The following is a 143,719-nucleotide window of genomic DNA, read 5'->3' as shown; positions in this document are numbered from 1 at the left end:
AGCCAGGCTGCTATGGAAACAAAGCCAGGGTAGAGGGAAGGTGAGAAGCATCTAGAATGTTCTAGGCCAGCTTGGTGGTGATAGCGCTAACTCTGACATCTGCTGGAGCCTGAGCACATACAGCAGAGCAGAAGGAAAATCCTCTCGCCCAGGATAGCAGGATGAGGTGTGACAGGTGGTCTTCTCTGCTGGTGTGAACTGCTACAGTGATGAGGACAACTTAGAAAGCAAAGAAATGACCTGGAAGTAGATGCTCCAAGGAGCCTTGGGCCATGGGGCAGAGCCGGCCATATGGAGCTTTCCCTTGGCCCTGGGTCTGATCCCCACCATCATCACTATAGCCTTAAAACACACCCAAACTGCTCTACTTGAGCAAACAGCAAACAATAGGATGCGCTGACTGCTACACAGGCCATGACCACCTACCTACCTTTCCAGGCTGGACAGGCATCATCCATGTGGCTCAGAAGGACACAGCCAAGCCAACTAACCAGAAGGTAAGCAACAGACTGGCAGAGCCAGCATACTCCAGAGACTTCCCCTGACGCCTGTCAGCAGGTCCTCACTGACTATTCTGATCCCCCCTCAGCCAATATCACAGTCGGCCAGTAGACAGAGCCAGTCCTGGTCCAAGACTCTCCTCCCCCAGAGACATGGTTAGCATTCTAGCATGGGTAGGGCTGTGTTTCAGGACCACAGAGCACATGACAGAGTCTAAGACACAGCATTTACTGCCCCACTTCAAGGCCAAAGCTAGAACACATAATAAGGAAATGAAGGTGGCCACACAGGGGATCAAGGAGGCATCACAAGAGCTTTCTTCTCTACTCTAATGTATTTCCTGTCATAGTCTCGATGGTTTCTGCTTAGCAAGAATTAAAAGACTACGAAACGGCTGTGGCATTTTGGTAAAGGAGCAGCTAGAACTTCTATAAACAACACATCCAGACTGTGACAGAAACAAAGTGAGTGATGGAGCCACAGCTGTCTCCATCCTACCAAGGTGCACAGGTTGGGCGCACCAGCTGCTGGAGTAAGTACCAGACGGTGAGTTTGGGTGTTGCTTACCCGTGTAGAGTTCGAAACAGGTGCTCGTGACTGCCAGGCTCTCTGCACCTTGGTGCTTCTGCCTGTGACTTCACCACCTTGAGCACACAGCCTCCAAGACTGCCATATTGGAATGTCCCTCCTGACCATTAGAGAGTCCAAGTATCGGCCAAAACCAGGCTCAAAAGCCTGCATCTCACTTTATTCATCTCTGTTGACTAGGCTTCACTGGGCTACATCAGATTGCAAAGGGGGCTGGGTAATGTAGTCCAGTGCAAGCCCAGTGGGAGGAAGAAAGGGGTAAGCATCCAGCCTGTCTGGAGCATGGCCGCTGATGGAAGGGGAGGATCTAGCCAAAGCTAGCTGTGACCTTTGTCTAGCATATAGCCCAGCTCTAACACTATCCATCACTATCTCAGTTACTTTGTCAGTCCTCTCCCTGCTATTCAACCCAAAGCAGGGAGGCTCATTCCCATTTTTGACATGAGGAAACTCCAGTTCAGAGAGAGGCCATCATTTACCCAAGAGCACATGGCTATTGAGAAGCCTGGTTAGAGATGGGGCCCAGCCTCCCCATCTTACACCATTGCTCCTCCCTCTAGATAACAAGAGAGGGAAGAAATAGAAAAGTGAACTCCTTTATCCCCATTTTCTTGGCTGAACTGAGGCACCCACAAGACCAGTCCAGGGGTCAGGGAAGTGTCAGGAGTCGGTTCCAGCTTTAACATTGGAATCCTGGGGTGCTAGGGTCTTGAGGTTGGGGCCTGGGGTGCAAGGTAGCATGTCCGGACCTGCCTGATGTGGAAGATTTAAGAGCTCACCATCAGTGTCTTCCACTAAGTATTTACACAGTGCCACCTGTGTGGCCACAGGCAAGACTGGGGCAAGGACGCATAGAACGCTTCTCAGTTCCTGGCCCTGAATGCCAACGGTGAACTAGGCCCCTGGCCTCACACACCTCATGTCACTGCATGCTCACTAGAATGAAGGAGGGGACTTTCAGCATCGTCTTTGAGAGAGTGGTGATAGTGATGGTAATGATGGTAACGATGGCCGTGATTATGAGGACAGTGATGATGGTGATGCTGCTATTGTTAACAATGATGCTGGTAATAAGATGATGATGTGGCGGTGATTGTGGTGATAATGACAATTGTGCTGCTGGTGGTGGTGATGGCCATGACGATGATGACAGTCTGGTATTAACTGTAATAGTGATGATGGTGGTGGTGGTAGTGATGGTGACAATGAGTATCACGTGTCTAGTCACACTTCAGGCTCTTTAGATGGATTCTCTTTGTAACTTTCACAAAAATCTCAGGAAGAATAGATTCCTTCTTGCTTTCATGTGACAGACAAGGACTCTGAGATCCAGGGAGGTAAGCAATCTGTTCAAAGTCTCATATGGGGAAAGGGTGCATGCAGGGATCACATGGCAAAAGCTGGCCCAAACATTATATCCAAACCAGCAGGCCAAGCAGTGGGCTCCTCGGGCTACAATCTGTCTACCCTTCCCTGCTCCAAGCCTTTCACACGGGAAGTACACACAGGGAGGCCTATTGATAGTTCAGATAATGAAGGCTCTTGGGTGGTGAACCCCTCTTTTTCAGTTGTCCAGGTGATTGTTGGCCAGCCTGGGGGGTGGAAGACTCATTTCAGGGGTGTTCCCTCCTTGTCTGTTCTCCACCCAACCTGACCTCCTCAGAATCTGTGGCCCATCTCAACCAAGACCCCCACTGACAGAGGAGGCCAGGATGCTCCCTGGGCTACACCTCTGAGCTGGTGAGGACCTGGTGAGGACCCTTCTGGAATGGAAGGAGCTGCAGGTCCCTCTACAAGACTTTAAAGAAAGGAGACAGAGGCAGTGGGGGAGGGGTGATTTTGATCAGTAGCCAAAAGAGTGGGGAGTGGGCAACACTTTCTACAGACAAGCTGTTCCTCACCAGCTGACTTTGGTAAAAGAAAGGAAACTCACTAACACCATCTGTTCCCAGAGCGGGGCTAGTGTGGGGCCGGGGGCTCCCGCGGCTCCCTCGGCCAGACCCAGTTTCAGGAGCTGAGACAGCTGCCCCTGGATTATTTTGGGAATCAACTCAACTCCAAGGCACCCGGCCTTCGAGGCATTTCCGAAGATGTTTGCATGCCCCACCAGGGCTGCCAGTTCCTCCTGGACGCCTTCCCATCTTCCCGTTCAGCCCACTATAATTATCCTGCTTCTAGCTTCATCTTCAACAGCAGTTGCAACTGGAGTCAGGTTTCACGCAGTGGAGGAGGCAGGAGTAGCCACTGGACTGGGGAGCAAGCATTGGAAGGGGTTCTCTCCTCTCAGCCTCCTGTGGAGCCCTGCTTCCTCCACTTGCTCCCCCCCCCCCCAAGCATCCTCTCCCAAGCTCAGGGGATGCCCCACTCCCACGGGGGATGGTGTGGATGATATGGGGCCTCTTGGGCAGAGATGACATCAGGCCTGCTGGTGAGAGCTTGGGGATGCCAAGCAGTAACCGAGGCAGGAGGGAAGCACGAGGGAGACTAGACCATGAGTCAGCAGCTTCCTCTGTACCCAGAGACCAGGCAGAGGGTTACAACAGCTTTCAAAGAGCCCAGGATCCTAAAACAGGGTCACTCGGGCTGTCTAGAATTACAGTTAGAGGGGATAAGGCAGGGAGACCAGTGATCTAGACTTGTGCTGGGCTGGGAGGGAGGGGGTGTGAGAAGAGAGTGTAAACTGGAGAGAAGCAAAGGGGTTTAGTGTCCAGATTGGGAAAGAATGGGCAGCTGATCTCAAGTATGGGGGATCATGACACTAGAAGGGTAGATCCAAAACAGCAAGACAGGGAGGCAGGAGGCAGGAGGCAGGGTCAGGGAGAGCAGGCCGACTTGGAGGTGAGGGGTTTGAATGGCACCCCAGTAGAAGCCATGCTCTAGACAGTAAATGTGAGTTGAGTCAACAGGAAGTAACCTGGTGGCTGCCAAGAGCTAGGGAACGGGCTGAGTTGTTGCCTAATAAGGACAGTTTCCGTGTGGAGAGGTGGTGATGGTCCTTCAGCAAGGTCAATGAACTCAGCACTGCTGAAGCACACAGTTAAAAAAAAAAAAAAAGATGACTGGTCGTGGAGACAGGGAGATGGCTCAGTTGTTAAAGCCCTGGCCTTGCAAACACAAGGACCTGAATTCAAACCTGCCTTAGGGTTTCAAGTCGTGATAAAACACCCATAACCAAAAGTAACTTGAGGATGAAAGGGTGTATTTAAGCTTAGGGAAGTCAGGGCAGGAACCTGAAAGCAGAGGCCTCAGAAAGGAATGCTGCTTGCTCCCCACGGCTTGCTCAGACTGATTTTTTTCTCACACCCAGATACACCAGCCAAGGGGTGGCACTGCCCTCCCGCATCAATCATCATTAAGAAAATGCACCACAGGCTGACCTACACGCCACTCTGGTGGGTGTATCTTCTCAACTGAGGTTCCCTCTTCCCCAAATGACTCTAGCTTGTGTCAAGTTGACATAAAACTAGCCGCAACAAAAACCCCAAGAACTCACTTTTGAAAGGCTGGTGCAGTGGCGTGTATTTGTATCCCTTATGGCATGGAGATGGACTCAGGCAGATCTCTAGACCCTTTGCCAGCCAGCCTAGCCTACCTGTTGAGAACCCAGCCAATAAGAAACTATCTAAAAGAATAAATAAGAAGTAAACAGCACCCAAGGAAAGACACTTGATATGTATGCACAAGCACCCGAGTATAAGAAAGAAGAAATGCAGGCTAGACCTGAACTGAGACAGTGGCCCTCGTGGGGGAGGGGTCAGAACTGTAGAGGGATGAAGGGCAAGATCAACACTCCCTCCTCCAGGAAAACAGAAGAGAAGGCTGGGCATGGAGGAAGGACCAGGACAGAGTCCCAGTAGGAGGGGCGGGGCTTATGTGTGAGAATGTCTAGCCCCTAGAATCTGTGGGTCAGAGAACCAGAGATGGGAAGTTCTGAGAGAAGCCAGAGGTCAGCAAACACTGCCCTTCATCGTGGGGGTCAGGAGAGATCTCCCTGGTGTTTTCTGCTGAGAACGGAACCACAGGCAAGAAGAAACAACAGTTTCAGAGATCAGGCTGGGCTGTCTGTCATCCTGCCAGCCCAAGGGTAAAAACTGCCCAAAAAGAGAGAGAGGATCCTTAGGCTGGTACTGCCTGGGTGAGGCCAGTGTGCTCAGCACCATCCTACAGGCTCCTATTATGTCTCCAGGGATCAGATAAAGGTGAGGGTGTGACTTGGTGCCTAAAAAGCAGGAAGCATGGGGCTTGAGACCTGCGCCCCACAGCTCAAAGTCCCCAGTGAACTCCTAGGGATGTAACTGAATCTCAAGGACATGGGAAGAAATGTTTTAGGGGCTCGAGAGATGGCTGAGCAGCTAAGAACACTTGTTGCTCATGCAGAGGACCCAGGTTTAATTCCTAGCACCCACATGGCAGCTCACAACCATCTGTAACTACAGTTTCAGGGAATCTAACAACTTTTTGTGGCCTGTGTGGTACACATGCATATATGCAAGTAAAACACACAGACACACATGCATACAAAATAATCTTTTTTAATGATTTATTTTTATTTTATGTGCATTGGTGTTTTGCCTGCATATATTGTCTATGTGAAGGTGTCAACTCCCCAGAATTGGAGTTACAGACAATTGTGAGCTGCCATGTGGGTGCTGGGAATTGAACCTGGGTCCTCTAGAAGAGCACTCAGTGCTCTTAACCACAGAGCCATCTCTCCAGCCCCCCAATACACAAATCTTTAAAAAAAGAAATACTTTCTTATTACATTTTTATTTATTTGGCAGCTACCATATGCATGCTGCTGTACCTATGTGGAGGACAGAGGACAACTTTTGGGAGTTGGTTCTCTCCTTCTACCACGCAGGTCCCCAGGGGTTGAACTTGGGTCATCAGGCTTGGTGTCAGGTACTTTTTACTCACTGAGTCATCTTCACAAGCCCAAGAACTATTGTAAAAGAAACCCAATGCTCAATGATGTACAATCCATGATGTAAATTCTTGCTGGGCATACATTTTTTTTTTTCACAAGACAGACATATAATCCAAGAGAACAACTCATCAAAGGGAAGAAGACCAGAGATGTCACAGATGACAGATCAGTAGATGGAATTGTTTAGACACAAATGTAAATAGGCCTCGGATGCATGCAAGGTTTAAAAAAAGCGCGAGTATGGTGAGAAGTGGGAGAAATTTTAAATGGCCTAAATGGATTCCCAAGGTGACAGAGTTCAACATCTGAGGTTGCAAACACAATGGAGATAAAAGCAAAGGAGACTGTGCTGGAGAAGCTATCGATCGATGGACTTGCAAACAAAAGAAAGGCTGACACAAAGTGAAGGCACCACTGGACTACAGTGCAGATGGAGCACTGGCCCAGCAGGTGTGATTTTCCTGCTTTGATCCCTAGCACCAGAAGAAAAAGAAAACACAAAAATACAGCATCCACATGTGACAACGTCAAAAGCCACTTAACCTGGAATTCAGGAAGAATCAGAGAGAGGGGGACAGGGGAACAAATTGTTTGCAGAAATAATGACTGAAGTCTTTCCAAATTTAATAAAAATTGTAAGTCCACAGAACCAAAATTCTCCACAAACTCAAAACACAAGACAAAAGTCCAAACTCATGCTCAGACTCCTCAAGATCACATGACTGAAAAACTGGGATAAACCCGGGCAGTGGTGGGACACACCTTTAATCCCCACACTCGGGAAGCAGAGGCAGGCAGATCTTTGAGTTTAAGGCCAGCCTGGGCTACAGATCAAGTTTCACAAGGGCTACACAGAGAAGCCCTGTCTTGAAAAACAAAACAACAAAACAGAGTTTTTAAAGTGAAAAATCACATAAAATAGCCAAATAGAAAAAGATATGGTGGGCAAGAGGGGAGGAATGGGCAACTTCTCACTGAAAAGTTTAAATGTTGGAAGAAAGAAAAGTTTAAAGAAAGAACAACAAAGAGAATGGAGAGATGGTTCAATGGTTAAGAGCATTGGTTGCTCTTCCAAAGGACCTGGGTTCAATTCCCAGCACCTACATGGCAGCTCACAGTTGTCTGCTATTCCTGTTCCAGATGATCCAACACCTCATGCAGGCCAGTCCTTCAAAATTCTTGCTTCACAGAGCAGTCTACCAGATATTCTAGGCCTGTAAGCTGAAGATGCTCCAACATTGCAGAGGAACCTTGGGTGACTGTTCAGGAAGTCAGATATCTCTGTCATTTAGATAGTTTTGGAAGTTGTTTGCTCTACACTTCTTGTTTATTCAGGTAATATGTTTCTTAGGTCTCTGACAGGGGTTGAAGACTAGATAGTTTTACCATTTTCTTTGTTATCAAATTAAAAAAAATCATCACAAAAGAAATGTAAAGTTTATAAAGGCTGAGAGACAAACAGCTTAACATGTTTATCTAGGAAAATGTTTTAAGGTCTAAAAGGATATTTTTAGGTTGGTAATACAAGTTGTAACAAAAATTGGTTTACGTATAAAACTTTGAACTCGCCAAGCTAGGATAGATAGTATTCTCTCTGAATTTGCCAAATATAAATGGATTGGATATTGTGAATGTAACTCTTTTCTTTCTTTCTTTTTTTTTTTTTTTGTGTGTGTGTTTTTGAGACAGGGTTTCTCTGTGGCTTTGGAGGCTGTCCTGGAACTAGCTCTTGTAGACCAGGCTGGTCTCGAACTCACAGAGATTGGACTGCCTCCCGAGTGCTGGGATTAAAGGAGTGTGCCACCCAGCTATGAATGTAACTTTCCTGGTAATTGTTCTTATTGTATATGGTTTTACTGCGTTAGAGTTAAAACTCTTTCCTTTTTATTTAGACAAAAAGGGGAAATGTTGTGGGATAATCTTTTTGTATACTGTGAAGATGTGTCTCTGCCAAGGCTCCTTCTGATTAATTTAATAAAGAGCTGTTTGGCCAATTGCTAGGCAGGAGAGGATAGGTGGGACTTCCTGTATGAGAGAGCACTCTAGGAAGAAAAGAGGCAGAATTTGCCAGTCTGACATAGAGGAAGTGGGGCACAAGGTACTGAGCAGAGGTAATGAGCCACATGGCAGAACATAGATTAATATAAATGGATTAATTATAAGAGCTGGTTGGGAACAAGCCTAAGCTAAGGCCAAGCTTTCATACTTAATAAGAGGTCTCCATGTCATTATTTGGGAGCTAGCAGTACAAAGAAAGACCTGCTACATCTCTTAAAAATGTAAATGGACTAGACACCATAATCAAAAGACAGGGTTTTCAGATCCAGGCAGGATGGTGTACACCTGTAGTCCAGAACAGAACTCAGAGCTTTTTTTTTTTTAAAGATCATTCTTATTTTTACATAATTCTAATATTAATGATTTATTTATTTCTATGTTATGTGCATTGGTGTTTTGCCTACATGCATGTCTGTGTGAGGATGTCAGATCCCCTGGAACTGGAGTTATAGACATTTGTGAGCTGCCAAGTGGGTGCTGGGAATTGAACTTGGGTTCTCTGGAAGAACAGCCAGTGCCCTTAACCTCTGGAAGAACAGACAGTGCCCTTAACCACTGAGCCATCTCTCCACCTGAGGGAGTTTTTCTTAATTAACTCATGTGAGTGGGAAGACCCAGTTCTAGTTGGGATCTCTCAGGTGAAAGGATACATCTTTAGTTCAGATTTTTGAGGTGGGAAGAGCCACCTTTGATGTGGGCCACGTCTCCTGGAGGCAGCCTATAAACAGGACATGGAGGAGAGAAGCTTTTGCTCTCCGCCTGCTTGCTCTCACTCTCACTAGCAAGTCCATTCCTTCATCTGCATCAGAGCAACTTCTTCAGGATTCCAGCATATGCTGAAGATCAGCTGAGATATCCAGCCCCACAGACTGAACAGCTACAGGATTCTTGGACTTTCCATTCATACGAAGCCATTGTTGGACTGGTTGGACCACAGCCTGTAAGCCATTCTAGTAAATCCCCTTTCTATATATAGATTCATTCTATAATTTCTGTTACTCTAGAGAACTCCCACTAATACAAGAGCTTATATCAAGACAAATAAACAAGCAAACAAATAACAAACAACAAAGTCCCCATCACCCCTTACTGAGGAGCTATGGACAGTTGATGGTTTCTGGGAGGGAGAGGCAATTTTCTTTAGGGATGTGGCTCCAGGTTTTTAGACCATATTCCACACCGGGAGTCTGTGGGCAGCACAGTGGGTTATTTAAATAAAAAAAGGGGACATGAAGATGGGGGCTAAGGAGATAGGAATGGGTCTGGGAGAAGTTAGAGAGTTGGGATAAAGGTGATCAAAATACATTCTATGAAACTCTCAAAGAATTAATAAAAATTATTTTTAAATTATAATAGAAAAAGGGAAAAGGAAGGAGGAAAAAGATGAAGGGAGAGTAGAGGGTGGGTGGAGGAGGAGAGAGGAGGTACCCAAGTCAGTGACCCAGCTTCCCAGAGTTCTAGGACAACGGCGGACACCCGTTGCCTGAAGGGTCAGCACAGCTCCAATAGAGATCTCAGAGGCCTTTTTAAAATTAGAAAATGACAAACTGATTCTAATTTTACATCTAGATAGAATGAATTAAGAGGGCTCTGAGGAGCCAGCGCTGCTTTGCAAGGAGAGAACAAAGCTGGGGACCCACTGCTTGGTTTCAAGACCTCGTGGGCTCCCCAGCGAAGACCCTGGCACTGCCACTGTGGTGCACACTGCACACTGATGAGCACCGCCCAGCCCTGGGCCGGAAGTCATGTGGCAAACTGATTTTCCACTAAGGCACTGTGGAGATTTGCTGGGCGAAGGGAACGTCTTTACAACAGATTGCTCTGGAATAATGAGGCACCCAGCGGGAAAAATTACAATTCAACCCTTGCCCTCTATGTAAAAATTAACTCAAAATGCATCCAATACTACATAGAAAGCTTAAATTACAATAATTTTTCTAGACTAAAAAAAAAAAAAAAAGGCAAATGAGGCCAGAAAAATATCTCCGTGGCGAGAGTGCCTAAGATCCAGACTCCATTCCCAGCACCCACATCAGGGCCTTAGCTCTAGCCCAGGGCATCCAACCTGTAATCATTTTTAAGGCAAATGATTGAAGCCAACTCTTTGCCAATGATGGAAGCCAACTCTTTGCCAAGGAAGACACAGAGATGGGAAGCGTAGAAGACACGGCCCAGGATGGACACTGCCCCTCCCGAGTCCTTGTCCTTGTCCCTGCCCCCTCCCAGGATGCTATGTGGAAGACACTATATGGGGATGAGATTTCTCATAATTAGATTCCAATGAAGGTGGGTCCCCAGAAGTTGAAGCCTCTCTTTCTCCCTCTCTCCTCCCTGACAGCCTCCCTCAACACACACACCCTCATGAAGACATAGAAAGAATTTCTGGGCCAGGAGGAGGGTTCACACCAGCCAGCTCTCCATCTTACAAGACCCGGCTGCCATAACTGTTGGGTAGATCCTCTGTGATTTAAAATGCCTGGTCTGTGGTGTTTTGTTACAGTATCTGGAGTTAACTGAAACAGATTCTCAAAACCGTCAGTCATTAGAGGAATAACATTTAAAATCACACAGTGAGATTGTTAGTATTCAGGCATCTGTACTGGCCTGCCGTTGGGGTTCTGACAGGATACATCCCCAGCTGCAGTCACTAAGAGCACCATCTGAGGGCATTCACTGTGTTCCCTTTTAAAAGGGCCCTGCCCACCTCCCATCTTCCTCTCTTTCTCTCCGTCTCTCTGTCTGTTCTCTCTCTCTCTCTCTCTCTCTCTCTCTCTCTCTCTCTCTCTCTCTCCCACTGCTCCTGTCCCCAGAGGCCAGTCTCCTCCCCCCTTCCCCCTTTTTATGATCCCTTTACTCACGCTCTGCCAATTATCGTCTTTCTCTCATGCTGCTTTTTAAATCACAACAGACATACCACCACACACCCTTTAGAATGGCTAACATTGAAAAAATAGATAATACCAAATGCTGGCAAGATGCAGAGTCACCGGAGCTCTTGGGCATTGCAAGTGGCAATGAAAACAGTATATTTATTTCTCCAAACCCTTTTACAGTATCTTACAGAATAAAATATACTATCATGTATGAATCAGTCATGTCAGCCGTGGGTATTTACCCAGGCCGAGTGAAAGGAAGCATCCAGACAAAGATGTGAGCATGCACAGCAATCTGAAAAACATGAATAGCATCCCCCACAGACTACATAAAAACTAAACAAAGAACCCTCAGGCTTTGTGGGCAGCAAATGCGTGAGTGAATGATTGGCACCCACTGAGGGTCCTGTGGCCAGCAAGCAGAGGGATGGGCTGTGTGGTCACTTTGGAGATGGCAGAATGGTACCAGGGCAAAGAAACCACACATGGAAGACTACTTCCTCTCTGATGCAGTTTCTGATGTAGAAAAGATAAAATGACAGTAACAGAAAGTGGATCGGCTGCTTCTAAAGGCAGGGCTCAGAAGGCTGGGACATCGGGTGAATGGCTTGTGACTGCATATGCTTGTCAACCGTCATTAAGTTGTACATTTAAACTGGGACATGCTAGTTATCCTTCAATAAAATTACAGAAAGTATCATTATTATGATTTAAGTTTGCTATCAGACAGGAGGAGGGGACATGGAAGTGAGGACATGGAGGGGCCAGATAGTCCAGTAGGTCAAGAGCTCAGGAGATGAGCATGGATGCTCAGGATGCTCCAGAGAGAACAAATGGGGCCTAGAGGAAGGCCTTCATGGAGGGGTTACCTAAGGTAGAGGCAATTAGGCCCCAGCTACTGTGAAGATGCCCCCACCACGGGAGTGGGACATGTCCCGGAGGCTGTAGGACAAAGGAGATATCTGATTGGACCCCCACTGTAAGACTTATGAGTAGGCAAGGGAACAGGTGGACTGGAGCTGGGTGGAGGGAAGAGCCTCTAGACCCCTCACATCAGACACTAGTGCCCCAGGTCACTCCTAGCTCCACCCACTCACTTGGGAGGGGTGGCCTGTCCTGTCCAGACTAAGCTCCAGAGTCCCCCAAAGCAGAGCTGTCCCACTATACCACCCAAGGCCATCCCTGCACCCCTGAATCCATACACCCCTATTATGTCTGCATCTCTGCACCCCATGCCTTGCATCTCCTACCACAGCTTCTCCTCCAGCCACGATGGGCCCAACTCAGATCTTCAGCTGTTTCTCTCTCTGCAGAAGGCACGAAGTTTCACATGACAGAATGCTCATGGCTCCCCGAGGATGACCAGAGATAGCCTGAACCTAGGAACCAACCACAGGCTTCTTCCCTTGGGCTTGGGGTGGAGGTCAGAACTAGAGCTGTAGGGATAGCCTGGCCAGGATTCTCTGACAAGAAACTGAATTCACTTCTCCCTCACGGGGCTCCGGTCTTTGGGTGATGACCCTGGGCCAAGTGGAAAGTAGACAACTGGGCTCACTGAGGCCTTAATGCCAAAGAGCATCTGGCTGGGAAAAGTCAGCTTTGTGGGGGGGAGGGGCGGGCTGGGCAGCCACTAACTATCCACATATAGCCTCAGTAAATAGACTGGGGGCTACTGAGGGCTGGTCTAGCCTGGGAACCAAAGTATTTTCACCACAATTAAAGGCTCATCCAGGAATCCACAGGCACCCAGAGCACACCCCCCCCAAAAAATACAATTCATACAGCTGTCAAAATACACTGAGCAAAGCAGAGGTGGGCTCAGAACAGATCCCCATCTGGTGGGGTCAAAGGTATCAGTCCATGAGTGCATGTGAGCAGGGTAGGTGTGGGGGGGAGGGAGTGCCACCAACCCACAGTGACAAAGGCACATGGAAGGATCTGGGACTGCTGCTCCTCCAAGGGTGGCAGGTCCTGAGAAATGGCTTGGGGAGGCAGAGGTGACTAGTTTGGGGTACCATGGGGTACCCCGGCACCCTCTGTCCTCAGTGCATGCTTCTGGAACAGGCTGTAGAGTATTCTCAGTGTGCTCTTGGCATCCTTGTTCACAATATCTGTGGGCAGAGGGAGCAAGGCAGCCTGTCAGGCTAGGCTAGGGAGGACCATTTGTCTCCAGGGATGCAGGAGGGTCTCTTCTCTCATCTGGGCTTCCCCTGCATCCATGTTCCCTCCACCAATAGTGACTGGATGTCTGGCTGCTCTGAACACTCATTCCCAGGGGCTTCAGTCTTGCAGACATGGTAGCCACATCCCCCCTCCTAGAAACCCTCACAGTCAGTATCTCTTTATGGATCAGCAAGAAGGGGGACCCCACTAGCAATGCTTGTCCCTCTACTCCCCACAACTGCTCTCAGTCACATCTCAGGCAGGTCATCCAGGCAATGAGCAGCCATGCACTCACCTTCAGGGTTGATAGGGTGGTTGAGCAGGCCTTCATCCTTCAGCAGCTCCAGGGCTAAGGTGACATTGTGCAGCTATGATGATAAAGCAAATTGAATGTCAGCCAATGAGACCCTGGGCCCAGGCACCAGGCCCATGCTGTCACCAATGGGATCTGTCCTTGCCCACGAAAGGTTTGAATCCCTGAACCACAATAGCAATCAGGGCTCACCCAGTGTGTCTCCTTCCATGCCCTGTGAATGGAGAGCTCACTCCTTCACACAGAGGCCCTCATCTGCACACAGCCCTCAGCAGATGCCACATGCTGAACAAGTAGACATTGCTGGCGAGAAAGACCCTCACCAAGGAGATTCTGTGGGAGGTGTGTGTGTGTGTGTGTGTGTGTGTGTGTGTGTGTGTGTGTGTCAGGGCATGTTCTGGTGGAGATGACACTCTACATGTGAGCTGCTGGGTGAGGGGACCTTGTCTCAGATGGGAGCCAGGGCTTGTAGGTGATTGAATCCCCAGAAGGTGGTAGCAGTCTTTCTCTGCTGGAGGGCTATCAAAGGAGTAGGGCCATGATTTGAAATAGGAACACTGGGAAGGTGGGTCACTGGCCCACAGCTCTACGGGGCTAGCCACCCTCTGGAAGGTCCAGACCAAGAGGAATTAGGCTGAGTAAATGCAGACCAGAGCACATGGCTCAGGCCTGCCTCTGTGTTCCCAAGTCCCTCCCCACAGAACATCCTGGGAAAGAGGACTCCCCACTGTTGATACATTCTCACTAGGAGTGCGACTCATCATGACACAGGAAGCAAGCATCAGAAAGAGGGAACTCCAGCTCCCTGCTTTGCACCTTGGAATTCCACTCTGAATGCTCTTGACAAGATGGCATCTCCCGGAGAGTGATCCCTAATGTCAAGGAAGAGATATCTGTGACCAGATGGTTTGTTTGTTTGTTTGTTTTATGCCTCAGCCTCTCAAATAGCTGGAGTTACAAGCATGCACCAGCCATTGGGTCTCCTACACTGCTGTTTCTTCCACTGGCTCCCTCCGCTCTTGGACTCTGAGCAAAACAGCTACCATGTTCCCCTCACTTATTCCAACTCAAGGTCTGAAACAGGTTATGACATTGTGGGGTTGAAAGCGGACTGTGACAGGGATGTTGGATGCCTGGGTGCTGCCCTGGCCTGTAACTGCACTTGTTTTATTTTTACATTTATTTATTTATGGGGTGGGGAATGTATGCCACAGCACCTATGTGGACGTCAGAGGACACACTTGCAGGAATCATTTCTGTCTTTCCACCATGTGGGTTCTGGGGATCAAACTCAGGTCATCAGGCTCCGCAGCAAGCACACTTAACCGCTGAGCCATGTGGCCGGCCCATCACTCTCATATTTTAAAAATACTTGTTGATCATCAACAATTCTGGGCCATATACAAAGCCCAGAATCGGAAAAATGCCTGTCTCAGGGAGTCCATGCTAGAGGGTGTGTATGAGCGAATCAGAGAACACCAGGCTTCCCTTAGCACACTTCCTCTGCAAAGCTCATGAACCAAAGATCTGGTCAGGCTCCTGAGAGGCCCACTTCACCCTCCCCAGCCTGTCCTTTGCTTCTGAACAGTTTGAGATGATGAAGAGAAAGCTCAGTGCTCTGCAGAGCCAAGAAAGGCCAGGACCCAGGAGAGGCATTCCCATCTTCCTGAGAGAGATAATTGAACGTGGGAGGAAGCTAGAGCTTCCTTGCTCTGGCGCTTTGATTTCTGCAAAGTATATGGCCACCTCTCTCCGTGTCCCTAACTTTACTCCAGAAATGAATGCTGACATCCTCGAATCTACACTGTAGTCAAGGCCGCTCCACAGGACAGCCACCTGGGGTTCCTTCCTGCTTCCAGCTAAGGACCTGTGAGTATTCTCAGTCATTTTCCTTCCCCAAGTCTCCTCCACAAGCCCCAAGCTTCCTTCTTGGGCTTTGAGTTAATATCATGCTTCTGCATCTATTCCCTTGAAGGCTTGGAAGAGAATCTAATGGGTTCCCAAGTTAGCCACGAATGCTGGACCTCTGTGCACTAGCCTGATCTGTATCTGGGGTTTGGAGCATGTGAAGTAGCTAGCAAGCACGAGCCTTGAGTCCCAAGAAGCCTGGCTGCTGAATGACATAGACAGGGGTCCACATTGCTGAGCCTGGGTTCCTACGTTGCCTGCCTCCCCCCAAAGACTCTTCTCATGGTTCATCCTTGACGCCTCACTTGATGGGTGCCGGTTTGTCCCACACTATGAGCCTCTCATAGGCTCACCATGCTCCTAAGAAGGGCTCAGGGATGGATTGTTCCTCAGGGCCACACTTGCATCAGGAATCTGTGTGGTCCCAGGGGAGCCTGCCAGACTCCAAGACTTCAGTCTTTCTCTGTAATGTGGGAACATAATTCATCCCCCCTCTTCCTGGGGTACAGAAGGGCGGACCAGGGAGACCAATGCCAAGGGACCTGGGAGAAGCTTCATCCAGGGGACCTCTGAGGAAATGAGAAGGGAGCAGAGGCTGGAAGCTAGGGGAAACATCTAGCAATGTCAGGGCAGGTAAGGCCAAGATGCTTGATGCTAAACTCTGGGGACCAGCCGGGGCCTTCCAATGTGGCAAGACAGGCAGAGAGCAGAGTAGGTGGAAAGCAAAGGAGTCTGGGAAGAAGGTCCAGACTGGGGAGGTGGTAGGCCCCTGGGAGGACCCAGACTGCAGATGATACATTCAAGGACACACTGGGCCCAAGAGGGGAGGGATAGACATCATGACTGGGATTTTACTTCAGGAGGAAAGGTCACTACCTAGAGGAGTCCTAGGATTGGGGGGGGGGGGCATGGAAACAGGTTAGCTGGGTCCCAGGCTGGTTACCAACTGTCTCCACTCTAGCTTGTCTTTTGGTTGCACCTCCATCACCCTTCTCAAGGATAACCTGAAGCTTGGAAGAAATAGAAGCCACAGAAAGTGCAGGGCAGGGGACCAGAGAGGTGTGACTCTTCAAGCTTCCTCCCCGATGGGTCTCCATGCTACTGCTTACTGCTTCGTCCCTGCACAACCTGCCAGTGGGTAGGGCAGTGCTAGAAACCCATTTCAGAGAAAAGAAGCCTGAGACCAGCAGTTGAGAACCTGGTCTTTGACCCAGCAGGAAGTACTCCTTCCCTTGCTGGGGTTGGGGTCCTTATTTGGAAGGTGGTGGGAGTCTTCTCCCTGGGCAGGAAGTCTCTGGAAAGGGCTTCTTCAGGGAAGAGCCTGAACCAAGCCCAGTGGAGACAAGTAAAAAGTTTGGATGCAGAGCCTGGTGGGCAGAGAGGAAGAAGAGGGAGGGTGCCGGGGCCCCTGTGGAGGAAAGCAGGGAGGCCCAGCCACAGGGGGCACATTTGGAGGGAGCATACCCTGCCACTTAGTCTCTTGACTTCCTGGCTTGTCACTCTCTGTTCCTCCTGGGGTCAAACTTAACTTCCTGTCTGGATTAAAGCTGTGTCTTTTGGCAGCTCCAGGCTCCAGGGTCCATGTGAAATGACTTGCCTACCAGACCTTCCCTGCCAGTCCCTGTGGCCATCATGAGCTGCAGACCATTCCCTAAAAGTGTTCCTGAGCAGTCCCGGGTCTGCTTCCTCACTTCAAGGTACCCTTCTTCCTCTAGTCTGTAAGACAAACCCCCACCAGCACCACTCTCTGGCAGTCCCTGCCGGGCACACCAGAAGCCAACGCCCTGCCTTGATGCCCTGGAAGGCCACAATCTTGGGAGCACAGCTGGCAGAGATAGAAGAGCTTGAAAGCCAGAGTTGTGAGTGACTATACTGTGTCCTGGTCAGTGTGGCTTGTCATGAAGCAGACCCTTGGAGAGTGGGGAGTGGGTGGGTGAGTGGGTGGTTAGGTGATTGTGGGAGGCAGATGAGTAGATATGTGGATAGACAGGTAGGCGAATGAGTATATGGATAGATGCATAGAAAAATAGATGGGTGGGTGGGTCCATGAATGGATGGATGGGTCCATGGATAAGGGGGCAGATGAGTGGATGGATGGATACATGGATGGATGGATGGATGGATAAATAGGTACACAGGCATTGGATGAATGGATGGGTAGATAGGTGGATGGTGTCGATTGATGGGTGAATGGATGAGTGGATGGATGGATGGATAAATAGGTACATAGGTGTCGAATGAATATGGGTATATTATTAATTGGCAGGTGGATGGTGTCAATGGATGGGTGGGTGGATAGATGAATGAATGGACACATGGATGGGTGGATGAACTGAACAGGTGGGTTACTGAGTGGGTGAATGGGTGGATAATGGGTGAATGAGTGAGAGATGAATAAATGTGTAAATAAGCATATGAACAAACTTTTCTTCCACCTTCCTCACAGCTTGGAATTGAATAAAGACTGTCAGGCCAATGCCATAAATCTGTCCACCCTCTCCCCATGGAGGGAGACCTTGGAAGCTTACCATTTCTGTGGGAGAGCTGGGAGTGAGATAGAATTCCTTCAGATGCAAAAAGAAGCCTTCCAGCTGTCCGATCAGCAGGAGTAAGATGACTCCATCTGCAAACTACAGGTGTTGTGTTTCAGTCCTAACCATCCCCACAGCATGCTGTGAATGCTTGGTCCCCAGCTAGAAACTTTACCGGGTGAGGCGTGGTTCTAGGAAGTAGATTACTGGGAGTGGGTCCTTGGAGGGTGCAGTCTCCCTGGCCCCTTCCTACTGGGCTCTCTGCTTCCTGTCCACCAGGATGTGTACAGCTGTCCTCCACCAGGCACTCCTGGCATTTGTCACAGTGACATAAAAGGAACTAACACACTAAAGAAAGGAACCAGGGCTCCCATGTGGGAGAGGCTGACATTGGAGGGGTTACATGTTATGTGAATTGAAGGAAGTTGTAGTACCTCTCTGAGTCTCATGTTCCTTCCAAGAAGTGGGGGTGGCATTCCCAGCGACATGGGGCTGTCTGGCTCTTCGAGTACATTCAATTAGAAGAGCTGTTTCTAAACTTTCTATGGAATAGTCTCATGTTTCTCTCTCTCTCTCTCTCTCTCTCTCTCTCTCTCTCTCTCTCTCTCTCCTTTTGTGCAGGGATGTGTATATGTGTAAATACCCATGCACATATATGCATGTGCATGTAGAGGCCAAAGAACAATCTAGAGCATTTATTATTCCTTAGGAACAGCCTACCTACTTGGGGATGGAAGGGGGCAATCTCTCACTGGCCTGGAACTTGCCAAGTGGACTAGACTGACTGGCCGAATACCCAGGGATCCCCATGTCTCTGCCTACCCAGTACTGGGTTTAATTATGTGTGCCAGGACCTGGAAACATGACTCAGCAGTTAAGACCACCTAGAACCCACAGAGCAGCCCACGAGCATCTGTAACTCCAGTTCCAGAGAGTCCAACACCTTCCTCTGGCCCCTGTGGTAATCATGCACACATGTACTACAGGTACATACCTGCAGGCAAGCACTCATACCTATAAAAAAAGAAATGTGTGCCACCACAGCCAGGATTCTGACTTGCCAGGCAAGCACTTCACCAGCTGAGCCACCCCCATCATGTCCATTTTTAAATGACAAGTTATTCTATGAGCTACAGACACATGAGTGAAAACAGAGATAGTATAAAATTCTGCCATCAGGACAGGCAGAGAGAAGCACACAGGCCCATTAATATTTCTGTCTGTTCTGTCTGCATGCTCTGAGATAACGCTGCCGTGAGCATGCCATATGCTAATGTAATCCTACTGAATCTCTTCAAAGATACAAAGCACGAGATTGGATGCCGCAGAGAGACGCTGTACGGCCTTTAATGGAATTTCCCCCGATTAAGTCAGTTTGGATGTTATTAGTTTGGGTGTGGAAGCTTCTCTACTGCTGTCCTCAAAACATAGCTGGGAAAACCTAACTCTGAGTCTGCTACCGTCCCAACATGTCTAAATGTCATCCTTGCTCACTCTTTCTTGTTTTACCAAAGGAGGGAGAGATGAGGGAAGTAAGAAAACTGAGATGTCCTCCTATGTCTCACAGAAAATACAGTCAGAGGTGGGCGTGTTGCTTAGGGAAAGCAACAGTGAGTCAAATGACAGATACTAAATGACACTAAATAGCAATGCTCCCCAACTCCCAATTCCAAGAGGTGGAATTGCTCCCATTTTATAAAGCAAGGCGCCTAAGGTTCAGAGAAGTCCAGTAATTCACCCAAGGTCACACAGCCATATGGGAGTGTCCTCAGAGCCCAGGGGCACAAAGTGACAGGCACTGGATGGAAACACACACGAATCCACCCCCACTATGTTGCCACTGTTCTTACAAAGCTCATGTGAACACCTACCACGCACAGTGGCTATGAGCATATACCTGAACCCCAAATGCCTCAGTTCTAAACTTAGGACCACCCCTTAATTACTGTGCAACCTTAGGTAAGTTGCCTAGTCCCTCTGTGTCTTAAAAATCTCATCTATTGAATGGGGTTTTATCAGTTTTCACATGAGGTGTGGGTATTGCAGAGCTGATGGCAGGGAAATCTTGGCTCCAGTCAGAACAGGTACCAAGAGCTTTCCTGTTTGGCCCCAAACTTGGGAATATGTGGCCTGGCCCTCCCTAGCTAACAGCCACCCACTTGTCCCTGAGAAGACAGCAGCTGTGACCAGTTCTGCATAGACCTTGAGACAAGGCCGATAGTCTATGGAGGTCTGCCCAGTGTCCACCAGACCCCATCATTACTCCATGGGGCCCAGGCAATGTCAGATCTCTTCATTCCCATCCCCTTGTGTTGTGGGAACGCTACAGACACAGTGGAATATCTGTGGGAGGCATGGCTAGGTGAGGCTCTTTGGATTTCTGGGTTCTGCTCCCACCTTAGGACAGCTAAGTTTGTGTCCTCACAGTGGGCTAGGCCCTTGGGGCTCAGGACAGAGCCCACTGAGGGTGGTGCTGTGTCAGCGTCTCCAACACTCCTGGCACCAACCTCATAAAGGGACCCCTTATGAATCTCAGCACTACATCTGAATAAACATCATCACAGGGGAAGACCCTCGCTCTGGCTTCAGTATGCCCTAGAGTATCCCATGCCCTAGGAGTCACTTTGATAAATGAGTAAAAATGAAGCCAGCAGTAGAGATGGCTCAACCTTCATGGCTTCCCACAGGCCCCCAGCCCAGTGGTACCAGGGGCTCCCTGGGGCAATACTGCCCGCCAGCAGCACACCCCACTAGAAAGGGCCCCGAGATCTCTGAAAGCGATGCCTTACTTCCAGTCACATGGTAAGTTTCTGGGGCCCAGGAGCCCTCGTCCCAAGTGGGGACCCAGAAGTGTCCATACCTGTGTGTCCAGACTCTGCACAGACAGGCCCAGACTCTCCACCTTCTGGTTGACAAAGCTCACAATGGCCTAAGACAAAAGAGCAAGGACCTCAAGACCACTCAGGAACCCTCATGCCACCTCAACCTGGGGTGACAGAAAGCCTTCCCTTCTATCAGCCAGCACCCAACCAGCATGGGAAGCTTTGATCTCCCCTACCTCTTTGACGGTGTGCACTTTCTCCGGAGCCAGCTTAAATAATTCATCAAAGGTGTCCTCTGCCGACCAGAGCGATAAACAGCTCATTACAATGCTATCTTTGCACCAAACAGAATGTTTTCACACAAAAGTTTCTCAGAAAAAAAAAAAAGTCCCATGGAAGTCACAGCTTGATCTTCCGGTTCCTGAATGAAACAGGCCTGGGTCTGGGACACATGGCTCCCTGGCTGGGAGAAGCCGGGGCTTCCCTCTCTGTACCTCCATTTCCTCTGGTGAATGACACCTGCTAGGCTGGGTCATTTTAGAAATCAAAATGGGTGGTGAGCATGCATCTCAGTAACTAATGTGGGATAAGTGGGTGGGTAGGTGGAGGATGGTTGGGTAGATATATATCTGGCTGGCTTGTGTATAGATGGGTGAATGGGATAAATAGGTGTGTGTGTATGACATAATATATATATTATATATATATATATATATATATATGGTATGTATATATATGAATGATGGATATATATATATATATGAACGAGGGATGTGTTGTGAGATGGATGGATATATGTGTATTTATGAATGGATGGATGGATGGATATATAGATGAATGAATGTATAGATGGATGGATCATTGTATAGTTATATAGATGAATGGATGGATGAGCGAAAGATGAGTGGGTGGGTAAATAGATGGATAACTGAAAGAAGCGACAAATGAGTGAATAGTTTGTGTGCCCAACTGAGGAACAGATAAGTGAAAGAAGTAATGGCTGGCCCTGACTGGTGAACCGCTTGTCACCTTAGCAGCAGCCATGTTATTGCACTCATACCATTGAGAGTGCTCCATGTGCGAAACACACCCACAGATTACCTCCTATTGCTCTCACACCAGCTTAAGAGGTGGGCTCCAGATGAGGGAACTGAGGCACAGATGGGTTAAGGTACCTACCCACGCCTACATGGCTAACAAATGAGGGAGTCAGCAGCATTTGGCAGTACCACCGTTCAGCCCTCATGGTGTGGACTGTGGGTCTCTTCCCATAAGAACAGTACTAAGAAGTCAGCTAAAGGCCAGGCAGACAAAGGAAGGACAAATTCATGAACAAATCCTGCCACAGGAGAGTAGCAGACCACGGTGGAAACGGTTAACTGCTCCATCACAATTCCTTTGACCCCCATCAGAAAGGAAAAATTTTCCTTCAGTTACCAAGTTACTTACGTGAAGGCTGGTCCTTGTGTGAGCTAGAGGAGAAATTGCAGGAGACAGAAAAGCAATCAAAGAGTTAGCAAAAGGTCTGCAGCTCTCTCATCACCTAATGTAACAAGCTTGGTGCCGGCAGGTGGCGAGGAGATGGGCTCATTTTCCTGGGCAATCAAGGCAGAGGAGGTGCAGAGACTGTGTGTGGAAAGCAAGGCTAACGCTTTCCTGCACACACACACCTCAGAACACTTGGATTCTGTGGGGCTGAGGATGTCTGGGCTGGGGGGAGTTCCCTGCACAGGGCTGGGGGTCTCTGCAGCCTTCTGGGGATTGAGAAGCAGCAAGCACGTTGGGGGCTTCCTTGGCCCAGCACCCCCTGCACCTCCCACCTGGCCAAGGCCACCCCACCTGCATTCTTCTGTGAGCTGCTCCACCAGCTTGTCTGACTTCAGGCCGGTCTTGGTGCTCTACAGCAGGGAAAGGGAATGGTGTGACTCCAGAGGACCCCCAGAACCAAGCCTACAGGGCCAAAGCAGGGTAAGAGAACCTAGCATTCTCTGCTTTGTCCCCATCTCAGGATGCTACTGCGAGCCAGCTTCACTGTCCATTTTCCCTGTGATTGTTGAACCCATGAGGACGGCACTATGGGTGCCTCATTCCTAAGACACCCAAGAGGGATGCGTTCGTGTTTATGTGTGTAAATGATTATGTGTTATGTGAATGGACACACAATGGTCACCTCTGATTTTTTTCCCATTTATTTTTTAGTGTGCATGTGCGTGCATGCATGTGCACATGTGTGTGGGGCAGTACACACATGCCATATTGGACATATGAAGGTCACAGACAAGCTTCAGGAGTCAATTCTCCATTCCTACCATGTGGGTCTCAGGAATTGAACTCAGGTTGTCAGGCTTGACAGCAAACACCTTTACCTGCTAGGTTATTCTTGTTAGCCTTACCTGATTTACATAAGTTTGTAAGAAAGCCGAGAAACTGCTCAGTGGTGAACTTTAAACAAAGACTTGGGAAAGATGGTAATGGGTTTGACAAAGCCCAGCTGGATACAGCTGGTTTTGCAAGGCAAGTAGAAGGAAACACACACACACACACACACACACACACACACACACACACACACCATAGAACACAAACTAGTACTGCCAGAGAGAAAGGGTTTCTCAGAAGAGGAGACAGTATGTGTTAATGGGTGACAGATGAGAGACATGATACTGAGAATGACCATGGAAAGACGGCCACCTGTGACCCAGGAAATACGGGCACCAGCTGACCTCCCTCTCATTGTGCCTGTCCCTGCCTCTGCTAGGCAGAGCTGGCTGCTGAGAGCAGTACTGGCTGGCCAGGGCCCTCCTCCTATCCTCCTTGTCTCTGCCAGCCCAGCCCTCAACTGCTGCCCTGATAGGATGTGATGTTCCTCATAATCGCTGGGGCCACTCCCCATGCAATGACCCCTACAGCTGCAGTGGCATGGAGCATTATGTTTAGATGACCCCCCACCCCACCACCTCACAAGCACCTCAATGTGGATGACTTCCACCTGGACATTGTCTGGAAGGGGCAGTTCCGGCTGGAAGTGTTTGGCCAGGGCCACCAGGAGATGCAAGGTGGCCAGCAGGTCCTTGTTGAAGATAGCTAAAGAGGAGAAAACAGAAAGTCATAGAGCTGAGGGGCCACCAAAACCTGCAGACACCCTCAGAATTGTCCTGTGCGGACCACTGAGGTCAGTGTGTGTGTGTGTGTGTGTGTGTGTGTGTGTGTGTGTGTGTGTGTGTGTGTGTGTGTGTTTCTGTGTCTGTTTTTCTGCCCATTTTTCTATCCCTCTGCCTCTGCCTCTGTCTCTCTGTCTCTCTGTCTCTCTGTCTCTCTCTGTCTCTCTCTCTCTCTCTCTCTGTGTGTGTGTGTGTGTGTGTCTTTCTGTGTCTGTTTTTCTGCCCATTTTTCTATCCCTCTGCCTCTGCCTCTGTCTCTGTCTCTCTGTCTCTGTCTCTCTGTCTCTCTCTCTCTCTCTCTCTCTCTCTCTCTCTCTCTCTCTCTCTGTGTGTGTGTGTGTGTGTGTGTGTGTGTGTTTACCAAACTTTCTGAAGGGTGGATGGGAAGCGTGTGTACACAGCACACTCATTTGTTGATAGGCAGAAAATTAATGAAGCCAGACTCTGAGCACCATTTGACCAGCTGAGAAGTGTGGTATGTTCTTAGACTCAGCAGTGGCTGTGTCACTGGGAAGCCATTATCCTTAGCTGCACTGACTGCAGTGATCCTCCAGGGCCATGTGTGTAAGTCAGTTTCTTTCCCACCAGACACCTGACTCTGTGTCCAGCTTTTGCTCACACTATGGGCTGCCTGAGGCCTCTCTGTCCTTCCCAGCCCCCTTGGTTCTTAGGTAGATGAGTGTGTTGATTATTAAGTGAGAAGCCAGTGCAGACGGTCACCTCCCCTCTCAGGTACCAGCCTGGTTCAGCCCCACATACTCTCCACACTCCACTTGGCCTGTTGCTCTTCAACCTGCAGACTCTGGTTGACGGCCTCCAAGATGACCCCTAGCTTGCGCCTCTGGCTGGCTGAGGTCAGAGAGATTTCCTCCACTTCCAGCTTGAGGGCTGCCAGCTTCTCTGAAAGCAAAAGAGCAGTAAGGGCCAATAAGTGTCCAGCAGCTGTCAGAGGGACCCTCTGCCATGAGGATAATGCCACCTCGTTAGAGTGGGACACATACTGTTGATACTGAGCCCTGGGCAACCCCAGAACCCTCAACCAAGCATACTCATTATCCAAGAAGGCCCCATCTGTTGTCGATGCATTACATTTGTTTATGCTGTGGAACATTTACTTAACAATGCAAAGATATATTGCATTCCTTTAAGTTGCATTTGTCTAACTCTGTGAAGCTGTGTTACTTTGCCTGTCTAAAACACCTGATTGGTCTAATAAAGAGCTGAACAGCCAATAGTTTATCTGAAAAGAATAGCTGGGGCTGGCAGGCAGAGAGAATAAATAGAAGGAGAAAAAGAAAGGAGGAGGAACAAGGAAAAGGGGTAAGAGTGAAAGTAATATTACAGAATTAATAAAAGGAAAAAGCCCAGAAGCAAAAGGTAGATGGAATAATATAAATTAAGAAAAGTTGGCTGGGAAGAAGCCAAGCTAAGGCCAGACCTTTATATTTATTTGGGAGCTAGGTGGCAGCCCCCCCAAAAGAGCCAGAAGAGAAAAAAAAGCAACCAACTACACCCATCTACATGGAAAATGGACCAACAGGGCACATGGACTATGTATGTAAGCAATTTGCAATCCTTTGTGCCATCCCCTCTGGCCCACCTCACCTTGATCATTCTACCCACACCTTGGGCTCTGCATTGCTGGGCCATGCCATCCCCACAAGGCAGCACACCTGCTTTCTCCACTGAGACCTGGGCATATCGTTCTGTGTCTGGGAGCCTTGGTCTCACCCATAGCCAGGGAGAGGAGCAGTAATGAACTGTGCAGAAAGCTGATAGTGCCTGCTCTCTGAGAAGTACCCAGAGCCTAGAGGATCACTCTGGAGCCCATATGCCAAGCTCCACAGAGTAGTGGCTTGAGGAGGCTTTGAATATGCTGGTTCAAGGACCCTTTTCCTTGCACAAGACATCTGTAGACCAGACATGGGTAGGAAAACCAGCCAGAAGCAGAAACTTGACCTGACTTTGCACATCTCTTCCAGGCACACTGGGACCCGCCAGATAAAACCACCCCTGCTTCCCTGCCTATGGAATGTCTCACTCAGGATAGCCTGGGTCCTTCCAGCAGCACAGGACACACTGAGGTCAGGGACAGTTGAAGTCCCACCTCCTAAAGTCATCAGACACTTCATAAATGCTGGATAGGTCACAGCATGGCAGAAGGAGCAGCAGCCCAGACATTAGACACTGGCTGGCACCATAACTCTGTCCTGCCATGCTCGAGTGTGGGCAGGTCTCCACTTCTGCTTATGTACAATCTGGAAAGCCATAAAGGGGTCCCTTCCCCTGAGGCTTTGGTGGGGGCTGAGGCAGGAATCCACTTGAAGGGCCAAAGGGGGATACTTGGCCCCAAAACCCCAGGAACAATTGTTTAGGAAACACAGATGGGGTAAAGTGGGGCCTGGCCTCTGCTTACGGAACAGGTGGTGCAAAATGAGTCCATCAAACATGTCCTCCTCCAGGCTGCGGACAACGATGTGCTCTGGAAGGAGTGTGGTGTTGATCCACTCCATCAGCACCTGCCAGTCACAAGAGGACAGCTGACAAGGGTAGGAGTCACCTGGCTAGACTCTTATCTCGAGCTAAAGTGACCTCTTCTACCTGCCAACTACTACCCGCTCTTCAAGGCCTGGCCAAGTGGTACTTCTTCCAGAAAGTTCTCCCTGATCTCCCTGGGCATGTGGAATCTGCTCTGAGCTCCCAGAGATGTTCCTCCTAAGTTCTCCCAGACACAAGCCTGAACCCTGGGGGTCTGTCATCCTAGGATGTGGTGTTTTGGTACCTTGGAGTTGTCATCATTGTAACAAATACCTAAAACTGGGGGCATGGCCGTGGAATTGGGTGATGGCAATGACTGGCAATGGGCACTTGGTTACACAGCCTAGGCTGCCCCAAGAGCAGGTTGTAGAAACATGGAGGCCATAGGTGATTTGGGTGATGTCTCAGAGGAAAGTAGGGTATGATGTTGGAATTGAGGAAGGTGGTGCTTGGGTGGGGTGTGAACAGGGGTGTGGTGTCTATAAGTCTGGGGCACCAAGCCTGGCTCCAGAGACTTCAGGGCTGGGCATGATGATAGTGTACCTTCTGCAGTTCTTCAAACTTGGGGTCCTTCCGAGAACTGGGAGGCAGGTATTTCTTCTTCTCTCCTGGAAGCAGAGGTGTGTGTGATGTGTGTGAGTACCCTGAGGGCCCCTGGAAAATACCTTACTGCAGGTCACTCACTGAACCCAGACCCTGGGGGGAACCCTAGCCCCACCTCTCACTCACACTTCCTCATGAGCACTGGGAGTGCACACTTAAGCTCAGAGTCACCCCTTACCCTGAAGGTCATGAAGCAGATGTGTAGCATCTTCTGGAATCCCTACATATATCTGCTTAGAGTGGGGCACAGCTCAAAGGAGCAAAGGACATGCCAGGCTGAAGGGGGCATCACCTATGCTGCCAAGCAGCTCTGGCCAGGATGTAATACCAAGGTCCCCTGTGCCCTCTTTGGCTTCACCACTCCCTTCCCTGAGGCCTTGGTCAGCAGGATCCCCACATTTTAGATTCATAGAACCCACAAAGCATCAGGCCCAGAGGGGCTTTGTCAGTCAGCTGACCTCCATGCACGTGAAGAAATCGAGTCAGCACATGGGGCTGACTTGCCTAAGCTCATAAAATATAACCTGCCATGTGACCCACATAGATGCTAGATCTCCCAAAACCTTGGAGTATACCTACCCATGATGGTAGAACAAACAGAACATTGCACTCATGGCTTGGGGTTGACTACTGATAACATGAGTGAATTAGTGAATGAAGGAAGAAGTAAGGGAGGGAGGGAGAGAACGAGGGAGGGAGGGGTAGAAGGAAAGAGAGAAGGGCAAATATGTAGATGCTGTATGGATGAAAGGATGGATGGATGGTTCATGGATGAGTGAGTGGACAGAAGATGGAGAGGGTGGATGGTAGCTGGATAGATAGATGGCTACATGGGCAGTCCCCTGCTCATTCTAGTGAGAGTCACACACTCTCTCCCTTCCCTGATTCAACAACCCTGTCCCACCAGGACCAGCACCTCGTGGGAGTTCCTCCTCCGTGGGTTGATCCACCTCCTTTGGGAGCTGCAACAGGTTGTAGAGGGGCTCTGACTCCATCTTCTCCCTCGCCTTCCCTGGAGGAGACAGGAGACAGAGCGCATCACTGTCCCCAAGGTCCAGACTCACCACACACTCATACTTTGATTTAGACTGGTGGCCATGGAGGATGAGAGTGCCTCCCTGAATGGACAAAACTCCAAGAGCCAAGCAAGGGTGAGGTGAGGGGCCTGGTGGAGACATCTGAAGCCAAGACTTGCAAGGGTGGAGACGGTGCCAAGCTTAATCTTGATTGTCACAGTGGCAGAACCTAGACTCACCTGTGGGATAGGCAAGGCTCTGGGCATGCCTAGATTCCCTCAGTGTAAGAGGGACAGCACCATCCCAGGAGCTGGTCCTGGGCTGAATGAGAAAGGAGAAAGTGAGCTGAATACCATAATTTGTCTCTCATCTTCCCGATATATTTTGACCAGTTGCCTCATGCCCCTGCTGCCATGACTTCCCTGTCACGAGGGGCTGTACCCTCAAAGTCTGAGCTGAAGAAGCTCTCCCTTCCTTCCTTAAGTTCCTTTTGTCAGGGTATTAACTTAATAATACACAAGCCGAGGGCAAAGTCTGGGCAGAGGTTTGGTGAGGAAGTGGGTTCCTTGTCAGCCAGCCATATAGAAAGAAGTCTGCCCACCACTCCTGGCCAGGATCCCCTGCCCTCTCTCTGCAGCCAGGATAGAACCCCAGCTCTCACAGAACCTCAGACAAGTGTGGGAGGGGAACTCTGGGTCAATCTGTATCAAGATGAGCACCCACCAGTGGGGTGGAGTGGCCACCCATCCCTTCAGGTCATTGCCCTGAATCCAAGACCAGACTCCCCCAGCTGTGGATGAGGCAGATCAGACCCCAGGCCAAAGCCACCCAGACCTGTTCCCCATTCCATGCTGGCTTGGCTTGCAGAGGGAGACTGGCCCGTCTGGCCTCTAATTCTGAATGAGGCTTTCTCAGATGGGCTTGGAATCCCTAGACTTGGGGTGTGGTCTCTCGGGGCTTTTGCTTATGACACCCAGAGAACACTCTTCTTGGGAAAAACAAGCAGCACCCCACCCCACCCCTGACTCACAAGGGGGCAGTATCAGGCCTGAGACCAACAATCCCACTCAGACTCATGATGGGCAATGTTAGGCCCAAGACCAGCAATGTCTGTGCCCCCACCGCACCTCATGTTGGGCAGTGTCAGGCCTGTCCCACCCCCAGAGGGGACCAGACTCAGAAGCTAATGGTCTCCTTCTGGTTCCCTAACCTACTTCTAGTTCTGCCCACTTCCCCTCTGTAACTTTCCCTTGTTGCATGGCCACCTTTGACTCTCCCTTCCATCCCTCTTTCAGTCTCTGCAGCTGCTCCATATTCCAGGGATCACTCAGATATTTGAGGTCTGGGGTCAAACCACAAGAAGTTCAAAGAGCCCCAGAGCTGTGTGGAGGGAGAGGCACTGGCGGGGCCTGGGAACCACCTTCCTCAAACTGGCTGCAGCCTGGGGACCTTGAGAAGCTGAACCCTATTCTGAAGCTAGAAGCAAGAGGACAGAGCCCCCTGGGAATAAGTCTCAAGCCCCACAAACTGAGGAAGAAGAGAGTTGGGCTGGGGTGGGGAGCCTGGGCCCCAGCCAGCTCCTCCTTGCTCACTCAGCCTGAGTGACTATAGGCCAGCCTGCTCCCTCTGTTGCCTGATGTATCTTTACAGGAAGAGGGTGGACCCTGTGTCTAGCCAAGTACACACAGACCTGAAACTGCCTCTGGTGACCAGTCCCAGATGAGTCCCTTCCCTGCCCCATTCAACAGTTTCTTGATGTTCGGGGAGCTCAGTTTTCTCCTCATGCAGTGACTCTCTGAGGGGCCCTGGTCCAAAAAAAAACTGCCATAGGAGAAGTAGGCAGGGCTCTTCTGTATCGACAGGGCTCACAGCTCCCCCATAAAGTGAGGTGACAGTTTCGGCAATATGGCAAGACTCAGGGGTTTCCCACTGACAGACCCCTTCCTGGGAGGCCCCAGCTGACATGTGGCTCTGGGTTCCTATTCACAGAGCATCTCTGCCTTCCTCCGTGAGTGCCAGTACCCACCCGGGCATATGAACAGATAGAAAATTCTAGTAGCTCAGGAAGCAAAGGCCAGATGCACTCACCTGCCACTTCTTTTCACACCAGGAAATGAAGCACACTAGTGCAGAGGGTGACCAGGTTCCTGAGAGAGACAGGTTCCGGGTCCGGAGGTGGAAGGCAGGGCTTCTGCTCACTTCCTCTGCCACCCTGGTGGCTGCAGGCAGCTTCCTCCTCCAAATTGAGAGTGAGTGAAGTGCCCTAACTCCACTGAGAGGCTGCCAGAGCCCCAGCCCCTGCCCTGTTCCATAGTCTTCCAAGGCTCAAGGGCATCTTGGAGAGTCTTATTTCCTTCCCTGCCTCTGCCTCTCCATGTCCAAAAAATGGCTGTCTGAGCAGAAAACTGAGGTTAGGGCCCCCATAGCAAGCAAACTGTGAGCTTTCCACCACCTTTGTTCTCACAGGGCCAACCTTCACCTCTGGTTCCACCTACGAAACACACCAACCAAGCAGGCCCCAGGGCTGTCCACTAACTAGCTTGCTTGCCTGCTTGCTTGCTTGCTTGCTTGATTTCTTGATTTCGAGACAGCCTTTTGTAGCCCAGACTGGCCTCAAACTCATCAACCCGAGGTTGACCTTGAATTCCTGATTCTCCTGCCCCATTCCATGTCTCACATGCCTGGGTTCCAGGCATGGGTCATGTCTTAGTTAGGGCTTCTGTTGCTGTAAAGACATACCATGACCATGGCAACTTTTACAAAGGAAAACATTTAATTGTGGTAGCTCGCTTACAGTTCAGAAGTTTAGCCCATTATCATCATGGTAGGAGACAAGGCAGCTTACAGGCAGACATGGTGCTGGGAGAGGAGCTGAGAGTCCTTACATCTTGACTCACAGGCAACAGGAAGTGGTCTTTGAGACACTGGGTGTTGCTTGACCATATATGAGCCCTCAAAACCCACCTCCACAGTGACACACTTCCTCCAACAAGGCCATATTCACTCTAACAAAGCCACACCTCCTAATAGTGCCACTTCCTTTTGGAGCCATTTTCTTTCAAACCATCATAGGCCACTACACTCAGCCAATGGCTCCTAAAAAAAGCCAGTCTGCTGGTCCCAGCCAGAGTTGCTGTACCCATAACCTACCTGCCACAACTCCCTGGCTCTCCCTCACTCACCCCACTGACAATGCCAAGGGCTTTTACTTTGATATCACACAGCTTGTCCCCCATGTCTTGTAAGTTCTGCTTGGCTCTTTACATAGCTCATTCCTCTAGGAAGTCTTCCACAACATCCCTGTTTAGCAGAGGTGGCTTGCGTCTGCAACCATGTTGGGTCAGCCAATGGCATCGACTAGTGTCTGACAGCCTTTCATCAAACCAGGAGCCCTGAGGGAGGGGCCCATCTCTCCCACTATTAAAAGCCAGTGCTTACAATAGAACTCAGCACAAAGTGGGCTCAACGAATATGTTTTGATGGTTATTATTGCTTAAAGGACTGTGCTGGTCACTTTTCTTATTGCAATGACAAAATATGTGACAGAGGCCGGAAATTGGGGCTTGGTTGGCAGAGTGCCTGCCTAGCATGCATGAAGTCCTGGGTTCAATCCCCAGCACCTCTCAGCTGGGCATGGTAGCTGACACATGTAATCCAGCTCTCAGGAGTTGGAGACCAGAGGATCAGAGGTTCAAGACCAGCCCAGACTTCAAGAGTACATGAGACACTGTCTTAAAAAAGAAAAAGAAAGAAAAATTACAAAAAGCAACTAGGGAAGGAGGGTTTTATTTGGGCTCGCAATTGAGGGTGTGGTCAAGCAGGGAAGGCATGGCATCGGGAGCATGGGGTGGCTGGTCAGATCATGCCTACAGTCAGGAAGCAGAGTCATGAACACTGGTGCTCAGCTCATGCTCTCCTTTGTATTTAGTCTGGGCCCAGTGGCACCACACACGTTCAGGGTGAGCCTTCCCTCTCCAGTTAAACCTTTCTACAAATGCTTCACAGACACACCCAGAGATGTGTCTCCCCGGTGATTCCAAATCCAGTCAAGTTGACAGTGAAAGTAAGTTGTCACAGGGACCAAGCAGGCTTTCTGGAGAAGAACATCTTGGTGGCTCAATAGGAATTTGCCAGTTCAAGGGTGTGGACATGATGTTGGAGGTGGGGGAACCACCATGTAAAGGCCAGGAGGACATCAGAAGACACGCAGCACAATGGCTCAGTCGGAGCACTCCTGGTCTCAGAGCTTGAATCTTCAGGATCTAGCCTGATCTGGAGAGTTCCCTAAAGACAAGCTGGGTGAGCAGGAAGCTAGCCACCCTTGCTCTGGGACACATCATTACAGAAGTGGTCAGAGCAGGTGGGAGGCAGAGGTCAAGTGCACAAGCATGCTGACAAGGAGTCCTAAGATATTGTCAAAGTGACAGTGTGGGCACTGTCATTCCTGGTCATTTTTATCTAACGGCTAAAAGGGAAGCAAATGCTAAGAGGCTGTCTCTGCATGGAACTTACTCACTAAGTAGGTGTCATCTACTGTCACCTCCACTCTGCGGGAAACCGAGGCTCCTGGATCCCCACTGCCTTTCCAACACACAGTGCAGGATCAGAGATCCTAAGCAAGTGGGAGAGCAGCTGTGCCAGGACTAGTGTTGCCGGGCAGCACAGTAGCTCAGTCCCAAACTCAGGTCCAATGTTCCGGGTGGCTTCTAAGCCCTCTGAGCCCTGCATCGAGGCCCAGCAGTCAGTGTTGTGTAGTGCAGTTAGCACATTCAAGTGTGGAAACCAGAGTGTATTTCATGGCTCCATGAAGGAAACACTGAACCAGATGGGCGGCGGGGGGGGGGGGGGCACAGCTAGAAGAGATGACTCTGTACCCCAGTTCAGCAGTGGTGGGGGTGCTCTGGAGGTCAGAGAGCAAGAAACCCATGGATACTGAACCCAGAAAGAGGCAGCCACTGGAGAAAGAATGAGAGATGGTCATGGCCACCTGTGATGACTGGCAGAGGGAGCAGCAAGAGGAATATACCCCCAACACCCATGACATACACCTCTGGCCACAGCCCCTCCCCTAGTAGACAAACACTGCTGGGAGCGAGGGCCAAGAAAAGGCCAGTGATGGAGTTCACAGAGGTCAGAACACAAAACAGGAATAGGTACAAAGAGGGGGCTGACAGGACACGCTGGAGCAGTGTTCATCTTGTTTTCCTGGCCCTGGCAGCTCCTGTCAAAGCCAACTCTGCAGTGGGTAACACTGGCTGCCAGGAGCCAGCTGCAGCCTGCCCCCTTGAACCTTTCACAGTCACCTTGGACTTTGTGGGACACTCACAGGCTATGTATCTTCAGGAATGGGAGGCTGGGGTTGGTTTCTTGTTTTGGTGGATTTTGAAGTATGAGGACCTAGCCATGAGAGAATGGAGTCCTTGGAGATTCCCACAGATGTGGTGACACAATCGCCAGTGATCATTTGCAGCCAAGGGTAGTTAAGTTCACAACCTTGGCTCAATGGGAGCTTCCGCACAAATGCTAGGAGAAGGTCTACTCCAACATGGTGGTGAGCTTGCTCTTGGTGGCCTTTGGGGAGGGTAACACAAGAAAACTACCAGCCTGGGTTTTGTACTCTCTGCTGAGTTCCAATCAACACACTAAGGAGACTTGTAATGGTGCTAAAGGGTCCCTGTCCTCTTGGGGCTGCAGCAACCTGTGAAACATGGAATTGTGATACAGACTAAACCTGCAGCCCACCAAGCCCCCACAGGAAAGCAAGGCATGTGTACAGGAGGAGGGGATCTGAACATCCCAAAACCCAGGAAGGGCCTTGTGACCATGAGGCCCACCCTAAATCTGCAGAAAGAGACCCTACCATGCCTGGAAAGTCCCAGGAGCCATCTGAAGTGTCCGTCCTACAGGGAATGGCATTCTTCTCCCTCTTAGGCTCCATCACCTCCCACTCTCAAGCACGCATCTGCCATGGGAGCCATTCAGTTCTGGGAGGTGATGCTGTATGGAGGCTCAACCCAACAGCCTCCTCTTTACAGTATGGTTTTGAATAGGTTGGGCAGGTCTGGGCTGGATAGGGTGGTCCTGACTGGCTGTCTCCATATCTGTGGTCAGCTGATGGATGGTTATCTAGAACAGCTTCACTCCCAGGCTCCTGTTAAGCAGGGTTTCTGGCTGTTGACTCTCATGCCCAGCAAGGGAGACAGGGCCCAAAGACTGGACAAATCCCCTTCAGTGTCACATTTGTTATTGTCCCTTTGGCCAAAGCAAGCTACATAGCCAATGTAAGAGTCAGCACAGAAAGGTATTACCTAAGGGCATGGATAAATGGGAGGGATGGATTACGGCAGTGTTTCTACCACCCAACACTGAAATGAGTTTGGGTGCTTTGCTAGGATTTGTGGTCAGGGCCATGCTCAGCAGGATCTAGCCCAGGGCTACCAGGCTTCGGACAATTGATCCAGCCTGAAACAGATGGCCCCCACTTAGGATCTGTTCAATCAATAGCAGAGAAATCCAAACCAGTTCAGTGGCCCTGAGTGCAGCTATCATGACTGAGGGGCACAGCCAAACCCAATCCCAGACCAGTTTCCACAGAATGGCTTGCTCCCCTGGGACACGTGTGTGTGTGTGTGTGTGTGTGTGTGTGTGTGTGTGTAGCATTTGTTTAAAAGGCCAAGCCAGCACCTTGAGCTCTCAATCTTTACCAAGTTGAAAAAGCAAAAGACCAAAGCTCCAAGGGTGCATCTCCTGCCTGCCTCTGCAGAGACATGGGGAGAGGCAATCTCACCAGGAGAACCCAAGGACTGCGACTGCCTCCATGTGCTGTCCTTACCAGAGGACAGCTCCTCATCTGCAGCTCTAAAGCCAGCAAGTGGGACTCTCATCCAAATCAGCCAAGAAGATGGGAGCTCTCGCAGGGCTGGGCAAGCAATGCGCTCTCATGCAGCAGAAATGGCCTCATCCAAGAGACAACTAGCTCTTCCTCTTTACGGCTGCCATTAAGTGAACAGGAGCCAGTGGGCAAGTCAGAGCAAGTAAGCTTCCCACACATGGGTTGTAGTGCACTGATGTATTACTTACAGGGCAGTCAGAATTCAGGCTCATCATTGCTACCTATGAGTGACTTTATCTGTCTATCCAGTGTGCCATGAACATTCTATTTCTTTGTATATATCCTGTGGCATGGCAACAGTGAGCAGCCCTGTTCTGGATGCCTTTCGGGGACACCTGTATGCTAGTCCAGGGGCTTGCTTACCCCATGGCCCTCTGGGGATCTACTTGCCTGGAAATCTAAGGACAACCCCCTCCCAAATGGAACTTCAAGGGTTGAATCTTTTTTCTCTTGCAGCTTAGGGAGGAGATCCTGGGCTTAGTGATGGCAGCTCTTTAGACACCAAGGTCATGCATGCCTTGAGTCTCGGCACTTATAAGGCTGCCTACTGGGGACAGAATCAGAAGATCTGCACCTAGCCCTAGCAGTAGTGCCCACAGCTCAGTCACCCGCCTCTTCTGAAACAGCCAGGCCGTGGAGGTTGCACGTGTGCATAGTGCACCAAGATGATGGACAGTGGCAGTGGAGAAGTCTTAGTCCTGGCTTCTGAGCGGTGGGGTACAGTGGTGTCCAATGGCATCATGACCCTTCTTGTTGAGAACTCCACCCCCACCCCCAGATTGCCACCAGTTCCAGTATGGGCTTCAGCCTGAACAGGCTGTGGTTTAAATATGTCCCCCACCAAAAGTTCATGTGTTGAGACCTGATCCCTAGTCACTTGCTAATGATGTTTGGAGACAGGGTTTAAGGGACTGAGCCAGGATTAAATGAGGTTCTGAGGGTGGGATTCCCAGGCTTGGCTCTGTAAGAGAAAAGGTGACCTAAACTGGCATACTTACTCTGCCTCTCCATAAGACGTGCTCTGTCCTGTTGTCCTGGGAGGTTCCATAACAGATGTCAACACTGCTGAAGAACTCACTCCCCAACCTCTAGAACCATGAGCCAAACACACTTCTATGCTTTGTAAATTACCATCTTGGATGTTTTGTCATAGCAACAGAAAACAAAACTAAGACAGTACCCCAAGCAACCATGGACTCTGAATTGTTCACCAGACACTGGGTGTCATTTGATCTGTCAGTCTACAAAACCAGTGAGTCAAAATGCTCCATGGTCAATGGGGAAAGACATACATGGGGCCAGAGTCTAGCAGACCCTAATCATACATGTGGTGTTCATGAGCAGGTGACTGGCACAGCCTTTCCCTCAGCTCCTTCTGAGGATTCATGGGAAATTTCTGGCATCTAATCACTGAGGAAGAATAAGGAAGCTTGACAGGTAGCTTATCTGCTGCAATAGCAGGAAGCAGGTGAAGTTGCAGAGTGACAGCTTCATTCTGGTTTAGCCTGAGATGTGGACAGCACTGAGATTCTGCCAGTTGAGAGCTCTTAGCACCCAAGAACTACAAAGCTGGGCTTGCATTTTCCTCCAGACAATGAACATCAATGGCACAGCTGGTCAAATGGAATAAGATCTGCAGGGCCGATAACGCTGCTCCAGTTACTTCCTGAGGAAGACACTTGTAGTAAGTTCGTGTCACAGAATAGCATGGGGAAGACATATGCAAAGTGTGTGACATGTGTACAAAGACAAAAGGATAGATGATAGGTGTTGAGAGATAATTGATTGATACATAAGCATGATAAATAGATGATAGGTGGAAGTGGGGAGATAGATGGAGTGGATATATAGACAAACAAGCTAGATGATAGCAAATAGGTACAGACAGAGGACAGATGGGGAGATGATAGATAGATAGATAGATAGATAGATAGATAGATAGATAGATAGATAGATGATAGGATGAGTGAATGGTGTCAAGGCCGAAAGAAACTACAATTCCCCAAACTCCAAAAGACAGCCCAAATATCCAGAAAATGGGCTAAACCTGGGGGCCTGACGACAGCAGGTCAGGAGAATGGAATGAAACATTTTTTTGTGAGAGATAAGGGACACTATAGAAGGATTTCTGAAGATTAGATAAAGGCTATCATTCCTCAGGAGCTTGTGAAGCCAATTCCCCTCTACCCAAAGGAGTTCTTTCCTTACTTCTGGCAGAAGGGACTAGGGTTACACATGGTGCCTATCAGCATATCAAAGCATGTCCTGCAGTCTCCCTCACTGTCACAAGCACCTGCCATTCATTCCAAAGTCCATGCTAGCTAGCATCCTAGCCCTTCTCACCACTTCCCCTACCCCAAACTCCCCCTAGCTCATGGGCTCCCCTCCCCTCCCGACACACATTCTCATTCTCCTTATAACCCTGCTGTTTCACTGTTTTCTCTCTGCTCTGTGCCTGTTTCTCTCCCTGTGTTTTCTCTATCCCCTGCTATTGTCCCTCTTTCACAGGCAGTCCTGGCCATGTCCAGTCTGCTGGCTGGGTTCAATCTACTTTCTCTCTCTGCTCTGAACTCTTCCAGATCCTCTGGCTGTTCTCTCTCTGTATCTCTAGTAAAAGCCTTCCCCTTAACCATACCATGGAGTGGTCATGTCATCAGTTTAAACAGATGGCAGGTAGATAGACAGGTACGGGTGGTAGATAGATAACAGACTAATATACAAGATAGATTATTGATGGATAAGACAGACAGACAGATGTTACATTACATGGATTGATTGGTACATGACAGAAGGGTAGATGAGAACTCACTTTTAAATACCAAGAAATAGAGATAGGAAGGGAGAAACAGGGAGCAAACTAGATTAAAGCTGTGGGAACAGCAGCATTTACAGACATCTGGTAAACATGGAGACTTCATACAATTCCCATTGACCTCACACATCCAAGGAACTCCTGAACTGGGTGGGCTTTCCTGGGGGCCTGACAACAGCAGGTCAGGAGAATGGAATGAAACATTTTTTTGTGAGAGATAAGGGACACAAAGGCCTGAGCTGCCCACGAAGCCCTCATCTCTGGTCCCTCCTCTGAGCTGGCTTTGAGTTCCTAGACACGTTTAACGACGCCATGCTGCACCCTGCCACCCTGATTCACCAAGAGTCATCCATACAGTCTCCTGAACCAGAACTCGGCTCTGTCTCTGGCCATTATAAGGGCTCTGATCAACCAGTCAGAAAGGTTGGTCACATGTCATGGCTGGCCTCAAAAAACTAGTGTGCTAGTTAGGCTTTTGTTCTGACACAAGCTAGAGCTACCTGGGAAGAGGGAACCTCAATTGAGAAAACATCTCCACCAGACTGGCCAATGGGGCAAGCCCGTGGGACATTTCTCGATTAATAATTGATGTGGCAGAGCCCTGCCCACTGTGGGTAGCATCACCCCTGGCCAGATGGTCCTGGTTTCTATAAAGAAGCAAGCCAGTAAGCAATACTCCTCCATGGCCTCTGCTTCAGTTTCTGCCTCCAGGTCCCTTGCCTTGTTTGAGTTCTGGCTCAGACTTCCTTTGGTGAAGGACTACCATGTGGAACTGTAAACCCTTTCTACTCCAAGTTAGTTCTGGTTGTGGTGTTTATCACAACAATAGAAAGCAAAATAGGACATAAGTGTCATGCCCCCCCCCCACCCAACCAGCCACACACACTTTTTCCTTAGAGTCTCTCATGTAACTTTGAACTCATTGTGAATTCCTGATCCCGCTGGTGCTGAGATTATAGACATATGCCACCATGTGTTGGGGGTTGAGCCTAGCACTATGTAGCCTGGTCTGCTCTTGAACTCAAGGTGCTCCTCCTGTCTCAGCCTCCTAAAAAGTCCTGAGAACTCTAACAACTGAGCTGTGGTCCCAGTTGCCAAGGGGAAAGATTTTTTTCTTTTCTTTTCTTTTTTTCTCCAATAGTAACAGAAAAATCTTGTACAACAAAAAAAGTCGAGATGGACTACCCCAGGAGCTGACAATTTACCTCAGGGTGTCCCAGACTGAGCATAGTGACATCTGGGGACACTAATTGTTGTCCTGTGAGCTGTAGGGTGTCAGTAGTAAGTCAAGCCTCCGCAACAGGCCAGTAACTCATCCACCCCAGCTATGACAACCAGTCCACCTCCAGACATTACAACACATCGCCGAGGGACATGGCATTGAAGACGGCTGGTTTCTGTCCCTCAGAACTGGGAGGCTCAGGCAAATTAAGCCACCAGCAGTCACTGAAAAAACAAAGCTGGACTAGAGCCCAAGAGCCCATCCAGAGCGTAAATCCTTCCCAGCCAGTGTCATTTTTAGCTGGCTTAAAATAAGTCTGTGTGTGCACACGTTTTTGTTGTGAATGGGGGCACACACGGCATGTGTGTAGTGGTCTGAGGACAACCTCAGGTGTCAGGTCTCACTTTCTATCTCCTTTGAAGCAGGGTCCTTTTGCTTTTCCTTGCTGTATTCCCCAGAGTAGCTGGGTTAGCAGGTAGCTTCCAGGGATTCTGTCTCCACTTCCCATCTTATAGGAGATTTGGGATGATGGACTCCCAACTCCACACCCAGAACGTAAAGTTAGAGATTCAAACTCAGGTCTTCCTGATTACATAGTAAGCACCTTACCCATTGAACCCTAGTCTGTTTAAACAGTTTCACTGACTTGCCAGCTGGGCATTTGACAGTAGGAAATACTGTTTTGAGACAAGGTCTCACTCGATGCTCAGGCTACCCTGGAACTATGTAGCCCAGACTCACCTTGAACTCTTGGCTTCCCAATAAGCATCACTCTGTAGAGAAAATGTACCCGAGGCAAGGGCCTTCTTCAGGGAAGGGGGTATGGAATGCCAACTTGAGGTTGCCATCACAGACTGGCTTTGACTTCCTACTCCTTCCACAGAGAGAGCAGGGAAGCCCATTCCCTCCCCCCCCCCTTGCCCTCTGCTCCCTACCATAGCTTCCTTCAAGCCTGTGCCTGGTAGCTCCAGAAGGAAGAGTTCAAGCCAGCCTGGAAACGTGAAATGATGCAGCCCCAGCTCTGGGCAGGGAGAATGGACATGGAATGTGTGAGAAGCAGCCCCCCAAAGAGTCAGAGGCCAGCTGGTGCATCTGAGCTCATTACTAGAATAAGTCAGAGCACATTGTGACACCCCAGGCTTTGTCTCCAGCCTGAATGTCTGGCACAGGAAGCCATGAGTTTGAGCTGTCGCAAGCACGCTGTCCCTGCTGTCTGCCAGGAGGGTCTGATCAAAGCACAGCCGGGGGTTTAGTGGTTTTTATTTAATATCCAGAAATCCAAAGGACACTTTGCTTCGAACAATTAAAAAGACAATAAAGCGCTACAGCATAGAGGGGGAAAGGATTTGGCTGTTTGAAAATAAGATCCCGTTTTGTCAGGTCGATGAGGACGCAGGGGCCCTGGGCTCAGGGCTCCCACAACTGGGTGCTAAAGAGGAACAAGAGCTGCCTGCTGGTCCACCCAGGTCAGCCGGGCTGGAGATGTGCCAATTGGTGCAGGGCAAAGGGGAGCAACCCCAGACCTGGCCTGCAGATGTGGGGTGGGGGGTGCAGACCTGCCTGACCCTTTCTTGTGACTCTGAGTGTCGGGTGACAGATGGTGGCATTTCTACCAGTTTTGGTGGGCAGACTTCTCTTCAAATAAATATCAGGAGAAAATGTAGATCCAAACAGTAGAAGGTTCCAGAACTTCCTGGAACTCAAAGGGAAGTATTTGCATTCCAGGGAGACCCCAGTGACAGCCATGGGAAAGTTGGGGGAGGAGGCACTGGTTACCTGAGGGCATGGAGGGAGATAGCTCTCCCTAAATTAACAGGGCACCAACTAGCTATCTGTGAAGAAAGCCTTGCCTTACACAGGTGGCCCTGAAGTTGGCCTAGGAGTTCTCAGTGCCTCTGTCCAGGCTGTGGTATGAGTGCTAACTCCACATTAGGTAGCCCTTCACTGGCATTTCAAAACCACACTTCCACAATCAGCCAACAGGGAAGGTCATGCCTTATTGAACCCTGGTTTCACCAGTCCTGCTGGAGGGCAAAGGCGTCCACTTAGATTCCAAGTGGGACTTCTGTCCTCCAGATAGGGATGTGCAGGAACCACAGCCTTTTTCAGACCAACCCTTTCCCCCCTCAGCACCATAGGTCTCTGCAAACCCTTTGCATCAAGGCTCTCTGCCCCAGGGATATGAGACACCCTTGCCAAGACCACCTGTGAGCAGAGCAGGAGGACCCAGCAGCTCCCAGATGCTGCTGTGGTTGTGTGCATGTAGGGAAGGCTGCACAGAACGTTCCAGTCCTGGTTATTTTGTTAGTGTGGCTCTTTAATGTCACTGCTTCCCACGGGGAGACACGGTAATGCCGTTTTAATTATCTTTTTCCCCTGCTGGGAAGCCACCTCCATCAGAGCAAACTATTCCAAGCCCATCCCCAGCTTAGCAACAGTGGAACCAAGGGAGGATATTAAACTGTTTGCTGGAACTTCACTGCTGGCATTCTATTTGGTATCAGCACCTTACTTCACAGCCCTGGTCCACGGCAAAGTGGGAATAAGAAGAGAGAGAAGTAGCTGCCGTGGATGCTGAAGGCTCAAGGAAGAGGGTGGCCGTATAGAAGGCTGGAGGTAGGAGGAACATGAGGGGGGTGAATCACAGAAGTAGGATTCCCGAGACAAGAAGCCAGCCAGCTATGGCATCACCAACACCTCTCTAGAGTCAAGGAGAATGAGTGGTGAATGGCTTGTGTGAACGGCAGCGTTTTCTGTTATAAGACATGCTGCAGGGGGTGCCAACAGAGTTCTAGGAAGGGTGTGGGCATTTCATATGCCCCACCCCCCAACGAGCTGAGACATGCCCCACAAACCTACTCTGAGGGAGACTGCATTTGGAGACCTTGCAGCTGTCATGGGGTCAGTGAGGTCATACAGGGGATGGGTTCCACATCAGAAGGAAGAGGAGACTAGTAGAGGAAAAGGGATGGTGTGAAGTTAGAGAGAAGCCGTGAAAAAGAAACCTCAGAATTCAGTCCTGCCAGCACCTCTGTCTACTTCCAGCCTCCAAGCCGCCAGATGCAGCCTCTGTCATCCTGGCTGCCTGTAGCCTGTGGTCAGGCAGCCCTAGTAATGGATACCCACCCCCTTGTAAAGTCTCTAAAAATGTATCCATTCCCTAACAGGGCCTCAGAGATGCAAGGTTCTGGCTCCAAGCCGGCTCAAGCAGCACATTCAGAGCCAGCAAGAGACCCAAACAGGCCCTGTGTAGCTTCTCTGGGGGCCGGAGGCATTCTGGGTCCTGAGAGTTTATGTAAAAGGTCAGTCAAGACCAGTAAACCACAAGATGGATGGGGGTGGCGCAGGGACACACATCACAAGTCTAAGGCTTCTGAGACAGGAGTGAAAAACTGCAAAGATCTTTTTCACTAAGACAAGACCCTGCTTCCAAGGAGAGCATAGCCCAGGGGATTCCTGAGGACAAGTGGGGCGGAGTCCCTGGAGCCGGGGCTGCTGTGCTCCTGCCATCAGTAATTGCTCTGTGGGTTGGAGCACAGGTGGACAGCCCTCTCCAGCTGAGGGCTAGGCTAGGGCTTTGTTCATTTTCATTGAAGAAAAAGAGGAAGTGAGGCCTCAAACCTGAGAGGGTGTTTTAAGCACCAAGTTCTCAAAGGCCTAACTGGTTGGCCGGTGGCTGGGGAGACACAAAGGAAATGGGTTTAAAACAACAACCAAACCAGGCAGGGAATAGAGAGGAGGGGCGTTGCACAGCTGGGATGGGAAGCCTGAGGCCTCCCCAGAAGAAGTGTCTCCTGGTGGACAGATACACTGATTTTTCTTGCCTAGATACTGTCCCAGAAGGATCAGCTGCTGTCATTCCACATCCTTGTACTTGGTGAACAGAGTGTAAAGGACCCGCAGAGTAGATTTGAGGTCCAAGTTTACCACATCTGCAGAAGGAAACAGACAGACAGAGTTGGCTGAAGAGGACAGATTGCCGGAGCTGTGAGCTGCATTGCCCCATGTGCTGCAGAAAAATGTCTGCCACCTGTCCATAGGACATGCAGGCTGCCTTGGGTCCTGGCCCCTACTGTCCCTCTTTTTGTGCTCTCTGGTGGAGTGTTACCTTCAGGGCGTGCCTTGGGCTTCTTGAGTCCTCCATCAAGCATCAGCTCAAAGGCAAACGCCACATTGTGCACCTGCCAGAGACAAGACAGAAACAGGGTCAGTGCCAGTGATGTCCATGTCCTCCACACCTGACCATGTCCACATTCTTTTCTTCTTCTGTGTGGAAAGAACTGACAGCTTCCCTTTATACAAAGCCCACCAGGACAGAGGACAGGACACAGGGTAAAGACACACAGTAAATCCACTGGGGTAACTCAACAGTTCCTGTTCCCCATGTCACGGATCTTCGTTTGGAAGATGGGAGGATAGCAGCTTCCAGCTCTGAGCTAAAATCGACTACATGATGAGAAATGACAGATTGGGAAACTGAGGCTTGGGGAACAAAGGCACTCAACTCTGGACATTCCTCTGTGCACAGGGCAGTGACAGCTTTGGGCTACCTGTCAGATAACTAAAGAGCTGGATATCTGTGGAGGCCTGACTGTGTCTGTGAGGTACCCTGTTCTTGAGGCAATTGCTGACCCAGTTGAAATTGAGGTTACCCCAAGGGCCAGCATGGAGGTCTCTGGTCCCGGCCCTGACCATCTGCCTGCCCACTCTGCTTACCCAACTGAACACTCCATTGAGGCTTCCATTCTGCTAATGATGGCCAGAGAGGCTGGAGCCTCTCCATCATGTTTAAAGTCTACAGGAGCCAAGACCAACCAAACTATGTGTAGCTTCTGCTTGCCCTGAGCAGAGGAGGATGGGAAGGTAGACCACCAAACCAGCAAGGGCACAGACACCAGCTGGACAGGCCTGAGGGCTCACAGTGACCAACTGTCTCTCCAGTAGTAGCACTGTCTGTCACTCCACTGTGGATGAGCCAGGAATGCCAGCAATAATCTCCCTTACCATGTCAATCAAGAATTAACATAAGGCAGAAACCCACAGGGTCTGAGCTGCCTGGTCTTGTGGCTCCCCTCCCCCACCCCAGTGCTGGAGAAAACCCAGGGTTTCCTGCACACTAGGCATGTGCATGTGCTCTGCCACTGAGCTATTCCTTAGCCTGAAGTTGTTTGTTTTGGTTTTTCTGAGACAGTCTCATTTAGCCCAGGCTGGCTCAAACTACATATAGGAAGATAACTTTTGAACTTCCTGCCTCCACCTTCTGGGATTACAGATATTTATCATTGTGTTTGTTTACACAATGCCAGGGATTGGACCCAGGACCTGTATATGCTAGGTAAGTACTCTACCAACCAAGCAGCATCCCCAGACTAATGTCTTTGGTTAAAAATGTAGGCTGCGCAGGGCATTGGTGGTGCATGCCTTTAATCCCAGCACCCGGGAGGCAGAGGCAGGCAGATCTCTGTGAGTTCAAGGCCAGCCTGGTCTCCAGAGCGAGTGCCAGGATAGGCTCCAAAGCTACACAGAGAAACTTTGTCTCGAAAAACCAAAACCAAAACCAAACAAACAAACAAAAATGTAGGCTGCTGCTTTGCTTGAGAGAGCACCTCTTGGTACATCTCCAACTGGGCTTGCTAAATCTCTGCCTCCTTCAGTACTCAAGAGATGTCACCGAGATGCCCAGGGTCAGAGCAAAGGAAGCTCAAATTCATACCACAGAGCTGATCAGAGACATTGCCTGCCCCAGAGCAGGGCATGGCCCTTCCAATCATGAGTACTAGGAGACAAATACTCGGATCAGGGCTCATAGAGGTGTGGCAATAATTTGTGATGACCCTCACCGCCCACTCCAGGAAGAAGAGATCAGAGAGAGAGAGAGAGAGAGAGAGAGAGAGAGAGAGAGAGAGAGAGTGTGTGTGTATGTACGCAAATAAGAAAGGGACCCAATCCTCGTAACTCCCCAAGGAGAGGGCCCCAGATGCCTGCAGAGTCACACACCCTAAACTCCTGCCTCCCTGGAGAATGGGTGGACCCTCTGGATGTGTGTTCATCACCAGAGGCATCCTTGAAGCCTTCTAGGCCAGGGCAGTGCCAGCATAGATTTCATCCTGCTTTCAAAGGGAGAAAGTCAGGCTGAGGACCATGGCTTCTTTGGTCTATACAGAGCCTTGTTTGGACAGGGACAGAGACCCAGTTCTACTGGTTATTCACAGTTCTGACCAGCCTCCTTATTGGTTTAAACAAAGACAAGATTTCCCAGAGATAATAGAGGCACATAGAGTCTGGATATGCACAAACCTGTACACCAGACACTCTGCCCTCTGATTTCTACTACTGCATCAGGCTCCAGGGTCCTGATGAGCTCTGTACCGCTCACTCCTCACTGCCCTTGCTCTCCCTCCACCCCAGTGTATTCTCCAACATGCCAAGACCTCTATAATCTGTGCAATTCTATCTCTGCAGGCATGATAGGAACGGCATTTGGCCAGGAGCAGGCAGACTGCTTGGTGCCAGGAGCCGGCAGATTGATAAACACTGGCCTGTCCTCTGCTGTTACCCGGGCTCCCACTGCTGTTGCCACGTCTGCCTCCATTCCTCATGGGCCTCACACTTTGGAACAATAAAGTGGCAGGTGCCATGAGTCCTAAGCAGCCCAGCCTGGCCTCTACCAAGTCTCCAGAAGTGAGGCACTAACTCTTCAGTTGCAGAACTAACTGCAGGAAACCCGGTAGGGACAGACAGCACAGAAGGTGAGAGACAGGAACACAGGAGGTACGGGGTCGATTCAGAGGGTCCTACAGGAGAGATTTTCTAAGAAACCAAGCACAGAAATAAAATATGCATACATGCACACAGTCCCATCACATACACATATACATATGTTCACATACTCATGTATGCTCATATACACACAAACACATACATACACACACATATAAATCTACAAGGCATATATGAGGATATAAAAATATCATACATGTGTACATACATGTAGACACACACATACAGACATGTATATTTATATAAATGAATGCATATATACTCATAAAACAGAGACACACAAGCATAGACATAAACACAGACATGTACATACACATGTACACACACTGACATACACATACACAGACACACACGCATACATGGCCACACACAGTCCTGTATGTACACACATGAAGAGACATACATGTACATATATACAGACATAGGCATACAGATGCATACAGATTCACACACACAAGTCTTCAGATGACACAAACCGCACATGGACAGTGTCTGGGGGACTGCAGCATACTGAACAAGCACCCTCCACTGTTGCTCCCTAACAATACAGAAAGCAGCTATTTTGAATAGCATTTGCATTGCATTAAATATTATAAGGCACCAGACGGGATTTAACATCTACAGGAGGAAGTGTGTAGGCTTTATGCTTTATACGACATTTCACATGTGGGACTTGAGCATCTGCAGGTTTTAGTACCCAAGGGGGTCCTGGAACCTGTCCCCAGCAGATTCAGAAGGATGATTGTAAATATTTGAAAAAAAGCCCCATTGTGGCAGGAGGAAAAATAGAAGCAAATTGACACAGACAGAAGCTCGAAGTAAGAGACACATGCCACAGAGCCACACATGTCACTCTGGGACATAACATTCGGAGGCTCCCAAAACAAGGAAGCCCAAAGAGCTGTATGTGGCATTTGACCAGAGTCAGAAAAAACAAACAAACAAAAAACCCAAAACCAATCAACCAACCAACCAAACAACAAAAAACCCTGAGCCTGTGGGAAAGACTTGGAGGAGACATGACCAAGCAAACTTTTATGTACGTATGCCACAAAGGGGTTTCCTGTTCTGTCTTCAGGGAGCTATATCAGATGGAGTCCACATGTGTAGCTTCACATTCTAAAGAATACTAAAGGGCTGCAGCTGGCCAGTGGCATCAGGGGACATTCCTTCTGTCTACCCCAGTGAGCATGGCTGGGGCCATTCTCAGGAGACACTTACCTTCTGGTCAAAGCTGTCAGGTGTCAGGTAGAAGTTGTGGAGGGGGACGAAGTAGTCTTCAAGGAGGCCCAGAAGCAGAACCAGGTACACACCATCTGCAAACTGCAGAGAAAACTCAGTGACAATTCTGTGGCATGTGTGGGATGGACAGACACCCTGCATGTGTGTAGGAGGTGTGGGAATGCCCACAGATGCAGTACTCACCCCAGGACCCCATCTCACTCAGCACTCCCAACCTGCACTGCCAACTCTCAGCAGAGCTCAAGGGAAGAGGCCATGCCCTAGTCACCCACAGAAGGGGACCAGGGCTTCAGAACAAAGGGCCTTCAGTCTTGATACCCATGCTCCTCCCTGAGCAAGCCAGGAAAGAGAAATGACTGCTTTTTACAGTGGTGGCAAAGGGCCCCTGAGATACAGAACATAAAATTTGCCACCTTAACCAGTTTTACACAATTTTAATCTTTAGATTTATTTTATGTGTATGAGTGTTTTGCCTGCATGTGTGCATATGTACCATGTATATGACTGTTGCCCATGGAGATCAGAAGATGATTTTGGACCCCCTGGAACTGGAGTTACAGTTGTGAGCCGTTATGTGGGATGGGTACTAGGAATTGGATTCGAGTCTTCTGCAAGAGGAACAAATGCTCAAATCCACTGACCCATTTCTCCAGCCCTTAGATTTTTATTTATTTTTTGTACATGAATATACCATGGTGCACATGTGGAGGTATGAAGACAACTCTCCCTCTACCATGTGTGTACTAGTATGTACATGAGGCTTGGTGGCAAATGCCTTAACCTGGTGATAAGCCATCTTCCTAGCCCCCATCTTTAGCACTTTTATGTGTTTCAGTGTCATGAAGTGCATTCATACTGTCACGAATCGTCACCACAAGCCATCTCCAGAATTCTGTCTCCATTAAACATTGATTCCCTAGGAACCCCCACACTCCTTCTATTATTAATATTATTATATTTATTTTTTTATCTTTTGAGGCAGGGTTATAAATGTATCCCAGGGTGGCCTCAAACTCAAAATGATCCTCCTGCCCCAGCTTCTTGAGTGCTAGACTTTGGGGTTTTGTTTTTTTGTTGTTGTTGCTGTTGTTGTTGTTGTTTTGCGTGTGTGTGTGTGTGTGTGTGTGTGTGTGTGTGTGTGTGTGCGGCGCGCGCGCGCGCGCGCGCGCAGGCACTCGAGACCACACACTCGAATGTTAGTTTATTGTGTGCGTATGGGTACACCTATAGGCAAGCATGCAGAGATCAAAGGAGATCAGGTGTCCTCCTATATTGCTTTCTACTTTATTCCTTTGAGACAGTGTTTCTCACTGAACTTGGAGCTCAACATTTTCAGCCAGTTTGGCTGGCCAATGAGTCCTACAGATCCTCCTATCTGGTCCTTGACAGCACTGGAATTACAGGTGCACATGACCACACCTGGCTTTTTTACCTGGGTGTGGGGGATTTGAACTCAGATCCTTATATTTACACAACATGTGCTCTGGCCCACTGAGCCTTCTCCATAGCCCAGTGTTTTTCAAAACAGGTTCTCACTCCAGCCTAGCCTAGTCTGCAATTTTCAGCCACTTTCCCTGCCTCAGCCTCCCAAGTATTGATATTAGGAACATGTGTGCCATCAGTCCCCATATCCTTTCTACCAGGGGTTTTATTCTTGGGGGATCTCACACACATGGGTCACATCGCATCCATCCTTTCACGCCTAGCCTCTGTTGATTTTTTTCTTGACTAACCATTTTAGTTGTGCCTGTTTGTACACCGTCACCACTCAGACAGCCAGTAGCATCACTACTGGGCAAGCAATATTCAGAACTCCTCAATTTGACTATATTTTTTATTTTTAGATTTACTTTGTGTGTGAGTGTTTACCTGTGAGTATGTATGTATGTACGTGTGTATGTGTAAGCACAATGGACATACCCAGTGTCCATGGAGGTCAGAAGAGGGCATTGGATCCTCTGGAATTAGAGTTAAAGATGGTCGTGAGTTGCTATGTGGGTGCTAAGAACCAAACCCAGGTCCTCTACCAGAGCAATAACTGCTTTTGACTACTAAGCCACCTCTCCAGCCCCCTTGATTCTCTTTTAATGACATTATTTATTTGGTGAGTGTATGCACACATGCACACACATGTAGACATCAGAGGACGATTTGTGGGGGTCAGTTCTCTCCCTCAACCATTTGGGTTCCAGGATCAAAGTCAGGTTGACAGATTGGCAGCAAGGATCTTCATCCTCTGGACCATTTTGCTGGCTCCTAAGTTTGGCTCTTTAAAAGATTATTAAAATACAGAAGGTAGCTTCTGGAGGTACTGAACATATTTCAACACGGACACACATGGCCAGTGACTGCCGTAGTGAATGGCACACCCACGGAATACCTGTACCATGCAAGGAGGTCCACCAGTCAGGACCTTCTAAGGTTTCCAGGCAGGACTCCTGGAGAGGAAGGAGGGGCTAGGACACCTCAGAGGCCTTCAGCTTCCAGTGACCCTTTCAACCCAGCCCTCCACTGTCCTAGAGGGTCTTGGAGACTCCCACTTGACAGCATTTAAATGGAAAAGGGAGCATCACAAATATCTGATTTAAGAACCAGGAGCTTGGGGGCTGGAGAGGTGGCTCAGATGTTAAGAGCCCTGGCTGCTCTTCCAGAGGACCTGAGTTCAATTCCCAGCAACCACATGGTGGCTCACAACCATCTATGGGATCTGGTGCCCTCTTCTGGCTTGCAGCATAGGCATACATTGAGGCAGAATGTATGTATTCATAATAAATCTTAGAAGAAGGAGGAGGAGGAGGAGAAAGAGGAAGGGAAAGGGGAAGGGAAAGGGAAAGGGAAAGAAGAAGAAGAAGAAGAAGAAGAAGAAGAAGAAGAAGAAGAAGAAGAAGGAAGAAGAAGGAAGAAGGAAGAAGAAGGAAGAAGAAGAAGGAAGAAGAAGGAAGAAGGAAGAAGGAAGAAGAAGAAGGAAGAAGAAGAAGAAGAAGAAGAAGAAGAAGAAGAAGAAGAAGAAGAAGAAGAAGAAGAAGGAAGAAGGAAGAAGGAGGAAGAAGGAGGAAGAAGAAGAAGAAGGAAGAAGAAGAAGAAGAAGAAGAAGAAGAAGAAGAAGAAGAAGAAGAAGAAGAAGAAGAAGAAGAAAGCAGGAGAAATGTCCCTAAGAAGCAAAAGGTATAAAGACATTTGTGATCTGGTGTCAGGCCTCCAGGGGCCAGCCACCAAGTACAGACTTGACTTAATAGGATGCCAGAGATGGCTAAAGCAGACTTTGCCTGGTTTACACTGTGTGATATGTGATAACAGGGAAAAAAAGACAAGGAGAACTCTGGCTGTGAGTCCTAAGGAACCACATAAGAAACAGCACTAGGGAGGCAGAAGTGGATCTCTGTGAGTTCGAGACCAGCCTTGTCTACAGAGCAAGTTCCAGGACAGTCAGGACTGTTACACAGAAAAACAGAGAAACTCTGTCTCAAAAGAAAGAAAGAAATGTTGGGTGGGCTGCCATGGGTATGGGTTGCTGCCCACACAGACAAAGCCACTCCCACGATCAGACCTTCCTAGGCCTCATGGTGCGTGCCACTTTGCTCTTACGCCTCCATGTCTGCCTTCCATTTCTAGATGTTCGCCCCAAGGAAACAGACAGGGCACAAATGACTTCTGGCATGGCATAACACCTGCCACTCGGCATGCCCATGAGTGGGAAGGAGCCCAGTCATAGGCTGCCTTACTCTAATGCAGCCTCACACCTGAAGGGAAGGCAATTATTAACAGTGCTGGGGAGAGAACCAAGGGCCTTGAGTGTGAGCAAATGCTGTGTGACTGAGCTGCACTTCCCAGCCCAAGAAGGTTATGGTTAAAAGGATATGGTGGTGCCTATAACCTTGGCACTCAGGGGGCTGAGACAGGAGGATCACCTGGGCCAGCCTGGGCTACAAAGTGAATCCAAGGCTAACCTCAAGACAGGGTCTTGAGGAGAGAGAGAGAGAGAGAGAGAGAGAGAGAGACACTGAACGAGAAATAGCTTCAGACAGAGACATCCATCTCTTCTAAGAAGATGCCCAAATGTATTTAGGGAGGAAAAAACACACAGCACATTACAAAACAGCTGTCCAGTGTGATCCACAGTTATTAAAGAGAGTGTGTTGTTTTATGCATGAACACTTTGAAAGAAACCCAGGAGGAATGGTTGGGGGAGGGAGGGTGGGCAGTGGTGAGGGAGAGAAATAGCTTTCACATTAGCTTCCAGGGCTTCAGGAAATCGAAAGTGTCACACAGCAAGTGTGCTGCATGAGCAAACAGCTAAGGAAAGGAGCTGCATTTGCAAGTCACCGGCATGTGTGTGCACATGCACACATACACAATCCACTCCCTAAGGCTGACTACACTGCACATACCCAGAATCCCCAGGAGAAGTGTTTGAACGAACCCTGGAGTGCAGTGGGGTGATACATTATGGTGACTTTTGTTTGTTTTCCTTATCTTCATTTTCAGACATTTCTGCGATGAACCTGAATTACTTTTTTAATTAGAAAAGCAAATGAGAGAAGTTAAGGAAAGAGAAAGCAATAGAAGAAAACGCCCAGGGGTTTAGGAAGGATCAGCTGCGCATTAGGGATGTCTGTGCCGAGGATTCAGACTTAGAACTCACAACTAAGCTGGGGAAAATTCTGTTGGACCCTCAGGGCTTGTTGTATGCTTGGAGACTGTCATTACAATGAGCTCTAGCTGGAGGAGAGAGACTGTGTGAGATACATATGGCAGAAGTGTTTCGTCCCTATTCCCCAAATGGATGCTTATTTTATTTCTATTCTTGTAATTTGTATGATGTATGGGGAGGGCAACAGGTTCGTGTCACAGTATGTATGTAGCCAGATGACAACTTGCAGGAGTCAGTTGTGTCCTTCCACTATGGGCATCACTTGAGATAAAACTCAGGTCCTCAGGCTTGCATGGTAATCACTTTTACCACCGAGCCATTTCGCTGACCTCAGGTTGGATGGGGCATTGTCTCCATGCTGTCACAGGACCAAATGTGAGGTTGCAATGTCTCTACCACAGAAGGAGATGGCACAGAGCATTCTAGACCTTTAGACCTTTGAAGCAAAGGACTCTGTGGCAGGGTGGGATGGAGTCATGGGGGTGGATGCTAAAAGTTGAACTGTCTTCTCCCAAAATCCTAATCCCTAGATTCTGTGTGTGACTCCATTTGGAAACAGGGTCTCTGTTGCACTTGTGTCATTAGTGTGGGCTCTAATCCAACATGTTTCTTTGCTCTCATGCATCCATTTCTAGACACTAACTCTGGGAAGGAGACGGGTGAGGTGGGGGGGCAGAGAGCTGTGTGTAGAATGCAGATGTACAGACCACAAAGACGCAGACACAGGAGGAGGCAAAAGAGGACGGAAGCGATGCATCTCCAGACGCAAGGATACCAAAGCCTGCCTGCAGAAACACAGCAGAAACCACAGAAAGACTGGGAAGGAGAGAGCCTGCCCACACTGTGATTCCCAGCTTGCAGAGCCCATGGCTTCAGCCTTCAGTCCCTGGGTGCCACAGTTACAGAAAGCAGAGGGTCTGAGCAGCCAGCTTGGTCAGACTGGGGCAATACAGTGAGCTACAGTGACACTGAGTGCTACACACTGGGAGGTCCTCCTAAGAGAGACAAGGTGGCCCCACTTGTTCCCACATCTGACTTGAGTTGAGAGCTGCTAGAAGCATAGGCCAGAGGGACCCTCTACCAAAGCCCTGCCTACCTGGGTCTCCAGGTCAGTCACCTCCAAGTTCAGCTTATTCAGGTGTTTGTTCACAAATGTGATGAGAGACTGTCAAGGCAGAGAAGCAAAGACATTATCAGCAACCTTCTGCAGACCCCCTACCCCCACCCTCAACATGGCGGTCTGAGACCATCCAGATCCTCCTTTGGGGGCTAAAATAAAAATGCTGTGTACCAGACACCATGCTCTTAAGACAGCTCTAGTCTTAATGGCCCAGTGCCAACTGGGATCAAGCTGTATATTCGGTCAGGTCTACATGACCCTATTATAAAGGAGCACTGCCATGCCACACATTGCTGAGTGTGGTCTCAACACACAAGGCCAACCTTAGAAATCTCAAACACCTTTCATCTCCATCTCAGCCTGCTTTGGGTCCACAGAGTCTAGACAGAGTCTGCATAGGCACAGGTCCCATGAGGGGTGAGGTTGGTGGGGTTTGGAGGGTGGGGGAGAGATCTACCTTCTTCACAAGGTTGAGCTTGTCCGGTGCATGGTCGAAAAGCGTGTCGAAGGCATCCCGCTCTGCCATGACATGCAAGAGAAAACACAGGGAAGATTGAGAGAGGACACTGCTGCCTTGTTTCCAAACTTCAGCCATCAGTTCTGGAAACAGCCACCCTGGACCCCTTGGGATGTTCCTGCCTGCTTGATCCCTCTAGTTTCTGCCAGAGCAGAGGAACCTGTGAATTGGCATTGTCCCTGAGTGTGAGTAAAACCGTGATCGTGAGCTGGCTTATGAACCAAGGGTGAGTGGGGCATTTTTGAACTGCTAACTATCTGTAATGCTTTGGGCATGGAGTGCCGGGTCACACATGGGCACCTACATGCTCCCACTGAGCACTTGAAGCATCCTGGACTCTACTTTCCTAAGCTTCATTACTGTCTGGAATCCTACTTCTACTCTTCGCCAGGTCTGCTGCCCCTGGGCTTGGTCCACCTCCCCTTAGCTGGGGATGGCCACAACCTCCAGGGCAACTGGCCTCTTCTCCCTCAGCATCCAGACTCTAAAAGTGCAACTGGATGTCTTCTCGCCACTGGCCCATGGAAAATCTACCTCTCATCACTCTTAGACTGTTGTCCATCTTTCTCCTCTGAGTATAACAAGATGGGCACCCTCTCACACTTCTCCCAGGCTTTACAAAATGGTCTCTCTCTACCCCTGAAGTACAGACATGCCTCAGGGCCTTTGACACAGCCACACTGCCCCCAGCCCTCTGGCAGGCTCAGACTTGTATTTATCACAACTTGAAATGACAGTTTCTCCTTGCAATACTGTCTGCTGGACCTTCAGCCTCTAACTCTCCTGGAGAAATGGAGGATTCTCCCACTGCTGGCCCTGTCTCTGACCCCAGCAACAGGGAAGGGCCAGCAGAGGTGCTCATTGTGAAGGCATCTGAGCCCTTGCTGTCCCTTCAGGATATCGTTCCTCCCTGAGGTGTGTCTCATCACCTCTCTCTTCCCTGTTCTGTCACATGTGTGCAAGCTACCACCCCAATCAGCACAGCGGCCCCCACCCTTCCCTACTTGATTGAGGCCACCAGAGGACAGAAGCCTTGCAAAATCAGGATATGAAAAAATACAAGTTGGCAAAGGGGGAACACTAGAACACTGAAACCCCTCTGTTCCCACAAAAGACACCTCCAAACCACCAAGGCTGACAAAGAAAACACAATTTTTTTTTAATCTGAAAATCTGTATGTGTCTCTGGCTCAGGACACAAGCACTCCAAAGTGTCTGTGGGTGGCCTTGGGCTCATTGTAACACTGTGGCACACCCCTGGGGGCAGATGTAAGATGCTAGTGAGAGATGCTGACACATGAATTTGTGTGAACTACATGTGACAAATAGAGCACTCAGAAAAGCCTACTCTATGCAAATGAACCAAAATACCCTTGCTATGCAAATGAGGGGAAAGCCGGCTCCAAGGTAACTGGGAAGCCCAGCTCTGCACATTGGAGGACTCACGTCCTCTCTTGGAAGTGGCTCCTTCCTCGGTAAGTTGGCTGTTCTGGCTACAACTGTATGTCTCTCTGCTCTGTTCTTTGTTCTTTGTTCAGGGACACAAGAACCTGGGACCCCTCCAGAGGTGCCCTCTGAACCCCAATATCTGCCAATGTTTGAAAGAAGTGGGAGACACAGAAGCCTTTGGGATAGATGGCTGCAACCCAGGTCAAAGCAGAGGCCTGGGGGCTCCAGGGCCAACAGCACTGCAGAGGGAGGGGAGACACTGCAAGGGACCTCGGCCCTGACCTCTGTCTTCCTGGTTCTTGTGTACTCTTGGGACCAAGCTAGCAGAGAGGCTGTCTACTCCCATCTCCTACACAGAGTTCTGGTGGGATGGGGGTGCACAGAGAGCCTTCTCCCACCTGGGGGGGGTACTGAGGAGGAGAAAGGAGAACTAAGAAGGCTGGGGAGATCTGAGAAAGCCAGGGTTGCTAGGAGAAGAGCCAGCCAGAACGGTCTAAAGGAAGCCTCCTACCCACCTAGACCCAAGAAGGTACCAGAGACTCAGGTCAGGGTCTGGAGACATCTCCATCCAACCTGGGGCCTTTTCCTCAGTGAGAGGCATAATGGAGAGAAGGGACCTGTGTGTGTGTGTGTGTGTGTGTGTGTGTGTGTGTGTGTGTGTGTGTGTGTGTGTGTGTGTGTGTGCTTGAGCATGTGTGTCTGTTTCTGGAAGGGAGGCAGCTCCTTCCCCTAAGAGTTGGTGGGGACAAAAAACCACCCTCAGTTAGCACCATCTGTCACTCACTTCCACAATCAGCTAAGTCAGATTATCCCCCTGAAAACAATCTGTAAAGGGGCAAAAGGAGCTTAGTCCTCATGAAGCAGTGCAGCCCTGTAAAGCAGCTTAGGCAAAGCCCCAGGAGCCAAGATGCTTGACGTCACTGGTTTATTTAGCCCGGCCACCGCTGGGCTGGCAGAGTGCTATGTGGGCAGCTGCTGGGTGCCTCCCACGCTGGCTGCTCACCTGGGCCTAGAGGACACATCATGTGACCCCGTGGCCAGGAGGGGCCAGGGGCTCTAAACAGGAGTTGGTGGGGGGGGGGGAGGTTAGGGCAGAGCTGGATTCATATCTTCACCGAGTGACTTGAAAGCCCACAGACTTCAGACCACTTCCCTAATGGAAGGGTCTCTTCTTCTATAAGCAGGAACAACCCTGTGAGCATCAGGAGTTGGGATGGGGTCACAGGGACAAGCCTGGCCCTCAGGCATGTCTGGGCCTCCACAATTTGCCTCCTGAGTTGGGGAGGTTACTAGTTGGGGAGGGCACAGACGAGAGGGTCCCAGATCTGCCTGGAGCCTCACTCAGTCTCCTTTATACTAAAAGTTCTCCCCAATCCACATTTTTGATTCCCCTAGAAAGCAAAGGCTGGGACCACCATGAGCCACACATCCACCTGGGATTAGGGGTTGTGCCCAGGACAGGGCTGGAGGCTCCTATTTCCCCATCCCCCCGCAGCCCCCTTCTCATAACCCTCAGCTTCTGAGGTTTGGCCCACTGTCAGGCTGGTCTCTGGCAGCACCCTAGTGTGTACCCATAGACAAGAGATTAGAATAACGGAGGGATGGGGAAAAGGCTTTGAGGTCTGAACCAGGCTTGCTGGAGAGATCCGAAGGGGAAGGGCATGCTTCCAGAGGGAACAGAATGTGCAAAGAGAAACATGAGAAATCCCAGAGCTGACTTCCCCCTGGGAGGGAGGCTGACAGGAGCTCAGCTTGGCATTCTGGGTGCAAGGTGACCAGGGGGTGGAAATGGGGGTGTGACCCCCAAGTCAGAGTTTTAACAGAGGTTCCAATGGAGAGTTGAAGGGGGGAGACTGAGTCACAGCAAACTGAGCGTGGGATGAGGAAGGTGCTTCTGTTCTTGCCTGTCCCATTCCATCAGAACGGGCTCCTGAGTGGGGGACCTGGGGAGGAAGGGCCACCAGCTACAGAAAAGGCAACTGGCAAAGCCGTTGCTATGGAGACCAGGCTCTAACCTCCCAGCTCCCAGGAGACTTGTTTCCAGGGAGAGGAAAAACCTGCTCCCACCTCAACCAGGACAAGATGCTGATGGGAAGGGGCTGGGCCCCCCTTTGTTTGCTGGAATGATGGAAGAGTGACCAGAGAGGAGCTGCTCCCCCTGCACACAACACTTGAAGGCCAAGCAGGCTGAGGGAACATTCTTGCAAGGCTAAGCCTAAGTGGGGTCAGAATGCTGTCTTGGACCCTCCTCATAAAAGACACAGTAGTTCAGGGAGGGCAGCTGAGATCATGCAGGCTGTAGGTGAGTGGCTGCCTATGGGATACTTCTAGAGCCCAGAGCAATGGAAGAGGCATTGGATATTACTACAAACATAGGAATTGCACTGTTGTCTTGGGGCAGGGGAGCACACATGCAAACACAGAGGCTCCTGGGAATAGGGCCGGCTCTAAGTGTGGCAGATGATCATAGACATATATAAGACAACCTGAGGGAAGCAGGACCAGTGTACCCTGGTTTGTGGCCGGGGATCCCCAGTGAATGATAGTTAAGCTGATGCAGGAGGGAACCATGGGGGTAATTTAGCAGGAGGGCATCTCAGCTGGAGAGCAAAGGAAGTGAGGAGCCCCAGGGCTGGGCCTGGACACTCAGGAGGTGAAAAAACCAAGGAGGTCACAGGGGATGTGATGTCCTTAGAGGCCACTGTAGGGACTGAGGACAGGAAACAGATATGACAAGGGGTGTTTTGGGGCCTCCCTCCCTAGCAATGTGCAGAGAAACTGAGGGCTTGATGGAAACGAACTTGGTGGGGTGGGGGCCCTGTGGCACCAATGGTGGTAGTGTGACCAGACCCTGGCAGGACACTGAAGCCAGATGGGACCAGAAATCCTGGGACAGCCATGTGCCACTCCCCGAAAGAGGATGCCTGGGAGCCCAGGGACTCACTTCACCAAAGCTAAGACTAAGGCTGTCAGGCATGTAACTAGGAGACCTCTTTGCGTCAGCAGAAGCACAAGGCGGGGGCGAAACTAATTGCCTGTCACTAGCTAATAGCCTGTTTCATCTTACACCAGAGCATGTGAGAAGTGAAGTGAGTACAGCCTCCAAGGCCTCTTATGGCCTTGGATGTCCCCGGCACTGTGGATGAGTCCCTGTGCACCTGGCTCTCCCCTTGGGAACCACACCCTGTGCGCCTGATCAGGTGTTCTTCCCAGCTGCCAGGGTTCCCAAGATACACTGGGGTCCAGGCTCACCTCCCCCCAACCAAACCAACTCTTTTCAAATTCTCTGAACCTGAAACAGGGCCAACCCAAACACAGAAGTGACAGCTCCACACTCAGACACACTCTCAGGTTCCCCCACTTGTCATCTTCCCGCCTCTGCAATCCCCAGGGGTTCAGGGCCTCCTCCGTGTAGAGGATGTTGCAACAGGAAGACATGTCTCTAAACTAGCCTGCACCTGGATACAGGCAGGGGTCCGACATGGACCCATGTCTGCCTTCACCCTGCCTCTCCTTCACAGACTGAATAGAGACTCCCTTCCATCTTCCTTTATTTGTATCTAGTAACAGTGACATTAAAGACTAGGAAGGAAATAGGAGAGCTGAGTTGCTTTATCAAAATGTTGAAAAGCCTGTGCATTCTCCCAGCAACCATAACACCTGTCCACTGGAAAAGGCTGTGGGGCCACATGGCTGTGGCTTTCTCTTAGCTCAAGACCTCCCAGGCCATCAGAGCTGTGTCCACTCTCCATGGGGGCAATTCACATCCTTTCTTCCTTTACAACCTCCAGGTTAGAGAAAGGAGCTCTGTGGGGTTTTGAAGGAGGCACCTGACCCCCAAGGATTCCCCAGTGTCAGGCACATATCTGGAAAAGAGCTGGGAAGTTGTAGCTGGCTTCCATTTCTTCCTCTCCTCCTTGCTGGCTGGAGAACACTATTGCGGCCAAGGGCTTTCTGTTTTGAACTTCCCACATCCTTGTCTCTATCTAAGGTCTGAGTCAGGCTTCTACTTCCAAGAGTTAAAATGCACTCAGGTTTTTTGGTCCCTTTGTCTGTCCTCTCTTGCGTGGGGACAGGGCCAACTGAATGGGTAATCACCTCCTTTTCTCACTCCTGGGTAAGCTAGAGATGCTCTCCAGGCTGGCACTCCTCCCTCACTCCAGCCTCACCCCTCCTGCCCAAATTCATAAGGATGCCCATGAGAAGCCCAGAGCTTTCTGGGTTGGTCACTGTGTGCCCAAAGGTCCCAACATGTCCCATCCCAAACCAGGGTACTTACCAAATCGGCCCATCATCATCCTGTGAACAAGAACAAAGAGTCAGACGGTCACTCGGACCAAGTCTTAGGAAGGGGACAGGTAGAGCCAACCAGATCCCAGCACTCAGCCCCAGGCCCCCAGTGAGGGGCATGTGCAGATGACACCAATGACAGCAAACTGCCCTGTTTCCTGACACAGTGACCACCCTGGTATTCTATTTGGAGGAGCCAGAAATAATGGGTCATGGGACACAGGAGTACAGCTAGGAGAGCATCTCTAGCTCTGCCATTTGATTCTAGTCAAATGGTCTCACAGCCATGCCCATCAGATAGAGCAGTGTTTCTCAGTCTGTGAGTCATGTCCCCTTTGGGAGGTCCAGAGACCCTTTCATAGTCACATAGCAGACACTATGCATATCGGACACTTACATTATGACTCATAGCAGTAGCAAAATTACTTTTATGAAGTAGCAATGAAAATAATTTTATGTATGGGGTCCCCACAAATGAAGAACTGTATTAAAGGTTTGCAGCATTAGGAAGGTTGAGAACCATGGAGATAGAGGGCCAGTATGGAAGGAGTCTGGGCTAGAAAAGCCATCTGAATGCTTAAAGAATAATGAGCTGTTGTGAGAACTTGGAAAATCATGCTGGGAAGTTTGGAGGGAAGTTTGAAAGTCCCTCAAAGACTCTATGCCATTCTTTTAATTTTATTTTTTGCTGTTTTGCCTATACGTCTGTCTGTGTGAGGGTGTTGGATCCTGGAGTTACAGACAGTTGTGAGCTGCCATGTGGGTGCTGGGAATTGAACCCAGGTCTTCTGAAAGAGCAGTCTCCTGCTCCCTCTATGGGGATTTCATGTGGTATTTTGAAATAATCCATGGTTCTGGTCAGCTGGGACTGAAGAATCAGCCATGATAAACAAGACACCAGCATCAATGAGCTAAAATCTGGGAAGGGTTTCCTTAGGGTCAGTACACAGAAGCTGTGTACTTGTACAGTACACAGAGCGGGCCATGGCTGCATCTGGGGCTGGCATCTGAACTTGGTAAGGTGGTGCTGGTTCTGAAGGCATGAAAGGGTCATGGAAAGAAGCTGAAGCCTGGCACTAAGAGAGACCAGAAGAAGCCCTTGATGAAAGGGCAACCTCCATTGCAGTAGAAGCCCCAGGATTGAAGGGGTTGTGGAGAAAAAGGCTGAGACTTGGCAGCATGTGGTAGGGTCAGAGTCCCTGAAGATAGGCCAGGAGGCCATGGGTGGAGAGCACAGCATTTTAGAGATGTCAGTACTACGGGATGAGTAAGGACATCAGCAAGTGTGGCATGGGGTCAGGGTGAGCCTAGGAGACAAGCCATGTGTGTTGCAGTGTGGGGAGTCTAGGAGACAAGCCATGTGCACTGCAGCAGAGAGAGCCAGAAAGGTAAGGCTGCACAGGCTTCTTGGAGCCCAGAAGATAGTGAGTCCCAGACATCAGACACCAGACTTTGGTTTTGCTTTGAGTTGTTCATGACTGTGGCCTGGACTATATGAGAAAGCAGGTTGAGCAAGTCAGTGATCAGTGCTTTTCCATGGCCTCAGCTTCAGGGTCTACCTCCAGGTTCCTTCCTTGAGTTCCCACCCTGACTTCTTTCAGTGATAAACTACAACTGTAGGCGGGAATAAACTATTTACCCTTCAGTTGCTTTTGGTCATGGTGTTTATTACAACTATGGAAAGTAAACTAAGATAGTTTGGATGCAGCTAACCCAGCCACCTCAAAGACCTATGAGTCATGGTCCTTGAGCCAACTTCCAGAGGATGAGGGTGAGCTTCCTGTGAAGCTCAGCTGTTCCCTTCCTGCAGGTAAGAGATTGATACAGTCCCTAGGCACCAACCTCTAGAGCAAGTGCTTGGGTTCCATCTTATTAAGTACTTTCTGGAAAGGCCTACTATGCGCAGAACATAAAGACACAGATGTAGGGGAAGCTGTAGCCATGCCTTCTTAGGGGCTGGCTACAGGAGTACCTGAGCAGGCTTGTGAGGGCGTGGTCAGAGTGAGTAGGGGGACTGCGTTTCGGTTTTGGTTTCTCTTTTTGCTTCTTGCTGTACAGACTACCACCGGCTGGCTGGTTCGCTCTGTAAGTAAGGCTTTTCCCTATTAAATACCCTTATATTTCTACCTGACTCCGTATTGGTAATTTCCCACTATACACAGAACCAAACACATGAGCCTGGCCTTGGCCAGAGTTTCTCTTCCACAGCTCAGAGCTGGTATCAGGAAAGATTACAAAACGCTACAGGAATAGCAAGGCCATTCACTCCCATTTGGCTGGCAAGCTGGAAGGGCTTCCTGGTGTAGTAGTGTGCACACCTTTGGTCCCAGAACTCCAGAGGCAGAGGCAGGCAGATTTCTGTGAGTTTAAAACCAGCCTGAACTACATAGTAAGACTCTTTCTCAAAACAAAACAAACAAAAACAAAACTAGCCTTGGGCCTGTACATCTCCATAGGTACATTCAGCCAAGAAGAGAAGGCAGGGTATAGCCACAGGTGCACAGCAGAGATCACAATGGCCCAAAGCCTCTCTGCAGTTTTGAAGAGCACCTGATGCTCTATAGTACTCCCATCAGAGCCCCTGTGGCCACCAAGATGGGGGTAGGGTGGACAGGAGAAAGTAAACCCCAGCTTGGGAGGCCAGGCAGGAGGCCGATGGGCAGACAAGGGACTAGAAGAGTCTGACATCCTGCAGAAATGGCTTGACAAAGTATCCCCTCCCTGACTCCAGGGTTCTCCTGCCCCTGAAAACGCCACCGTGGCCACTGAACTCCCCAAGTCCCCACCCCGTGTCTGATCTTAATACTACACTTGTCAACCTGACTACCTCCCCAGCCCTGGGATAGAGGAACCATGTCCACCACCCACCCTGTTCCTCCCATGACCAGCTTTGATGGGCACACAGCAGATTCCCACAGTGCTGGACACAGCTAGTAGGCTGTCAGGAGGGTATGGCCAAACCTCTCTCTGCTTTCAGGTTTTGCCCCATGACTGTGGAGCACCTCTTGCTGCCTTCTCTGGTTCCCCCTCACCCTGAGCAGACTGCATAGATGGTTTCAGCTACTTCCACAGGCCCCTGACCACTCAAGGTTACTAGGCGGAGTCTGTTTTCCCAAATCCTAGCTCAGGATGACCCAGACTTACTCTGACCCACATGAAAAAAAAAAAAAAAAGCACAGTGCAGGAATCCAGGATGGGGCCAGAATGAGGGTACTCAGCCTCTCAGAATATGAAGGGAACTGGAGAGGAAGCTCAGCCCATGAGGAAAGGCAGTATGAGAGGCTGCCTGGGTCCATCCGGACCTCGGAAGCCCTCAGATACAGATACCACAGGACCTGCCACAGAGAGATTAGCAGACCTGCCTGGCTGAGCCCATTCCCATGGCTGAATTCAGGCCTGTGAGGAAAATGAAATGACTAAGGGGTGGTGTCTCGAGTCAGGCCACCAAGCCCCCACCCCGCCGTGCATTCCTTGAGCTCACCCTTCTGCAGTCACAGATCCATGGTGCTGGCACAACACACTCCCACCTGACTCCCCCACCTCAGCTCTGTGCCCTTCCCCGAGGGCACACCGCCATAACTTCAGCTTCTCTGGCAGCCCACTCTTCATGCCTGAGTGGACTTTGTGCCGGTGAGCTTCTGAAAGGCTATAGACACGCAGCCTTGGCACCCCTGTGAATGGAGCTGGTGAGCTAGCTGACACCATGGACGTTTTAAACATTGAAACAGGTTTATCAGGAGGAGCAAAAGTGGTGAGTTCCTAGTTCGTGGGGCATTGTGGGACCACACACGGTACACTATCTGGTTTGTTATTAGAGTATAGTTCTTCCAGGCTTTTGAAAATTCTGGCTTTCTCAAAGAGACCAGAGGACTCAACAGTATCTACCATAGGGCATTTTTGACTGGTCGCTTGGTTCCTCCCTCTAAAGGAACAACCAGTGATTGACAAGTGAAGAGGAAGGACACAACAGTCTCCATGGCCATCCTGAGCTAACACACCTAGCATCCTAACATTATTTTAAATTTGTGTGTGTATTGGGGGTGGGGAGCTTCAAGACAGGGTTTCCATCTGTAGCCTTGGCTGTCCTGAAACTCGCTCTGTAGACCAGGCTAGCCTCTAACTCAGACATCCACCTGACTCTGCCTCCTGAGTGTTGGGATTCAAAGTGTATGCCACCACTGCCCTGCTTAAATTTTAAGTGTGTGTGTATGTGTGTGTGTGCTTGTGTGCGCGCGCACGCGCATACGTATGTATATATGTGCATGTATGTATGTATGTATGTACGTATGTCAGAAGACTGACTCACCATCTTGTTTTTTGAGGCAGGGTCTCTTACTGAACCTGGAGCTCACCAAATTGGCTAAACAGATGACCAACAGGCTGATGGGGAATGTACTGTGTGTGTCCGATAAAATAAGTCTTATAAAATATATAGATTTATGATAATTAAGACTGAGCTAACAGATGAGAATCCTAGTCATTGGCCAAACAGCATTGTACCTAATACAAGTTTCTGTGCATTCATTTGGGCCTAACTCAAGCGGGTGACTGGCGTAAAGCTCAAACGTGGCGGTAGAGCTCAGGTGGCTTTTGGCGGAAAGATTTATTGTAACAACAGGCTCCAAAAATTCTCCTGTCTCTACCACTCCATAATGGAGTTACAGACATGCACCCCATACCTGAATGTTTTTTTATGTAGGTGCTGAGGGTCAGTTCCTCCCACTCACACAGCAAGCACTTTGCTGACTGAACTACCCTACCATTCTAAAATAAGGAATTAGAAAGCCTCTGAGGGTAGAGACTCTGGCATGGAAATCGCAGAAGAAAGTGTGTGGAGAAAGGAAGCAGGCAGGTACCCACACAGAAAGGCACACACTAAGACTAAAGAATATGGAGGAATACAGGCTCACTCAGGCCACTATCCCTGGCTGAAGCCAGAGTCTGGGGCCTGGCTTGCATGAGGCATGGGTCCCTGGGGGCCAGTTGGGCAGCCGCCATCACTTACTCTGTGGTGGTGGTCAGTTCCTCTGAGATATGGCTAGAGTGCAGCAGGCCTTCCCGCTTCTGAAAATCCCAAAGTAAGCAAATCAATACACAGACCATGGGGCAGGAGTAAAATAGAGGACACATGCTGAGCTCATGGTGACCCCGGGCAGGATGCCAGCCTAGAAAAGGCCACATACCCAGTACACACTTCATACCTGGTCAAGTATACTCTAGGTGACCACAAGGAAGAGCCTTGTGTGTCTGTGACTGTCCCCAAATTGTTCTCCATGGTGCCCTGGGAAATGGTCACTAAGCAAAGTTCAAGAGAAACATCCCAGGCAAGACATACCAAATAAGGCTCATATTCTGTAGCTGGGGCAGGGGACATGGATAGTTAGGAAGTTCATGAGTCTTGCTGGGGAGACACCAGAGAAAACACTTGTGGGCAATTGGCCATACAGAAGGCCCCAACACATCTACCCAGGACCTCGGATCTTGCTTTTCCTTGGTGGCTTCCAATACAGTGAAGAGAGGCCACAAGATGATGAGTAGTGATGAGTGATGCACTCTGGAGCTGGAGTGAGTGGCAGAAACAGAGGACCACAGCCATGAACCTGGGACACTAAAGACAGCCAGTGGGAGCAGAACAGGGCAAAGAGGATGACCGCGTCCCTGAAGCCAGCAGTCCTGGGAGAAGAAATCCACCTGCCACTTGAAGCCCCCCACTAGTGGTGCTTCACCCCAGCAACCCTAGCAGAGACATGGAAGGGCCAGGAGAACAGAGGGGATGGTGGATGGCAGCCCATATATACCGGGAGTTCCCACAGGCCAGCCAAAGTAACCAGAACCACAGGTCCCTGCTTGAAGCTCCTGAGGGACAGTAATCTGTTGTAACCAGGATCCCCTTGCACTCTTCCCTGTACTGGCCCTCAGGGATCTTGCAGACTCGTTCTTATTAAAAAGTAACAACAGCTGGTAACTTCAGCTTGGCTCAGCCCCGGCCTCATGCCAACTGACACTCAAAAGCCCACCAAAAAAGACTCCTAGGTATTTGGTTCACTTATTTGCATGTTAAGCATGAATGAGGTGCCTGTTAGTTGCTAGGCATTGGGGAAGTCATTGGTAGACTCAGAGCTGGTTAATCGAATAGTACCAACATCACCCAGAGTTTGTAGAGAAATTATGGGAGCCCTGAGAAATCAAGAGGCCTGCCCCAAGCTTCCACCGCTGGGGGTAAGCAAGGCTTGTCCTTCATGCCTTCCAGCCATGAAATGCCACATGCCTCACTTTGTCCCATCTCAAATAAGATCGTGGGTTACCTGAGCAAGCATACGGACAGCCCATTGGACCTCAGGAGAGACAGAAAGAACTCTGAGCAGGGCCTGGGGGGAGGGGTGCTATTTCTGAGAAGCTGCCACCCAGCTGAACATCCTGACCCGGTCTCTTCTACTTTGTGCTCTGCACAGACAGCCCAGGAACCCTGGTCAAGGCACAGCATGATGGACGGGGCTTGCTGGGGGCAGTCAGACTTTCCAAAAACCCAAGCTTGTCTTGGACCAATGTGTAAAACTGAAAGGCAATACCCGGACAGTGAGCCTGCTCAGCACTCTTGGGGCCCCGGACTGACGTAGGTAGGTTTAGGAACCATTTTCCCATGTGTCCTTGGGAAGCCTTTCCCAGCCTGCTGCCTATGAGCCAGCAGCCAAGACTAGGGCCACAGGAATGGTCCCCCTGGGTCTGCGTCACTCTCGCTGACCACAAACATCCTGATTGGGAAGGAAGGGAGAAATGGCAGGTGACCTTCACTTAATGTCAGAAAGGGCCTTCCCAGCAGGATACAGCTAAGCTTCCAGGGTAGAAGAGAGGTCAGGATGACTTCAGAAACATAGGCTCAGCCAGGCCATCATGGACCACAGACCACAGAACAGATAAGTTAAAAATTCAGAGAACAGAGCAAAGCTAGGTGTCTCCAGTAACATAAACACCAGTGTCATAGAGGTCCCAACTGTGACCTCAGCCCTCTGGCAGACATGACGGCTCTTCCAGGCCAAATGGGTTTTCCTCACTCGGGGTCCCCACAAGTTCAGGCAAATGCCTAGCACTGGTAGGTGCTTAATACATATTTAAATGTAATACATGGTGAAATCATGCACAGGAACCAAGTTGGGCCAGCATCTGTATTCGTGAAAGCTAAAGCACAAGAGAGTGCGCACGGCAAATGCACGCCTGGCCCCATTACCAGGGCCCTAGGTCCTGGCTCCCTTCTCTAAGTAAATCAAGAGAAATGAACCTAAAAAAAGAGATAATGGGGAATGATGGCTTATAATATGGAGCAAATGTGGAGAGCCTTTAATTTGGGTGTCTATTTCATTCTGCCGGTCGCAGCCTCCTCCAGTGAGTAATAAGCACATTCAAGGGGATTGAATTCCGACTCGGTGGCTTTGGAGAGAAATGAACCTTCTTTTCAGAAATCTGGGAAATTAAACCTCAACACCCGTGTGCCACTCTTCAAATCAACGCCATTGTTCCTACTCCAATCATTTCTCAAAGAGCCAGGGTAAGATATGCATTTTATCAAGAGGGAAAAATACAAGGTAGCCTCTTGGGATGGGGGGAAAAAGCTGGAAAACTACAAGAAGAAAAAGTCAGCTTGCCTCGCCAACAAAGAGCCGGGCAAAGAGACAGCCCAGTGTACTCACCCGAACAACCACCACCTGCACAGTGACATGCTCAGGAAGGTGGATGGGGGCCCTGAAGTGCATAGCCAGAGAGACGAGGAGGTGAAGAATGGCCACCAGGTTCTTCCCATGGATAGCTTTGGGTGGAAAGGGAAGAAAGAGAGGCCTCAAGTCAGATGGGTAGAGAGCAGGGAACCATCTCAAGTTTTTGTCTCAAGGAGACCTCTGGGGGACAAAAGAGCCTCCAAAGAGAGGGCTGACAAGGCCCCAGGGGATGTCTGCCTGCTTATGCCTGGCTTCTTTCTATTCTTTCTTGTTGGCCTGGGGGAGGGGGGCAGCTTGACAACCATGTTTTGTTTTGTTTTGTTTTGTGTCTTTTTTTTTTTTTTTCTGGTCAGGGTCTCACTATATAATCCTGGCTGCCCTAGAACAACTGGCCTCAAACACACAATGATCCACCTGACTCAGCTTCCTGAATGCTAGGATTAAAGGTGTGTGTCACTGTGCCTGGTCCTGGCAGCCACGTTAAAAGGCATCCTGCTTTTAAAAGCAGAGAATTGCAGGTTGCATGGAAAAGGACAGATCATAGCCACATACCCACCACAATAACACATGTCATTATCATTGGCTTTGGGCAAACTTCTGCTGCTATACAATCAGCTGTCCCCATGGAGGTGAGTGGCAGGGTTAGTAGGGGCTGCTCTAGGTCCAGTCGGTCCTGAATGCCTGCCCTGACTCTCACCGAATAGAATGTTTCAGGCCAGGATTTGCAGCTGGTAAGTCACCTCCTACCCACAGCTCCGGCACCTGGGTTAGAAGGATGGGTCTCCCCAAAGTCATGCTAAGAAACCAGGGGCAGAGCCAGCCCCATTTCCACAGCCAAGATCTGGGCTCTCTGTGCAGGTCACAGAGCCCTGGCCATGAAGGGTAAGCTCTGGCACTATACCCCATCACACCTGCCTTGCAAAGAGCCAGAGGAGGTGGGGACATGGACAGGACAGAAGCCATCAGCTTTTTCAGTCAGCTCATCTGCTTCTGCTCCTTCTGGGCTATAAACTATGATGCCACAAACCCCTCAAGCCAGGTGACAAATAACATTCCTGAGCTAGCATGGGCTCCTTGGCACCGGCCTCAGTAGGCCACCCCCATATGGACTCACTTTGTGCCACTACACTGGGTGCTTGATGTCAAGCCAAACAAAAACTCCTTGGACCAGGCATATAATCCCAGCATTGGGAAGGTAGAGATAGGAGAACCAGGAATTAAAGGCCAGCCTTGGTTACATATTGAGTCCAAGGCCAGCCTGGGCTGCATGAGACTCAAAAACAATACAAGGTCTAAGGAGATTTCTCAGTCCATAAAATGTTTGCCACACAAGCATGAGGACTCAAGTTGGAGTTTTAAAAAAGCCAACTATGGTAGCTAGTAATCCCAGCACAATGTAGTTGAGGACAGAATGAGCCTGAGCTCACTGGCCAGCCAGCCCCGCCTCACTGGTGAGGTGCAGGTCTCAGTGAGAGACCCTACCTCAAAACGAACAAGGGACATGGTTCCTGAGGAATGTTGCCTGAGTCTGACCTCTGGCCTCCATATACACGCACTCAGACCCACACAAAATAGAAAAACATATGAACAGATAAGAACCTTAGTGCTGAAGCACAGAGGGGAGTGTGTGTGTGTGTGTGTGTGTGTGTGTGTGTGTGTGTGTGTGTGTGTGTGTGTGTGGAGGTGGGGAGGCAGAGCACTGGTGTGTGATTGTGCCCTTAGCTGTGTGTTCTCCACCCTAGCTTCCCCAGACCTCTCCTCTGCCACCCGGCCTCTGGCAGAACAGGTCAAGAGGGTGCATTGTTTTTTTAACCACAAAGCCATAATGGGATGATCAATGAGAACATGGAAAGATAAAAGGACACTTCCTTCCAACACTCCAACACGGAGGCCACTCACAGTCCACATTCCAGCGCAGTGGCCAGCCGTGGGGCCGAAGCAGGTCTTGCACGGCTTCGAGGACTGTCTGCAACTTCTGCTTTTGCCCGGTCTCAGACTGTGTCACCTCAGCCACATTCAGCTTGCAGTGTCCCAGCTTTTCTGCAGAGACAAGGACAAGGTCATGAGGCAGAGTGTCAGAGCAGGATGAGCTGGAGCCACCCATGCCCTGGCTGGAGCAGGGGCACTAGGGGGTCTGGCATCTTAGCCCAAATCCCCCGGGGCCAGTGGTGCAGTGCTGAGTCAGGAAGCTCTTAGCTTGGGAAGTCATTTCTACTGCGAGAAAATGACGCTATAGCAAGTGAAGGGGCAGTAGAGAGTGAATCAGGAACTCGGAACAGCTTATGCACATGAAATGGAAAATAACCCTTCATGATGCAGCTGGGGGCCAAGTGTGGTTGTGGTGGCGGTCAGGCACCAGAAGGCACAGGGAAAGGACAGAGCTGCTCACAAGTTGTCCTCTGGCCTGCCGTCAGCTACTACATTCTAGGTGTGCCTAGGAAGCTGCACCCGTGAAACCTCAACAGCATGGCTGCCTGAACAAGACCTGACAATGACAATACCAGTTGACATGCCAACAATGGATGTGAGAAATGCCACAAAGCTGCACCCCTACATGAAGAACCAGAGGCAACTAACTGATGGCTGCTGGGAGGAGAAAAACCAGGGACAAGGAGCCCCTCCATTGATTATTCAATACCAAGTGATCAGCCCTAAGGGCACACACATATGAACAGCATTAAATGCACTCATTAAGTTGTAAATACACACACATAAAATTAATAATTAAAAAAGAGGTCACAAACTAGAGAGGGAGTAGGGGCACATGGGAAGAGCTGGAAAGATGGCAATGATATAAATACAGTACTCATGTATGAAACTCTAAAAAGAAAAAAAAACACTTAAAATTTTATATTAAAAACAAAAGCTAGCTGGATATGGTGGCTTATGCCTTTCACCTTAACACTCAGGAAGCAGAGGCAGGTAGATTTCTATGAGCTCAAGATCAGCCTGAACAACATAGCAAACTCTAAGCCTGTCAGGGTTACACAGTGAAATCTTGTCTGGAAAAAGAAAAAAAGTTGTCATCTGACCTTTAGGTGCACACACATTACTCGCCCCTCCCCCCACACACACATCATACACGAATGATAATAATTTAAAAATAGAAGCAAAAGGTACAGGAAGGGGTGAGGAAGTAAGTTCCCGGGTCAGCTACAGAGGGTGGTTGAAGAGAGCGTGGGAAGGGGAGGTGTCCCCATAGGGTCCCAGACTGCGAATTTTGATAAACACAAGGAAAAAAATTTCAACAATGCTTCCCTGCATCCCCAGGCTCCTTCTCCCATCTCTAAACATTTTCACCCCACAAGGAGTTTGATTGGAGATTTGCCAAGTTTGTGACTCTGTCGTTTCTAAGAGCAGGGAGGAAGCACTCTGGAGGAGTCTGGGCGAGAATTGTCACATTTGCTCAGGATTCAATTACCTAGACAGAGACCCAGCCGCCTTCAATTTCCTTTGGGAATGAGGGAGGCAGCAGGTGAGAGCAGGTAGCCAGATACAGCAGCCAGCGCTCTGGGGCTCCTGCTGAAGGCAGGGAGCCCTGTTCCCTCCCAGTCGTTACTTCCAAGATGTGATATTTCCTGACAGGGCTCCTCTGCCAACTAGCAAAGGCCCAGACCCAGGGTGACTGGAGGCAATTTCCTAGAATGTGATTACCATGTCCTTAGCCCAGGATACAAGGCTGCCATCCGCCACATTGTCACTGAGATCATGAACCCCACTAAGGTCCCACAAAGTTCTGCTGCACACATTTTATCTGGGCCCAGGACTTCAGTGTTCTTGCCCCGGACTTCCAGCTCAGGCAGTTAAAATGGTCAGTTCTTCTGCAGTCTGTGGGATGAGATGGCACACACATCTGCTCACATGATACAGCCCTTCAATCACATGTTCACTTAACACACTGGGCACGCCTGCTGGAGATGTGTGGGCAAGAGAGGCCCTCAGTGGAGGGACAGGCAGTGAATGTGACAACCAAGAAAGACCATGGACAGACACATGACAGGCTGGGCAGAGGTGAATGTGATGGAGAAAACAAATTGGCAGTTACTCACTGCCTCTGGGGATAAGAGCGCCTGCTTCCATGGATTCTCACTACCTGTCACCTGCGTCACTGGTCCCACAGGGACATCCACAGTTGCATGTGTGTGAGCAACATGAAAACACACAGCAAGCCAGGCCCACAGGTGTGCAGCAACCAAGGACAGGGCAGACACTGGGGAAGGAAACAGGGAAGGAGGAAGGGACAAAGAGAACCCAGCATGCCCTCCTTTCTCCTGCCACCAGCCATGTCACCTGGAATGGCAGAAGAGAAGGCAACAAAAAAGGGAAGGAAACCCATCAGTCAGCACTGGCTAAGGAAGAGCCGAGTGGTGGTTTACAGAGGCTCATTCTCCCAGCCCTTGGACCAGAGGTCTGAGACAAGGTGTTGGTTGTTTTCTTCTCAGAGTCCCCACATGGATGTCCCTCTGTGTGCAGCTAAGATACATTTTTTTTTTTTTTTTTTTTAGTAAGATGTGGTATCTAGGGGCTGGAGAGATGGCTCAGAGGTTAAGAGCACTGGCTGCTCTTCCAAAGGTCCTGAGTTCAATTCCCAGCAAACACATGGTGGCTCACAACCATCTGTAATGAGATCTGGTGCCCTCTTCTGGCCTTCAGGGACACATGCAGAGTGAACACTGTATACATAATAAATAATCTTAAAAAAAAAAAAAAAAAAAAAAGATGTGGTCTCTCTGTGTAGCCAAGACTGGCCTTGAATTCAGTCTCCCTGCCTGAGCATCTCAAGTACTTGGACTGGTAGGTATTCAGCATCTCCCCTGGCTAGTTTCTGCTCATAAGAACTACTCCAGTATAGTACTGGAGTAGAGCCAAGCTTCATAACCTCATTTCAAATTAATGACTTCTTTTTAAAATGTGTCTCTAAACACAGTCACATTCTAAGGTCTGGCTGTTAGAATGTTGTCTTAGTTAGAGCTGCTATTGCTGTGATGAAACACCAAGACCAAAAGTAACTTGAGAGAAAAGGGCTTATTTTGCTTATATATTCCAATCATAGTCCATCATCTAAAGCAGCCAAGACAGGATCTCAAGCAAAGCAGGAACCTGGAGGCAGGAGCTGATGCAGAGACCATTGAGGGTGCTGTGCTTGGCCCTCATGACTTTCCTTTTCTCTTCTTCTTCTTCTTCTTCTTCTTCTTCTTCTTCTTCTTCTTCTTCTTCTTCTTCTCCTCCTCCTCCTCCTCCTCCTCCTCCTCCTCCTCCTCCTTCTACTTCTTTTGAGACAGGGTCTCTCTACATAATCCTGTATGTCCTATAACTCACTTTGTAGACCTGGGCTCAAACTCACAGAGATCGGCCTGTCTCTGCCTCCCAAGTTCTGGGATTAAAGGCGTGCACCACCACTTCCTGGCTTTAGCCTGCTTTCTTATGGAACTCAAGACCTGCAGCCCAGAGGTGGTCCTACACACAGTAGGCTGGGCTCTCTTATATTACTCACTAATTAAGAAAATGCCTGTCTGCGCCAGGTGGTAGTGGCGCAGGCGGATCTCTGGGAGTTCAAGACCAGCCTGGTCTATGAGAGCTAGTTCCAGGACAGCCTCCAAAGCCACAGAGAAACCCTGTCTCCAAAAAACAAAAGAAAGAAAGAAAGAAAGAAAGAAAGAAAGAAAGAAAGAAAGAAAATGCCTATCTGTTCTTGATTTAATTTTGGTAAGTGATATCTATCCAGCAAATCATCCATTTCCTTTAAATTTTCCAATTTTGTGGCGTACAGGTTTTCAAAGTATGACCTGATTCTCTGGATTTCCCCAGTGTCTGTTGTTTGTCCCCCTTTTCATTTCTGATTTTGTTAATTTGCATGTTCTCTCTCTGCCTTTTGATTAGGTTGGATAAAGGTTTGTCTAGTTGATTTTCTCAAAGAACCAACTCTTTGTTTCATTGATTTTTTGTATTGTTTCCACTTTATTGATTTCAGCTCTTGATTTGATTATTTCCTGGCGTCTACTCCTCCTGGGTGAGTTTGCTTCTTTTTGTTCTAGAGCTTTCAGGTGTTCTGTTAATTCTCTAGTGTGGCTATTCTCCAATTTCTTCATATGGGCACTTAGTGCTATGAACTTTCCTCTTAGAACTGCTTTCAGAATGTCCCATAGGTTTGGGTATGTTGTGCCTTCATTTTCATTGAATTCTAGGAAGTCTTGGATTACTTTCTTTATTTCTTCCCTTACCCAGGAGTGATGCAATTGAGCATTGTTCAATTTCCATGAGTTTGTGGGGTTTCTGCAGTTTGTGTTGTTGTTGAATTCTAATTTTAAGCCATGGTGGTCTGATAAGATACGGGGGTTTATTACCATTTTTTTGTATCTGTTGAGGTTTGCTTTATTGCCGAGTATGTGGTTGATTTTAGAGAAGGTTCCATGTGGCGCTGAGAAGAAGGTATATTCCTTTGTGTTTGGATGGAATGTTCTATAGATGTCAATTCTAGACATAGTGAAAAGGATTACCAGCCTACAATCCACACATGCAGAGAAGCTAGGAAACAAGGAGGACCATAAGAAGACATACATGGTCCCCTAGTGAAGCAGAAAGGGACAAGAGCCCCTGAACAAATGGGGAGTATGGAGGGAGGGGAAGGGAAGTAGGAGAAAGAGGAGGGGAGAAGAGGAGGGGGAGGAGAACATGAGGGATCAGGAAGATTGAGTGGGGACAGGAATAGAGGGGAGCAAGAAACGAGACACATCAATAGAGGGAGCCACTATAGGCTTAAAGAGAAATCTGGCACTAGGGAATTATACAGAGATTCAAAAAGATGACCACTATTGCTTAGGACTCTAAGCAATAGTGGAAAGGCTACCTTAAATGCCTGTCCCCTATAATGAGAATGATGACTACCTTAAATGCCATCCTAGAGCCTTCATCCAGTAGCTGATAGAAGCAGAAGCAGAGATCCACAGCCAAGCACTGAGCCAAACTCCTGGAATCCAGTTTCAGAGAGGGAGGAGTGACCAACAAAGGGGTCAAGACCATGCTGGGAAAACCCACAGAAACACCTGACCTAAGCAAGTGGGAACTCATGGACCCCAGTCTGATAGCTGGGAAACCAACATAGGACCAAACCAGGCCCCCTGAACGTGGGTGTCAGTTAGGAGCACTGGGCAGTCTATGGGGCCTCTGGCAGTGGAACCAGGATGTATCCCTAGTGCATGAACGGACTTCGTGAGCCCATTTCCCATGGAGGGATACTCTCTTAGCCTAGACACACAGGGGAGGGCCCTGCCCCAAATGACTTGACGGATTTTAATGATCCCTCATGCATGGAAGGGCTCACCCTCCCTGGAGAGTGGATCCAGGATAGGATGGAAGGGAGAGGTAACTGGTATTGATACGTAAAACAAGATTGTTTCTAATTTAAATAAAATTTACATCTAAAAAAAGCAAATGCCCTCAGCAATGGTTCTCAACCTTCCTAATGCTGTGACCCTTTAATACAGTTGCCCATGTTGTGGTGACCCCCAACCATAAGATTATTCTCGTTGCTACTTCATAACTGTAATTTTCCTACTGTTAGGAATCGTAATGTAAATATTTTTTGGAGATGGAGGTTTGCTAAAGGGTTTTCAATCCACAGATTGAGAACTGCTGTCCTACAGGCCTGCCGAAGGTCTGATCTCACAGAGGGTTCTTAGTTGAGGTTCCCTCGTCTTAGATGATTCCAGCTAGTGTCAAGGTGACATGAAAACTAGCCAGCACTGATGTCACTATATGAATGTGAGGTTAGGGGCTATGACTCAGCCCAAGGAAACAGGTCCCACATCACATTGTCTTGCCCTTGGTCTCCATAATGCAGGATTCCACTAAGCAGGGAAAGTAGACTTCTCTGCACATCCACCAGGAATCGATCTGCCAACTGCTGGGGTGGCAGATGTGCCATGGCCTCCTTTTACCAATATGGAAGAGACAGGGAAAGCCTGAATGACCCTTGAGCCAAGGACTAAAGATGTCGCAGTGAGTACCAGTTGGCCTGGGAGATCCTCGACATCCTACAAGGGCATTCCACTGGCCCACCAACTGGAGGTGAGCACTACAAAGCCAGCCAAGATGAAACCTGGCCTGCCGCAGCAATCCCCTGTTATTTCCAGCATGCCCTCTCAGGAAGAGGGGCTCCTCTGGGTGCCCTGGTGGCTCACCCTTGATGAATACCACACAGCCAAATCCAAAGGCCCATGCCATTGTCATCATTTACACTCTTCATCCGCTCAAAACACCTCCTCAGACTGGGGGCATGACTCAGCCGGAAACGTGCTTGCTTTGAAGGGGCCAGCTCCCCATTTCGGCAGCCATAACAGCGGAACATGTATTTGTCTGACCCTGTCTTAGTCACTAAGGTCAGATGCCTGCCCCTTTCAGCAGCCATAACAGCCGAACACGTGCTTTTCTGACCTTGCCTTGGTCACTAGAGGTTAGGTGCCTGCCTCGTGGCAAGGAACCAATCAGAAGTTAGCTGGTAGTGCTATGCTTTCGGCTCTGGGTGTGCTTTACGGACAAGTGCATAGCAATGACGCGCAGAGCATAGCAACCACCCTGGGAGGGCCTATGGGCCATAACAACCAGTTGGCCAACCAACACAGGGCAAGCCCTCCAAGGCTGGAGGCACACCAATAGTGAGCCTGTGCATACCCCTAGACACTCCCCTTACGCTGCCCTATAAGATCTCTATGCAGCCACTTCGAACTGTCTTTTGTAGCCATCCACCATGGTGGATGGATGAAAGACCCGAGCTAACATGGGTTTAGCTCATTTAACAACAATAAGGCCTCGTGCAGTTTTCATCAAGCTTTTGCCTCTGCCTGGTGATTGGGGTGATCACGGTCCTGGGCTGAGATTCTGGAGGCCTGAGCTTTCTGGGGTCTTACAGCTTCATGAAGCATAGGAAACTATTCCATCTCCAGAACACAAAAGTATTCGCATGCACATCTGTATCCCAGAATTCCTTTAGGAGCAAGAATGAAGGTGCAAACAAGAGAAGCCCTAGAAGCTTGTGGGCCATCTAGCCTGGAACAAACTGAGATAAGCAACATACCCTGTCTCACACACGGGGAAAGGAGGAATGACACCTGAAATTGTCCTCTGACCTCCACATATGCACCATGGCACACGCATGTCCACCTTCTCATGTAACACATCCATGCAAAAGATAATTCAAATAAATTTTAAGAAATACTTCCTACTGCCATGTGACACTCCTTGGGGTCCCTTCCCATATGCTGATCTCACCAGACTTCTTTGCTGAGTTCCCCTGTTCTTGACCAGTCCTGGCTCCACTGCTAAATTTTACTGTGCAGCCAGCACCTCTTATTTGATCTAGCCCTGCCTTTGGAAAGCCCAAGAGCCCAGCACCTACACCAAGGTCACTCCTGGGATCCCTGGTCTCAGGCCCATGCGAGTTATCGTTACATCTTATCAGAAACAGCATTGCCCACACAACCAGAAAAGATGTGCTGAGCAACGTCCTCTTCAGCCTTGAATACTCTTCCCATTGTCCTTTTCTCTGTCCAAACCACTTGACATAAGAGGCTTGCAAGCTGCTTTTTCAAGTACCGACTTAGAGATATTCAAATGAGAGGGTATAACAACCACTCCACAATACAAAGACAGCAAAGCTTGGGCTGGCCTCAAGCCTCACATTACATAGCCTGGAGAAGCAATAGGGTGGGATTTACAGCCACTGTGGCTTCAGGTCAGTGCTGCATCTGCCAGGAAAACTAAAGGGAACCAAAAAGATGTGCCCAAGAAGTTAACAACATCTGCTCTCAATGATGGACCAGGGCATACATCAGTGTTGTTGACGGCCAACCATGGCCAGTACAGATGCAAAGCCAGAGCCTGTCCCATGATACCAAGATTCAGCACCAACTTGAAGGATGGCTCCATGAAAAGGCATTGCCATACTTGAGTGTTGGAGGGCAGGGGGAGTCTTCAGAGGTTAAGAGTAGGACTTGCTGCTCAGTCATGAGAACCAAGTTCAGATTCCAGCAACCAAGTCAGACGGCTCATAAACACCTGAACTCAGCTCCTAGAGAAAAATCTGGGTGTGGCAGTACCCACCTATAATCCCAGCACACATGGGGGTGGGTGGGGAGACAGTCAGGAGGATCCCTAGAGTTCACTGGCCAGTTAATCTTGCCAAATTGGTGAATTCCTGAATCAGTGAGAGACTGTATCTCAAGAAATAAGGTTGGAAGCTGGGCAGTGGTGGCGCACGCCTGTAATGCCAGTGCTCAGGAAGCAGAGAGGCAGAAGGATCTCTGTGAATTCGAGGCCAGCCTAGTCTACAAAGTGAGTTCCAGGACAGCCAGAGCTGTTACATAGAGAAACCCTGTCTCAAAACACCAAACAAGAGACAAAGAAGGAGGAGGAGGAGGAGGAGGAGGAGGAGGAGGAGGAGGAGGAAAGAAAGAAAGAAAGAAAGAAAGAAAGAAAGAAAGAAAGAAAGAAAGAAAGAAAAAGAAAGAAGATTCAGAGCAACTAAGACATCTGACACTGACCTCTGGCATCCACACGAACACACATACATGTACACATGGTAAGGTCCCGTCACTCACCCAGCAGCTTCTGAAGCACCTGGCCATCGTAGAGGTCTTCTTCCAGCTGCTTCACGATGATGCGCTCCTCTGCCAGCACGTCGTTGATCCAGTCCAGAAGCACCTGGGGGAGGTGAGAGGCATATTTAGAGTTGCCAGAGAAAGCAGGGTCAGAGCAGGCTCACATGGGCAGCCGCCCAAACACAGGGGCTACCAGATACCTGCCTGGTGACTGTGGTGGACAACAGGTGCCTCTTGGTCCATGACCAGAGCAGGAGTGGAGAGCCAGACCTATGCATGGAGCTGGGACTTCCTAACAGTCCCCAACAGAGCCCTGGCAGAGCCCTGCAGGGGCCATGGGTAATGGGTAACACATGTCTCCCAGAAGAAGGGCTTATGGCTCCACTTGGGCACTGGGTGCTAAATGAGGAAGTGCTGAGAAGAGACAGGAAAGGGAGCCATGAAGCATCAACCCCTCTCCTAGCCTGCACTTCAGCAGCCCTGAGTCCAGAATCCCAGGCTAATGCAAGAGGTCCCAGCCTGGCTCTGCGGTCCCCTGCACTCTGTGGACTGTTCAGCCAATGGAGAATCCACCTGTGAATCCCCCAGGATCGCAAAGCTGTGTAGTGGTCACTTTAGAATGTTGTTCTGTCCCTGAACAGAAACCAGGCCTTCTCGGGCAGCTCTGCCCCTCTCCAGTACACAAACTCCTCCCTCATGCCTGTCTTCTCTCTTCTTAGCATGGTGTTCGAAGCCCATCCCTATCATAGCTCCTACCTCTCGCCCACGTCCGGCTGAACACCTTACCACGGCATGACACAAATGTATGTGCATCTTATTGGCAGTGTCACTTCCTGTCCATCACACTGCTGGGAACACTCATGGTTAAGTTTTTCTTTTCTATTTTTCTAGACCTACCTTCCCCAGAAGACTTTTCTTAACAGGTTTTACTACTCAACACATTAGGAGGGCACACTGTAGAAGCAAGCCACCTGCACTGTTAATTGTCTCTGGACAAGGACAGTACTTGTTCACCATTCCACCCAGAATAAAGCAGATACCCACCTAGGCTGCAGCCATGACACTCAGACTATGGCTTTTCCATGCCAGCAAAGTGAATTAAGCTATCTGATTGGACCCCTGAGACCCTGGGAAGTACAGGTCTGTGGCCACTCTCAGAAAGATCAAAGTGCACAAATCCAAAAGCACAGTGTCTTGTCACTCTCTAAAAAAAGCAGTGACCGAGAAATTGGTGACAAAGCCAAGTCCCCTCAAGTCCTGACCAGCTTCCAAGTGACCACAGGAGACTGAATCAGATTACTATTCACAGAGATCTCAGAGCTTGTGAGTCACAAGTATGTGGCTAGGGTGAAGGCCCCGCAGCCTTGCAGCTCTGTAGATATGTCCAAGTGCCTTCCAAGGGGCAGGGGAGAGTGGCCACCCTCTCCAGCTCTCTAGTTGATCAGGTCCCAGTCTGGCCTGTGTTCTCTGGCCACTGGGCTGTCCCCTCTGGGCAAAGAAAACTACAAGGCAGGGCCTGACTGGAGGAAACAGGTTGCAAGGGTCGGTCCTGGATGCCCACTTGTCCCCTGCCCGAGGGTCTAAGGTTTGTTCTCATACTGGGGACTGCAAACCACAGCAAGGATTTCCTCCATGGGGGAAAAAAAAAGCCCCAGCACAGTCTCAATTTCATAAGGAATGAAAACATGACAGTGTGCTGAGGTTGCTGAAACTGTTGTTCTGGCTGGACCTGTGTCAACTGGACACAGCCAGAATCCCCTGGGAAGAGGGATCTTGGCTGAGAAAATGCCTCCACTAGATTGGCCTGTGGGCAAGCCTGTGGTACATTTTCTTGATTAATGATTAATGTGGAAGGGCTCAGTTTGGGCTGTGCTGCCCCTGGGCAGGTGGTCCTGGGTGTAAAAAGAAAGCAAGCTGAGTAAGCCAATGAGCAGCATTCTTCCATGACCTCCGCTTCAGTTCCTGCCTCCAAGTTCCTGCTGTGAGTCCCTACCCTGGCTTCCCTGGACACCGACTACAAGCTTTAAGTGTCTTTCCTTCTCAGGGTCAGGGTGTTCATCATAGCAACAGAAACCCCAAGACAATGGGTGTTAGGATAAATCTTTCTGCCATAAGCCACCTGAGCCCACCGCCACGTGTGAGCTTTACGCCAGCCGCTCGCCTGAGTTAGGGCCCAAATGAATACACAGAAACTTGTATTAGGTACAATGCTGCTTGGCCAATGACTAGGATTCTCATCTGCTAGGTCAGTCTTAATTTTCATAAACCTATATATTTTATAAGACTTATCGACGCCTTGCTGGCATCCTCCCTTGCTGGTGGATCACATCCTGCCGCTGGAGCAAGAGCGGAGGGGGAAAGGGACGCTTCCTGTTTCTCCTTCGCTTAAATATGAGTCTCCTTGCTATGTCACTTCCTGCCTGGATCACCACTTCTCTACTACATTTCCCAGAATCCTCTTTGACTCCTAGTCCCATCTAACTTGCTGTCTCATTGGCCAAACAGTATTTTATTTAACAATCAATAAGATAAACATACACAGAAGTACTTCCCCCATCAGGTAAGGGTGAGTGTTCTCTGCCAGTCATCAAAAAGGGAGGAGAAGCTTGCGTTTGCCCCGCTGTCCCACCTCCAGCTGCAAAAGCCACGGCTGCTGAGCCTTCATTTGTAGGGTCTCACCTGAGGTAAGAACACGAGTGAGTGTTCACAGCAGGTGCCACCCTGGCTGTGACAATGAAGAGAGATGCAGTGCAGTCCCTGCCTACAAGAGCAGTTACCTGCCATGGGTGTTATGATGGGAATGGTGCAGGCATGGAAGCCATACAGGGTGGACACAGAGCCCCCCCCCACCCACATCTGCACAGCTTTTAGGAAGAGTTGGCCCCTCCACCCTAAGAGACAACACGAGAATGTTAGTTATTGGCCACCATCCTCACACCTCTATTGCTGTGTCTGTCTCAGGTCACTAGGCTCTTGTCACCCTGCGCATCTCAATGGTTGTTAGAACAAGCCAAGCACCTGCATACCACAGGACCTTTGCACCTGCTGTTGGGCAGTTGGTCATGACCTTCCCCTAGGTACTGATGCAGAGATCTGCTTAAGTGCCACCTCCCTGAAGGCCTTTCTGGAAACAGCAGAAGTGGGGTGAGACTTAGAGGCATCCCCCGGCACCTGGTCGCATGTTCACTTGGCCCTCATCATGCTTTCTCCCAGATACACTGTGAGCTTGGCAAGTGAGCTGTTCTGCTCAGCACTTATCCCCAGTGGCTAAGACAGGAGCAGATTCAAGGTCTCAAACGATCCAGAGAACTGCCTTGGGGAATTCACATCTAGAAAGGACTCTTGGCCCTAAAGCCTTTGCTTTCAGAGGCTTCCTTCCTCAAACACAATCCTGCAAGGAAATTGTGAAAGAATGCTTCTTCTATGAAAATCAAAAACTTAAAGAAGAAAAGCAAAACAAACAAAAAACCCCACATTTAGATCTCTGGCCTACTCAGAGCCCAAAGGCAGGAACAAAAGGCCAAAAGCTCAAAAATGAACTCTACACAATGGGCCAGGCTCTTGGGACCAGGGAGCAAAAAATCCTCCCCGGTGTCACTACCACCCCCCAGGAGGTGCAGTTGACTTGGGAACATCACCCATCACCCCATCATTCTGCTCCCGGTCATCCTTCTTATCTTCCATTTTACAAAAGAGCTTTTAAAGATAGCATCAGCCATTATTTTTAGGGACTCGTTCATCTGCAAGCCCCAAGTCCTGCGGGTGAATAAGGAGGACATATATTAATTACATCCTTACACGGCACTCGATCACGGCTAGCTCTATGAGCTTTCTCTAACCAGAATAAAAAATTACTTTCCCCTTAGTTCCTTCTGAATTATAATCAGGTCTGCAGCCTGTCTCCCCCAGAGCCATGACAGTTACATTTTAATCATTTCCAAACAGAGTCCTGGCTGTGTTGTCCCCTGGGGATGGAGATGCACCTTACTGAATTGGGCAGGAGTCAGTGGGGGCTGGGTGTGACAGAGCACCTCCATACAACCCGGGCACGAAAGGAAAAAACCCAGCTTCATGACAAAGGTAATCTCTGCACAGCAACTGAACCATGAGATATGAAATCTGCTCTGGAGGAAGATGTACCCCAGCATGAAGCGCCTGGCTACTCTGGCCAGTGTGCTTAGGAAGAGCTGTGTGGGTTTGTTGGGTTTTTCTTCCCAACTCCAAAATGCATCATTCCAACACCAACTCTCTAACCTCAGGTGTCTCTATTGTCAACGTGCTGTGACTCTCATAGCCCAGAGTCAGGCACTCCAGGTTAGGAGCTCAGTCATTGGCCATCAGTAAAAAGAACCACCCTCTAGGTCCCTTCCCTCCCAGAGATCACTTTTAGGTCCCCTTAGGATCATCCTCCATTGGAAGCAAACTGGGGGTCACCAAATGCCATCATTAGCAAGGACCCAAGTGTGACCAAGAGTGTGTGATGCAAGGGAGATCTTTCACTCAGGCAGCTCTGAGGGTTTCGGAGCTCTGTGCCAGGCCCTGGGGACAAGGACCAAATGGGACACTGAGCACCAAGGTCTCTCCCTATAAGAAAAACACAAGACACTTTCTTGTGTTAAGAACAGTTAATGACACAAAGTATCTCAGCCATAAGCCTCCAACTCACTGGCCACCCACAGGTAATCGAAGTTGATTCCAGCAGACATCAGAGGAAATGGCCACAGGAAGAAACACCAGCAGAGGACACCAGGGTAAGTCTTTGAGGGTCCTGGACCCACAAATACACATCCATTTCTAAGGTGATGCCCAGATGGTCAGTGCACCCTCCCCACCAGACCTGGTCCCTCTCTGTGCCCATCATCAGATAATGAATGACCATGGGTCAAGGCACTCCACTTTCACGAGTTGGGATTGGACCTTCACCTCTTAATGGCCCAATAAGCACAACAGATGCTCAAAATAGTTTTTAATGATCAGCCTCATCCAATGTCTGCCCAGCCAGAGCCAGGGACTTCAGACAAAAGGCAGAGGGCAGCTCACAACATTGCAAAGATGACAATCCCAAAGTAGTAGGGGACAGCGAAGGCCATCAAGACAACAGAGGGACAGAGAGCAAAGAGGAAGAAACAGGGCCAGCCAGGCATCCTCAGAAGCTCAGCCCTGGTCCTGAGACTGGGAGAGGCTGTGAAGGACAGATAGTCACGATGACCATGTCAGCAGGACATGATGTCAGCCAGTCCAAGCTGTCCTCTGACCTGCTCAGGCCAACATACCAGATAGGTTTTAAGTGTAAAAATACCTGCACCGGGGAGGCAGGAGTGTGGTTCAGCAGTGGAGCAAGGTCCTGGGTGCCCTTCCCAGCTCTAGAGAAAAAAATAACACAAAGCCTATTTCTGGACAGCACCCCCACAGGGGACCACTAGAGGCTGGGTCACTGGTCTGCAGCACCGACGACGACGACGACGACGTTCTGAAACCCTGAGACTCACAGTGTCCTTGAGCACCGAGGTTCTGGAACCATCTGCATAGAGGTGCAATCACAAGCTCCCAGACCCTGCCCCTTCTCCCAGAGCCCATTCCCTAGATCCTGATCCCAAGTGGGTGTTCACCAGCTATCTGTGCCTGTCACCAACTGTGACCTTAAGGACAACAGCTTCCAGTGTGGTGGTTCTCAACCTTCCTAATTCTGTGACCCTTTAATACAGTCCTTCATGTTTGGTGACCCCAACCATAAAATTGTTTTGTTGCTACTTCATAATTGTAATTTTGCTGCTGTTATAAATCATAATATAAACATCTGATAGGCAGGATATCTGATATGCAACCCCTGTAAAAATGCTTTTCACAACCCCCAATGGGGCCATGAACCACAGGTTGCTAGCTGCTGTTCCAGTGGGTCCTGGTGTCCTTCTGGTGAATTATCAAGCCTAAGGTGTGCTGGGACCCCTGAGCTTGCCAGTGTGTCCTGGAGGAAACTGCCTCCTCTACACATGCACCCAGGGGGTCCCTGTTCAGCACGGTAGCAACAAAAACCCACAGAGTATGTGGAGCAGAGGGATGGAGGGAGGAGGCATAGAATTAACAGAGCAGACCCAAGGTGCCTCACTCTGTAGTGGTCCTGGGGACGAGCCAGGCACTAAGTCCAGTCCTAGCAGCAGCCCTGAGGCTGGTCATCCCACACTCACAACACAAGTGTGACAGTCAGGCCAGCTTCCAGGGCAGAAAAAGGAAATGTCCACAGTCCTCCAACACGAGCAAGCTCCAACCAAACCACGGCTTCCCTCACAGCCAGACAGACAGGGCTAGTCCACAGGAGCCAGCGTGCCTACCTTCCACATTTGTCTGTCTCAGAACCAACCATGCCTTGCCAAATTGTTTGACACTTTGTACAAACAACAACAGCTGATGAGCCCGCTAAGGCCCCAGGACTTCTCCCCTGTCCCTGGTGTTTACACTAGTTTTTGAAAGTTCTAGTTCAAGATAGGTCTGCTGTGAGACAAGATCTCAGGCTGGGGTGCCTCAAGTCCAGTCTCAGTATGAACAGCTGCAGGCCAATGGGATGGCTGTGGGAACAGGGCATTTCAAGGACACAGCCACTGCTGCCAGTGTAGAGTCACCCTGCCTGGCCCATGTAGATGGTCAGCTACAGTGGAGGTTTGCTTCCTGTGGCTGCTCTAGGGGCTTCCACAACTTGGTTGGCTTTCCATGAATCCTCTGACAGGCTGGAGACAAGAAGTCCAGATGGTGTTACTGAGCTGAGCTCAAGCGTCAGGAGAGGAGAGCTGGCTGGTCCGAAGGCTCTAAGAACCCTGCTTCCTGGCTTCTCCAGCTTCTAGATGCTCATACAGACCTGGGTACACGGCTTTTCTCCTTCCTCCAATTCAGTAGCTGGAACTTGGCTTTCCCCTTCCTTGACACCTCCATACACAGCCTAAGCCACTCAGCCCAGATGCAATGGTTAATCTTTCGTTTGTTTGGTTTGGATTTTTGCTTGTTTGTTTGGGGTTTGTTTTGTTCTGTTTTTCAAGACAGGGTTTCTCCATGTAGTCCTGGCTGTCCTGGAACTCAATATTTAGACCAGACTGGCCTCAAACTCAGATTCACCTACCTCTGCCTCCCAAGTGCTGGGATTAAAGGTGTGCCCTGACACTGCCCATCAAGATGGTTAATCTTAATTGTTAATTTGACACAATCCAGACTCAACTAAGAGGAGTGTCTACACTGGGTTGGCCTGTGGGTATGTCTGTGGGGGACTGTCTTAATTAAGCTAATTGATGTAGGAGGACCAAGCCCACTGTGAGCAGCACCAACCCCTAAACCTACAAGGTCTCAAATGAGCACAAGTAAGTATGCATGCATTCACTCTCCCTGCTCTTACTGTGGATGTGACTAGCTGCTTCAAGTCCTTGACACCTTGACATGCCCACAGTGATAGACTGTTAAGCCAGAACTGCAAACTAGATAAACTCCTCCTCCCCTACAGGCAAAAAAAAAAAAAAAAAAAAAAAAAAAAAATCATCCTCAGCGAGGCAGTGGTAGCACACACCTTTAATCCCAACACTCAGAAGGCAGAGGCAGAGACAGGCAGATCTCTGAGTTCTAGGCCAGCCTGGTCTACAGAGTGAGTTCCAGGACAGCCAGGGCTGCACAGAGAAACCCTATCTTGAAACCACCACCACCACTGCCACCACCCACACACACAAAGACTCTCCCTCTTCGGGAGGCTATAACAGACATTTCCAGTTGATATTTCTAGAAGGCACAGCTGTCAAGCAACCCTGATACCCATGAATCAGCCCTTACGAAAACTCACTGGACTCTCTGCTGTGGCAAAGGTGGGAAGGCCAATAGAGAACAGTCTATTTCAGGACACTGTCACACACAGCATTCAAAGCACCTAGGTCACACAAACCAGGTCTGGGCCTCCAAGGCAGTACATCATCTGCCTGCCTGTGTCAGGTGGGTGGCCTGCAGGAGTCCTACTGTGTTTAGATCTGAGCAATCAAAGTCTCAAGTTGCCCCTGGACAGGATCAGGCATGTGCTAGAGAAGGGCAGGCAGTTGTCCCTGGAAGTCACTGGGCCACAGCCCTACCTACCTGCTACTGCAACCTTTGAGAACAATGCCTTCTGCTTTCCCACCTAGCTGATATTCACACTACCACACATGCTCGGTGAGTGTTCTGGTTACATTCTGTTACCATGTTAAAACATTCTGACTAACGCAGCTGAGGGGAGGAAAGGGTTTATTGGCTTACACTCCCAGGTCAGTCCATCACTGAGGGAAGTCAGGGTAGACATTCACACAGGAGCCTGAAGCAGAAACCATGGAGGAACACTATTTGCTGGATCACTCACAGGCTCGTGCTTTGCTAGCTTTCTTATATAACCTAGGACTGCCTGCCAGGGAATGGTGACACCCACAGTGGGCTGTGCCCACTTATATCATTTAACAATCCAGAGGGTCTCTCACAGACATGCCACAGGCCAAGTCTGATCCATGCAAGGCCTCAATTGAGACTCCCTTTTCAGGTGACTCCAGGCTGTGTCAAGTTAACATTTAGAGCTAACTAGGACACCAAGACCCCTTTTCAGATGAGACCATGGTAAGGGAAGACAACAACCTGCTCCCCAAAACATCTTGAATCCAGACCCCTAAGAAGTATAACAACTGGACCTATATGCAGGGTGTATTGGTTCAAAACAGACCCTGCACAGCTCTTGTAAGCACCATGTGACAGCCCCACAAAGGCCTAGGGCTGCCCTAGCACATGGAACACCTAGAGGACCCATGTTCCGTCTCATTCCTCAGCCCACACTCCACTCCTCTGCATCCCTTTCTAATGTTGCCTAAGGGCTTTTCAGGAGCCTGGAGGCTCAGCTCCTCTGTGTCTACAGAAGCTCCGAGGCCCCAGAAGAAGGCCTGGAAGGCCTGGAGCCAACTGGGATGGTCCAATCACATCAAACTATATCTCACCTTGATCAGCTCCTTGAACTTTGGGTCCTCTCTGGAGGTGGGGTCAATCATGGTCCGCTCCTCATTCTCCTCTGCCAAAGACAGAAAGGGCCAGAGTGAATGGGGGAGGTAGGAGGTGGAGGGTTGACAGGGATGCCAGGCATGGACGACTCCCTACTCAGGGGGTGGAGGATCCCCTGCTTCCTCACTTGGGGCAGGAAGCTGGTGGAAAAGCAGACACCCGTCATGTTCTCAGTGAGAACAGGTCACCAGCATTGTCAGCTACACACCAAGATCAGAAATAAAGCACGCAGGGCAGCAGGATGAAATGAAGCCAGACTCCATCTCCCAAGTCTTAGCTAGACTCCAAAGGCTCTAGCAACAAGTCTAAACCATGCTGGCATGGGGAGAGAAAAGACAGTGGGTGGCACCTGCAGTGGCCCGGGAAGTGCCCTGCCAGAACTAGATAGCTAAGAGAGTTTTGAGCACCAGTAGTTCCTGGATCCCTGTTCACCAGTCTACCAGAAGCTGTGTGGGGCCAGCACCATGAAAAACGTATGGGAACAGATGGGCAGGCAGCAAATATACAAAACAATATCTACAGGGAAGTATTAGAAATAGCAAAAACACGCAAAAGGATGATGCTTTGTGCATCTCCCCTGTGGGTTTTCCCTCCACGTTCTAGCCTGGATCTAACAGACAGCAAGAGGCCAGTGGAGTTCACAGGGGGAGAGGGACAGGAATAAAGACATGGGGCCAGAACAGAAAAGACCAGATCCCACAAATGCCAGGGTGTCATGGGTCCATTGACCACAGCAGGGAGCTGAGGAAAAGTCCAGCTTCCCAGGCCTGGATACACCAGCTACAACAATCTGCTGAGGTAGCGGTAACAGGCATGCCCTTCTGGCCAGGAGGGAACATCACAGACCAGTGGTCTCCGGTACCAGGCCATCTCTGGGTCATAGGTTGGGCCTCACCTGCTTCCTCCCTGAGGCTCTGACGGCCTCATCATGGAAAATCTGGATAGACAGGGATCTCCCTCTAAACCAAGGTTTAGAAATAAGCAGTGTCCCATACCTGTCTCCCACAGTGACTTGCTGCCAAAACACGAGGCCAAGAAAGGACACTTTGACTGCCACTCTATCACGACCTGCAAGGAGTCAGAGGCCTCCCCATTCCACAGTTCCCACACAGCCAGGTCCTAGCCCAGCACAGCTCTTCAAAGCAGCCATGGAGATATGTAGGGCATCTGGAATGTGTACCTAGTTTCTGAATTTCTTCATGCTTTGAGACCTTGGGGCCCGCTCATCCCAGGGAGACTGTCCTCCAGGGCTGGTTGTCCCCTAGCCTCCTCTTCTAGGGACTCATGGGGTTCCACACCCTGAGCCAACACTCTCTACCTTATCTTCTATCATCCCCTAGGCCAGCTATCAGCTAACTCAAGTCAGTAACTTGTGCCTGGAGTTAAACCATCCAGTCCTCTACTCAAAAAACAAGCCAATTCCTCCTCTCTCTCTCTCCTCCACTGCTTGCCCAGTCCTACTTGGCCCTACTTGGCCACCCCATGGCTCTGTGACCATAACAAGCCATGTCCCCAATGCCAGGCATCTACCCCTGGATGCCAATGAAATCTGCACTTGAAGATGGGAGCAGAAGCCGGCTAGAGACATCTCTGAATAAGATGTGGGTTCTCAAACACCAACCACCCATTTGGGGTCCTACACCAGGAATGGACAACAAAGAAAGCCAAGTGGCCACAGTACCTAGCTGGGTATCTTCAGGGTGGATGTCCACCGAAGCCGGGGCCATTGGGGAATTGATGGCACTCTTGCCTTCTTCTTGCAAGTCAGTCACTGTTGAAAAGAGAGACCCAGTCATTATACAGAGAGCCCAAAGGAAAGTACCATGCTTCCAACATGTCGCTTCCATGCACATCCCTTCATGGTGGGTGGTCCAGAGAATCAGAGGGAAGCACTCCCAGCCCAGAACACATGCTGTTGTGCTTTGCATCAAGCAATTCTTAATTCCTTCCAAGCCCCTTTGGAATGTGTGATTGAGACATGGAAGTTTCTGGCTGCTACTAGTGGCTTCCAGACCTGCTGAGGCTGCTGTGGTAAACAAGGCTTAGACCCCCCCAACAAAGGCAGAGAACATAGATGGAGCTGCCTTACGTCTCAGGCAGAGCTGTATCTGGGGTTGTAGACTCGAGGTGTGAATAGGCCTGCTTTCACACACAGGTGATCAGAATTAAGTGTACCACATCCTTTGGGATGGAAGTCTGATGGAGGTGTAGTGAACTCTTACATTTTGTGCTCTCCTTGCATCTATTTTTAAACAGGTTAGAGTCTCAGACCAGAAGCCGGCTCAGCCTAGACATATGCCTTCTTCCTGCTGGGCATAACCCTTCCAGATCTCTGCTCTGGGAACAGTTAACCTCCAAGAGGGCATCCACATGCAGCCAGCCTGGATGTCCCCTCTTACCTCACTTCCTGTGTGGACTAAGCAGAGAGTCATGACAACCAGCCCTCACATGCTGGTACTTGGGCTTGCAGGGAAATCTGCTTGGATGATGTCCTGAACCCAGCAAGGCAAGGTCCATGGCCCTCTTTCTCCCCACATGCTCCACTAATTCTGCAGATGTACACGTGTACTCCGGGTGGTAAGTCGCTAAATCTCTATTACCATCTCTATCTCTCCTGGCCCCTGGAGGGACATGTTTCCTCTGAAGATCTTAACTCTCTAGAGAAGGTAACAGGATCAGGATCAAGGCCAGGAGGAAAAACAACAGACTCTAAGGAAGTGAGCGAGCTTCCATGCGGGCAACGTGTGGGTCCAGAGACTGCAAGCTGTGATAAGCGTGTATGCATGTAGGTTGGGAGTAAGAGATAGTTGCAGGGTTCAGACAGTGTGTACCCCAGTCCTATGACACCACACAGGACCTTTCATCTCCCCAGAGACCCTGATGGCCCTTGGTCACAGCCACAGGACGGGGAGAAGAGGGACAGCTTGTACAGATGCAAGGCATGGCTTCTTCCTGGAAGCTCTACCACATCTGCAGAAAGCTCTGCCACATCTGGAGCCCTGGAACCGGAAATGGTGGCTTCCATACCACTGAACCTCAGAGTCCAGACTTCAGCCCCAAGATCCAGAGGTGACAGAGACAGGTCCAGGCCCATACCTGCCGCTTTTTACAGCCCTGAGTGGGAAGCACTGATCACTCACTAATCACACATTCTGAGGAGATCTCCAGCGTCAGGTGTCACCACTCTATCCTTGCTGCTCAGAACTTATACAGAACTTCACCTATTGGTCACCTGGCACCCACAGCAGCAGGTAAGGGGGCAGCATCATGTATGATACCACGTATGGTCCCGACCCTGCTGCCTGCCTCAGGTGGCACTCCCTGCTTATTCTCTTAGGTCCCCAGGCAGGCTGAAAAATACAAATCCCCAGCTTAGAGCAGGACACACAATGGGCTCTTGAGACATGGCTGTGGATCCAGCTCTGGGGACAAGCTATCCTCCACCTCCGCAAGGACAGACACCGGCTCTAACACCGGCAAAGATGCCAATGGCTAGCTTTTTGAAAAAGGAGACCCTCTTGTAAACTTGTAAACCCATGTTCAAGGCCATGGTATTCACAACAGCCAAAAGGTAAAAATAGCACAGATGTTCATAGATTCAAAAAAAAGGAAAGGAAAGAGAGAGAGAAAGAAAGGAAGGAAGGAAGGAAGACAGAAAGACAGAAAGAGGGGAAAATTTGATGGCCACACCCACTGGGGATCCATAAATATGATTAGGTCATGCATGCCACTGAGCCATCCCTCCAGCCCCACAAATCATTTCCTAATCCCCCAGTCTTCACTGTGACTCTGTGAGGGAAGCAGGCGACTATAAAAAAATGTTCATGAGTCAGTGACCACAAAGGGGGGTGGAATCCCTCTGCCCCACCTCCCAACGACACACAAAGATTCATCCTGGGACAGCAGGCTAGCTTAGAAAACAGACCAAACTTCCAGCAAATATTTGCACTTCATAGTGAAATGGAGGGAGTCAGAAATAGGAAGAAACTCTCAAGGGGAATTCAACTCCATGGCAGCCCAGAGCAGGATTTCCCAAACCCTATCCGGCTAACACTTCAGAGAAAAGCACAGGGGTCCCTATGCCAAGGCCATGTGCAGTGGTTAGTGTGCCAGTCGAAGAAGAATAAAAGACAGTTTTGGTTGAGAATGAGGTTGCCCAGGGAGGCTCCAGTGAGCCACACAGTAGATCAGAAAGACCCCATGACATGGGACTGGAGAGACAGCTCAGTGACTAAAGTGCTGAGACAGCATGAAGGCCCAAGTCCAATCTCCAAAACCCACATTAAAAAGCCAGTGATGGTGGCCCCTGTAATCCCAGATCAGAGGAAGCAGAGACAGGTGGCCCCCAGAGCTCGCTGACCATCTAGCCTAGTCTATCAGCCCTAGTCCCAGGGAGTGACCCCATCTCAGAAAGGAAGATGGATGGCTCCTGAGGCATTACATGAAGGGTGACCACCAGTCTCCATGTGCACCTGCACATGCATGAACACACAAACACGAATGAAATTTAAAACAACAATAATAACAAAGACCTGAGAGCCACTACACACAACAGCCCCCTACCTAGACATGGGGCATGAAGCCCAGGGCCTGGGGAAGAGAGATGGGGATTGTGACCCTGATTCCAAAATCTCAAAGCTGGGGTGTTGGGGGAGAGGGGGATGACACAAAGGGAATGCCATTATCAAAGCACAGAAGAAACTAGGTCACATAAAACAGAAATTTCCACACCGCCCTTGAACATCAAAAACAACACCAAACAGGGCCAGGGACTCTGTGACCTTCATAAACAAGAAGCACACATGCAGAGCCTGCCAGGCAGCCATTCACATGTTCTCCCCAAGATGGTCCTTCCTGTTCAAGGCCTTGGGGAAACCCAGAATCAGAGCCCAGGGAGAGCACTGTGAACTTGGCCAAACCTGCCAAGCCCCAGCTCAAACCTCAATCTGCCACATACTTGTGGTGTCAGGCAAGCCCCCTGAACCTCACTAAGGCCCTGTTTCCCATCTGTAGCACAAGGGTAGGAAGAGTCCCTGCTCACAGAGGTGTTCAGAGGAATGGAGGGGCCTGGGATACTCAGTGCCTGGCTCAGGTTGCACACATAGCCATAAGCTGGAGGGATTAGCTGTGACTGATGATGGCTCAGGAGAGCCACAGCCATGGAAGACCAAGGAGGCACAGGTCCTTCATGCCCAGAGAACCATGGGAGACTCCCTGGAGGAGGCATCCAATGAACCAGTCTTGAAAGAAGGCCAGACTCAGGAACAGCTTTGGGCACTAGAGAGCAGTGGATGGTGGGTGGGGCCCAGCCCAGGAGTCCACAGACCCATTGCCCCAGCCTGAATCTTCCAGTTAACCACACTGCATCGAACTGTTTCCAGTGTTAACCCAATGGGCAGCTACAGAGGACCCACCAGTCTTCAGAGGACAGTTTTGGAGAGCCCGTGTCTTCCACTCCACCAGCAACCAGTCCAACAGGCTACTGGGTTTCAGTAAATCTCAGGAATGCTGAGATTTTTAAAGCTATGGTCCAGATGCCAAGAGGATACACACTTCAAAGATGTGAGATGCTGCTGGCTGGGCACTAGCTGTGCTCATTTCCAGACCTGGGGTAGGCTTGTGATAACACTGACTCATAGGAGCCTGCTGGCCTGGATCTCACAAGCATCCTCACTGTTCTGAGCTGAACACCCTGTCCACACACAACCCAGCAGCCAGACATGAAGAATGCCTATCAGCATGGTCCTTCTGGCCAGGAGCCAAGAAGAGGAAGCCAGGAAAGGAGGGAGATGGAGGCCAGAGAGGAATGGAGTTGGAGGCCAGGGAAGGAGAGATGGAAGGAGGGGAAGGGGAGACAAGGAAGAGAGCATGGAATGACTGAGGCAACCCTCCTGTCTCCTCACTCCCTCTCCAAAGACTAGGTAAGGCTAAAAAAGCAAGAAGTTAGATGCATGGGGGAATGCACACCTTTAATCCTGATGGGGGACCTGGGGACAGAAGGACCAGCTCAAGGTCATTCTCTGCCACATAGTGAGCTGGAGGCCAGCCTGGGCTACATAAGACCCAGATTCGAACTTTTCTTAATTAAAACTTAAAACAATCTGGGAGTAGGGGCATCTCTCTTGACTTAGAGTCTCCAAGGGAAGAGATGGCTTCAGAAGCTCTCCTGGACATCACCACACACACACACACACACACACACACACACACACACACACACATATCAGTCATCACCAGGCACTTCCTAAGAGCCAGCTATTTATATCTCAGGCCAAGCACCGGGCTCACAGCTTAGATTTTATTTTTTTTATCCTTTCCTTTGTATGGCTCCATTTATTTATTTATTTATACCCAAGCTCTTAAGAAAAAAAAAGATTTTTTTTTTGCAGCCATTTGTTTCCTTTTGACATTATTAGGAAAACGCAGCTTTGAAAGTGGGCTGGTTGAAGAACCAGACTCTGTCAAGGTGGAGGAGCAATGCAGGCACATGCAGCCACTCTCAGATGCTCACCCCAAGACAGGGACATAGCACATCTTCTGGAAAAGTGGGGTGTAGGGACACAGAGGCCTAAAGGAAGGGCTGGGGTGGGGAGGCTGCAGGCAGAGCAATGGTGACTCTGTCTACTGACATCCACATAGCAGCCCAATCACACTGCTCACAGAGACTTTCTGTACCATATATACACTTCCTGGTTTTCACAGAGAACAAAGGATCATGGCAGGGGAATCTCAGCAAACCCACTCTGAACGAGGATCAAAGCAAAAATCTCACAAAAGGGGCCATGCCACACCTGCTGCACATCAAAAGAAGGATTTGAAACCGGTAGCAAAACTGCCTCAATTTGGGGCACTTAACCAGCCCTCCACAGGCTGGCACCCAGCAGTGCCCTGCACAGACCTGCTCAGAGACAGAACACTCCATGGAGCCTCAGAAGGACGGAGGAGACAAAGAGCCCATTGTCTGTTTCCTCCATCTCTTCTCCCAGCCAAGGGGGTGCAGACCCCATGAGCCAGCAGCAGAGACCCCGTGACATCTCGAGTTTTCCATGAATTCTCCAACTCTGTAGAAGTTCTAATTCACCAGCCACAAAGGGCTTCTTCAGAGCAGTGCTGCAAAGATATCAACTCAGGCTGCCTGTAAAGCTCTCCCAGCTCAGACAAGTCAAGAGCCGACCCAAATAAGATCTAAGAAAGAGTGAAAATGTCATCTGTCTGGGCAGCTGAGACAAACTGCTGCCAGTGACCTTTCTGACATCCACAGATGTGCAAAGGGTGAGGGACGGATTTCAAGTTGGAGAACAATTCCTGATGCTGTACACACGAACAGCTTGATGTGCAGGACTGGTCCATGACAGCGGAGTTCAGCACCAACATGAGGACCACATGCAGGACAGATGAGGCCACACCCAGCGTGGAGTGCAGTGAGGCTAGGAACCCCAGGGAGAGTCTGCTGCTCTGACCCAGATGCAGGAAAGGGGGAATGGTGTTCAAACATCAGAGAAATAGCCTCTTCACCATCAAGGCCCAGCTGGACTGCTATTCACGAGAGATGGGTTTCGTTTTCTCACACAGGCCATGGCCCAGGGTACGGAGCATGGGATGTTCCAGTGTGCTAACTCAGTTATTTCTAAGAGCGGGTAGCTTCTGCACTGTGTTGGCAAGGCCTGGGAATAGGATGTGACTGGAACTTGAACCACTGGTTTGTGGACTTGTTCTGCTGGGGCATAAGGTTCTGTTCTACTTCTCAAGACACTAAAAGGAGTGTGTGCATTTTAATAAGGTACAATAGAAACGAGGCCATGGGCCCACATCAGGAGTCACTGCTGAAGATGTATCCCATTTCGACTGTGTAAGTAAGGGCCCTAGAACCTCTGGGATCCCAGGAAGGCTGTTGGAGAATGGGGCCTGTCTCTAGCTCACCAGCTGATGGTCAACTGTACACTCCCACTCCAACAGCCAAGCTTGTGCTGGCTCAGACCAGAGGAACCAGTGATGAAAGAGGAAGGCACAGTCACACCCATGCTGAGTCTTTGAAAGACATACCTGACACTGGAACACTGTGGGCCTTTTGGTCTACTAACATTTTAGATGGGTCCCATCAGACACAGTCATCTTCCCAGCACCCCAAGCTGACCCTGTCATTGGCCCACACTTCACGTGGTGGTTCCCAATGATTGTTGATGAGGGAGTGACCTCTCATAAACCCTGCTGTGCCCTCTTCTTCCCCACCCCTGTACCTTCCTCAAAGCCCATTGGCACCAGGTCCACACTTGAGGCTCCCTTCTCTTATCACAGATATGCCTAGGACATTATCTCCATGTGCCCACCCACCCTTGATGGAGCCGCAGTCACTCCGTTAGGTTCCTACAGTTCACTGTCCATAAGGCAACAGCAAACTCTTAGCCTGGAACATACTCACCTCCCTGTGCCCAGAACCAGTCATCACCATGGTCATGCATCTAGCACAGAACCAGGCCCCAGATGCTTATGTAGAAGAGACACAGAAAGAAGAGAGCAAAGGACTTCACCCAGAAAAAGCTACCCAGAACAGAGACAGTGACTGTCACCTACAGTTCACCTCCAGTCACTTCACTGGATGGAAAAGAGACCTTCCATTAAGGCTCGCATTAGCCCAGCAGTCGTGGGTCACCAAGAACCCAATTACAGCAATGCAGCCTTGATGAGGCAAGGGGAAGACTGCTGCCCCGAGACTAGGGGTGGATTGGGGCAACCAGCCTTGGACCACACTTAGCCTCCTCTACTTTTATATGAAGGCAAACCAACCATTCACACAGGTTTCCAGGAGACAGAGACCCCCACGCCAGGCAGAATGCATCTGTCTCAGGAATTAGGTCTGATCACTGCACAATGCCTGGTAGTGTGTTGCCTGGTAGTGTGTGTGTGTGTGTGTGTGTGTGTGTGTAGCTGAAGCTCAGAGCTAGGGTTAAACAGACAATTCCCTCAGCCCCCAAACAGTCTTTTTCTTCCCTTCTGTCCCCCAGGGTGATCAGAAAAATGTTAGAACTACAGGAAAATGACTTGAATAGGAAGAAAGGTTTCCGGGTTCACTGTGAAATGTCAAGTTTACCATATAGGGCCCCTGGGCAGGCTGGATCAGGAGTGGGAGGGCCAAGACCACCTAGCTCATAGAGAATATGGTCCTCGAAGGATAAAAGGCAGCCTAGCTGTCTCCCCACATACAAAGCCTCATGGGCCAGCTTCTCCAACTCACCTTCTAAACACAGAAGGGAGAATTCTGGAGGATAGTCAGTTGTCAGCCAGGTATGAGTTTTGGCTGGTACCCCCCCTCCTCTAACCCAGCCCACTGTGCCGCCCAGACACTGACTGATCCAGTTCTTCCTCCAACATAGTCCTCTACTGCCTCCAGAACCTTGTCTGCACCTGCCACAGTGTCACCAGCCATCTGGCCTAGCTGACTCTTCCAGCACCTTCTCCCCTCCCTCTGGCTGAAGCTTCATCCCTAAAGAGCTCAGACCACAGCCATGCATCCTCCCTGGGGCCATTCCACAGCTACCACTGGAAGTGCATCCAGAATTTTCCATCTGTCTGTGCCTGCTCGGAGGTCATCTCCCAGTTCTGAGCCCCCAGCTGATAGTCACTGCAGTGTAGACAGAGAAATGGGGAGGAGAGCCATGGACACAGCATCCTTCACCACAGGGGATAATAACTGGGCAGAATCACACAGCTGTCATGACAACTGTCAGCTACATAGAGAGTATCTAAGGATGAGACTGAGGTCTCATCACCTCCTTTGCCTCCATCACCAGCACCCTGGCTGGGCCGTATTTGGCACAACTTGAGCTCACCCACTCCACCTGAGCTCACCCAAACAGAACAGAACAGAACAGAACCCATGTTCTGGAAGTTTCAGCTCTCTGAAGGACCTCACCAAACAATGTTCCTGGAACTCAGAGAGCAATGCCAAAGTCACCAACTCTCAAAGGACCCAGACCTCAAATGTCTACCCTAGAGTCCAGGCTGGACCTATTGGGAAGTCCCTGGATTCTCTGCCCAGGTACCTGAGGTGTGGGTAGTGAGGCCTCCAGTAAGGCCGCAGGCATAAGTAAGATGATGTATGGCCCATCCTGGCTGTAGCCAGCTCTGCAAAGGCACACACACACATACACACACCCTGCGCTCTCCAAAGTTCCTGCAGAGAGCAGGCATCCGATGTGAGCAAGCACATCACCTATGGGGGGCTCGGGGCCACCTAGGCTCAAAAGGTTGTAGTAAATCTAAAATGTGCTTTCTTATAGAACTCAGGACCACCAGCACAAGGGGAGTCCCACCCACAATGGGCCAGACCATCCCCTATCAATCAATGATTAAGAAAATGCCCTACAAGCTTATATACTTACAGCCTGGTCTTATGAAGGCATTTTCTCAGTTGAGGTTCCCTCCTCTCAGATGACTATAGCCTGTATCAAGTTGCCATAAAATAGCCAGGACAGTGGCCCAGGCTGTCCTGGAACTCTCAATCCTGCTGCCTCAGCCTCCCAAGGCCTGGAATCACATTATGTGACATCATTTCCAGCCAGGGTCACCATTTCATCTGTCTAGAGGACTTCAGCCCCACCCTTTATCCCCCTCCCCCGCCCACCTCTGACAAGCAGCTGAAATTGGCCTCCTGCTGCCCAGAATGGGTACCCTACTCGACATCCATTTTCTTGTCTTGGACCCCTGCCTTAGGTGCCAACGACCCCTGAATTCAAACCCACAGGCCTCAGCAGGCTGCAAGCCTCAGAGTCTCTGATTTATGAAGGATACTTTTGTTACATTTCCTCCAGTCAATCACACTGCCTTTTCAACAACACTTCAAAGTGATTTTAATAACTAGTCATGAAAACCTGTCTCTAGCTCATGAGAGAGAGACAGAAACAGACAGAGACAGCGAGAATGAGAATCTAGAAGAAGTGAACGGAAGGGAGGTACAAAACCCAAAAGAAACTCAAAACCGTCAAAAGAGCAGAGCCCAAATCTCACTGCCTGTGGTGGTAACAATCACATCCCTCTGAAAAAGTTGCACTGGGTGCTCACCAAGGCAGGCTGAGAATGAAATCTGCTGGTCACCCAAAACGGCAGAACAAGTCCGGTCAAGCTCAACACGGATAGAGAAATACACTGTGTTGCAAGAAAAGAGAAACAGCAGTGGGAAGGTTTTAACTCCTAGTGAGGCAGGGCTTCCCAACTGAGGAACTAGCATTAATTAATCTGATCAGTAATGTCCCCACATACTCAGGGAAGTCCAAATTGGTTCTGCTGAGAAAATAAGAAGATTAAATCATTAAGCCATTAACAACAACAACAAAAAGGGCTCTACTGTACACCTGCCATGGGAACCCCCCTGCTGGGCTGGGAGCGGAAACGCTATGTGCACAGCACCCTCTAGTGGTCATCTGTACTATAGCCGTCAGATGAGATGCAGTGAGGTCCAGTTCATTTTCTTTCACTGAGGAGAGAGAGAGAGAAAAAAAAAGGCCTGGACAGGTGGGGCATTCAGAACACTAGTTCCAGACTCTGCAAGCTTGACTCCTACCAGACATTCAGGGTGCCCATGTGGTGTTTCATCCAGCCCAAGCTAGAAACAGCCTGCTCCACCCATCCCCAATGGATTCCCACTCACGAGGACTGACTGATCTTCAGTTCAGGTCAGGCCTCTGAGGGCAGTGCCCCAGAGGAGGAACCAAGGCTAACAGCATCTGTATACACACTCCCTGCCCCAACAGTGTTGGGACCAACACATCCCACACACTTCCCTTCATAGTCGCTCCTTTGCCAGCTCCCTTCTTGCCAGCCACTGTCAACTGTTTGACACATCTGCACCAAAGGTTTCGAAGCCATCACTTCTGTAAAGGGTAGGCATGTCACCTGCTTGTCTCCTGGCTCACAGCATCATGCTGAGAGCAGATAAACTGCTCAGGGAACATCTGGCTGAGGAGAACATCTGGCTGACCTTCAGTGAGTTCAGAAGCAAATGGGCCAGCATCCCACCACTTTAATTAGTCTCTGTATTGATTTTTTACCCATTTTGTTTTTTGTTTGTTTGGTTGTTTTTTTTTTTTAAAGAAGAATCTTGATACATAGTCCAGGCTAGCCTCAGACTCAAGATCCTCCTGCCTCGATGGCCTAAATGCTGGGATTACAGGTGTTTGCCACCACATCTGAGTTAACATTCCTTCCTAGGAACTCTCACTATACCTCACTGGGCCCCTTTTCTCCTGCATCTTTTTGTTGTTGTTTTCTTGTTTTGTTTTGGGGGGTTCCTTTTTTTAAGATAAGGTTTCCCGGTTTAGCCTTAGTTAGAACTCTCTCTCTGTAGACCAGGCTGGCCTTGAACTCATAGAGATCCCCCTGACTCTGCCTCCCAAATTCTGGGATTAAGCTCCTGAGTCTTTTCTGGCTGCACGGTGCTCCCCCATCTGTGACAGACAGACAAACAAACAAACAAACAAAGGCCTTTGAATATATACTGGGGTTATCATGGGCAATACAAGTGGCCCCACGGATTTCCAGGCAGAAGTCATGAACCTGGAGCAGAGACAGCCAGGAAGATGCAGCATTGGTGGCTGGAGAGGTGGAGGGACAATCCAGGTCTCTCTCTGAACTGGAAGAGGTCAAAGATGGATGACCTCACTGAAGTTTCCAGAAGGCTGGAAGCCCTGCCCTAATCTTGACTGATGATGCTCATGGCTGTAAGGTGACAGATGGGTGTTGTTCCAACCACTCAGGTTCAGGTTCTTTGCTGCCATGGCAACAACAAAGACCAGGCATGGTAGCTCACTCCTTTAATCCCAGCAGCACTCAGGAGGCAGGCAGATCTCTGTGAGTTCAAGGCCAGCCTGGACTACACAGTGAATTCCAAGACAGCCAGGGCTACATAGAGAGACTCTATATCAAAAAAGAAAGAAAGGAAGAAAACAAACAAGAAGGGCTGGCTACCAGCACGTTTGCACAGCCCTATGTACTCTCTCACTAGCCATTCCAGAGCTCTTGAAACAGACAGGCCTGGGCCACGTAGCAGAAGGACATTAAACAGAAAGGAAGAGCAGTTTGACCTCACTGTGGATAACAGCATTGATCCACACAGCAAGACAGCCATGGGTCATACTCCGTGTCACCGAGGTCAGGGGAGGTTGACTACAATACAGCAGATCTCCCAACATGCAGACACCACAGGATGGGTCAGGAGCCACCTCCTCTGAGCTGGCCTCTCAGAAGGCTTTGCTTGGCAGCCCCAGGCTAAAAGGTTGATAGGACCAGGCTACCTGCAGTTTTCTGCCTGCCTGGCCATTTACTGGTGCACAAGAACAGTGGGAGGTGTCTAATTGCTTGCCCTTTGCAGCCACAGCTGTGCCCCATAAGCCTCCCTCCTTCTGAAGCTTTGTGTTTCTTCTTTGTCTCAAGGACCACCTCCCTGGACCCTAACCAACAGCGCAAGTGTATCCTCTATCCTGATGTCATTCCCCAGGCACCGAGTTCTTGAGAGCTGTGTGGACATTTTCAAATCCTCACACAGACCACCAGCTCTCTTGAGGCCCTGGAGGAGGTGGTCTCAAGATGAGAAGGTTCCAGTCATCCATCTTCCTGTTTCTGGCAGGCGGGGGACTTGAGAACAACCATGGAAACATGCCCCTCGCTGTAAGGACCTGTAGCCAGCACGTGTGTCATAAGCCAGGGGCAGAGAGTGCTCCTCCAATGGCCCCATCCGAAAGCTGCCTGCTCTCATTCTCCCCTTCCCTTCCCTTCCCTTGTTCCATTAGGCATTCAGCTGGAAGTCCCCAATCCAGAAGGACGAGGGAGATGCTGGGGGAGGGACCAGAGACTTCAGGGCCAGCTCCATGGAGCAGGAAGCAGACCTCTATCCAAACCTGCCACTCACTTCCTCTATGTGTTGTCTGACTGCAGCAGGCTGGAAGGGTGTGGCCACTTGATGAGGGAGCTGCCCTGTGCCCATGGAAGGCAACAAAGTGCCAATAATACTCTCATGTCAGCCAAGTCAGTTCTGAGGGCCTTTCCCCATCACAGCAGCCGGGGAGGTCACACACACCTAGGAAAGCTCTGGAAGCTCTCTCAGCCTGGAGCCAGTAGGAAAAAAGAAGGGAGAAAGGAAGAGGAGAGGAGACAGAACCAAGCAGCTCTGGCTGCTTCCTGCAGGGCGCTCCTTCCAAACTCTACTCCAGTCGGGCACGGTGCCACAGGCCTGTGATCCCAGCACTCAGGAAGCTGAAACAGGAGGACTTCCCAGGGGTAGAGGCCAGCCTGCCCACAGAATAAGACCCTGTCTCAACAAGCCAAGAAGGGGGCAGTGAGATGGCTCAGTGGGTAAAAGTGCTTGCTGCCAAACCTGACCACCTGGGTTCGATTCCTGGGATCTACATGATAGAAAGCAAGAACTGACTTCTACACAACTTGTCCTCTGACTTACCACACACACTGTAGCACATACATGCACAGATGCACACAAATAAAAGTGTAATAATTTCTAAAAAGAATTAAGTCTTGGGGGAGAAACACCTCAGCTCGAAGTTGCCTCCCCCTAGAAGGCCCATTGTGCTGGCACCTCTCCTGGGCCAGCAGAGTTGAGCACAGAGCCCTGCAATGAGGACACTACACTGGGAAGGATGTGGCACACTGCTCCAGGGAAGATGCTGGGAGCAAAGATGGCAGGGAGAGAAGTACACATCTGTGGGAACCAGGCGGCCTCTGCACACCTGGGACTGCAATACAGGCACAATCTCCACACTGCGAAAGCCCTGGGTCCCTCTCCTAATAGACACATAGATGTCCTCTGTCTCAGTATCAATCCCCCCACAGGAAAACATCCAGCAGGTGACTGGGTAGGACTGTGTCTCGAAGCCAATAGAACAGGTGGGGGGCTGCTGAAAAGGGCTCACGTCCTAGGTCTACTTCAGCGAGTGCCACATGGCCATGGCTCAGAGGGATAGATCTCTGACACCAAAGGTCCATCTTCAGAACCCACATGGTGGGAGGAGAGAACCAACTCCTGCAAGCTGTCCTCTGACCTCTGCATGTGTACCATGTCTCACACACACACACACACACACACACACACACACACACACACACACACGATCTGAGCACGAGTATTTTGAGTCTCTCCTTCCTGACTGTGGGTGCTTTCCCACCATTGAGGGCCAAACCCTCAAAATAAATCTTTCCTTCAGTGGTTTTTGTCAAGAATTCTGTAGCAGCAACAACACACTGAGTATTCCTTATGTCACCAAAGAGGCAGGGTGTCAGAGTCACACAACAGGTTAACAGCCCAGGGGTTGGCAGTGGAGAGGGGTTTAAAGAGTCCTAACTGGAAACTAGGTCACTGGATCAGCACCTACCCCCCATTCCCACTTGCTGAGTGACCTGAGGCAAGTGGTTTAACCTCTCTGGGCTCCAGTTGACTCTACTGTGAAAGAAAAACTGTTACAAGGCCGCAGAGCATCAACTATGCCAATACCCCCACAGCAAAAACAGATGCTGAACCACCATTCACAGTGAGAACGGGGGCCAGGTTTCTTCTCAGGCCTGCCCAGTGCTAAATGCCTCCCACTGGGTGTTCCAATGACAGGATGGGGCTGTAGAGATAGCTAAGCAGGTGAATGCGCTCCCAACCTAGACTGAGTTCCTTCTATAGGACCTGTATGGTAGAGAGAACAGACTCCCCTCTGACTGCACATACTTGCTGTGGTATATGCACTATACACCACACACACACACACACACACACACACACACACACACACACACACAAATCCTAACCACAGCTTGTCACTGACAATGTCCCAAGTCCCACTCTTCTGGTTCCAAAGATCCACATAGCTAACCAGAGTTAGATAGACCCTCATCTCCCTTGACTGCCACAAGATGACCAAGGGTCCTCCTTGGGTCCCACCACCTTCCCAGGAAAAGGCCAGCCCAGGCTCCATTCTTGAAAAACAACCTCCAAAGAGTAGGGTCACAGCAGAGCTGGCAGAGCAGGGAAAGGGACAAACTCACTGTCAGGAATGTACAGCCACCGGGGTGTCAGGGGTGCTCTCCAGACAAGCAGCCACAGGCACTGTCCAGGCAGGAGGGGGTTCACGTGTGTCATATAAGGGCCACAGGGACATCACCATGACTTGCAAACAGGGAACCCCTGAGGAAGCCACAGAGGTCAGGACTGTTTGACAAGATAATGCCACTGGCCACATCAGACGCAACTTCAGGAACCACAGTGGCAACTCCCTCTACCAGTGCTCCTCAGGAATAGCAGTGGCACTCCGTGGGTTGACTTGAGTCCCACCAAACTTTGCAGGAAAGTGACCAGGAAATTCCAACTCTAAGCCACCTACTGGGGTCTGGGCTGGAGGCTAGGGAAGGGCAGGGGGTCTGCCATCTCTCAGTGACAGCTCTATGAGCCCCAATGGAAGGTGACAGGACCCAGGCATGGGTGGCCAGGCAGCAGTATCTCCTGGTTGTCAAGTACACAGAAGACAAAACACAAGGGTGCTGAGTGCCTGTCACTCGTTACCAAGACAACAGAAATCAAATTCCAATGGCAGCTTAAACCAGGCAGAACTGTGTGTTTGTGTTTCGGTTTTGTGGGGACAGATCTCTATATACACCCCCACATGACCTGAAACTCCTGATCCACCTGCCTCAGCCTGCAGCTGGGATTACTGTCGTGCACCAGCAGTCCTGACTTTTTTTGTTTTGCTTTTGCTTTTTGCAAAAGAAGATTCTGGAAGTGCAAAAGAGGAAGTCAAAGTCTGCCTACAATATATCCCCTTTTCCAAAGCCACACTCTGCCTGGTCTCTGAGCCCCGCATGCTCTGAAGCTATTTGCACAGTGGGGATGGGAACCCTGATGGACCTCTCAGGCCATCTGTGATCAATGAACTCATATAACATCTGGCATCTCAGAAGGTCACCACTTGCTACTGGTTGTAATTATAACTACAACTGTGTATCACTTCCTTACCCTAGTGGGCAGTTTCAGATTGAGGACCACACTTAAGAAACACCTAGACATTGTAGATCCATTACCCCACATGATCTCCCAATGCCACCAAAGGATGCTAGAAACTGGGCAAGGCTGCCATGTCCCCAGAAGTTCACAGACAGTTGTCTCTGGTCAGTAGGCACACTCTGCACTAATGACAAAAGTGTAATGAGACAGAACCTTAGTGGCCTCACGTGTGACCTGTGAGGAGCATGTGCCCTGTGTGTGGTACACATGCTGCACTTTTGTTCCCCTGACAGAGCAGACGTTGCTCACACAGTATCTCCTCAGACATGAAAGAATAAGCTGCACTCTGAGGTCATGATGACCACTGTGACAGCAGCAGGAGCCCTGGCCTGTCAGCCTATAGCAGGCAGAAGGACTCAGAGCCTCTACAGATGCTCCATGGACCAGGTAGGTTCAGCAAGACGAAATGGAGCCACCCCTCAGGGAGGTCAACATTCCCTAAAGGGTTCAGCTTGGGACAGGCAGCACTAGGCAATACACCAGACTAAGGCCGTGAGAAGGGTCCTCCTACCAAATGTGCAAAGTTGCACTTGCAACTTCCTTTGTCCATGGACAAAGTCCCTCTGCACCAAGAGCCCAGATAAACCTCTCCTCCCTCAAGCTACCTTCCAGGTGTTTTGTTGATGTGCTGAGGGTGTTAACACGGCCTGCAGAGAAGAAATGCAGGAGAGGGGATGCTTAGTGTGTCCCTAGCATGTACAAGTCAAGGTCGTGGGTTGCATCTCAGTACTTGAGACTGGAGTGCCTTAAAGCCCTTGGGATCTCCTGTACATTGAAGAGTCTAGAAACGTCTTTGGTCTGTACTGAAGTTCCTGACCCAAGTTCTTAAAAGCCTTGTCATTCCCCAGGAGACAGGTGTATCTTTTGTTCTAATGAGGCAGCTTGTGGAGGTCCTCCACAAGGTCCCAGAAGAAACAAGGCACCATGAGAAACTTGGAAACACCAACTCCCTTGTCTTCTGGAGAGAGGAGGGGCTGGGGTCCGAGCCCCTCATCTGTCCTGTCTTTGTGTGACACCTCTATAAAATCCCTTACGTAACACAATTTGGAGGGCTTCCCAGTTGACAAGGCATGCCCTCATGTTGGGACAGTGGCCTGCTATTCTGGTCTTACCCAGGAGAAGGGATTCTCCTGTGTCCAGTGTCCTCCGACTCACCACACCCCTCCTCATCTCACTACTCATTTGGGTCCTTTGCTGGGCTTTCTTTTGGTTTTTTGTTTTGTTTTGTTTTGTTGGTTTTGTTTGTTTGTTTTTCTTTTTCAAGACAGAGTTTCTCTGTAGCTTTAGAGCCTGGCCTGGAACTCTGTAGACCAGGCTGGCCTGGAACTCACAGAGATCCACTTGCCTCTGCCTCCCTAGTGCTGGGATTAAAGGCATGCGCCACCACCACTAAAGAGAACTTTCCCAGGGTTCCACAAATGAACTAAACTAAGGAGGGCATAGAAACCCCACTTCCCAGCAGCCCCTTCACAAGCTACAGCCTGTGCTTGACCTGGAGTGGAAGTGGGGTACTCTTGCAGGCTGAGCCTCAAGCCTCAGCTCTAATGCTCTAATGCTCCCCAAAGAGCTGCTTGGTGTGTGTGGTAAGAGATCCTGTCATACCTAACGAACGTGGCTGTCTGTCTCCTGCAGTTCTCAGCACACTAGCCAAATACTGTCCAAATCATACATTGAGTTCTGGGTTTCCAGATCCACTTGCTAAAATCCACACCCCTGAAGTATGCTCACAGTACTGACTCGGCAGCTCGGGAACAAGCTCATGAAGTGGGAAATTTAAGTTCCTGGGATACATGCACCTGCTAGAGTCAAGTGGATGACCTCTGCCTCCTTGTTTTCATCCTCACTTCTGAGAAGGTACCCATTTTGTGCTCTATTTAGTGCAGTGTTCTTGTGCTTTTGTGCTTTAGGCCAGTGACCACTGGAGCTGCCAGAGCTCCCAAACACAGGGCGACAGCAGCCTGATGGATGAGCACATCACTGAAGCCTTAGGCAAGCTGGAAAACAGCTGGGATCTGAGAGTTCCATGGTAATGAACCAATGGGGGGAGGGGAGAGAAAGAAAGAGAGAGTCGGGGAGAGTGAGTTTGGTTTTTGGAGACCTGTCTCATGTTGAACTAGGTTTGAATTCAATATGTAGCCAAGGATGACCTTGAACTCCGGATCCTTTTGACCTCCACCTCGAAGTGATGTGATCACAGGTGTGGACCTCCACTTCAAGCTCTCAGTAGACTCAACACACTAAGGAAGATGTCATTGAACAGTAGCACACATGAAGCCTGGTTATGTGTTGATCTGTCCAGTGTGAGCCTAGAGCCTCAAAAGTAGCCAGTTCACAGATGGCTACGGCTGCACTTGTAGAATCTTCATAGAAATGTGAGCAAACCCTTCTCACACATGCCTCTCCAGCCTGGCTGTTCAAGGGTCACTTGCTGAAAGTGTTCTACAGAGAACCATGATACATGCCTGTGTTCCTGGTACTCTGAAAGAGGAGGCAGCAGGGTCTCAAGTTCAAAGTCAGTCTGGACTTCATAGTGAAATAGGGTGGGTGGGAGGGAATGAAAGAGGGAGAAAAAAAGGAAGAAAGGGAGAAAAAGAGGGAAGAGGGAGAGAAAAAAGGAAAGAGGGAGAGAGGAAGGAAGAAGAGAGGGAGGGAAGGAGGGGGGAAGGCAGGGAGAAAAAGGAAGAAGGGAGGAACAAACAAAGGAAGGAAGGATAAGGAAGGGAGGAAGGAAATTAGTTTCTTTCAGCACCAATCTTGAGGTTAATGATTTCTGTGACAATCAGCCACAAAGTCCTGACACTGAGGCTCCCTGCATCTGTGAGCACTCTTCCCACCTCTAGGACACAGGGAAGAACAGATTTCCAACAGGATTAGCAGAGGAGGCCTAGAAAGAAGGAAAACGTGTCCTAGGATGTCACATCCACCCCTCTACTCTGCTCAGCAAGCATGCCATGTGCAGAATGACAAGCGCTATTTAAAGCCACATGACAGCAGGCCTTGCCGGTGTTTAATGACACACAGCCTGCACCTGTCAAACAAGTTTAGTAAGACTTCTCAGTGGAAGCTGCACTGCGAAGGCAGCACTTCTTAAACCGAGGCCAGCCACGCACAATGTGTGGTACTCCACACTCAACAGGCAACACCCGAGTTTCAGGGCCAGGAGTATCCCTGCATCCCTAAGAGCATGCCTGGGTGCCATGCCAGCTCCCCCAGATCTCCAAGGCTGGCAATGAAAACCCTTTAACAGCATGTATATAAAAAAATATTACTTATCTCATGGCTGAAATTACATCACACAAAACAATACAACAGAGGGAAGTTAGCTTCTGGGTTGGGCACTGTGGACACAAACAGGACCTCTAGGTCTTCCTCATTGGACAAGGGCTAATCCCTTCTACCTCTACTTGGAGCCTGAGAGTCTGAAAGGAACCACTGGGAGCAGGACCCAGATAATTATATAAGCAGCTGTTTTGACTATCTATCGTCCGCCATTTCCTCGCCTCTGAAAACCAGGAGCAGGAACATGCATAATAACTCAGAGGCATGACAATATAGGCCCAGAGCGTGACAATATAGGCCCGTCAATCCAGCATGTGGCAGCCACGAGCAGGAATTCAAGGTCATTCTTGGTTTTATAGTGAGCTTGAGGCCATCCTGGCTACAGTGGAGTTGGGATGGGGGAGGGGCTGTGCCAGTAGTCATGATGATGTTGATGACAATGAGATTTAGTCACTGACAGAGAGTCCTGGTCACTGTGAGTTGAGTAAATGTCCTTTGGAACTCACATTTCCCTGGGACCTGAGGATCTACTTATTTGAAAACAAGGTATTTGAAGATAGGCTCAAGATCACAGCAGATAAGGGCAGGCCCACAGACACACAGAGAAGACAGAGGCAGAGGTGTGCACGGGAGCACAGCGAGGACATCATGTGACGTGCAAGAGTGTGTCACAGAGGTCAGACTTCAGGCAACTGCTGCAGCTGGAGGAGACAGGAAGCCTCCCTGGATGGCTGGGGCAGGGTCCTGCCACCCTCTGGGCTGTGGTCATTACAAGGGGGAGGGTGGAGTAAAGCCCTGCTCTTCAAGCCGCCTGGCAGTGCTGGGTGCTAGCTCAAAGCTAATATTGTCTAGTTATTTTTGTAAATGTTCTTTTTACTTTCTTTTGAATTTTTTAAAGAATCATTTTTATTTTTAATTATGTGTATGTGGGGGCAGGGGCGTACGTACACATGAGTGGCGGTACCTGTAGAGGCCAGAGGCCTTGCTCTCTCTGGAGCTGGAATCCCAGGAGGCTGTGAGCCACTCAACATGGATGTCGGGAACCAAGCCCAGGTCCTTTACAAGAGCACTACAAGCTCTTAATTAACCCCTGAGCCATCTCGATAGCCTGTACCTTGATTTTTGAGACAAGGTCTTGCTACGTAGCCCAGACTGGCTTGGAACTTACTCTGTAGACCAGGCTGGCCTTGAACTTCCCGGATTCTCCTGTCTCTGCTGGAATTATGGGTATCCATAATTCCAACAAAACGAGGCCAGTTTTGTTGTTGCTGTTGGATTTCTGAGACAGGGTCTCACTATGTAGATCAGATTGGCTTGGAACTCACTGTGTAGTGCCGGCTGGCTTTGGCTTGTCGGTACTCCCAGCCCTGGGATTGACTACACTCGTTATTTTCAAGGTCTTGAAGGGACCAGCCCCCCATTTCGGCAGCCATGACAGTAACACGTGCTCGCTATGACCTTGTCTTAGTCACTAGAGGTTAGGTGCCTGCCTCGTGACAAGGAACCAATCAGAAGTTAGCTGGTGGCACTATGCTTTATGGCACTGGGTGTGCTTTACGGACAAGTGCACAGCAATGATGAGCGGAGCATAGCAACCACCCTGGGAGGGCCTATGGGCCATAACAACCAGTTGACCAATCAACACAGGGCAAGCCCTCCAAGCCTGGAGGCACACCAATCGTGAGCCTGTGTGTACCCCTAGACACTCCCCTTATGCTGCCCTACAAGATCTCTCGGCAGCTGGTTCAAACTGTCTTTTGTAGCCAACCACCATGGTGGGTGGACAAAAGACCCGAGCTAACGTAGGGTTAGCTCGTTAAATTACAATAAAGCCTCATGCAGTTTGCAGCAAGCTCTCGAATCTGCCTGGTGATTGGGGTGACTGTGGTCGTGGCCTGGGACCCCGGATACCTGAGTTTTTCCGGGGGTCTAACAGTCTCAGTTAGCTGGAATTTTAATCCCCATCCTAGACAAGGAGGCAACTAAAATTGGGAGAGGTCCTGTCCCGGCTTCAAGCAAAGTGCCTGCCCAGAGAGGCTGGGTAGAGGAAGCTCTGGGTCACCACTCTGAGTCCTACCTCACACCATATGTGTAACCCCATCATTGCTTCCCAGAACTTAAAACTGTGGTCTCAGGGCTCAAGCCCCAAACCCAGGCTCTCTGGCCTCTGACCTCCCTCCTCTACCACATAGGCCTTGGTTCTGAATGGCCCTACCCCCTATCTGAACTATCAAGAAGTTTTGTCTACCCTCTCCTTCCAGAGTACCCACTTTTATCCACAGGCTCCCTCCATGAGTGGCCAAAGGAGGTCCCCTGCAGGGCCAGTCTGTTCACAATACTAGCAAACGCCTGAGGGCTGCAAGGACAGCCCCTACCAAGGTCACAAAGCCTCTTGAATGACACATGGGCTCAGTGTGCCAGCTGTCCCCAGACTTCTTCCTTGGCCAAAATTCAGCATGGAGTCCTCTGTCTTTGGAGGTTTTAAAAACACAAGGGTTATTTTTAGTAGCTGTTACTGCCCCTCAGCTATTCCATTAGTTTCAGAGATAAATAATTCCATTCCATGCAACTTGATAGGCTCATACAAGGATTGCTCCCACTAACAAATACTTATTGAGCGTGCCACCACATGCTGTATCCTGCCTGGCTCATTACTTTAAAAAATAAATAATTTACTTAGCTAATGATCATGAATCCTCTAATTTAATTTGCTCTTAAATGTGTTTAATTTTCCCATAATAGAACCACACACTTCAAAACCAGACATTTCTGCTGTGTCAAAACAGGAGGCAAAGAAGTGAAAAGAGATGCTGGCATAGGGGCAAGTCTCTGACCCTAGCACTCAGAGGCAAAAGTGAGAGGGCATGAGTTCAAGGCCAGCTGGGGCCTTGACATACACACAAACACAAGGTGAGGCTGTCTCAAAACACAACAAACAAGCAAACACAAGAAAGGGAAGTAGAATGAGGCTAAGCCCCACCCAGGTCACTAAGCCACCAGGCTAGAATACATGAGACCTTGAAGAACACCAAACAGTGTGGGATGAAGCTGTTGGAACATTTATTTATTTGTTTGTTTGGTTGGTTTGGTTTTTCAAGATAGGATTTCTCAGTGTAACAGTCCCAGCTGTCCTGGAACTCACTCTGTAGACCAGGCTGGCCTCAAACTCACAGAGATCTGCCAGCCTCTGCCTCCAGAGTGCTGAGATTAAAGGATGCACCACTGTCACCCAGCCAGGAACATCTTTTTAATACTAGATAAAGAAGAGCTGAAGCTAGGAAGTGGATCAAAGGATTCAGTACCACAATGGTAACTGACTTTTACATGGGTGCTAGAGATGCAAACTCAGGTTCTCTTGCTTGCATGCCAGCATTTTACCCACTGAGCTGTCCCCCAAGCCCTGCACTTTTTGAACATCTAAAACCAAAGATCATATTTACTATGCTTGTAGCAGGCAGGCAGCTCACACAAAGGCCCTGAAATTACTAAAGACAGTCCACAGAAAGTACCCAAGCTGGGGGAGAAGCTCAGTTGATAAAAGGCTTGCTGTCACATGCAAACCTGAGTTCAGATCTCCAGCTGGCTGTGGAGGCTCACACACACAACCTCAGTGCTGGGGGTGGAGACGGGTAGATCCTGGGGTTTCACTGGTCAACGAGCCTCACCGAAATATCCAGCTCCAGATGCAGTGAAAGACTGTCTCAAAAAATAAGGTGGAGGGACTGCAGAGATAGCCCAGTGGTTAAGAGAACTGACTACTCTTCCAGAGGACCCAGGTCTGACTCCCAACAACCACATGGCTGTTAACATCCACCTGTAACTTCAGTCCCAGGGGATCTGATGCTTTTTTCTGACCTCCATGAGGACCAGCCACACATGTGGTTCGAAGACACATATGCAGGCAATATACTCATATACTTAAAAATAATAGTAAACAAATAAATACTGTGGAAAGCAGTTGAGGAAGGTAACTGAAGTTGATGTCTGGCCACACTCAAGCAGGTACATCAAACACAGAGAGAGACTCATGGAGACAGATGAGAGAGAGAGAGAGAGAGAGAGAGAGAGAGAGAGAGAGAGAGAGAGAGGAGAGAGAGAGAGACGCACGGGTACACACACACACACACACACACACACACACACACACACACACACTCATGGATACATGGAAACATACACACAAACACAATGAAAAAAGAGAGGGGACTAAATCATGCCTCTGATCTATGGCATCCAAACTATGGCACAGACCAAGACTCAGCAGATGACAGTTCAGGATAACTGGCCCTCAGCTGGTGTCTGTCAATAAAACTATTGGATCAGAGTTAGACTCATCTGTTTCCACACCATCTATGGTTGCCACACCACAGTTCAGGGCAACAGAGCCAGCTTCTGTTGAGGAAATATTTCTGAAGAGGAAATATAGATTAACTGCACCCTTTACAGAAGACCCCAGTTGTAGATAAACACTGAGACATTAAAAGAACCTGGGCTCAAAGACACAGGCCAATACCTACAACAGTATAAACTCAAGAAGATGCAACACAAGGTGACCCTTTGATCACCTCTTAATTAACACCACCATGGCCAAAGCCAAGTCCAGTGATGGCGACCATCCCCACATTGCATAGCTACAGACATCGAGGGACAGGGCTAGTTCTTGGTGGCGTAAGTGGAAAGATGAAATTCTAACTGTTCTATCCACACGCCTGCAAACTCAGAATGCAGAAGGCTGAGACAGGAGGATAGGAACATTCAAGGATAGCCTGGGCTGCATGGTGAGACTCTATCTCAAAATAAAGAGTGGGAGGCAGCCGGCTCAGTGGCACAGTGCTCCCCTGACAATGCACTAGTTCAGTCTCTAGTGAAGAAAAGGAAAGAGAAAAAAAAGCTATCCTGTGCTTCGGATGGTTAAGCCCCTGAGGAGCCACTTCTGGGCAGCTACCTCCCCCCACTCACAGGAACAAGATGCCACTTTGAGTTTGATTTCCAGTTCCTTCTCTGGGGCTGTTGTGGGCCCCTAGGGTTCTCTACAACGCGCTCTGTAATGGTGCTTAAAATTAGATGACTCCAACACAAGGAAAATAATAACCAGTAAACAGGGCTACAGTGCGGGGACGCGGCCTCGGAGGGCTCTTTACAGCTGGAGGAATCCAATATCTCCCATCGACCTCAACACTCACTCTGTGAGGCTTCCACCATAGTCACTTGGTGGATATTTTTATGCCTGTTAAAAAGCGTAGCCCATGGGGTGGGCATGGACATGGGTCGGTGTCTTAGTGCTTGGCTAGCCTGTGTGAAGCCCTTGGTTCAATTCTCAGCCTCCCCCACAGAAGTGTGGGGCAATTGCCAATTTAATCAGACAGAAACTAAACTTAAGAAATGGGCTTTGATCTTTGCCTAGTGCCTACAATGGAGGAGGGGCTCGGGGGCTGAGTGTCTATCACGGCCAGGGCCATGGCTTCCGGTCTTTTAGTTAGACACTATCTGATACCCATAGAAGTCATCCATGGAGATAAGACCACTCAGCAAGAGACCGGGCATCTCACCTCTCTCAAGGCCCCAGTTTCCTTACCCATAAAATGAGACTCATTTCAGGCTGAGGAAGGCAGCATAGTACTCGGAGCACAAGCCTGGCCTGGCAGCTGGGCTCCCATGACAGGAAGTGGTGAGGGTGGGTGTGGGGCCTGGTGCTTAGGATTTCTGAGACCCTCGCCAACAAAAAACACATCATTGGTTCTCTGCAAATAGCGAATGGCTGGACTCGTGTTTAGATAGGCGTTAGCATGGAATTGGAAGTGAAAGCCAAAGGTCTATGGGAGATTGTGAGTTAGTCACACAGCTCACATGGCCCCATTCCCTATGGGTACCTCTCCTATAGGGCTGGGGAGAGACCCTATTTATTTTACTCTAAGCACCAAATAGCAAATCAGGACACCACTGGCTTGTGGCGGCTTTGGTGACCATCTTCCTCCAGCACCTAGCTCCCTGGGTTGAGGTTACCAAGAACAAGAAAGGCTCCATTGGCACTCCCCCCCCCAAAAAAAATAAGCCCCAGCAAGGGCTGGAAGATGAGATGGCTCCACAGCTAAGAGCACTGGCTGCTCTTCCATAGGACCAGGGTTCAAATCCCAGCACCCACAGGGTGGCTCACAACTATCTGTGACTCTTAGGGGATCAGATGCCCTCTTCTGGCCTCCACAGGCACTGCATACACACAGTGCACAGGCACACATGCAGACAAAGCACCTATACACATACAAAATGAAATTTTAATTAAAAAATTAAATTTCCAGAGCAATAAGAGGACTGGAATAACCACTCAGACAAGCCATTCTGCCTCATTCCACAGAGAATTCCACAGCTTGCCCAGTGAGGCTATGGAAGCATCTCTGTTTCTCTTCCTGGCCAGCCTTTTCTGAGCTAATTCCATGTTCTGTGTGGCTCCTATTTGTCTCATGGGCAAGAACTGTATCCAGCACAGTGGGGACAGGCCCCACCTGGGCAGAGGGAAACATCCAGGCTCAGTTTGCTGACTTTTGAGTACTAGATCAAAGGTATGTGCCTCCTCACTTGCCCACTCACGCTCAGGCAGACAGACCTTGATAAGTATGTTTGGAACAGGATTTTTTATTTCTATCATTTTAGACTCATTATTTTTACACTAAGTGTTAGAGTGTTTACCTGCATGTGAATATGTATTATACTCCATGTGTGCAGTGCCCAAGGAGACCAGTAGAAGGTGACAGATGCCTTAGAACTGGAATTCAATATAGTTTTGGCTACCACGTGGGTGCTGAGATCTGAACCCTGGTCCCCTGAAAGAGCAGCAAATGCTCTTAACTGCTGGGTCATCTCTCCAACCCCTTGGACCAGGATTTTAATAAAAAAGTGAAAAACACTGTCAATAAATCAAAAGCAAAAACAACCAGGCATGGTGGTACACGACTTTAATGCCAGCCCTCAAAGGTAGAGGCAGTTGTTTTCCTCTACTTAATGAATTTAATGCCAGTCTACTTAAGGAATTTCAGGCCAGCCAAGCTGACACATCTAACAAAGATGGGAGATTCCATCTAACAAAGAAAGAAGGAAGGAAGGAAAGAAAGAAAAAAAAAAGAAAGGAAGGAAGGAAGGAAAAAAGGAAGGCAGGCAGAAAGGAAGGAAGGAAGGAAGGAAGGAAGGAAGGAAGGAAGGAAGGAAGAAAACTGGGGATGCAGCTCAGAGTCTGGTGCTGACCTAGTGTGTAAACTGCCCTGGGCTCAATCATGAGCTCTAGAGAGAGACCAGCAGTTGGCAGATTGTAGTGGCATCTTGCCTTGTCAGTGAAATTGTAGTGGTGGCCACACCCTTTGGGTGTGGTTTCAGGTGTAGCTGTGACCCATTCTAAGGTAGAGCAGGGGCTGGCTCCCACTCTCTTGGGTCATGGGGAACATCAGAAGGGCAGAGACAGCATCTTCTGGAGCAGGAAGGCCATGGCAGTTATTTACTCTTATCTGTGTAAGTGCTTCCCTAATAGACATCTATTTATCATCTGTCTTGGGTCTGGTGAACTCATTTAAACCCCACCTTCAGGAGATTGTAACAGCCACTGTCTACATTTATTTGATCGTGTGCTGGGCCTACAGTTCTGACCACCAACACAGGGTCAGAAAGAGGACATCATGTCTGGGGTTTCCCTGTCTTGAGATTCCAGTGAAGAGACTGAATACATGTGCTCAGAGCCTCACACTGAATAAATACAACCATCTGGACAACACCAGCCACAGATTCCAACCAGCATGAAACACAGGGCATGATAGTGCAAGTCTGCTATCCCAGCATGGGGGTGGGGGTGAAGGGGTGGGAGAAGGCAGGAGGATTCACAGGGCTTGCTGGCCCAGCCTAGTGCAATCAGTGAGTTCCAGGGGAACCCTGTCTCTAACAATAGTGCATAGCATCTGAGGTGGCACCACCTGAGGTTGACCTCTGTATACACACACACACACGCACACGCACACGCACACGCACACGCACACGCACACGCACACGCACACGCACACGGAGGCACACACCTAGAGGAAGATGCTAGCAAGCCAGAACTCCATGTCTCTGCAGAGTCTGCATTTTACTAGCTCAATTGAGACAGGGTTCACACTATGTATAATTGGCCTGTTTAAGGACAGGAGTCAGCAACTTTCAGAATATTCTGACGATGCAACCACCCACACACAAAGCACCCATCAGCACTCATTCCCTAGCCGCCAACCTTCAATGACCACTTGTCTATCTACCTTTGGGCCCTATTGATTTGCCTACTCTGGATTTTTCATCCCATCACATTTGTCTTTTTGTGAATGGATTCTTAGTACATTCCAGATTCATCCATGTTGCAGCATATACCAATTTTCACTCTTCACTGCTGTAGACTATTCCACTTTGTGTACATACCACCTTTTTCCCCTTCATTTTCAGTTAATGGCCCTGGGGTTGTTTCTGCCCTGGCTATTATGAATAAGGAACAGAAATAGAAACTTTATGCTAACATTCCAGTTCTGATCAAACCAGCTCCCAGCTTTAAAAAAATTACACATATATATATATATATATATATATATTGCATATTATATATTTTATGTATATAATATATAAATGCATAATATAAATATATTTAGTCACATATTATAAATTAATATATGACTATAGGATATTAATATGTATTTATGATATATAATTATATTGTAATTAATATAATAATGTTGTATATGGTATTACATATATAATTTAAAGAATATATGTATATATTCTTCTTCTCCCAAAAGAATCACTCAACAAGAACATTAAGAATGGCATAAAAGCAGATTTCTATGAGAGCAAACTAAATAATCATAGAAATGCATCATTGCAATGAGGCCCAAGCAAACAAATAAAACAATAACACCAGCAGCTGCATATAATAACATTAAAATTCTGTGTGTGCTGCTCCAACAAAATCTCAAATCATTAAAATCTCATTATACTAATAACATGTCTCCTGCATACATTTCAGGACAACACTCTCTCCCCCTGGCAAAAGGCTTCTAAACAGCACACAGGAAGTTAGAAAGTGTCCTCACTGCCCACCCGTGAGAGGTACATCTTCCCATCTCATCTCTGTAGGAGCCCTCACCTGGACCAAGTTACCCTGGGAAAGAGATGGCAGAGATGAGCCCTGGGCAACCAGCTCCAGTCCCTACTGAGTCCTCATACTCAAGCCTTCCCATAGGAAAGTGGCTACCAAAATGCACCATGCTGGTTTGTCCTGTTGTGTTTTTATTGCTTCTCTCCAATGACCAGCCTTTTCCTCTCTTCTGGCATTTCTTCTCCATCCAATGGGCAGAGTGGGAGGTGTGGTGGTTTGAAAGAAAATGCTCCCCCAGAAGCTCATTAGGAGTGTGACTTTGTTGGAGGAAGTGTTCCTGAGGACTGGCTTTGAGGTCTCAGATGCTCAATCCAGGCCTAGTGTGAGTCTTCTGCTGCCTGTGGATCAAGATGCAGAACTCTCAACTCCTTCTCCAGCACCATGTCTGCCTGCCATTATTCCTGCCATGATAATAATGGACTAAACCTCTGAACTGTAAGCCAGCCCCAATTAAATATTTTCCTTTATAAGAGTTGCTGTGGGGGCTGGAGAGATGGCTCACTGGTTAAGAGCACTGGTTGTTCTTCCAGAGGTCCTGAGCAACCATAAGGTGGCTCACAACCATCTGGTGCCCTCTTCTGGACTGGGTACATGCAGACAGAACACTGTATACATAACAAATAAATAAATCCTTTAAAAAAAAAAAGAGTTGCTGTGGGCATGGTGTCTCTTCACAGCAATATAAACCCTATGACAGGAGGGGTGGCAATGGGCTGACTGAGGGTGACATGGTAACAGAAAGGTGTTGGCACCTGTGTGGCTAATGTCACCCCCCTCCCCAGGCCTTATGTTAAAATCCACAAACTATGGAAACACATAAAGACCTCCTCACCCTCTTCAGGAGGCCAAGGCTGACACTTTTCCTCTCTCTCACATCCCTGCAGCTGGCCAACCGTCTGTCAGCAGTCACTGGTGTCCAATGACTGTGTTGAGAAATTAGAGATAAAGGCTTAAAACCACACGGACACTCAACCCTGCAGTCCTGGACATCATAAAGTCTAAACCCAAGCTGTCTGCAGGGCTGAAGCCCTCAGAAGAACCACTGCATGGTGTTCTAGCTTCCGAAGGTCCCACACACACACCCACACACACCCACAGCAGTTCCTCAGTTCTGCTTCCCTCAGCAGCTCCCTCTCTGGTGGCCTGCTCACTCTCCTCCAACAAGAACCTGTGGGCCTGGGGTCAGCACAGTGGCAGGACACTTGCCTAACATGTGAGAGGTCCTAGGTTCGATCCCCACCAGTGGAAAAAAAAAAAGAAAGAAAGAAAGAAAGGAAGAAAGAAAGAAAGAAAGAAAGAAAGAAAGAAAGAAAGAAAGAAAGAAAGAAAGAAAGAAAGAAAAGGGAAGAGGAAAGAGGGTGGGGAAGAAGGAAGGGGCCAATAGGAGGGCTCAGCGGATAAACATGACTGCTGACAAGCCTGACAACTTGAGTTCAATCCCTGAGACCCACACGGTAGGAGAGAACATAATCCCAAGAAGTGTCCTCTGACCTCCACATACACAGTGGTGCATGTACCTACACAAATAAATAAATAAACACGTGTACTAAAATCATAATTTAAAAAAATAAGGGAAAGAGAAAGGCTTCCAAGCCCAGTGTTACATGTTTGAATACAAATGCCTCCTGTATCAGAGGCCAATAATGGCTAATTAGGGCTGCCCTAATTAACAGTCATCCTCTTAATGGAATGATCACATGGATTATGTGGGTGGGAACCTGCCTGAGGGAAGATCCTGCTCACGGAAGACACCTTTTCCTAGCCACCGCACATCTCTCTGCTTTCTGGCCACTATGAGGTAAGCATCCTTGCTCCACCAGGCCCTTCCTTCCCACCACCTATCACCACATGCCCATAAAAAACAGAGCCACATGACCATGAGCTGAAACCCATCTCCAGAATAAATGCATCCTTACCTTAGATATTCTCTCCACTGTTCTGTCATAGCAGCAACAGCCTAACACCAGTGACCACACACACACACACACACACACACACACACACACACACACACACACACACGGACAGATGGATGGATGATGGATGGGTAGATGACAGATGGATGATGATGGATAGATAGATGATGAATGGATGGACAGATGGTGGATGGATGAATGATGGATAGATGGTGGATGGATGGATGGATGATGGATGGGTAGATGATGGATAGATGGATGGATAGATAGATGACAGATATATGGATGACAGATAGATGGATGATCAGACAGACATGTAAGAAAACTGCTCACAAGTTTCTTAGCAGCCACACCTCCACCAATCTCAGCAGCATGCAGAGCCACTCAGGAGGTCCCAGGATGCACTCCTCTGAGCTCCCAGGAGTGACAGTCATGGGCCTCCCCTCTTCAGTGAAGCATCTGTTATGACCCCCTTGCTCTCCTGGGATGTTTGCCTCTTTCTTATCCAGATGCCAACTCTGCAGGTTCAGGATGCCAACTCTAATGACCCTCAGTACCCTTTACAGAAGAGGAGGCTGAGGTATAGGACAGAGGTGGCCATTTCCCAAGGCCAAAGTCTGTCAGGGCCAGTTCAAACCCCTAAGACCAGCCCCAACAACTGGGACACCCAGGCTTGAACTTCATAAGTATAAATGACTGATAAGCATTTCCCATCATAGCTTCCCTATGACACAGCTGACTACCTGACTAGAACCTCAGGCTAGTGGGAAGACAGGTCCCAAGCTAATCCCTCATGAAGGCAGGCACTGACAGGATCTCTACCAGTGTTCCATGTTTCAGAAGGTGTGACATGTAAATGATAGGCAGAAAGCTCTGGAGAGAGCAGGGTGGCCAGGGCTCTGAGACAAGGAGGATGATCGTGGGGCCTGCAGAACTGAGCCAGGCTCTCATCGACAGTGGCTGGCTACAGAATGAAATGACCAGGGTCCAGTCCTCCACACCACTCAACACAGAATGTATGCAATTAGTCTCCTCCTTGGCTTCTTCCTGACTCTGGGGCTAAGTGTCACCAAAATGCCAAGGAAGAGGATATATACCCAACTGGTCACAGCTCCAACTGAGGGCTATGAGAGCCCTGGAAGCTGTGAGACCCGCCCCTCACCCGGCCTGTCTGCTCTCCCACAAGATAGGAGTCACTTTCCAGCCCACATGGAGTAACACAAGGCAACATGCATGAAGTGAGCATGGGCCAGGAATGCCAGAGGACCCAGAGTCTTGGTGGCACTGTGACCGTCATCACTTGGCTTCTGTTCTGGCTCGTTTTTTTTTTTTTTTTTAATTTCTTTGCTGTTTCTTTCATGTCTTAGGTAGCCTTCTATCAAGAATACACACACACACATACACATACAGCTATAAACACACACACATATATATTCACATTGTGACAGTTGGTTTTAATGGTCACCTGGAAGGTTCCAATGAGGGACTGTATAGTCCAGGTTGACCTCTGGGCATGTCTGTGGGAAAATTGTCTTGATCACCTTGAGTTAAGGAGATCCAGCCCACTTCGAGTGGCACCATTCCCCGGGCTTGGGCCCTGGACTGTAGGAGAGTAGAGAAAGTGAGCTGAGCACTAGTGTACATGCATTCATTCTCTCTCTGCTCTTGACTGTTAGTGTGATGTGGCCAGCTAGCTGTCTTGGCTTCCACACGATTATGAAGTTTCTAGAATGATAAGCCAAACAAACCTTTCTCCCCTGAGTTGCTTTTGGTCAAGCTATTATTGTCACAGCAACAGAAATGAAACTAAAATACACATACATACATATACATAATACATACACTAGAGACACACACATACACACACTTCGAGTATGGACACCTATAATCCTTACTTTGAAAGACAGTGTTAATCAAAAAGAAGAGGAAAAGGAGAAGAAAAACAACTAAGCTTTGGATAGACGTCCCTCAAATCCTATTGATACTAAAATAGTCACCCACACTACATGGGCTAAGTTGGAGGCCGCTCCATCTGTATATTTAAAGCCTCAGCCCGGGGGTTCCAGCTCCCTGCAGTAATCTGAGCCTTGGCCACTGAGCAGGCAGCTTGGGGTCACTGAACCAGGCAGATGCTTCCAGAAGCCTCTAGACTTAAGCAACAGGGCACACAAACCCTAGGAGATATAAAAAAACCTTTGTAGCCTCTTTAACTTTGCAATCACTTAATATTAAAGCCCAGGTTCTTGAGATGTGTAAATTTTTCAATGAGAAGCATAAAGATGCATAACTTTTCTAAAGAGCAACAAAAAGAATAAACCCCCAAGGTGGCACTGCATGGGCAAGCCCGAGTGAAGAATGTGGGCTGGTTGACCAACAAGGAAGAGTTAATTAGCAAAGTCAAAGCTGGCATTTCAGAAGGTCTAAGTTTGAAGACCCTGTGTTCACCAACCAACACACACAAGCCTAAGAAAGAGCCTTGTCCAGCATTCATTGGCTCTCTGCTCTTGACTGTGAGTGGAATGTGGCCAGCTAAGACTCCCTGGCCCTTCTGGCTGGGCAGATAGTCATTGGAAAGGCCCAGCACAGAGTTTGGAGGTATCTGCTGCTATGCAAGCCTGCTGCCGGCAGCACAGACCACGGGGAAGGTGGGTTGGGTGGGACAGAACAGAACAAAAGCTTCCAAGAGTTTGCTTCTGGTGGGCAATGTGCCTAGTTTTCACTGTCTGGTTAGATTGTCAGTGAGGGATTCTCTAGATGAGGTCAGCCTATGGGTGTGTCTGTGCAGAATGGTCTATGTTTGGGGGCAGGGAGTGTCTGCTGCCCAGGGATATCAGAAGAAGATGTCAGATCCTCAGGAGCTGGTGTTATGGATGGTTGTGAGCTACCATAAGAGTACAGAAACTAAACGCAGTCCTCTGCAAGAGCAGCCTATGCTCTTAACCACTGAACCATCGCTCTATCCCTGCAGGGCAATGTTTCTCAACCTGTGGGTCGTGACCCCTTGGGGTTAAAAGACTCTTTCACAGGGGTCACATAAGACCATCAGAAAACACAGATATTTACATTACAATTCATAACATAACAAAATTACAGTTATGAAGTAGCAATGAAATAATGTTATGGTTGTGGTCACCACAACATGAGGAACAGCCACCCCATGCTAACAAGGCCTACTGGCTCCTTCCTCAAATCCTATGGACGAATCTGCTGTGTTACAGCATTAGGAAGGTTGAGAACCACTGCTGTAGGGGATTGTCTTGGTTGCCTTCATTGGTGTGGGAAGTCCCAGCCTGAAAGTGGGCAGTACAATTCCTTGGCTCAGAGCCCTGGATGGCTAAGGACTAAGCGCTTGCATTCTCCCTCTGCTCTTATCTGGTTGTGGCTAGAGCTGCTTCAAGTCCCTCCTTGACTTCCCGGCAACAACAGCCGGAAGTAAACACCCACTGGGACCAGATCCCTGTATTATGTTTGTCAGGGTCTTGACCAGAGCAACAGGAATGCAGTTAGAACAGAGTTAGGGTCTCAACACTCCTCCAGGCAGACTTCTAAAACTGTCACCAGCATCCAAACACCTGCTGCTTGGAACTCTGGAGGACAAGGCAGCCAAAGTTGCTGAAAAGATGGGAACCCAGGAAGAGGTTTCTGTTCCAGCATTGCACTTGCACAGGCTGGGAGGCACTTGGTTCCCAGCACCTTTTCCCTTAGGCTCTGACACACCCTCAGAAGTCTGTAATTGAGCAAAATTGCTCCCAAGCAGAAACCCACTTGGCCCCCTGCTCTGCCACTGGACCAGAAGTGTCACTTGTCAGCATTTCATCGTGAAGTAATACTGCTTAGCAGCCACCCCATGCTAACAAGGCCTACTGGCTCCTTCCTCAGATCCTATGGAAGAATCTGCTGTGTCTTTGGGAGGACAGACACTGAGACCGATAGAGATGAAGTCAGCCATCCCTGCAGACAGGCTGTAAGCTGTACACCCTCCACAATACTGCCATCAATGCCCAACAAACTGCATCTCTACTAACCAGCTAGAACCAATTCAGCTGGACAATAGTGGCATTCATCTACCTCCATTCAACCTGGTGTAAGAATGGAGGTGAAATCCCACAGTCAGGTGCATGGGTCCCCACAGCAGAAGCACACTTGGCCAGGGCTGGTAGTGCACAACTGATGCTACATGTTCTAGACACAAATTCTTCCTCCATCTGTATTTACTCTTAACCAGAGTCCCTCTTTGGAATATATGTTACTAAGAATTAATGATGCCGAAGCCTGCAATGGATTGCTCATGTCTGCACTGTCTTACCCCAACAGCCATTAGCAAAGACAAGATTAACACCATTAAGCCAAGTTGACTTTATAGTCCACTTCATAAGACTGGGATGTTTTCCAGCGCAAACATACTCATTAGGCGTTTACTTTCCTAAAAAGTAAAGCACACAGCCAATACAGAGAAGAAACTGTTTTCTTCGAGTGCATTTTTTGGTGATGAATCACGTATTTGCCAAGAAGAAAATAGCTAGGTACAAGGGAGCTGACCTTGGACAGCCCCAGCAAGGCGGAATCAATCAAAAGAGCACTTTAGAGCCAGTGCAGCCGGGGTTGGCCCACTTACACTGTCTAAGCACCCCTTAATTATCCCGAAGACTGAATTGGAGCAATGGGGTGAGCAGCATCGGGATGTCGGTAAACACTAACACAGCGGTGAGGTGGGAATTCAAAGCAGCGTGCCTCTAAGGACCCTTGGGTTGGATGGAAGGGTGACTGGGGAAACCATGGCTGCAGTGTGGGAGAATCATGGAGCTAGAAGAGAAAGCCTAGTTCAGAAAGGTAGAGATTGAAAGAGGCACAGCTCTCAGGGCCAAGAGGCACCTCTTGCTCTGCTGAAGCCAGTTTCCAAGAGATCTCAGGAAGCTGCCAAGAAAAGCAGTCACTACAGATCAAGGCACTCCCGGGGACCATGGAACACATGAGAACCCTTGGAGGAAGGCCTGAACTTAATTTTATGATCAGAAAAATAATGACAAGAAAACTGATGAAGCCGCATGCAGCCATCATGAAAGCCCTCTTCAGGTCTTCTCAGAGAGATACCCAAGCACCAGGGGAACCTGGTAGCATCAAGAAAACAGGTGATGGACAATTAGCTTCGCACTGGGGACCTCAGCTCAGAAAAGGGGAACTAGAAAGTGGCTGAGGACATAGGACCTGAGAGCTCAGACCACCTAACTGGATCTTTCTTCCTGGATCAGGAGCGGCCTCTTTCTCAGCAATTAAGATGACCTGCTTAATGACCATCTAGGGAAGAAAAGGGATGGGTTCAGCTCCATGGTACCACAAGGGCTTTGCTCATGACCTTGCTTCCATGCCCAGTGCCCAGGTCTGGGTTTAGACAAAGGTTCTGTGGACCAGTTTCTCATCATTGGCAGGTTCTCTAGAGCCTCACAGCTCCTTGTTCCTCTTTTCACAAGAACATTCTAGAAACCACAGTGCACACGCCCCCATTCCTCACCTGTTGACATCCACCTGCTCCCACCCCTCTTCCCACCACACTGAGGCTGGTTACGCTGAGGCAGACTGATGGCACCTACATCCACATCTCCACCGGTTTCCTCACTGTCCACTCCTCAACGTGGCCTGCAGGGCTTCTAATGAATGTCACCCAAACAGGTCATTCTTGCTGAACCCCAGGACCTCCCTCTGTGGCTGACCATGGCCTCACATGCCATACCACAGCCCAGTCACAAGGTGGCCCCCTGCAATTTCCCCGGAAGGGCCTGGCTAAGGGGTCTTCTCTGGGGACTTCCCCGTTCCTCTAGCTAATTTACAGTCACCTTTGTTCTCAATGGAAGGCATGTCCTGGTTAGGTTCCTTGTCAAGTTGACAAAACCTGGAAAGAGGGAACCTTAATTGAAGAACTGCCTCAATCATATTGGTCTATGGCCCTGTCTGTGCGAGGAAGGTCTGGATTGATGATTGACACAGGAGGTTCTGGGCCCTGTATGATTTAGCTGAACAAGAGCCAGAAATGAGACAATAAGCCAAGCTCCTCTGTGGCTCCTGCTTTAGTTTTTGCCCCGACTTCCCTCATGATGCACTGTGACCAGGAGGTATAAGCCAAATAAACTCTTTCCTCCTTCAAGTTGCTTTTGGTCCATGTTTTATCACAGCAACAGAGAAGCAAACTAGAGCAGGCTACTAGCTCCAGGTGGAATCCCAGCCGCTCAAATCTAGCAGTGTATTCCCAAGATTCCCACACCTAATCAGCCCTCCCCCAATCTGGCCTTGCTGTCCTAAATAAGGGGCCTGGGCCTGGTTGGTTCCTGACGTCCCAAGTATACAACCAGCTGTCTGTCACCTGTTTCCTGATGTATTCAGGTCTAGGAGCAACACTCCCCCTAGGGTCTGGGCCTCAGGGGACAGTGGCTTCCCCTCCCCCTCTCCTACTAGGACCTACTGGGATGTGGAAGAATTTGTGGCAGTTTCTTTCTTTCAAAGCACTTAGTAGTTTCAGAAGTTTGTGGCTAGGGCTACAGCTCAGTAGATAGAATGCACCCCTTGCATGCACAAGGGCCAGGGTTGGACTCTCAGCACCACCTAAGACAGGCATAGTGACCTATAGCCACACAGAGGAAACTTAGCTAGACAGTGAGTGAAGGTAGCCAGTATGAAAAGCCTCATGCATTGAATTCTGTTCATGATTCTGGAAAAGACAAAACTATGGAGATTGTTTAAAAAAAAAAAATCCAAGAGTTTAGGGACCTTAGGGAAGGGAGGGTCAAGCAAGCAGTACAGAGAAGAAAGGGATCTTGGAACAGTGGCATTGCCTGGTCACCAGGCAGTAGGAATCCTTTATTCTACATTGTCCCAACATTCAGGATGCGAGTAGCCCCACTGTCAACTGTGGACTTTGAGATAAAAAGTTAATTGGTTTATGATTGAGATGAAGTTCCACATTGCTGGAAGAATTGGGGAGCGGGGTGGGGGGTGGGGGTGGGGCGCACACTCCATCTTGCTAGGAACCAAAAGTACATGCAAATAGATAAATATAGATAGATCCAGATAATTGATACATAGATTGACAGATGATAGATAATAGAGACAACAGAGTAGATAGTTGATAGATGATAGATTGTATAACTATATAGTATTAATGTATCATACATTACATGTGTGTGTCTTAAGGCAACTGGGGACTAGAAACCTCTTGTCTACTCCACTTCTGGCCTGGTGGCCTGGGCTCTCTGAGAAAGCCCAACATGTGTCCCTGGAAAGTGGTGTCTGCCATTAGATGCCTGTCCCAGAAGCAGAAGGGCCTTTTGGGGAGTTGAACCTGTCCCCTTATCACCCTGAGCCTCACTGAGCTGTGCCTCTGGGATTTAAATAAGTGAAGTTGCAGTCCCAGCCCCACCCTTGGAACTATGGCCTTTCCTTGTGCAGTAAGAGGGGACCCCGTGTGGGCATCTTTTCTCAGTAGCTACCCCCCATGGCCTGACCTCCAGAGGTTTGAAGCTGGCTACTGACCTCTCAGAGCACAGGCTTATACTCCTCATGGGGAAGCCTGAGTGTTGTAGGCGTTCCCTTCCGTTTTCCAAAGAGCACAGTTAGTCACACTTCCCTTTTCTGACCAGGCCACCCGGTGAAACCATAGTGCCTCCACTGGGCTGAATCACGCCCTGTTCATTCTTAGACACTTCCTGTGCTGGGCACCCTAGCATGCTCCACCTCCTGGAACATGATGGAACATTTGTCCCCTCTTTGCTACTCTGCAAGGCAGGGTGAGGCTAAATGTCCATATATGTCCCTGAACCTTGAACTTCTCCAGCCATCCCCTCCCCACTTCCGAGGTCCTCAGCTCAGAAAATGACCACAATCCACCCTGGACTTTTGGACAAAAGAGGAAAAATAGCTAAGTGTTTGGCTGGAAGGCTGGGGAGCCCCATACCCTCCCCCTGGTCATTCCCTAGCAGGCATCCATGCATAAGCTCCCACGGCCCAAAGTCAAGACTAAGAGCAGTCAGGAGGGCCGGTTGCCAAGGCAACAGGTCTGCAGAAATACTGGCAGCTCTCAACGCTCAATTATTCAAGACCTCGTTACACAGTCTTCACATTTGCCCCTCCATCCCTTCTCCACTTCCCAGAGGACCACATGGAAGCCACTCAGCCCTTCCAAGGCTGATCTTTTCCTCCACTCCTGCCTCAGAGACCAATTAGGGTTTGTGACTTTCTGGTTATAGGGGTGAGAGGTACTTATTCCAACGCTGGGAACCGAGGCAGAGGGCCCAGCTAACTCACCAGGATGGCTACACCAGCAGAAGCAAGCAGACAGAGGGAGGTGCTGCTGGGGTTCTGGGTATATTTAAACTGGGCCAGACTGGGCCCCTGTCTTCTGGATACACATGCTCCCATACAAGCAAAGCAGAGAAGGACTTAGGATTGGAAACCGAGGCCAGCTCATTACTTTGCTGTGCATCCCTCATGTTCCAGTAGTCTAAGTACCACCTAGAAAAGCTGTGAAAGGCAGGGAAGGCAGCTCTGTTGGTAAAGTGTTTGCTTGCATGAGGACCAGAGTTTCATCCCCAGCACTGATAATTTTTAAAAAGTCAAAAGCCAGGTAAGTGTTGCTCACCTATAATCTCTAATCGGGGGAGGTGAAGACAGAGGACCTTGGCGATTGTTGGTCCAAGTCAAAGAGCCCCTGGGTCAGTAAAAGACTTGTCTCAAAAAACAAGATGGAACCCAGTGGAGTGGCACATGCCTTTATTTAATAGCAGCACACAGAAGGCAAAACCAGGTTGGTCTCGGGGCTAGAGAGATGGCTCAGAGGTTAAGAGCACCGACTGCTCTTCCAGAGGTCCTGAGTTCAATTCCCAACAACGACATGGTGGCTTACAACCATCCCTTATGAGATCTGGTGCCCTCATCTGGTGTGCAGATATACATGGAAGCAGAATGTTGTATACATAATAAATAAATAAATCTTTAAAAAAAAAACAAAAAACCAGGTTGGTCTCTTAAGTTCCAAGCCAGTCTGGCTATACAAGTTCCAGGCCAGCCAGGATAGATAGATAGATAGATAGATAGATAGATAGATAGATAGATAGATAGCAGATAATGAGGAACGTTGAGGAAGAGACCCAGCATGACTTCTAGCCTGTACATGCATGTGTACACACATGGAACACACAGAAACTGTAACCATTCACACTCTTACACGTGTTTTTCTATGAAAGATTTCTTTTTGTTGTTTTTTTGTTTGTTTGTTTGTTTTTGTTTTTGTTTTTTTTGGTTTTTCGAGATAGGGTTTCTCTGTGTAGCTCTGGAGCCTGTCCTGGCACTCGGAGACCAGGCTGGCCTCGAACTCACAGAGATCCGCCTGTCTCGGCCTCCCGAATGCTGGGATTAAAGGCATGTACCACCAACGGCCGGCTATGAAAGATTTTCTTTCTTGGGTTTCATCCTCAACATCACCACCCCCATTCCCCAGCCCTCTGACAATTACAGCTTAGGATCATGGGACTTCCCATCGGCTTCCACATTATGGCATCCACTCCCAGGACCCTGAGGATTCACATAGATGATAAGCCACAATCCGGTAGCAACACACCCACAGTTCCCAATACAGGGGAGGCTGAGGCAGGAGGATCACTTAAATCCAGGACTTTGAGTCCAGAGGTGGTGGCATAGCATAACCCCAATTCAAAAACAAAAACAAAACCCAATGATGGAATGAATGCAGGTCCACCCTTGTCATAGCATGTAAGAGGAAGAGAACCGACTTGTAGGCAGGATCACAATGACTACACTACACTGATGGCGATGAATTCAATGCAAGCCAACCTGGAGGGTCTGCAACAGAAGATTTGAGAGGGGGCGGGGAGACCAGTTCCCTGCCCGCAGGGAACTGGACTATCTAGTTTGGTAAAGGGCATTATGGGGTTGAAGGTCTGGGAAGGCAAGTCTGGGCAGGGTGTGGGGGGGGCCACAGGATCTTCATGGGTTCTATCAAAGTTTAGGTAGTATCACACTTCAGACAAGCTCTGCATTTCCCTACATGCCCTGCCTTTCAAGATGCCTTGAAAGGCCAGAGTGAGTCTGCCCATAATTTAGGGCTTGAAGTTCCTTTAACACTAAATATATCACTGCTGTCCTTCGGGAGCACTGGGTGATTATCAGTCAACTTCCTGGGACTAGTTTGTCCCTTAAGGTCCAGGAAGACTTTCTAGGAGTAAGCTTGCCCCAGTGGCTGGAGGAGACCCTCTGCGCAGCCTATCAGATAATCCCTAGCCAACTAATCCCCAGGAAGCCGGGCTCTGGGGCTTCTCTCTACCTGCCCTTTCTCCCTAGCAAGCCCCTCCCATTCCTTGTGAGCGCCAGGAACCTCAGCCCAAGGGCAGGAGCCTCCAGGCCAAAACAATAGAAAAGTCAGGAATGTCTCTGCAAGAGAAGGACTAGGAACTGCAGTATGACTGAGGCACTGGCCCAGGAGCAGAAGTTACATCCCTTGAAATTCTGTTTTATTAAAGTTTAAAAAGTAAAGGGGTGTCGTTTTAAAATTACTTTCCTGTGCAACGTGCACGATTGGGGGCCTGGGGTGGGGGTGGGGGGGCTCGTGGCCCTGGTTCCAGGCTTCCTTTCACTTGTGCCTTTTCACTGACTCCCCAGCTTAGGGACCAAGCCACGCGTGCCGACATCAAACAGTCAGCAGCCGGCCCTCCCCACCACGCATGTGTCCAATCACTGTGACGAGAGTGTCATACGACAAGGGTAGGCACGAGAACCATACCCTGCTCAGCCTGTGTCCAGAGCAGGACGCACGTCCTGGGCACCGGGCCAGCACTGCAAAGGTCGCAGGGACAAGGACCGGCCTGATCCAAAGGTGGCGGGCAGTGCAGCCTGGGCGCGGAGGGAGGGCTCATTGGAGCCGCCGAAGAGGACAGGGAGCAGACAGCCAGGGGACATCGCTGGCACCCGGCTGGCGCCAAGAGGACACGGGGGAGCACTCACCTTCCCTGGTCCTCTTCTTCCTCGCCAGCGTGCCACCCAACTTGCCCAGGAAAGACTCGTCCTTCTTCATCTTGGGGGCCCTCGGGGTGGGCGATCGCGGTGGCGCGGAGGACATATGCGAGTGCGCGCCACCCACCGCCGGCCGGGGAGTGGCCAGGAGGGCGCGGCCGCGGCTTCCCCGCCCCTGCCTACTGACCTCGAGGTCTGGTGTTGCGGCTGAGCTCCCCACCCGCAACGCAGTGGGACCCTGCGTGTGGTGCCAGGCACCACCGCCCCCTTTTGTGCGGCCTCAGCGTGCTGGAAGCCCAGAATCAATTAGTCCCATAAATATGTAAAGTCAGCTGTTGAGTCTCTGCCAGGATCCCTAACATCCCTTATTAGGTCGATGCTTGGGGTATAGTGGGTGCCTTTGTGGGACAGTGGCCTCACACACCCTTCCTTCAAGGCAAGCTCAGCCAAAGGCTTCCCAGCAGGAAGAATCAGGAGGGCACCTGGAGGAAGAACGCAGGCCTAGGGATGGATGCTGGCCTAACATGGCTAGGTTTGAGTTGTGCAAAATTGATTGTTGCTGACCTGGGAATAGAAGATGATTAACAGGGATGAGGCCAGGCAGGAAGCCTTACTAGGAGGGAAGTGAAAGGGTTTCTAGAGAGGTTGGGGGTAGAAGCAGCATCAGAGGCAGGCATACGCAGAGGGAGAGCCAAATGGCCTGTGGCTGTAGGAGGCGGGTGGGTGCATGGCTCAGCAGAGATAGGAACTATCAGGACCTAGCCTGGGATAAAACTGCACCTAATTATAAGGGTGGGGTGGGGTGGGGTGGGGTGGGGTGGGGATGGTTCCCTCTCCCTTTGTGCAGGTTCACAGCCTCATTCCCTCTGGCAAGCGATTTCAGTTCAGGGCAGGAAATATTTACAATTCACATTGGCAGAAAGGGTAACCAAGCTGCCCCCTCTTGGAATTTGTCATGGGGAATGGGATGCCCACTACCTATGGAGTTACAAGCCAAGGGTGGAACAGGGGCAGTGGTGACTCCAGTAGGAAGAAAAGGAACAGAGGGCCAGGATTTAGGATAAAACAGGGAACAAGACTGTTAGGGAGGCATGGTTTCCAGAGACAAGGAAAAGAATCACCTCCTTTCACTAGGAGATAAAGAAAACTCAGGCAGGGACAGGCATCTCTTGCCTACGCCAGGTCCTGGCAGCTCCTTTCTCTACAGAGCCACCCTCCTGGCACCAAAGGCCATGTGGCTTTCCCTGGCCTACTGCTCAGTGCTGAAGCTGCTTCTCTCTTAAGCACTGGGGAGACTCTGAGACCCCAGGATCAAGGAAATCTCAGAACTGCAAACTCCCATGTGATTGCCTACTCTGGGCAGCACCATCCCAGGAGCTGGACTCTAAACTGAATAAAAAGGTCTGCTGGATGTTCTTGGTTATCAACTTGACCACATCTGAGATTAGCTAAAACCTACCTGACTGGGCACACCTGTGAGGGATTTTTCCTTAATTACATCACTTGAGGTGGGAAGAACCACCCTAAATCCAGATCTTCTGGCAGCCTATATAAGGGACATGGAAGAAGGAAGTTTTTTTGTTTTTTTTTTTTTTTCTCTTTTCCTGCCTCCCCTTGCTCTTGCTGGCGAATCTATTCCTTCACTGGCATTAGAAGCTCACTTCTTCAGGATTCTGGCATATACTGAAAAACCAGATGAGACATTGAGCCTCATGCACTGAACAAGTACTAGATTCTTATACTTTCCACTAGTAGAAAGCCATTATTAGACTAGCTGGACCACAGCCTATAAGCCACTCTAACACACACACACACACACACACACACACACACACAATCAGTTTTGTTCCTCTAGAGCAATAGTGGCCTCTTGACCCCTTTAGGGGGTCAAATGACCCTTTTGCAGGGGTCAACTAAAACCATCAGAAAACGTGGATATTTACATTTTGATTCATAACAGTAGCAAAATTATGGAGTAGCAATGAAAATAAGTTTATGGTTCGGGTCACCACAACATGAGGAGCTGTATTAAAGGGTCACACAGCATTAGGAAGGTTGAGAACCACTCCTCTAGAGAACCCTGACCAATACAAAGGAGAAAGGAAATGGGGTCCCAGCATTGGTCTCTCTCTGCTTCCTGACTGTGGGTACAATCTGAACAGCTGCCTCACACTCCCGTCACCATGCCTGCTCCACCTTCAAACTGCAAGCCAAAATAAACCCTAAGTTGCATTTGCAACAGGGAAAACAACTAACATACATGACAAGGGTATGGCAGACAGAAGGAGGACAGAGAGGAGAAAACTTTCAGAGGACATTGGCAAACCTTGCAGAGTGCGTGCCAGGATTGGGGATGGGAAGGTCCAGAGGGTTCTTAAAGGCCTCTCCATCTCAAGAGAGAATTGGATGTTACTAACAAGCTGGGAAGAACACTGACAGATGCAGTGACTAATCTCCTGTGAGATGGGGACACAGCTGAGCAAGGCAGATACTTTGGGACCTGAGAGCTGGAAACAGACTGCCATGCCTCTGGCTTCTGTGGCTTCTTAGAATCTGTTCCACTGGAGGAGTACACGCAAGACATTCAAGCTGTTTCGTGAGGCCTGAGCTGGAAACAGACTGCCATGCCTCTGGCTTCTGTGGCTTCTTAGAATCTGTTCCACTGGAGGAGTACACGCAAGACATTCAAGCTGTTTCGTGAGGCCTCAGTGTACCCCAGATAAAAGGTCACTGGCTAGTCTGGAGCAAGAGAGAAGGAACTGGGGACTGGGAACCAGAAAGAAAATGGAAGAGAGCTGCCTTGGTCCTGGTAGGATACAGGACAGCCAAGGTGGGAGACTGAAGCATCCGCAGATGTCCTGGGCACAGGGATGAGCCACTGACTAGAAAACGATGTGACTATTTCATCAGTGACCAGTAAGCACAAAAAAAAGTATCAAATTCCTTTGGTGGTTTCTAATTTGAATATTGTTGAGACAAGTGGAACCCTGCCTTAAAAAAAAAAAGTTATTTTGTTTTTAGTTATGTATATGTGTGAATGTCTGTGTGGGTTTGTACACATGAGTGCAGGTGCCTCAGAAGCCAGAAGAAAGTATGGATTCCCTGGAGCTGGAGTTATAGGTGGCATAAGTACTAGGAACCAAACTCAGGTCCTCTGCAAGAGCAGTGTGGTGATTTAAATGAGAATGGTCACCATAGACTCGTTTATATATTCGAATGTTTAGGACCCAGTTGGTGGAACTGTTTGGGAAGGAGGAGGTGTGGCCTTGTAGGAGGAGGCATGTTATCAGGATCTGGCTTTGAGATTTCAAAATCCCATGCCATTTCCAATTAGCTGTCTCTTGTGTCTTATGCTCTCAACTACTGCTCTAGCACCATGCCTGCCTGCCTGCTGCCATAATGGTCATGGGCTCAGTCTCTGAACTATAAGCCCTAATTATGCTGTCTTTTATAAGTTGCCTTGGTCATAATGTTTTATTTTGTTTCTTTTGTTTTTGTTTGCTTTTCCAGGCAGGGTTTCACTGTGAAATAGTTATGGCTGTCCTAGAACTCGCTTTGTAGACCAGGCTGGTCTTGAGCTCACTGAGATCTGCCTGCCTCTGCCTCCCGAGTGCTGGGACTAAAGGCGTGCACCACCACTGCCTGGCTGGTCATAGTGTTTTGTCACAGCAATAGAAAAGACAAGTTGTGTATACTCGTAACTGCTGAGCCATCTCTCCAGCCCTGTTCCTGCTTTTTAAAATGCCATACATCATGAAGAAGGAGCTGACGCCCAGCTCTTCACAGGGGCTTCTATGTTTCAAGAGGAGAAGCCACAGACAGGGGATGTTTGTTGTCAGGGAAACTGACATGGGCTATCCAGGACAGAGGGGTCCTGGCATTTGAGTTGCATTAGCCAGAATCCACTGTCTGAGATACTTGCTTCATGCTGAAGTTTGTAGCACTTTCCCTAGTGAGATGTGCCTTTTGCAGCCTCTTGGGCTGAGAGCTGCACATTCTCCCATTTTTCACGCCCCGCTTGCTGCAAGATGAGGTGGTTCCCTAGTCAATGCAGTTTGGAAGATGATTTAAGACTCTTGCAACGGTTAAAAATGGATTTTCATCCCATAAATGCCACTGACAGCAACTGAAAACATCCGTGGAGGCTGAGGAGGAGATACCTTGCCACACAAGCATGAGGACCTGAGTTCAGCCCCCAGCATTCAGATCAAAAGCTGTGTGTAGAGGTACACATTCATAATCCCAGCCCTTAGGAGGCAAAGATGCTCCAATCCCTGGGGCTCACTGGACAGCCTGGCTAGATTAATCAGCAAGTCCTGGTCCCAGCGGGAGAACCTGTTTCAAACAAACAAAAAAGATGGATGGGTGGGCTATAGAGACACCTCAGCAGTTAAGAGCATTTGATGCTCTTGCAAAAGGACCTAAGTTTGGTTCCCAGCACCCACATGGAAGCTCACGACCTCCCATGACTCCACCTCCAGGATGGATATCTGAAGACCTCTTCTGGCCTTCAAGGGGACATACACACATGTGCACATATACATACACATAAAGAAGAAAATCTTAAAGATGCTTTTGTTTTGTTTTTCAAGACAGGGTAGCTTTGGAGCCTGCCCTGAAACTTGCTCTGTAGACCAGGCTGGTCTCGAACTCACAGAGATCCACCTGCCTGTTTCCTGAGTGCTGGGATTAAAGGCGTGAGCCACCACCACCCAGCCTTAAAGGTGTTTTAAAAGATGGACAGGTCCCGCAGAATGGTACCCAAGGTGGTTGACCTCTGGCTTCCACAAGCACATTCACACGTGTACATGTGCCCCACCCTGAGTGAACCCAGAAACACACACACACACACACACACACACACACACACACACCACACGCTTCTTTGATGTCTATGGTTTCATTTGCATTTTCTTCATAGAGAGAAAGGGAAAATGAAATATTGGCCTACCCCTCCTCAAGCTCTCCCTCCTGGCTGGCTTGCCTTGATGTCTAATGTGGTTCAAGTAAGACTTTCCAAAATGCCAGACTTCAGCAAACATAAACACTAATCTAGTCCAAAGAAAGCACCTAAATGGATGCAGAAATAAGAACCTCGCTCCCATCTCCGCAGACACGATCCTCTGCCTCTTAGTATGCAGTACACACAGCCTCTGTGACTCGAAGGATGCATCCCATTTAGAGGATAATTAGGAAAATCGGGTTAGGCACAGCTGCTCCTGTCACGGAAACCACTTGACTAGCTTTTGATCTGTGGTTTCCAGAGACGCCAGGTCCCTGTAAGCTGAGTGAAGGGCAGGAATACATGCTTTAAGAACTCTTAGTGCACAGGACCCGGCCTCTACACTGGGCTCTATTCCATGTGGTCTCTGTCAACCTCTGTTACCTACAATCCTATCTCCTTCCCAACACACCTATAGTCACAGGACAATGCACACAGATGGCCCAGAGAGCTATGCTATAAGAACAGGAACCCCAGGATGGCAACGTTAAAAAAACCTCAGCACCTCTCACCACCTGGCCCCAAACTTTAGCATAAGCAAAACAGTGATTAGAGATGAAGGGGAGGATGAACAGCCAGCCAGTGTTTGCATATCATGCAATCATATTGACTGAATACAACTTGTCAGGGCTGGGGGCGGAGCTCAGTGTGAGTATTAAGTTATTTTTTTAATGCTGTGATAAAACGCCACACCCAAGGCAACTTATAAAAGAGTTTATTTGGGCTGACAGTTCCACAGTGGTGGAGTCCACCCTCAGTACCATAAGTCCTCCGTCAAGGCCACATCTACATTGTGATAATGACAAGAAGCCAGGTGCACACACAAAAGTGCCACCTGCACCAGCACCCTCACTAGTGCTTAATACCTGACAGTCTCCTTTCTTGGTGAAGGTGGGCATAGTGAGTGGTCAAGAATCTCACAGGTGTAGACCAAGGAAAAAGTCACCCAGGTGTGTGTGCCCTGCTGTATTAGTGTTCCCATACACAAAAATTAACCTCCAGAATGCCTTGCTGCAAACAGCTCAGTGAGTGGCATCCCTGTGTAGGACAACCTGTAGCCTGTGGGTTAACTGCTTCACATTCTCTCTCTCTCTCTCTCTCTCTCTCTCTCTCTCTCTCTCTCCCTCTCTCTCTCTCTCTCTCTCTCTCTCCTCTCTCCTTTCTTATTGATGCAACAAAATGCCCTACAGAAACAGCTTAAGGGGGGGGGGGCTTGTTAAGGCTCACCATTCCAGGGGATTTCAGCCTACGATGACTGACAGGGTGTTCTGTCCATATTGAACAGAGCACAGGATCACATCACTGCAGCCAACTAGAAAACAAGGAGCCAGACTAGAGCTGGAAATTTGCACAAACCTGCTCCCAGTGAGCCATTTCCTCCTACTTCTCAAAGGGTCCACAACTCCCCAAATAGGACCACCAGCAAGGACCAAGCATGCACACGTATGAGCCTGGGGAGAAATTTCACATTCAGACCATCACACTCTATCACACTATACATGCTTTAGTAGTTTTTAAAACCTGCAAAGTTCATCTCATTTCTTTTTCCTATGACCAAAAAATTAGTATCTTTTAAAAAATATTTTATAAAAAGGGTTTTTAAAGATCCCGGGAGAAGGTGGGAGTCTTGAGTGGGGGAATCCAAGACCTTGAGATATTTGCATTGTTCATCTCCAAACCTCCAAGCAATTTTGGGAGCACTAGAAGTATGCTGAGAAGGGACGGGCAGAGCTAATGGATTTGCTGATGGAGAAAATGCTTGATTCCCCAGGTTACACTGTGGAAGCAATCTTAACTGCACTTCAGGGTGGCGTTCTGGAGCCTTCTGTAATCAGACACTGTAAACTAGCGTTTCGAGCCGTGTTATTTAATCAGTTTGCTAATTTAGTGATTTGGCAGGAGAGTCATCTGTGATTTGCACCGTAAAGGCTAAGAGCATGAGAAGATAACCAAGCCAGCCTGGAATCTTCAAACAGCCTCAACACTCTCCCCCACCTTGCATGAGCCATGGTGGGGAGGGGGGGGTTCTCGCCAGCTGAGGAGACCAAGAGCCTTTCATCCAAATGACTGGAAGCATTGGCACACGGAGACAACGTGCATTTAGCAGCAAGGCCCCTGCATTTTCTTTTTGCAAACCAGGCAAAACGAAGCCACAAACACATTTCACACCCCTAAATATTTTATAGATGAGCACAGAGTGAATAACTTGGCACCTAGTCTTCCATGGCAATCCCTGAAAAGGGACTTCTCCTGGCTTTTAATACAGGATAGATGAGCAAGCTCCTTTAAATATGCCCTTCTCATCCCCAGAATCCTCTCCACCAATAAAGAAAGGGAAAAGACCAATGACACATATATGGGTAGAAAGACAAATGCCAGGCCTGTTAAACATCCACACCTTAGTTCAAGTTTGGTTTGCCCTTCACCTGACACATGCTGTCACCTGTCTGCAAAATAAGAAGAAAATAAAAGGTTCTGCTTACCGCTCCCACCTAACTTGAGAACAGTGTTTGGGAGGAAGGAGGGATGACGAAGAATGGTTGTGGGAGAATTGAGGAGTGGTGAGTTTTGGGGTATCATCTTTCTCCAGGTTGCTGGAGATCAAGCAACCAAAGCACCCTGAGAGGCCATCACTTGGGGGGGGGGGTACCAGAGGAGAGGGCCTGCTAGGGCCAGCCTGGTACAACATTCATCTTCACTATGGAAGCCTGAACATGATCATAGAAACAGATGATCTCATGGGGCTGTATACAGAGTAACCACTCAAGAAGACAGAAAGGGGGTTCATTTCAATTTCCCATGTCACAAAAGCTTTCCATGATTGTTCCCCAAAGGTTAGAACTAGGAACAGAGCTAATCTGAGGAAAGAACCCCAAATGGGTCTCATTTTCTGACCTGCCTCATGGATGTGAAGAGGAGACTTCAAAACTCAGTGCAGAGGCTGTGGTGTTGCTCAATGGCCAAGCCATTGCCTGCTGTGTTAGCTGGGGTTCTCTAGAAAAGCCCGAACCAATAGCATAGGTAAACATTGGGATAGGAATCACTAGATTGGCTTACATGGTTCAGGCTGGGTAGTTTAGGTGGCTGGCTGTCTCACACTGGCAGGCCAAGAACCCTGGAGCTACTCAGTTCACAAGGCTGGTTGCCTCAGCTGTACCAGTCTGTTGCCAAAGGCCTGGAGGCAGGGGACAGCAGGGCAGAGCTACATCTGTGATGGTTCACCTAGCTTCCCCCCCCCCCCCCCCGCTCAGTGAGTGCCCTGTAAGATTTAGATGTGATTCTACCAGTGACTAAATCCAACAAGACCTGCTGTGGGGGAGCTGTGCACCAGCACTCAGGGGCAGGAGAATCACCAAGGACTCCAAACCAGCTGGTGCTATAGAGTGAGGGAGGGAGAAAGGGAGGGAGGGAGGGAGGAGGGAGGGAGAGAGAGAGAGAGAGAGAGAGAGAGAGAGAGAGAGAGAGAGAGATCACTGCACAGCAAGGAAAGTAAGTTTCAACTAAAGAACCTATATATCTATGTGTTCATTTGTATAAACCTTGTATCTATGTGTGTCCAGACACATCTGGGATGTGTGTGTGTTTGTGTGTGTACATAGGTAGATAGATGATAGATAGATAGATAGATAGATAGATGATTGAAAGATGGCTCAGCAGGTAAAGTTGGACCCCTAGTACCCCAGTTACCCTATTGTTAAGGTGGAAGCTTCACCCCAGCCCCTGGCATCCATACACCCAAACAATCTGAAATGTTATGGTGGAGGTTCCACCGGAGCCCCCTCCTCCATCTCCCTCCAAACCCTGCTGCATCAAATGATGGCCCCTCCCCCAGAGATACTCAAGACCACTCCCACAGGGTATTTAAACTATCCCCCAGAGGATAGTTTTTCCGGTCTCCCTTTCTTATCTCCTCTCTGGGGGGCTGAAAGACCATCCGGGAGCACTGTATCCATTAAACATGGGCTTTTTCTAATCTGGTTTGATTTGGTCTGATTTGGATTATTGCATCAGCAGAGAGGCTTATCGGGGTGTAGAAACTTTTCACCTGTGACCTCTACAGGTTGGCTGTGGCACATGTGTACCCCCATTAACAACTTTTGAAAGATACATGTGTGTAAGGGTATCTTGTCTGCATGTATGTCTGTGTACCACTGGAAGAAGACATTCAATCCCTGGAAGGAAAGTTACAGAAGTTGTGAGCCACCACACGGGTGCTGGAGATCAAACCCAGGTCCTCTGACAGAGAGCTAGTGCTCTTAACCATGGAGCCATCTCTCCAACCTATAACAATAGCTTTAAATATACGTATGTGTATCTTGATGGAAGCCTGGGTCTCTTGGAGGGGCTGATAGGGGTATAGTTCAGGGGGCCCCACATGCTGAGCTCCTCCTGGGTCTGAAAGCTCTTCCATTAACCTTGAAACAGTTTGTCTCTGTGACACAGCTGGTTTGAGCCCCTTTCATCTGCTGATTCGGAAAAAAAAAAAACCCACACATTTATGAAGAGTAAACAGGCCTGATTTCAAAACCAATTAGAATTTGTCTTGATTGAAAAAATTAATCTCAGACAAGCACAGCACGACCACAGCTAAAAGCACAGCCCAACACAAAGTGATGAGATTTCATCTTGGGTGTCAGCTTCTCCTCCAGCCACACACACACACACACACACACACACACACACACCCCACAGAGGACCAGAGTGCCAAGCAGCTGCGAGCGGGTGACACTCTTGACTCAGAAGTGTGTGACACAGCTCGATTTGGTGCCAGGAATTCTCCCAGTACTGTTTAACATTTCAGATTCTCAAGGCAATCAGTAAAATGTAAGGTTTGGAAAGACTATTCAAACATGAGTGATTTTTGAATATTTATTATCTAGACTTTAACATATGGGTTTAGTATTTTCTTCAAGGAATGCTGGACAGAGTGGCTTTAAGGCAGCAGATCATGCAAACCTCAGCAGTATCGTCCCCAATTGTGTGGCTGAGGATGACCAAACTGTGCCACAACCCAAACCACCTCAAGACAGAAGGTTCTAGTTCTGTGTGGCCTGGAAGAATGCAAAGGATTCTTCTTCTGCCTCAGTCACTGTGAGGATGCAGGTCACTAGACAGATCGGAAAAGCCTGTCTTTGAGGTACAGCCAAGCTAAACATCCTGACACATGGAAGGACAAACCAGACGTGACACCCATGTCTTTTTCTTTTTTTCTTTCAAGACAGAATTTTTCTGTGTAACTTTGTAGACCAGGCTGGCCTCAAACTCACAGAGATCTTCCTGCCTCTCTGCCTCTCAAGTGCTGGGACTATAGGTGTGTGCCACCACTGCCCAGCTGACACACGAATAATCTTATGCACAAGAGATTCTGACCCATAATGTATGGCTTGGGCTTAGGTTTTGTTTTGGAGGTTTTATTCTGTTTTCTTTTAGTATTTTATTTATTTATGTATACAACATTCTGCTTCCATTTATATCTGCACACTAGAAGAGGGCACCAGTTCTCATAACGGATGGTTGTGAGCCACCATGTGGTTGCTGGGAATTGAACTCAGGACCTCTGGAAGAACAGTCAGTGCTATTAACCTCTGAGCCATCTCCAGCCCCATGTTTTTTGAGTTTTTAAAAAATATATGTATGAGTGTTGGCCAAATGTCTACCATGTGCCTGCAGTTCCCAGGGAAGCCAGAAGAGGTCATCAGATCCCTGGGGACTAGAGTTACAGATGGTTGTAAACTGTCATGTTGCTGGTAATCAAACTGAGATCCTCTGGGAAAATAGCTGGTGCTCTATTTTTGGGTGGGGAGATGGGTTTAAGACAGGGTTTCTCTATAAAGCTGTCCTGAAACTTGCTCTGTAGAGCAGCTGGTCTCAAACTCAGAGATCTGCCTGCCTCTGACTCCTGAGTGCTGGGATTAAGGGAATGCACTACCACTGCCCAGTTTAGCCAGTGCTGTTGAGCAGTTGAGTTGGACTCAGTTTTTAAAAACAAGGACAGCTCTCTCTTACCAGGACCCATCAATGTGGGCCGAGTTCACACCAAGACTGTGAAGAAGGCAGCCCGGGTCATCAGCAAGAAGTACCACAAGATGCTGGGCATTGGTGGCACACGCCTTTAATCCCAGCACTCCGGAGGCAGAGGCAGGTGGATCTCTGTGAGTTCGAGACCAGCCTGGTCTACAGAGCAAGTTACAGGCTCCAAAACAATACAGAGAAACCCTATCTCAGGAAAAAAAAAAGTACTACACGTACCTGGGTAATGACTTCTACACCAACAAGCATGTGTGTAATGAGATCACCATTATCCCCAGCAAGAAACCCCTCAACAAGAGAGCCGGCTATGTCTCACATCCGATAAAGAGGATTCAGAGAGGTCCTGTGAGAGGTATCTCTATCAAGTTGCAGGAGGAAGAGAGAGAAAGGAGAGATAATTATGAGGTCTCAGCCCTAGACCAGATCATTGAGGTAGATCCTGACACCAAGGGAGTGCTGAAGCTTCTGGACAGTCTCTCCAACCTGCAGGTCACTTAGCCTACGGTTGGGCTGAATTTCAAAGCACCACGTGGGGCCGTTTGAATGTGTCCTGTCATATTTTCAATAAGCCTGAAAACAACTTTGAACAACAACAACAAAAAACAAGGACAAAAAGATTGTCACAGAAGGACAAACTGCTACTATAACATGACAAGAGAGAGAGAGTAGAAAGTGGGTGTGGCCTGGGGCTGTTGTCCAGTGAGTGTAGACTATGGGTCTGGAGATGAGGGCTGGAGAGAGAGATGGCTCAGTGGTTAATAGCATTTGCTGTTCTTCTGCAGGACCCAAGTTCAGTGCCTAGTCCTTGCCAGGCGGTTAGTAACTATCTGTAAATGCAGCTCCAGGGAGTAGAATTCCCATTTCTGGCCTCCTCAAGGCACCTGCACACTCATACAGACACATAAAAAATAGAATAAAAAGTTCTAAAATGGAAAAACAATCAAGTTTTTTTTTTTTAAGTGACCAGTTTTTAAGGTCTCAAAATGAAAGGCTATTGAGTGAACTTTGAGAAGTACTCACTAGGGTGTCAGTCAAGAGAGCTAGGATGGAAGGAAGGGAGGGAGGGAGGGAGGGAGCGAACACAGTCATCATTCACTGTCTAGGTCCTCAAATCCAAACATGTATCTTTTTAAGCCAGTCTTGGTGGCACAACCTATAAATCCTACATGTCAGAAACAGGTATCTTTCTACACCTCAGATTTTATTCAATAACAATGAATTCCACAGTTACATCAGTAGCAATTTGCCGATTAGTCCCAATTTCCCTCAACAGCTGGCCATTGGCCAGAAGATTCTCAGCTAGTAATGCTGGCAGAGCACACACACTACATTCCACAGTAATGCATGTGTGACAGAGTGACAAGGGTTAAAGAGGCCCTCCTGAAGGAGGGCTGCTACAGGAGGGGAGAGCCCCTGAAGTGGGCAGGTAAGATACCAACAATCTAGATGGAGAACTTCTGGCTGTGCTCAGAGATGCTGTGGGGTCACAGATCAAGCTGGGCTGCAGAATTTAAGAATCACTGAGATGAGGTGAAGGACGGGGTCCAGACAAATGGAGGAAGGATGGATGGATGGATGGATGGATGGATGGATAGGTGGGTGGGTGGGTGGTGGGGGTGGGTGGGTGGCAATTGGAGCTAACAGTATCAGATCTTGCCATGCTTAACTGCAGCTCCTGTGACAGTTGGGAATTCTCTGCCTACCAGTCCCTTAACACCAACCAGGTGGTGGGATGGCAGGTTGGTGAGGAAATCACAAGTGCAGTGTTAAGTGTCTTCATTAAGGAAGGCTGGGGTATATGTAGCTCAGGTGATAAGTGTTTGTCTAGCATGCATAAAGCCCTGGGTTTGATCCCAGCACCACATATGCCTGTAACCTCAGCACTCTGGGGGTGGAGACTTAAGGGTTAGAACTTCAAGGCCAACCTCAGTAAGCTAGAGACCAACCTGAGTTACATAAGACACACCTACACAACCCCATAAAATTAACAAAAAATCAAGGAAATTGGAGTAAATCACATCTTCTGATAATACCGATGTCCTCAAGTTATAAATGTACACTAATTTTTTTCAGTGCTGGGCTGTGGATACAGGGCTTGTGCGTCCCTAGGCTGCACCCCAACTGCTTCACTCAGGATGACTAGACAGAGGAGGTATGAAAAGATGTGCCTAAGAGCCTTGGGCCACAGGAGGCCCCTCTGCTCTGGAATTAGGGTGGAAGCCATGTTCACAACCTCCATGTGGACAGTGACTGGCCTGTATGGAAGGAACGTGCTAACAACCAAAGGAAGGCCAGGCTCAGCAGTGCTGGTGCCCAAGCACCTGACCTTCCCCTTCCACGTGGTTTTCATTTCCTGCCTTGGGAGAGCTGTAAAGGATCTTTTGCAGACAGACAGGAAACACTAAGGACCTTGGCTGGGGACTGTGGAAATTGGCAGGAAGGGTCAAATTCAAGGTGGCACAGCTTATGGTATGGCTGAAAAAAAAAAAAAAAGTTGCTAAAAGCAGTGGGTTAAAGTCTCAGCTTTACCATCAGGTGGCAATCACAGTCAACCCAACCAGGCAGATGTCCTGTTGCATCTAGTTTCACTTCTTTCCTGTTAGGCGACACATCTATTTCCACTTCCAAGTCCAGTATTAAGGCCACGGTGTCGTCTCATTGTGTTCTACTATGTCCAGCAGTCTCTCTGCTGGCTTGGTAGTTCAGGGAAATCAGGTTCAGAGCAGTAATTTCTGGGTATGATAATGAGCAGGAGAGATTGCTTTCAGGGCTCTGACTCAATATAGGGAGGTCACTTTCCAGTCCATGGTGATGGATGGGTCCAGGCCTGCTATTATCTCCACTAGATGAGGCAGACTACTTTAATTGACCAGCCCATCTCCACGGTGACAAACACAGGAAGGCTTTCTCCATTAGGGGCTGACGGATCGAAGCAGGGCGGGAAAGAGAGGCTGTAATTTTCTCAGTGGGTCAAATTCATCGAATGTACTTTCTTTTCAAAAATGATTGCTATTTATTTTTCCAGCAAGATCATGCTGCATCTCCTTTTGCCCGCTCGTTCTTTGTTCTTAAAAGTTATCTAATGATTTGGCGAGGAATCCTGCAATTTACTTGTCAGGGAAGTGCCACGTTTGAAGCCACATTCTGGCTCTGAGACAAGTTGCCCGTGATTACCATTAGCCCGGATCCTCTCGGGGCAGAGCATTCATTGCTTCTTGGACCATTGCTTCCACCCAGGGAAGGCAGTGTTGAGACAGCCTCCCATGGCTCCTTCTCACTGCACTGGAGTGTAAAAACATACCAAGGTTTAACTCAAAATTGAGTAGCAATTTTCAGTCTTTGGAGTTCATCAGAGCAGGAGAGGCCTATCCCTCTATCTTCTACCCTCACCAGGGTCCCACCAAGATGCCTGGTTCTGCCTCCTGCCAATGTCCTGGGCCTCTCCAACTAGCTGCTATGGCTTCTGGGTTGTGGCAGGAAGCCATGCCCCTGGCCTGTTTATTGTTATAAACATGGGCACCCATACCTATTTCACAGGACTGGGAGGTAGAGAATTTATACCGGATAAAGGGTTTCTGCTCTGCTGTGGTGCTAGTAATCAAACACAGGGCCTCCTAAAAGCTAGAAAAGGAGGGGCTTTTGTTTGTTTGTTTTTAATCTGCCACACAGAGATTGACAGTTTCCCAGTCCTCAAAAAGCTTCATGACACAATCAGCGACGGTATTAATGGAATTTTTTTTTATTATTATGGGCAATTGCAACATAAAGGCATTGGAAGAAAGATTGGAATTACTTACCCTGTTCCCCCAGTGATCACGTGCACAGGATCATGCTTGGGAGACCAGGGCCTCAAGAAAGGGCTGTCGGTGGAGATCAGAAATGAGGCAAGCTCAGGACAGAAAGCCAAGAGGGAAGGCCCAGCAGCTCTGGAGTCGCCTTGGCCCAAGCACTGGGGGATGGGC

At 49.2% G+C, this 143,719-nt stretch overlaps 2 protein-coding genes and 1 long non-coding RNA gene across 3 annotated transcripts; all 3 read right to left on the bottom strand.

Annotated features, from left to right (window-relative positions):
* Positions 1-11,074: 11,074 nt before the first annotated feature.
* On the bottom strand, positions 11,075-28,320 carry Parvg (parvin gamma). The gene is made up of 13 exons (XM_035440801.1): positions 28,242-28,320; positions 27,903-27,998; positions 26,927-26,991; positions 26,262-26,364; positions 24,605-24,745; positions 23,653-23,768; positions 22,524-22,582; positions 22,134-22,156; positions 20,921-20,979; positions 20,723-20,791; positions 17,860-17,961; positions 13,406-13,478; positions 11,075-13,058 (listed from the first exon to the last, which is right to left on the bottom strand). The coding sequence occupies exons 2-13, from the start codon at positions 27,979-27,981 to the stop codon at positions 12,949-12,951; spliced, it is 999 nt and encodes a 332-aa protein (XP_035296692.1). The 5' UTR covers positions 27,982-27,998; positions 28,242-28,320; the 3' UTR covers positions 11,075-12,948.
* An 11,851-nt stretch (positions 28,321-40,171) lies between these two features.
* Parvb (parvin beta) lies at positions 40,172-128,874 on the bottom strand. The gene is made up of 13 exons (XM_027396143.2): positions 128,717-128,874; positions 87,998-88,087; positions 86,256-86,326; positions 77,281-77,383; positions 68,585-68,725; positions 66,662-66,777; positions 63,982-64,040; positions 58,966-58,985; positions 53,179-53,240; positions 52,698-52,766; positions 46,930-47,031; positions 43,037-43,109; positions 40,172-42,860 (listed from the first exon to the last, which is right to left on the bottom strand). Exons 1-13 carry the CDS (start codon positions 128,829-128,831, stop codon positions 42,784-42,786), a joined length of 1,098 nt encoding a protein of 365 aa, XP_027251944.1. The 5' UTR covers positions 128,832-128,874; the 3' UTR covers positions 40,172-42,783.
* LOC118238023 lies at positions 115,908-117,853 on the bottom strand. The gene is made up of 2 exons (XR_004768619.1): positions 116,629-117,853; positions 115,908-116,134 (listed from the first exon to the last, which is right to left on the bottom strand). It is a non-coding gene; the product is annotated as an uncharacterized LOC118238023 (long non-coding RNA).
* Positions 128,875-143,719: the final 14,845 nt, after the last annotated feature.

Source organism: Cricetulus griseus, chromosome 2 (assembly GCF_003668045.3).
Source record: "Cricetulus griseus strain 17A/GY chromosome 2, alternate assembly CriGri-PICRH-1.0, whole genome shotgun sequence".
Taxonomy (NCBI): domain Eukaryota; kingdom Metazoa; phylum Chordata; class Mammalia; order Rodentia; family Cricetidae; genus Cricetulus; species Cricetulus griseus.
Note: the sequence above shows the minus strand (reverse complement) of the source record. Positions and strands in the feature narration are given on the sequence as shown.

Coding starts and splice junctions, on each gene's coding strand:
- Parvg (XM_035440801.1), bottom strand. CDS start 27,981: ATGGAGTCAGAGCCCCTCTACAACCTGTTGCAGCTCCCAAAGGAGGTG. Junction 24,746..26,261: donor CATTTTGCACCACCTGTTCC/GTAAGCAGAGGC, acceptor TTTTGCTTTCAG/AGAAGCTGGCAGCCCTCAAG. Junction 13,059..13,405: donor CCACCCTATCAACCCTGAAG/GTGAGTGCATGG, acceptor CTCTGCCCACAG/ATATTGTGAACAAGGATGCC.
- Parvb (XM_027396143.2), bottom strand. CDS start 128,831: ATGTCCTCCGCGCCACCGCGATCGCCCACCCCGAGGGCCCCCAAGATG. Junction 77,384..86,255: donor AGTTCAAGGAGCTGATCAAG/GTGAGATATAGT, acceptor CACCTCCCCCAG/GTGCTTCTGGACTGGATCAA. Junction 58,986..63,981: donor GAACTGACCACCACCACAGA/GTAAGTGATGGC, acceptor TCTTGTTCACAG/GATGATGATGGGCCGATTTG.